The sequence below is a fragment of the Aethalodelphis obliquidens genome, unplaced genomic scaffold (genome assembly GCF_003676395.1).
Source record: "Aethalodelphis obliquidens isolate GAN/ISIS:26980383/991018 unplaced genomic scaffold, ASM367639v1 scaffold57, whole genome shotgun sequence".
NCBI lineage: Eukaryota > Metazoa > Chordata > Mammalia > Artiodactyla > Delphinidae > Aethalodelphis > Aethalodelphis obliquidens.
In genome coordinates, this window is record NW_020838001.1 from 11,557,971 (window position 1) to 11,702,149 (window position 144,179).

A 144,179-nucleotide genomic window follows, 5' to 3' on the forward strand; every position below is an offset into this window, starting at 1 on the left:
GGGGTGGTGTGCGCAGCATGGCTTACAGGATCTTAGTTCCCTGACCAGGGATCGAACCCGTGCCCCCTGCAGTGGAAGCGCGGAGTCCTAACCGCTGAACCACCAGGGAAGTCCCAATATCCTCATTATACAGACGAGGAAGCTGAGGGTCAGGGTCATTATGTGCATTGCCCAACCCTCCTGGCTAGTAGGTGAAACAGTGAGATTTGAACACAGACAGACTGACTCCAGAACTTCTGTTTGGGGGAAATTTTTTTTTTTTATAGTTTCCTTTACTGCAAGACTTTCCAGAGGCTTTAATCTGCTAACATGCTCTATAAATCTCCAGGAGGGGCCTACAGAAAGTGGCAATCCCCAAACTTATAGACGTCAAGGTCACTTTTTCACAGGGGATTTCCCAGTGCTAACACTGAGAACACTGAGGGAGTCCCCTCGGAGCAGATAAGGAACCTGGGCTGACCAGGATCATCAAGGGGCCAAAGCAAGTGAACATGGGCAAGCAGGGAATCCTCGGCAACTCCCACCCTGTCACCAATTGACTGTGTGTGACCTTGAAAAAAAATCCTACTTCCTAACTTGTAAAACAGATGGGGGTTTTGTCCAGTCTTTGACGGAGAGGAGGCAGACTAATGCATCTGAAGTATACATTCAAAAGGAACTTCAAGGAGGTGCAGCTCATTCCAGCCTCCTGGAAATCCTTTGAAACACTAGGCGGGGCTGGTTGAACTGCTCAGTGGCAGGAAAGCAGGCAGGAGAAATTCCGAGCGTCCCTCGAGCTCTGCAGTGCTGAGTCCCAGATCACCTTCCAACCCCTTAACAACTGAATTTGTCAACATTTCTGTTTTGGCTGTCCTACCAGCCTCTCTCAGATTATATCGGTAAGGACCAGGCTTGCCAGATTAAATTTATTTATTTCATGCCTTTAAAAGAAATGTAAAACTCAATTGTTCCACTGGCTTTTGAAGTTTTATTTTCTAGTTTTTGAAATGGTAAAAAGCTGACCTGAGATAAACAAAATTTAAGCAGAATGAAAATATCCAGAAAAAGTAAGTCTTCCTCTCGTCCTCTTCCTACTGCCTCCTGCCCCCTTCCCAAGAGCCATTCATTGCCACCACTTTTACGTATCTCCTTCCATGTAAACTTGAGACATACACAAGCATATATTGTTTTATCTATTGAGATGCTTTGGGCTGCAAAACACCCAACCTACAAACATATGATTTACTTATAAGACGTCTGGATGTAGAAACATTTTAAAGTTGGTTCATTTAAGGGACCAATGATATCATCAAGGGTCCAGGTTCTTTCCTTCTTACTGCTTAGGCCTTGGCAGTATGACCTCTGGCCCTGCACCTTTGAGTCTTGATACTGGGTGAGTCAGAGTGTGGGCAGCCAGAATATTCTGGAAGCCACTCCTATGCCAGGACAGCAGGCAGTATTTTCACTATGCATGGAAGAGCTTGTGAGTTCCGTGATCACATCCACTGAACCCAGACTGAATGTATCCCCAGTTCAGCTTCTCTTTAGCTGGTCCCCCCCAGTGCCTGTGCTTCCCCAGTGCCACCTGATGCCAGGGCAGGAAATGGGAGGAGGTGGAGAGACAGCGGTCTTGATGATTACAGTTAAAATTCCTTACTTTGCAGATGTTACAGAACCACAGGACCCTGTGGACACATTGAAAGGGCTGTGCGGCTGAGGGACCCTGAACTTTTCCTTCATTCTCTTCATGGTAGAGCTACCTCTAGATTTATAGGAAAGCCAAACAGGACTGAGTGATGGATTGGATGTAAAAAGTGAATGAAAGGCAAAAGTTGAGAGTGATTCTAATGAGCTTCTTAGCTTGAGTAACCAGATGTTCAGTAAGGGAGAAGTAGGTTTTAAAGGGTCAGAAATCAGAAGTTCAATTCTGACCGTATAATGTTTGAAATTTCTATTAGACATCAATAAGTAACAGTTGCACACATGTGACAGGCCTTTATTGTCTCCAGACTTCTTGATAAGTAAATCATACATTTGTAGGTTATTATTTTGTACTTGCAGCCAAAAACATCCCAGCAGATACAATATATGCATATATATATGTGTGTGTATATGTATATTAGGTATAGGTATACATATATACATCTAAATATATATACATCAATCTATTTCTTTCACTCTCTCAAATTTACCTGGAAGGTGTTATATGAACCTAGGAACAGTGCATGCATTCTGGGGATGGGGAAGCTGGGGGCAGCAGGATGGACACGGGAGAGAGATGAGAGACTTACTTCTCCTGCTTGAACAAGGTAATGGAGGCTCAGATGTAACTTGCCTGAGGTCTCACAGCAAGTGGGTGACAGAGCTGCCATTTGAAATGAGCTTGGCCTGTCCCTGGAGTCCAAGCTCTTTCTATGCTGACAGACTCACTCTGTTTTTTTGGCCTTGCCTCGTGGCATGTGGGATCTTAGTTCCACTGCCGGGGATCGAACCTGCGTCCCCTGCAGTGGAAGCACGGAGTCTTAACCACTGGACCGCCAGGAAAGTCCAGACTCACTCTTAATGGAAACGGAAGTGAGTGGCTTCAGGACACACGCTGGTCTTCTCACCTGCCTCTCCCAGGGCTGGCTCCTTCGTATGTCTCACTCTGGCACCTCCTGCGGTTGAACATCAGTAACTGACTGCCTGAGAGGATTCCTGTCTGTGGCCAGGAAAGGCTTTGTGCTCTCTTCTCCCCTCCTTTATGGAAACCACAAAGCCTGTGGCTACAGATGCAAGTGAAAATAATCCCGGAAGGCCCCCAGACTACACACCTTCCCCAAATGGATGAATTTCTCCTGCCTTCCTTTACTTAAGAATTAGAGCTGCTTGGGATTCTGGTTGGAGAGGTCTAACATCAGTTCTACCACTGCTGGTGGAGCTGTGTGTCCTTGGGCAAGTTACTTATCTTCTCTGTGCCTCAGTTTCCTCATCTGCAAAATGACACTGAAAATAGTAGCTACCTCATAGGATTGTTGTAAGGGTTCACTGAGTCAGCAGATGTATTATAAATTGCATGGTTCTCCGCCTACCTGGGTCACCATTAGTCCACCTACATCTCTCCTGCCTCACCTACTCCCTTCCCCTACAGGGCCTTAGCACATGCTGTTCCCTCTGCCTGCAACGCTTTTCCCTTTCCTCTTTGCCTAATTAATGGCTATTTGTCCTTCAGATCCTCCAACATTTGACCATAACCTTCTTGAGGGCAGGATCATTTTTGCCCTCCACTGTGGTCCCAACACTCAGGACACACGTATTTGGCATATAGTCAGCATTCATTAAATATTTGTTCAGAGAGTGAGTAAATGACTAAACGAATAAATGAGGCAAATGATCTGTTAATGCTAATTCAGTCAACAAATGTTCTGTAAATGAGGAAAATAAGTACCTACCTCATTGTATCACTGTCAGGATTAACAACATTTTGCATGGGACTTCCCTACTGGTTCAGTGGGTAAGACTTCGCCTTCTAATGCAGGGGGTGCGGGCTTGATCCCTGGTCAGGGAGCTAAGATCCCACATGCCTTGTGGCCAAAAAACCAAAACATAAAATAGAAGCAATATTGTAACAAATTCAATAAAGACTTAAAAAATGGTCCACATCAAAAAAATCTTAAAAAAAATAGTTAGGCATTTAAAGTACCTAGAGTGATGCCTGGTAGTGGTGCCGAAGAAGGATTACTAGTAGCACTATTTTGTATTGTTGTCATGATTATTATTTCCTGCAGGTGTTCTTGTGACTTCCTGGTGGGATCAGGCTCTCTTGGCCCTGTTCTGATTGGATGCTCCTCTGGGGACCCTGTGGAGCTCCACCCCAACAGCTGGGTCCAGTTGTCCATCCAGGCAGCTTCATCCATTCCCCAGAGGCAAGAATTTGTCCTGTCCTAAGGAAACACAGTCTTGGTTTCCACACTGCTTCTGCAACTTGGCTTCAATCTCTTTGTATATCACCTCATCGGGATACAGAGCGTTATGGACACATCATGTGGTACCTGCCCAGTCCATTGGTGACCTCTCTCTTTGAAACAGGTGTGGGCACCCCAGGAAGCCATGCTTACAACTACACGACCCTGTCCTCCAGCCAGAGTTGACTGGATAAAGATGGGTGCCTGATTACATGAGCCAATCAGATCCTTTCTCCTGTGAATCTGGGATTATGACCTAGTGACTTTTGTGGGTAGTTGTTTAAAGGAAGGGGTCGTGCACTCAGTTGCTGTGAGGCAGCCATGTTTGGTCATGGGCTTGGGGAAGAGGAGGAGAGAGAGAGGGGGAAAAGGGAAACAGAGGTCAAGGAATCTGTGGGCAGGGTGATAAAGGGATGCAGAATATTGCTCCCACAATTCCTGGTGGTTTTTCAGATGCTATTTCCAGAAATGTCTGAAGCTACTGCTCTTCCTGCCCTTGTGTTCGATATGATAACAGTGGTTCTAACATAAGGATAGCTGGGTGACGTAGTGGACACCTATTGTCTTAGCTTTTCAGGTCTTGATATTCCCCCTTCTTCCAGAAATAGCACCTTGATTTTCCCAGGGGAACTACCCCCCTTTTACTTCCTGTCCATGGTGTTCAGCAAAGCTGATTCCATCTTCACCTGACTCTAAGCTGGCCCCGTCATAGCATTTTATCCCCTGAGGGTGATAAGTGGTTCATAAATGGACACATGACCCAGTTAGAACCGATGAGGACTCCATTCTGGGAGTGAGAAGACAGTGAGAAGACAGACTCTATTGGTCCTGTGGTTGCTGAGAGGGCTGGAGCCACTGGTGCCATATTGTTCCCAGGAGGAGAGGCTCACTGCTGAGGTGGAGAGAATGTACCTGGACCATCATTTAAGCCTTAGATCCAGCTGTGCCTGAAGCTGGCACTCATCCTGGTCTTTTAAATTAAGTGAGCCAAATGACTTCTCTTTTTGTTTAACCCAATTTTAGTTGGTTTCTTCTGTCACTTACAAAGGAAATGCTCCTCTCTAATACTCCACACAGTAAGCTCCTCCTTTTCACTTGAGCTAGTTTGAGTGGGTTCTGTTACTTACGATCTAAAGATGTTGGACTAAGATTAGGATTGAGTTTCTATTCTGATGACCATGCTTCTACTCCTTTCCCAGTGACTGTTGGTTCTTTTTCCTTTCTCTTTTGAGAACCTGCCTGGGAAAAAGAGAAGTGGGAGTGCCCATTCATCAAATGATTACAATTTTAATGGTAACTCTGAAGAAGGGATTGTAATCAGCCAGAAGTGAGCTGAGGATCAATGAAGGCAAGGCTGTACAGATGAGGAAGCTGAAGCTCAAACAGGTGAAGTGACTTGCCCCAAATTAGCCACGTAGTAAATCACTGATCTGGGATTTGAACCCTGATCTATATGACTTCAAAGCCTGGCCTTTAACCACCACCTGTTGCTGCTCAGCAACAAGAACACGCCCATGTACCACCACCTGCCAACATTATATGCATGGAAAGTCTCCAGGTTTATGCTCTTTGACCTGCAAATCCCATGTCAAAGTTTTATTTTAAGAACTGAAGATATGCTTCACAACTGAGAGTTGTGAGTGAAAACTGGAGACAACCTAAATGTCCCCAAATGGGGATTCGATCAAGTATGATATAATAAATTATGCTAGGAAAAGCTATATTTACATATATTACAGGGTTATGGTTAAGGTCATAGGCTCTGGAATCAGACTTTGAGTTCAGATCCTAACTCTGCTGTTTACTAACCATACACTCTTAGTTAATTTACTTGATCGCTATGAGCTTCACTTTCCTCTTCTATAAAATGGGTATAATAATAGTCCCCAACACAGAGCATTCTCAGGAAAGATTAAATGAGTTAAAACAGAGACTGCCTAGAAATATCACTGAGCGTAAGTAAATGTGGGCTCTGGAACTAGTCTCTGGGTGAGTGTTCTAGCCCTGCTGTTTACTTAACCTCTCTTCTTTCCCCATCTGTAAAATGGGCCTAAGGATAGGAATATTGTGAAAAGTGAACACATACATACAAGTAAAGTGCTTTGGACAAGGCCTGGCGTATAGCAAGGACTTAATAAATGTTAGCTGTCCTGTGGGGCAGGGTCCTGGCTCCTCCTCAAGGGATATACATAACAATGTGGTACATATCTCTGAGTTCTACAGGAACTAAGGCCCCCACCCAGGTGGAGGATGGTAGCTTCAGGCTGAGCACAAGCACTGGACCCCAGATTGGTTGGAACCAGAAGGCTGATGATTGAGATTCCTGGAACACCACCCTGTTACTTCACCACCAACCAATCAGAGGAAGGTCACACACCCTGCAGACCTCCCCTCAGATTTTGCCTATAAACACCGTTCCCTGAGAAACCATCGGGGAGTTCAGGTCTTTTGAGCACAAGCCACCTGTACTCCTTGCATGGTCCTTGCAATAAACCTTTCTCTGCTCCAAAAAATTTTTTTGAAAAATAAATGTTAGCTATTATTATTTTACCTGTTAAAGTCTTACAGAGTCACCTGTATCTACTTTTTACAAATTCTATGTGTTACTCTCAATATGATAATTGCTAATGTTCTGGAGCACTTATATGTGCCAGATACTGTGTTAAACTCTGTCCTAAGCCCACTGCCTGTTTGTTTGTTTGTTTTCCTAGATGGGCAATTCATATTTTGTTTCTCCAGTGACATATTTATAGTTGAATATAAATTAAAGGCCTCCTTGCACACCAAAGCCAGGTCCTTTGGGTGGACCTCACCTGTTTTTGTATGCCCATAGAGCTCAGATTTGTTTTCTACATTTTTTAATGGTATAAAAAAATCAAAAACTGGGAGTTCCCTTGTGCCCTAGTGGTTAGGATTCCAGACTTTCACTGCTCTGGCCCAGGTTCAATCCCTGACTGGTTAACTGAGATCCTGCAAGCCACTAGGTGAGGCCAAAAAAAAAAAAATCAAAAGCTGAACAATATTTGGTACCACATGAAAATTATATGAAATTCAAATTCCAGTGTACAAAAATAAAGTTTTGTTGGCACGCAGCCGTGCCCATTTGTTTTTTTGTTGTCTGTGGATGCTTTGGCCTCTGATGGCAGAGCTGAGCAGTTGTAGCAGAGACTGTATGGCCCTCAGAGCTTAAGATATTTACTAAGTGACTTTTACCTAAAAGTTTTGTGGACCTCTGTCTTATTTGAGTCTTATAATGTTTTTATCCCCTTTGTACTAATCCCATTTTAATCTACTATCCCATTTTTATTCCCTTTCTATTAAGGAGAAGAACGAGAGGTTATGCCACGCCCAGGGTTATGCAGCAGGAAAAGCTCGTCTTGGAACACAGGTATCCTAGCTTCTGAGTTCTGGGCCTGCCCACTGGCCTAGAATCCTCCTCGTTAGCTGTGCCTGAGACTCACCCTGGGGAACCCCCAGCCTGTGGCCCATCATCCTGGTTACAGCAGAGTCTGGTCCAGCATGAGAGACTGCAGTGTCTCCTCAGATGGCCTCACGGGGCACCTCGCCAGGCCCTTTTTCCCTCTGGAGCCCGGCCTAGCTCACACAGGCTGCTCTGTGAGGCTGTGGGCAGGAGACCTCTCTTGCCAGCTGTGTGCAGTTACCCCAGTGACATTCAATTGTTCCTAGGGGAGGAGGCCCATTTTTGGCAGCTCCTAGACCTGGATTCCAGGAAGTTCTGCCCGACTCATTTTCTGTTTGTTTCCAATCAGCAAGTCGGCCTGTATCACTTTCCACTGGGTTGTGTAAGTCCGCCTGCTGCTCTCACTCTCTCTCTCTTGCTGTCATCTTTATTTATGCCACTCTGAGCTCACTGCCAGTCAGGGAGGAATACCTGGGGCCTATAAGGGGAGGGGACAAGATGCAGGGTGCCTCAGCAGGAGTTTATTGCTGCCCAGATAAACCCAAATGGCAGCTTGACTGAGCCCCAACATTTCCAGGGATGCATGTCTTACCCTAGACAGAGGAACCCAGGCTCTCAGCCCTGAGAAGAGATCCCTGAGGTGGCAGCTCAGCCCTGCAGGTGAAGAACCCATGTCTGTGTGTACACTGATATAGCCCCTCTACCCTCTGCATGGTAGTGTGGCAGGAGCTTAGAAAACTCCAGGTTGAACACACAACCCCAGAGGCAACTGTCCAAGTACAGATTCTAGCTCTGCCACTCATTGGCTGTGTGACTTTGGGCAAATTACTGAGCTTCTCTGTGCCTCAGTTGCTATATCTGTACTATGGAGATAATAATAAAACCTCCCTTATTAGACTGTAATAAGAATTGAATCAGTTAATACATGTAAAGGACTTAGTACTATGCCTTGCACATAATAAAGGCTCAATAAATGTAAGTGATTTTGCTATGATTACAATAATAATAATTATTGCTATTCACCAGAGAGAAAAGTTCCTATTTGTGCCCAAGGAGATATGAACAGTAACATTTATTGAAGCACTGTTTTTAATAATGGTAAATTGAAAGCCATCTAAGTACCTCTCAGTAGAGAATGGCTAAACAAATCATGGTACACCCACACTGTGGATTTCTGTGCAGCAGTTAAAAAGAAAGGGGCAGATTAATATGGCCTGAGGTGTTTTCACTTCCAAAATATAGCATTCAGTGACAAAAAGCAAGAAGCTGAAGGATTTACAGACTTGAACACTGATGTAAAACACAAAAATGCAAAGCAGTGTGTGAGTAATATATATATGTAAATGCACACGGAACAATGTCTGGGACAGCACCGTCTGATACGGTTGTCACTAGCCTCACATAGCTATTTACATTTAAAGGTAAAAGTTTACTTAGTTATTTATTTTTGAATTTTACTTATTTATTTAAGTGTAAACGTTTATTTAAAATTAAATAAACAATTCAGTTTCTCAGTGGCATCAGTCACACGTCAAGGGCTCAGTAGTCACATGTGGCTAGTGGCTAGTGTATTGGACAGTGCAGATACAGCCTACCTCCATTACTGTAGAACGTTCTATCGGATGGTACTGGTCTAAATGGTTGAAAAAGCCAAACTGATAATAATGGTTAACTTGGCATGGAGGGGACAAGGATGGCAGGGTATCATTTATTCTTTTAACAGGTATCTACGGAGCACTAACTCTGTGCCAGGCACAGAGTGGTCCTTACACAGGGACCACGGCTATGAGTAAATCACTGAACTCCCTGCCCTCTTGGAGTTTTCATTCCAGTGGGTGGTATGTCAAGTGGAAACTGGTGCTTTGGTGAAAAATAGAGCAGGCTCGTGGATAAAGAATGTTGGCAGGTGGCACAGGGTGGTCATTAAAGACATGTTTTACATTCACCTGCATTTTTTAAAAAGGAGGAGACTGCCTTACTTGTGTAATTAAAAACTGATAAAAGGAAACAAAAGTACCTCAGCCCTGGAGAGAGGAAACCTGGGTTCCTGCCCCAGTTCTGTCCCTAACCCTTGCGCCCTGTGCCTAGTGGTTTCAGCTTTCTGGTCCCCCAGTTCTGTATCTCGATGCGCATTAGATGAGGGCTCTGAGGCCCCATCGACCCCTCCATCCTGTGGTTGGATGTTTGCACGAGTCTCTTCATCTGTCCAGGAAGCCCATGGATCACTGGTGTCCTTTGGAAGTGTTAACATGTAAAGACTCTGCACGAACCTGTTGCAAGAATCATAACAAACCAAGGAGGAAAAGGACAGAGAAGAGGAGGAGGACAGGATGGGGGAGTGGGGGAGAGACAGGAAAGTGGGGAGACCTCCTGCCGTCAGCAGAGGCTTGGATTTTCAGCAAACTCAGCCTGAGAGCTGCTTCTGCATAGCCAGGTTAAATTAACACAGAGTTCTTATTATAGTAGTGCAGACAGACACTTTATAATCATAGCTAATGTTTATTGAGATTGATCATGCTGCAGGCACACTTTACGTGGATTAACTCCTTTAATCCTCACTACAGCTCTATGGAGGTCAGTACAGTTTATCAACCGCATTTTACAGATGAAAAACCTGAGGTTCCAACAAACTAAATAACACCCGATTGTTAGGTGGAGAGGGATGGACTTCAACCCCAGAGGTCTTATCCACCATGCTTCAGCTCTTGTGGCTTATAGTCAACTAGAACATGAAAGAGAAGTAAAGGCTTTTGCTTGTTGAAAGCAGTCCATGCGTGTGTTCTGGGGGCATAGACCAAATGGGGATTAATTCTGATTGAGGGTGTTGGGTCTTCTTACTTCTGCCCTTGCTAGCCACTCCCCAAAAGCTAAAGGAATCTTAAGTCAGATCCTGTCCCTCTGCACAAAATCTCCCACGGCTCCCAGCTCATTCAGAGTAAAAGCCTTTCTTTGATCAGCAAGGCCTTCTGTGATGGCCCCCACCCATGTTACCTCTGACCTCGGTCCTCCTGCACCCCCCCCCCCCCGCAGCCCACTCCAGCCACACTGGCTGCCTCCCTGCTGTTCCACCTGGCAGGGTGTGTAGGCGTATTTAGCCTCAGAGAGTGGGAAAGGGAGGGGAGGTTTTCAGGGAAAAGGGGTGTGTGTTGGGGGAGAGAGGGGGGCAGGGCTCATGCAAGGGACATAAAGAAAACCAGTGACGTCCATGTTCCTGAGAAAAGAGACTGAGTGGAAAAAGGTGAAGGAGGAATGACAGGTGCCCAGAGATCAGTTCATGCAGGTCTTGGCAAATGTTAAGAATATTTGGATTCTCTCTTGAGGGCAATGGGGAGCTATGGAAAAAGGTTTGAGCAGAGGAAGGACACATTTGAATTTGCTTTTCCCCAGTTCACTCAGTCCTTCCTGGGGGCACGCTGCTGCTCATGGTTGGCTACAGGTGACCCTCAGTTTCACCTCCATCAGTAACTCAAACAATATATATATTTTAAAATTGTGTCTTTTTCCCCCTTGAGGAATGTGTTTGTGTACATGTTAATTGTTTATTTTATTTTTTTAGTGCAGTTTTAGGTTTACAACAAAATTGAAAGGAAGGTACAGAGATTTCCACATAACCTCCCCCCTCCACTGTGCATAACCTTGCCCATTGTCAATATCACTCACCAGAATGGTACATTTTTTTAAAATCAAAGATGAACCTACATGGACACATCATAATCACCCAAAGTCTACAGTTTACCTTAGGCTTGTATGTTCACGCTTGTACATTCCATGACTTTGGAGAAATGTGTAATGACCTATATACACCATCATAATATCATAAAGATTATTTTCACTGCTCTAAAACTCCTCTGCACTCCGCCTATTCATCTTTCCCCCTGCCCCCATCCCTGGCAACTACTGATCCTTATCTTGTCTCCATAGTTTTGCCTTTTCCAGAATGTCATATAACTGAGATCATACAGTATGCAGTCCTTTCAGATTTGTTTCTTTCACTTAGTAATATGCATTTAAGGTTTCCGCTTTTGGGCTTTTATGACTAATGCTGCTATGACCACTCATGTACAAGTTTTTGTGTGGACGCATATTTTCATATATTTTTTGTGTATACCTCAGAGTAAAACTTCTGGGTTATGTGTTAACTCTATGTTTAACTGCTTGAGGAACTACCAGATTGTTTTCCAAAGTGGCTGCGCCATTCTGCATTCCCACCAGCAGTGTATGAGGGTTCCAGTTTTTGGATACCTTTTTATACTTTTTGTTTTTTTCAGTCACACAACCATATGAACATATAGAGAAAGAGATGAAGAAAGGTGAGGATAGGGTGACCAGAGGGGGTTAGAGAGGATGGCTGGTTGGTACCTGATCCTTCTGTGTCCGTAGGCCTCAGTGAGGTGTTGACTTTTATTATTATTTCAGGGCGTGGCTCTTGGAAGTTTTTAAGCAGGGAAGAAGCATAAACTGATTTGCATGTGTGTATATGTATGTGCACTTTCATTGTTTCAACATTTAATTCCTAAATGAGTAATGAATGATTCATATGGTTCCCTCCCCCTGCAACAGGTAATTACTATTTTATTTTTGTATGTGTTCATTTAGAGTATCTTTTTTTTTTTTTTTTTTTTTTTTTGCGATACTCAGGCCTCTCACTGCTGTGGCCTCTCCCGTTGCGGAGCACAGGCTCCAAACGCGCAGGCTCAGCAGCCATGGCTCACGGGCCCAGCCACTCCGCAGCATGTGGGATCTTCCCAGACCGGGGCACGAAACTGTGTCCCCTGCATCGGCAGGTGGACTCCCAACCACTGCGCCACCAGGGAAGCCCCATTTAGAGTATCTTTTTGAATACATGTGCAAATACAAACATACAGTCTTGTTTTCCTACAGTTTTTATACAAGGTAGGTATCATCACACTTATTTTTTCCCATAACAATGTATTTTAGAGACTTTTCCATATCAGTACATAGAGAGCTTCATCATTCTTTTTTTTTTTTTAACTGCTGCGTCGTATTCTGTTATTTGATGGATCACAGTTTACTTTACCAGTCTCCTCTCAATGGACAATGGGTTTTTGTTTCCTTTTTTTTTTCCTATTATGGCCCATGTTTTTGTTAAATAATTTCATACAAATGTCATCTTTCACATATGCAGGGTTATTTGTAGGACAAATTCCTAGAAATGAACTTGCTGGATCAAAATGTATATGCATTTATCATTTGATAGATTTTGCCAAATTGTCCTTCAGAGAGGTTGGGCCAATTTATACCCCACCAGGAATTGAAGGTTCCTGTTGCCTCAAACTCTTATCACTCAGCATGTTATCAAGCTTCTGGAACTTTGCCAAAGTGATAGATGGACCATGGAGATTCCTATAGTTTTAATTTGCATTTCTTAGAATGAGAGAGGCTAAGCAGCTTTTCATATGTTTAACAGCCATTCGAATTTCCTTTTCTATGAACTGTATGTTTATATTCTTTGTTCATTTTTCTATTGGGTTTTGTCCATTTTTCTTATCTGTCTCTATGAGCTCTTCTTACATGAGGGAGAGTAGCTCTTTGTGGGATGAGTTGCAAGAATTTTTCTCTGGCTTGTCATTTGTGTGGTTTTTTTTGTTTGTTGTTGGCCACTTTGGGTCTTCATTGCTGCGCATGGGCTTTCTCTAGTTGAGGCGAGTATGGGGGGCTACTCTTCATTGTGGTGCACAGACCTCTCATTGAGGTGGCTTCTCTTGTTGCAGACCACGGGCTCTAGGCGTGTGGGCTTCAGTAGTTGTGGCACGCGGGCCAAGTAGTTGTGGCTTGCGGGCTCTAGAGCGCAGGCTCAGTAGTTGTGGTGCACGGGCTTAGTTGCTCCGTGGCATGTGGGATCTTCCCAGACCAGGGATCGAACCCATGTCCCCTGCATTGGCAGGGGGATTCTTAACCACTGAGCCACCAGGGATGTCCTGTCATTTGTGGGTTTTCTCTCTCTCTCTCTTTTTTTGCTGTAAGTTTTTATTTTAACATAGTCAGATTTATCAGTCCTTTATGGCTTCTGGTCATTGAATCATAATTAGAAAGCCCTCTTTCATATTTTCTTTTAGTATTTATAGTTTCATTGTTTATATGTTTTAAATTCACCCTAATGTTATCCCCCTGTATGTCTCATTTTGTAGCTTGCTGTTCTCTCACATTATTGATATATAGAGAAGCTTTAGTTCATTCATTTTAACTGTTGCATGGTATGCCATCATGTGACAAATAAAACCAGTTTTTCCCCCGTTCCCCTAATAATGGCTTTAGGTTGCCTGTAATTTTTCACTGTTACACTCTATGCTGCAATGAACACCCTTGTATATATCCCCTTATGCTCACTTGCCAGAATTTCTTTGGGGTACATATCTAGAAGTAGAATTTCTGTCAATCTCTGGATGTAAAACAGTATCTGATTCTGGTTTTAGTTTGTATTTCCCTGATTAATCCTGACACTGGGCACCTTTCCATATGTTTACGGGTTACCTCTTCTCACAGAAATGCCTTTTAAAACCCTCTAGTCCTTTTTCATTGGGGTGATTGTCTTTTGTCTTATTGATCTGTAAGAGTTCTTTATAAATTCTGGATATAATCTCTTTGTTATATTGGTTGTGAGTATCTTCTCTGGCTTGCCCTTGTCTTTTCCCTTTTCGAGGTCTTTTGTCATTGAGGGATATTCAATTTTGATGTAGTCCAATTGGTTAATCTTTTCCTTTATACTTTGTGCTTTTCGTGCTTGGTTTAGGAAATCCTTTTCTCTCCAAGGTCATAAAGATATTCTTCTGTGTGTTCTTTAATCATTTTAGAGTTAGAGGGAAAAAATTTCTTTTGAAATCGAAATGATGCCAAAGGAGACTGAGGTGCTTTTATGTTCATTGAAGGCGGGGTATGGGTTAAGAAAATGGAAGAACAGAGCTCTAACCTCTGCCCATCCTGTGGCCTCTGGCTCAGGGCAATATTACATTTGCTGTCGTATGGGCTGATTGATTATAGCCGGCTCTGGGATGTTTAGACCCTAGACTCAGACATTCTCTCACTGCCTTTGGTCAACATTCCTGATTCCTGCCTGTGACCCTGGGGCTTAGCTGCCGCCACAGCTCCTTCCTCTGACCCCCATTACTCTGCTGGGAGTCATGCTGCGGGCTCAGAGGATGGGAGGGGAGAAGCAGACACAGCTGTTTTTCCTTCCTGACACCATGACAATATCTGATTGCTCCAGGCACATGCCACAACATAATGTCCTTGGCTCACTGGCTTTCCCTGTTGCGGACATGGGCAGCCTTTCCTCCAATCAGTGGGTGATATTTGGAGCCCTGTCCGTCCCTTGGGAGTTGGGATATTTTCTCACCCCAGCAGAGAATGAACTGAGCCCAGCTCTGGAATGTCAGCGTTCTGCTCAGGAGCTAGGCTGGTAGGGGCAGCAAGTGGCTTGGAGATCAGAGTCCTCTAACCTTCCCACGGGAACGTTCCAGCAACTTCCCCATCTAGGGTCATTTTAGGATATTCCTGGGCCTCTGGCATTGTTACTTTGTAAGGCCGCATCCACATCATATTAAGCATAACAAAATGCATCCCCATGGCTCAGTAGATACAGTTAGATGCAATCGTGTGAGTTCAGAGGTAGATGACTAGCTGACCTAACATTATATTTTGTAGATGTTTTTATTAAACTTAGACTAATTTCAATTTTTGCAGTTTCCTTTTTATATTTTGGAGTCAGTATTGGTCTCAAACATCTTTATGTGCACTTGAAACATTTAGACACTCTGGGCTCTGGCCCTTGGGGTCCATTGATAGAACTGCCCATCCCACAGCTTTCCTTTGTAAGATCAGATTTGCCAAGCCCACTACAGCCCACAGAATTCCCAAGCACTTGCCAAGCACTCTCCTGTGTATTAAATAATGAACTGCTTCCAAATCCTCTTCCTGTATGTAACATCGAGGGACATTTGTAGGGATTCTTTGTCTTCTCAGCAGAATCAAGGAGTATTTGCTGGACTCCCTTCATCTGTGTAAAATCTTGGAATGTGTTCCGAACCCTCTCCTACATATAAAATCATGAGATATTTGCAGACTGCCCCTCCTCTGTGTGAAATCAAGGAATATTTACAGAATACTCTCCTATCTGTAGTATCATTAACTGCACACAGAGTTTCCTATGTTTGGTACCGTGGAATCTTTACAGAGCATTCCTGTTCTCAGTAGAATCAGGGAAATGAACACCCTCTTCCGAGTAGAATCATTAATTGTTTGTAGATCCCTCTCCAGGATCACCAACTGTTTGCAAAACACCTTGGAAAATCAAGGAAGACTCACACAGCCCTTTTTTATCTATAGAATTATGTAATATTTGTAAGTCTCTTCCTAGGTATAAAATCATAAAATGTTTACAGAGCACTCCCTGAGTATAGAATTTTAGGGTGTTTGATCAACTTTTCCTTCCTGTATATAGCATTATGAACTATTTTTGAGGAACACTCTTATATGTACAGAATCATGGAATGTTTGCAGAACCCCTTTTTGTGGCTTAAATCTTGTACTGTTTGCAGGACACCTGCTTCTATAAAATCATTGAATGTTTGCAGAGCCTCTTTGCTTATCATTATGGAATGTCTACAGAGCTTCCTCGTCTGTATAGACCCAAGGAATGTTAGCTGAACCCACTTCTTTTTTTTTTTGGCTGTGTTGCATCTTTGTTGCTGTGTGTGGGCTTTCTCTAGTTGTGGCGAGTGGGGGCTACTCTGTGTTGTGGTGCACGGGCTTCTCATTGCGGAGGCCTCTCTTGTTGTGGAGCATGGGCTCTAGGCATGCGGGCTTCAGTAGTTGCAGCACATGGGCCCTAGAGTGCACGGGCTTCAGTAGTTGCAGTGCATGGGCTCAGTAGTTGCGGCGCACGGTCTTCAGTAGTTGTGGCTCATGGCCTCTAGAGTGCAGGCTCAGTAGTTGTGGTACACGGGCTTAGTTGCTCTGCGGCATGTGGGATCTTCCTGGACCAGGGATTGAACCCGTGTCCCCTGCATTGTCAGGCGGATTCTTAACCACTGTGCCACGAGGGAAGCCCTGAACCCCCTTCTTCTGTGTAGAGTCATGGAATGTTGATTGAGCCCTGTACGGTGTAGAATCATGGAATGTTACTAAGCACACTCCTCAGTATAGAACCTGAAATACTTATTCTCTATCCCCACTTACATGTTGGAGAGAAGTAAGTGATACAAATGGTCATGGCCAGGTCATGGAGGGTCTTGAAGGTCAAATGAAGATTATGCTTTCTTCTATAAGCTATAGAGAGCCACAAAAGTTTTTGATAAGAAGAGTGACATGATGAAAATTATGTGCCAGGAAGTTTAATGTACTGAAGGAAGTAAATGGGATAAGCTGAAGGGTGGTAGCTTAAAAAGTAATTTTTCAAAACGAAGTAAAAATTAAGGTACTGATGGATTTTACTAAGTGCAATAATCTGTAGTAAATACTTTGATACAACAGAGACTCATTCTCTAGTGCAGGGGTTAGCAAACTACAACTCATGGGCCAAATCTGGCCTACTGCCTATCTTTGAAAATAAAGTTTTATTGGAACACAGCTGCATGTCTATGGCTGTTTTTGTGCTACACTAGCAGAATTAGGTGGTTGTGACAGAGATTGTATGGCCTGCAAAACTAAAAATAGTTGCTATCTGGCCCTTTACAAAAGAAGTTTACTTACCCATGCTCTAGTGGGAAAAGAAATACCTTGAAACATTTTTTAATGATTGGACTTTGAGGGGGAATTTTTTTGTTTTCTTACAGCAGACTCAGATGAATCCATAAACATCTTATTCATGCATTCGTTTAACCAATATTTGCCAAATACCTACCATGTGCCAGGCCTTGACTTAGGCACAAAGGGTGCAAAGATGAAAAAGAGACATTTTCTTGCCCTCAAGGAAATGTATAATCCAGCCATAACTGACGCATAACTTATATATTAAAAAAAACCCAGCTGTGTGACTTTGGGCAAGTTCCTTAATCCTTCTACACTTCAGTTTCTTCATCTGTGAATGAGGGTGGTGATAATACCTCCCTCAAGATGTTGCTGTAAGCCTTAAGTAAAACGCTTAGAACGGTGCCTGATGCAGCGTAAGTGCTATTTAATTGCTTGTTTTATTATATACACACGTGAAAATACACCCATATGTATGTACGTACACATAAAGCAGTGTAATTGGTGCTCTCACAGAGGTGTCTATGATTATTCTACATCAGAGAATTTTATGTCAGGATGTAGTTCAGGAAATAGAAACCACTCCAGGTACTTTAGTCAAAACAGGATTTGATACAGGATTTAGGTGCTTGTAAAGTCACCAGAAGGGGTGGAAGAGTGATCAGAGTGACCATTCTGGACTTCTCTCTCTTTTTTTTTTTTTTTTGGCCATGCTGTGTGGCATGTGGGATCTTAGTTCCTTGATCAGGGATCAAAACCGAGCCCCCTGCAGTGGAAGTGCAGAGTCCTAACCACTGGACTGCCAGGGAAGTCCCCATTTTGGACTTTTGATGTTAAGGTTCCTCCACTTTAAGGTTCTTTCTGGTCATGCTTCAGAAGTCACCAAACTGCTGCTGCTCCTGCCATCACCACTGCCACATCCTCCCGCCTCACACCCTTCAAACTGGGGACTAGACGGAGGACTCCACTGCCAATGCTCCTCCCATCTTCCAGGAATGGCTGGTCAGGGGCCACAGCCACAGGAAGAGGACCACTGCCTCCCTCCCACCCTTCAGATCTCATGCAAATGCATCTAGTTGACAGAACTTAATTTACCACTGGCCTCCTTGCTGCAAGGGAGCCTGGGGAATGTCATTTTAAGCTTTTGAGCCTCTTCCAGTAGAAGGAAAGTGAAATGGAGGTCAAGAGCACCCATCTGAGTATCCAGACCAAGAATTCTGGGAGATATCACACTGGGGAAAAATATTTGAGCTGGGTCTTAAAGGATGAAGAGAAATGAGAACCCAGGGTTTCCAGGTAGCAGAAACAGAGTATGTAAAGTCATGAAAGCATAAAAAAAGCTTGGTATGGTCCACAAACGTCTATTGTTTTTGCCTACCCAGCATCTATTCCACTGGAGTAACTGCACCTTGGTCTCCCTTTGGGGAGTCAGCCTTTCCACTATCAGTCAGGTAGTTCATATGAAGTTCCTCTTGCCCCCTGGCTCTGGGTGTAGGCATGTGACCAGGTCCAGCCAATCAGCACACTCCATTCCCTTAGTCCCTGATTGGTTCAGGGATGGCCATGTGACTGAAACCAAGCCAATGAGACTTGATCATGAACACTTTTTTTTTTTTTTTTTTGCGGTACGCTGGCCACTCAGTGTTGTGGCCTCTCTCATTGCGGAGCACAGGCTCTGGACGCGCAGGCTCAGCCGCCATGGCTCACAGGCGCAGCCGCTCCGCGGCATGTGGGATCTTCCCGGACCGGGGCAGGAACCCACGTCCCCTGCATCGGCAGGCAGACTCAACCACTGCGCCACCAGGGAAGCCCTGAACACTCTTTTTTTGGCAGGGATTCCTTAGCTGTGGGGACCACCTCCTTAGGGGGAGCAGGTGAATCTGATGAAGCCAACCCAAAGGAAAGCAGAGCTAAGATATGGAGAGAAATTGCGTGCTGATATTACATGAGCCCTTGGACTCAGCTATGCCTGAAGCCATGTAACCTTGCTTCAGGCCATTATAGTCATTTAAGGCAATAAATTTCATTTTTGTTTAAGCCAGTTTGAGTTGAAAGTCCTGACTAATACGTTATGTCGAGAGAGTAGTTTACTAGTACGAGAGCCACTACACTAAAGACTTTACAGCAGCATTATTCATAGCAGTCTCCAGCTAAAAACTGCACAAATGCCTGATAACAGTTGACTGGAAAATAAAATGTGGTATAGTCACACAATGGAATACTATTCAGCAATTAAAATGAGTGACTTACAACTTCACTCCTCAATATGACTGAATCTCACAAACATAATGCTGAACAAAAGAAGTCAGACATAAAAGAATATATGATTCTATTTGTACAAAGTGAGTGCCAGTGATGTGCTGCTTCTTTTTTATGTGAGTGCTTGTTAAATGGGTATATTCAATTCTAAATATTCAGTGAGCTATACACTTGTGATATGTGTATGTTTCTGTATGTATGTTATACTTCAATTAAAAATAAAACAAAACAGAAAAAGTTCAGCAGGTAGAAAACTTGGTGTGTGTGTGGGGGGGGTGGGGGGTGGGGCGGAAAGAATGGCAGGCTAGGACTAGATGGATCCAGGACTCAAGTTATGTCTTCAGGACTCGATTTCTCTTTGTTGCTTGCATCAGTTTCTTTCCATGTGCCGGCTTCATCCCCAGACTCCACATGTGGATAAAATGGCTGCCATTGCGTCAGCCTCACAACCTTTCATATTTATATCTAGCATGAAAGAGAAAGTTGGCTTCTCCAAAAGCACAAATTTAAATGTTTGGGAATTGAGTCTCATTGGCTCTGACTGGTCTACCCAACCCTGAATCAATTACTATTACCAGAGGAATACAATGTTCTGACTCGCCAGGCTGGCTCACCTAACAAGTCTGGAGGCAGAAATGGAGTCAACAACCTCAGAGAACCCCACAGACTGAAAGCAGAGGAGGAGGAAATTGGAACTATTGCAGAAGTGAGTGGAAGTTAAATATCTAAAAAAGTCCAATAAATATCTGGTACCTATACTTCTTCTCCTCCTCCTCTTCTTTCTTTTCTTAGCATTTTGAGAAATGCCTGGCACCCACTTTGGTAGATATAAATACTTGCTGAATGAGAGAATCACTTCCATCAGTTGATACTCCCTAGGAGCCACCTGGTCATGCCCTAGGCCTTCCTGTCCAGGATAGAAAAGATAGTGTCAGAATTTAGAAAAGGGATATAAATCAGTCTTTTGACTGCAAAGCCATAGGTCTCTGTAGAATCAATGCTCTTGAAGGTCTTTTGCTAACTTTTTATGCCAGTTCCTCATATCTTACTCTCTTTCTTCGGAGGGGCTTCGTGGCAGAGGGACAGAGCCCTGGAAAAGTCTCATCATTAGCAGCCATGGTTGAGGCAGGAAGTCCTTGTTCACTGCTGCAGAGAGTGTAAATTGGCACACCCATTTCAGAGAACAATTGGGAAACAGTCAGTTAAACAGAAGATGTGCATATCCTACTGCTCAGCAAATGCACTCTTGTATATTTGTGCTCTGGAGAAACTTTTGCCCTGGTGCGCAGGATGTATACAGAAGAGCACTGTTGTAGGTACTATTGCTGCGTAGCAAACCACCCCAGACTTAGTGGTGTAAACAAGAGCCATTTTATTATGCTCATGGATTTGGAAAGGGCACAGTGAGGACTGCTTGCCTGGGGCTTCAGCTAGGAAGGCTTGAAGGTGGAGGATGACTTGACAGCTGGGGGCTAGACTGTTTAAAGGTTTGCTGTCTCATGGGTTTGCTGTCTCATGTGTCTGGTGATTGATGCTGGCTGTCAGCTGGGACCTCTGCTGGGGCCTTGACCAGAGCACCTGGACGTGGCCTCTCCATGTGGCCTGGGCTTCCTCACAGTGTGGTGGCTAAAGGCTCTTAAGGTGGATGGTCCAACCAACAAGTCAGAAGCTGCATTTCCTCAGAAGTTGTGCATTGGCATTTCCACTACTTTTTATTGGCTATAAGTGATTCACAATCCCACCAGGTTCAAAGGGAGAGGAATTAAAGTAAGTTCCAGAAGAACATGGGAATGGGAAATATTGTTGAGGCCATCTTTGTAAATGACATTCTGCAAGAGATGTTCATTGCAGCAACGTTTTTACTGGGCCACCATCCCTCATCCAAACCCCTTTGGGGCCAGATATGTTTTGAAATTAAAAAAAAAAATCTCAGAATTTTGAAAGGTAACATGGTACATACACTGAATATTTATATAACACCCCTTGAGAGGAATGGGTCACCCTGTAAGTAAAAATCTAAATATTTTCTCAGTGGAACATATGATTATTCATATTAAGTATGATAAAGATTATAGATAGCTTTCTGTCTATTGAGGTCAAGTTTTGCCACCAAAGAAGTTCAGGTCAGGTCAGGTCGTAACTGACAAATAAATTATGAAAAAGCATTTAGGTTTCAGATTTTTTAGATTTTGAATTGTGGCTAAGGATCTATGGACCAGTAATAGAAAAAAAAAAAGAAACAAATTAACATCATCAAGAAATGAATAAACCTCAGTTACATGTTTCATTGCGGCTATACCTTATAAAAATATATTGAGGGAAAGCATGACGCACGCATATGCGTCATGAAAGCGTATATTCATGACGCAAGAGTATATTTGTGATCAGTTAGGATAAGCCAGGTTATGTTGTAGTAAAATAAACAGTAAAATCAGATGCTTAAAACCAAGTTTTATTTCTTGCTCATGCTATATGTTCATCACTGGCCTGATGGGCTCGGGGGAATTTTCTCCTCCCTTTGGGACTCAGCTGGTGGGGCAGCTGCTCTGTGGAACATTGATGGTCACTGTGGTAGACGGATAAGAGGACACACCGGCTCTTAAAGCTTCTGCTCTGAGCCTCAGTTTCCTCTGAAAGGACTGCCTGGCTGGAGTTTACCAGGGTGAACGTCACAGTCAATACTCAGTCAACAGGAGTTTCTGGCACCAGAAGTAATCAATGCCAAGTCTCCTGGGGCCTGGAAAGCAGTTATGAAATGTCAACGACATTTATCTACTCACTGCCTCTGGGAGTTTGAATTCAGATAGTCACTGCTTTGTAATATTATCACAATACTGGTGATTGGCATTTATGGATTGTGCAATGGCTTCCTCGGGGCAGGTGCCTGGAACAGGAGAATTTGAGGGGTTGGGGAGGGCATAGTGTTATTTCTGACTTACTTCAGGCTCTGGATCCTTTTCTTCGCGTGTTTTACTTGGGCTAGTCTGTAATTGAGTGTTGACAAGCATGTGAGGCCCAATTCATGCTCTCTTGGAATTTCTCAAGGGACCACCCCCCCCACACACACACCTTTCTTTAGGCCACTCCTCTCCTCTAAAGCCTTCAAGGGCTCCCTATGGCCCACAGGAGAAAGTGTAAGAATAGGACAGCTCCCATTGATTGAGCGCCTGCTACATGCCAGGCACTTTATAGGTACTATCTCTAGTCCTCACAGCAACCCCAGGAGGAAAAACTATGATCCACATTTTACAGATGTGGAAATGGAGGCTCAGAGAGGTGAAATGACTTGCCAAGGTCACAGAGCGAGAGTGAGGAAGAGGCAGGACTGGTTGGTCATCAGATCTTTCTGACTCTGGGGCCCCCTACTGAACTATAGGGTTAAGGCCCCTCTGATCTCACCCCATCCCTTTTCCTTTTCCTTGGAGTCACCAGCTGCTCCAGGCAGGCTGGCCTCCTCTCACTGCCCCTCGAGCAAGCATGTCTCACCTCCCTTTCAAAGGCCATCTAAAATCTCACAGGACACTTCCCCAGACTGCTGATCATATGAGTCTTGCCCTCATCGCACTGTACCACAGTTACTCACTTTCCTGTCAGTCCTGCCAGTGGGCTGCAGGCACCTCCTCTCGGTCACCTCTGCATTTGCCATGCCCAGATGTGCTCAATGCACATCTGCTATTCATTCAGCATTCCTTCAATAATTACTGAGCACCTGCTGTATGCCAGGCACAGTGCTAGATGCAAGGATTCCACAGAGAATGAAACAAAATCCCTGACTGCATGGAGCTTATGTTCGATACAGGAGACAGAAAAGGAATAAATAAACACATACATGTATAATATAATGTCAGGGATGAAAAGTGACCTTGGTCTCGTGCACAAAGGCAGAGGCACCTCTTCCCTCAGCTTCCAGAGCCCTCTGTTTCCTTGGCAGAGTCATAATTTTTGGCTCTGCCATTCAAGGTGGACTTCCTCCAGGCTCGGCTCTAGGCACTCCCTGTTATCCTCTGAATCAGCAGCCCACAGATGTTATTGAGGTGTGGTTTTAATTTGCATTTTTCAGAGGACAAATGAACGCAAGCAACTTTATGTGTGCTTATTGGCCACTTGCATACCTTCTTCTATGAAATGTGTGTTCAAGCCTTTCCTTTTTTTTCCTTATTGGTTTGTTGGTCTTTATAAATCTGCGTGTGTTTTTAAACAATATTCTGGATATGAATTCTTTATCAGCCACATATTTCTAGTTCTTCTACTGTGCGGCCTATGCTTCCCCTTAAAGGTGTCTTTGGGTGAAGAGAAATTCTTATTTTAATGTAGCCCAACTTATCAAAATTTTCCTTTTTGGCTGGTGTTTGATGAATCTTTGCCTACCCCAAGGACAGGAAGATATTCTTCTATGTTTTCATCTAAAAGCTTTTGTTCTTTTGTTTTATCGTTCGTATTTAGATTTACAATCCATCTTAAACTGATTTCGTGGATAGTGTGAGGTAGGAGTGGTGTCTTTTTTTTTTCCCATATGGAAGTCCAACTGACCCAGCACCAATTGTTTTGTTTCAATTAAACAAAACATTGAATGGTGGTGTATGGGTGTTTATGGTACCATTCTTTCAACTTCCCAATGGGTTTAAAAGCGTTTTAAATAACATATTGGGGGAGGGATGATGAAAAAAAAGGTAGAGGAACTATGGTAGATAAACAAATACTATGGAAATAATTTCAAATGCAATGTGTAAACCCTGATTTGATACTGTTAAAAAAAAAGCTATAAAAGACATTTTTTAAAGCAAAGGGTAAATTTGGGAATGGACTGGATATTACAGGTCATTGTGGTATGATTGTTCATTTTCTTAGGTGTGATAATGTTATTGTGGTTATGTAGGAGAATGTACTTTTTCTTAGGATTTCTGTGGAAGTATTGAAGCATGAAGTACCAATAAGGCAGCAGCTAATTTAAATAATTCAGAAAAAAACTGTACATATGAATATAGATAGATAAATCTGAAAAAATAGGGAGAGGGGCAATATAGGGATGAAGAAGTGAGAGGTACAACCTATTAGATGTAAGATAGGCTCAAGGATGTATTGTATGACATAGGGAATATTGCCTATATTTTGTAATAACTGTAAATGGAAAGTAACATTTAAAAATTGTATAAAAAATTTAAAAAGCTGGAAAAATATCAATCCAAGTGGAGAGTGTACAGGTGCTCCTTGTACTAGTCTTTGAACTCTTCTGTATGTTTGAAAATATTTGTTAAAGACAGAGCTGGGCAGGAGGCGGGGGCCATTGTATGGTCCAAACAAAAGTAGTGGCAGGTCAGATTATTCCAGCTAGTTTGAGATTTCTGGTCTAAGGCCTCACCTCTGCTATCTCACTTACTCTGCATCACATCCCTATGGGGTAGGCAACACTGGGCCCATTTCACAGGTAATGAATAGAAGCTCAGAGGGTGAAGTGAGTTGCTCAAGGTCACACAGCCAGTTGAGACCAAGCTAAGATTTGAACTCACATCTGCCTGAGTCAAAATTATTTGCTTTTCTTTTTTGTTGTTTAAGCCTCTTCTCTCCCATTCCATTTCCCAGGGGTGTTGGTCAGCTGAGAGCCTGTGTGCATGTATTACTCAAATTCTCACAACAACCCGATGCAGTCATTACTAATAATACACGTAATTTTACTGAGAGGCCGAGAGGTTAAGTAACTTGCTTGAGGTCACTCAGCTAAGAATGGAAGAGACAGGAACAGGGAACAATGAACAGGAACAAGGAACCAGGACAGTCTGGCTCTAGAGCCCGAATATAAAGAGTCAAAGAAACACCATGAAAAGATAAATCACTTCAGGAATACAAAGCAGGATTATTGCTGGTTCTCACAGAATCCCTGCAAAGTCCTTTCTTCTCCTGACTGCTATGGCATTCCAAGGGGACACTTGCCTCCCCAGTTCAGCTGGCAACTTCTTGAGTTGAGGCCGAGGCAGGTTCTATTGGCCCTCACCTGAGTCTCTAGTTACTGCCTACTGCCATCAGAGGTCTCCTGGCCTGGGGCTGATCTTAAACCATTGTTTTGGATATGGCTGCACACTATCCTACGGAGCAGGGTACCGATTTGTCTGCAGGATGGAAATTAGAGTTCAGATGGAATGCTGAGGCACTTACAGCCTAGTGGTCAAGGGTGCCTTGGGAGACAGGTCATTTTTTATTTAAGCCCTTATTGCAAGGCTTGGGTGGATTACTTCTCCATCTAGGAGCCTCAGTCTCCTCAGCTGTACAATAAGAATAATAAGAGCACACATTTCAGGCCTGTTGGGGTGATTTAATGAGGTAGGTAAAGCCCAGTGTCTCTCAAGGGCAAGTCTTCATATTGATAACTGTTATCATTAAGCTCCTTAGGAATCTTTGGGATTTGGAACCTGCCCAGAGCTACAACCTCATCCCTGTCGCTCTCCCTGCCCCACTGGATTGTATCCATGCTGGCCTTGAGTTAAGCTGGGGTCAGATCAGGCTTTTTAACCTCAGGACCTTTGCATCTGATGTTCACTGTTTTATGTCACCCCTCAGTGAGGCCTTCCCTGACCACATTAGTCTGCCTCAAACATATTCTCCTGTTTTATTGTATTCATATCACTTATCAGTACCTGACATTATGAACTGATTTGTTTCTTTTTCTCCTCCCATTTGAATGTTATGTTCAAGAAGACTGAGATTTTGTCTGTTTTGTTCTATGTAGCATCCCCAGCGCCAAGAACGGTGTCTGGCATATGTCTGGCTTTCAATAAATGGTGAACTGAATGAATGAATGAATGAATGAATGGAGGTGTATACCGAGCCCTCATGCCTACAATCCCTGCTCTTCTGTCGCAGTGGGTGGCCAGCCGAGTCAGACATTGCATACGGCCCCTTGGCTCCCAGGTTGGGGGCGTCCAAGAGCGGACCGACGGGCACTTGAGCGACGTTCCCCAAAAGCCAGGGCGGTGGCCGCGCCGGTAGAGGGGCTGTCGCCATTTGGCGACTTTCCCTGCGGGCCACTGCGCCGCCGCGGGGGCCAAACAGGGGATCGCTCTGTGAGCGCGCGCGCGCGGGTCTTTTGCGACGGTGCCCGGCGGCGCTAGCCCCGCCCCCTCCCCGCCCCCGCGGCCCGCCCCGCCCCACCCCGCCCCCGCCGCTGCGCTCTCTACCGGGCCGCTCAGGCCCCCGCCCGCTTCATGTGGCCCGGCCAGCGGCGGCCGGCGGCTGGGAGCGGCAAGGCGGCGGCGAGCGGCGGCCAGCGAGGCCCGGGAGGTGGCGGAGGCCCAGGCGGCGGCGGCGGCGGCGGCGGCGGCCAAGGAGGCGGCGCACGGAGAGCGGCGGGAGCAGGCCCGGCCCGGCCCTCGAGCGGCCGCCTGGCTGCAGCATGCGCGTCCGCCGGGGGCTGCTGCGGCTGCCGCGCCGCTCGCTGCTCGCCGCGCTCTTCTTCTTTTCGCTCTCGTCCTCGCTGCTCTACTTCGTCTATGTGGCGCCCGGCATAGGTAGGAAGGGGGCCTGGGACCCTGGGGGTGCCTCTCTGGCCTCAAGGGGACCCCGGGAACCCCCGCCCCGCCCTGAGGGGACCCTGGCTTTCAGAAGACACCCGGCTGGGAGGCGACCCCGAGCCTGGCCCTCAGAAGACTACGGGGACTCCGGCCCGACCCTCGGGAGACCCCACGACTGGCCCTCGGGGGGCTCCAGGACATTCCAGTACCCTGCACCCCGACGGGCTCCAGAACCCCCCTCCCCCCGCCAGCCTCCCGCCCACCCCCTGCCCTCCTTTAACCCCTTCCCCGCGGGAACCCGACCATGCCTTCACACACACACACACACACACACACACACACACACACACGCGAGCGCGCGCGCGTGCTGGGACGCCCCCTTTCTTGCCCTGGCCTCTCTAGAACCCCCACTTAACGCTCCTCGGCTCGAGAACTGGCGCTCTCCCTCCTCCGGGGTCTCCTCCAGCCCCGGTTCCGGGCATTCCTCGGCCCCCGAACCTCCGCGGCCCGCCCTCCCCTCCTCGCGGAGCCCCTGTGCTGGGGTCTCCAGGAGTCCCACCTTCCTGGTTCCCATCCATCCTTCCCCTCTCTTCTCCCTGGTGACTCCACCGTTTCCTGCTCTCCCTCCTACCCTTTCTTCCCTCGACTTTCCCTTGTTACATCCACCTTCAGGTCCTCCTCCCCAACACACACATTCTCCTCTTCCAAGTGGCCAGATCCCTTTCCTAGCAGGGTGGCATCCCCCACCCCCCAGGGAGGTCCACCCCCTCCATTCAGTCTACGAACCCCTGAGTGTGCCACGCCTCCTCTCCATCCCCTCCCCCTGCCCCGCCTACCCCCAAGGGCACTCCCTGTCATCTCCTCTCCCTTATCTCCTATCCTTCCCGGAATCCTCACTACCCCCCTCTGGTCCTCAGGCACAGTTTCTTTCTGATTGAAGACTTGGGGAAGGGGTGCTGTCTGGGCTCTTCCTTTCTCCCCTTTCTTTAACTTCTGCCCTCTCCTAGCCTTGAGGGTAGAAGGTGGCCCTTCAGTAGTATCCTATGGGGCCGGGGGTGTGTACATTTAAATTGGTCCTAGAGGAGGAGATATGACAAGGGCCTTGGGGAAATGGTGCAGGTGGGAAGGAGCATGGAGAAAAGGTGGAATGGGGACTCATTCTTCTCAAAGGCATGTCCTTTAAAGGAAAGACAGCCCTGGAGAAACTGAACCCTGACCAAGCATAGGCTGTCTAAGAGCATAGAGCAGACATTTAGGATGTGAAAAAACATTAGAAGGAAATAACAGCATGAGGGTTAAGGTCAGAGGACATGGAGGTCAGATTTGGATTCTAATCGCTGCCCTTTATGACCTTGAGCAAGTTACTAAGCCTCACCTTTTCTTCTCTGTAAAATGGGGGTACTCATCCTAACCTTATAGGGTTTTAAGGATGGAAGTAGATAAGTTCCCTTTTAAAGCACTTATCATTGTACCTGATGCTTAGAGAGTTTTCAAAAAAAAAAAAATCTATTATATGTAGCTTTCAAGAAAGAAGGGAGGGAGTAGATGGAAGGTTTAAGGTATGTATTTGCCTGACTTGGCATCACCATGAGGCCCTAGAGAAAACCTCAGTTTAAGGTGAAAAATGATCAGAAAATGCTGTTGGGGATGGGGCAAGGAGAGTAAATTTTGCTGTAAAAAGTCTGGATCATTTGGATGTTAGGAAAGGGTTGATGGTTTAACTCTAGGGAAATACCCTTTAGGATTGTAGTAATGATTAGTGCCATTCTCTGTTGACCTGTCAACACTGAACTAGCTGAATAGAGAAATTTCCAGATAGAGCCAGAGATTGTCTCCTGATTTTTTTTAAAATAAATTTATTTATTTTATTTATTTATTTTTGGATGTGTTGGGTCTTCATTGCTGTGCTCGGGCTTTCTCTAGTTGCGGCGAGCGGGCTTCTCACTGCGGTGTCTTCTCTTGCTGCAGAGCATGGGCTCTTGGCGTGCGGGCTTCAGTAGTGGTGGCATGCAGGCTCAGTAGTTGTGTCTCGTGGGCTCCAGAGAGCAGGCTCAGTAGTTGTGGCACACAGGCTTAGTTGCTCCGCGGCATGTGGGATCTTCCCAGACCAGGGCTTGAACCCATGTCCTCTACATTGGCAGGCAGATTCTTAACCACTGCACCACCAGGGAAGTTCTCTCCTGATTGTTTTTTTTAAAGAGCATATTTCATTTGATGGTAAATATTGATGATTTGTATTACAAACTAGATCTAGTTTGTACTACAAAGATAGAACAGGTAATATCCTACTGCCGTAACATTTTATGAAATGTCTTAGGAAAAGCATCCCTCTGGGAAGGTGTTGTATGTGGCCTGATGGATCAGATGAGGGGATAGGAGTCTGGGCAGAATAAGAACAGGTGAGTAATTAGTGGAATTAATTGAGAAAAGAGTTCATTAGCATATTGGATATTAGGCTAATAAAAATGGGTGTGAAATGATGGATTTGAACCTAGAGGCAGTCTTGAAGCCATATCCCCTTTTGTGAAAGTGATGGGTTTTTTCTGGCGTGGGTGCATAAATAAGCTATGTCAATGGAAAAATATATCCCACTGGGATAGTAAACACCCTCTTGATTAGAAAGATTAGAAGCCAGATTCTAAAACAGAGATGGAACGTAACAACTTAATTAAAACTCTTCAGCAGTAGATTTTTAGGTCAGTGGAACCCCAGTGAAAGGCAGTGGGCTTGGGGCTTCGCTGGTGGTGCAGTGGTTAAGAATCCGCCTGCCAATGCAGGGGACATGGGTTTGATCCCTGGTCTGGGAAGATCCCACATGCTGCGGAGCAGCTAAGCCTGTGTGCCACAACTACTGAGCCTGTGCTCTAGAGCCCGCGAGCCACAACTACTGAAGCCTGCGCACCTAGAGCCTGTGCTCTGCAACAAGAGAAGCCACCGCAATGAGAAGCCCCGCACCGCAACGAAGAGTAGCCCCCACTCCTGCAACTAGAGAAAGCCTGCGCGCAGCAACGAAGACCCAACGCAGCCAAAAATAAATAAATAAGTAAATTTAAAAAAAATAATAAAGCAATGGGCTTCTACCACACTTAGATTCCTACATCACTGATAACTGAGAAAGATGCAAAGCACTTAAATATTCACTAATTTCTTCTTAAATGTGGGTCTTCTAAAGGGCAGATCTACTTAAGATTCACTTCTGTTAGTTGGAAAGGGGAGTGGTGGGAAGGATGTGAAGTGGTTTTAGAAGGATACATTGAGCAGTTTGGTGATTTTTTATCTTGGCTTTCCTGTTTAGGAGCTTAATTTTTTAAATAATCAGCTTTGGACAGAGGGTGGCAAATCTTTTCAAAAAGTTAAGGCAGTCTAGAGAAATAGAAGGTTTTATATGCCTTGGATTATGAAGACCTTATTTGAGACAATTGTTAAAATGAGCTTAGAAAATAATACTGGGTTGAACCACATGAAATTTCCATTTTTTGCAGGTCAAAACCAGTTGTATATTGGCAGTTTGATATATAGCTCAATCTAATACATTTCCAAATAATGACAATCCTGTTTTCTGGCATAATGGGAAGTGTCAGACTTGTATTTCCTTCCAGGTTTAATATTTTTCCAGTCCTGCTTTTGATTTACTTTGTATACCCTGTGGCCACGCTGTGCTCTACGGCTAAAGAGAAATCATCAACCTGAGAGTGTGTTACAGCTATATTTGGAATTATGTAGACTTGAATTTGAGATATGAGAAAAACCATGTTAGTTTTAAATGTTTTAAAGTTGCTCATGTGTAATATAGCCCAGCTACAATTTCAACCTAACTATTGTTGGTATTTTTGAGATCTAATGCTAGCTCTTAATGTTAGTGTCCCATAGTCTAACAGCAAAGGGAAATTTTCCTGGACTTGAGGGTCATCTGAAATGGAGGTAGTGGTACCATTTGGCTTAGAAAATTGGATGTGAGGAATATTACTAAATCTGACTATAATGTGTTTGTAACAAATACAAAGTGCGCTTAGCTACTTAAACCCCTGCCAATCCAGTTAAGTAATTTAAAAATACGACTTCATTGGCCATTATGTTTTTGTTATTAAATCAAAAGTAGTGTTTTATATCAGCAGTTTAAAAGTAGAAATGAAAAGGATGGGGCAGAAAGTGTGAGGGAGGTGGTGGTTTTGAAAAAGGAAGAGGAAGGGAATATGGTTATAAAAATGCATACGTGGGATTCCCTGGTGGCGCAGTGGTTGAGAGTCCGCCTGCTGATGCAGGGGACACGGGTTCGTGCCCCGGTCTGGGAAGGTCCCACATGCCATGGAGCAGCTAGACCCGTGAGCCATGGCCTCTGAGCCTGCGCGTCCGGAGCCTGTGCTCCGCAACGGGAGAGGCCACAACAGTGAGAGGCCCGCGTACCACACACACACACACACACACAAAAATGCATGCGTGCCTCTTCTCTGTAGCACCCTGCCCTCCACAGCCTGAGTGATTATCGTTTATTTCATCACTTGTTTTACCTGCACTGTTGAAATATCCCTATTCCTTTCAGGGTTCCGAAGAGAACTTTGAACTTATTTATGATCCTTTAACTTAAAAAAAAAAAAAAAATCTAAGAGCTTGGAGTACCTCCATGTTCCAGTCTGACCAGGTCTTTTAGAAGATAAGAGAAGTGAACTATTTACAGATGGACATACATTTGAAGGGCTGATTTTAAAAATCTTATTAACTTTATGGTGCTGTCACATGGCAAGGTTGTATAGAGGTTACTGACCTTTGCAAATTGTTTAGTTACTGATTTTGAGAGAGATGCCTGTGCATGGTTAGAGGCAGTAGTCTATATACTGATGAAATTTTATTAAAGTTCCACTATTTAAATTAATTTTTCTTTTGTCTTGATTATTGAGGAAAGGAAATGGGGAATGATTTTTCCCTTTTGGCCTGCTTAGTTCCAAGAAAAGTTTGATTCATGGCTGGCTTTTGGAAGACAGGAATCAGTAATTCTAATCCCACCTGATTTGACCAAATGACCTTGAGCAAATCACTTGATTCTCTGATCTTATACTTGGCCAGAAAACAAAGCTGTTTGGAACACTAGAACTGCATCTTAGCCAAACTTTTAGTAAGAAGTTTTTTTTTTTTATCTTTATTGGAGTATAATTGCTTTACAATGGTGTGTTAGTTTTTGCTTTATAACAAAGTGAATCAGTTATACATATACATATGTTCCCATATCTCTTCCCTCTTGTGTCTCCCTCCCTCCCACCCTCCCTATCCCACCCCTCTAGGTGGTCACAAAGCACTGAGTTGATCTCCCTGTGCTATGCGGCTGCTTCCCACTAGCTATCTTTTTTTTTTTTTTTTTTGCGGGACGCGAGCCTCTCACTGTTGTGGCCTCTCCCGTTGCGGAGCACAGGCTCTGGACGTGCAGGTTCAGTGGCCATGGCTCACAGGCCCAGCCGGTCCACGGCATGTGGGATCTTCCCGGACCGGGGCACGAATCTGCGTCCCCTGCATCGGCAGGCGGACTCTCAACCACTGTGTCACCAGGGAAGCCCTAGCTATCTATTTTACATTTGGTAGGGTATATATGTCCATGCCACTCTCTTGCTTTGTCACAGCTTAGCCTTCCCCGTGCCTTCCCCGTCCCCATATCCTCAAGTCCATTCTCTAGTAGGTCTGTGTCTTTATTCCTGTCTTACTCCTAGGTTCTTCATGACATTTTTTTTCTTAAATTCCATATATATGTGTTAGCATAGTCAGAAGTATTTATGTATAGAAAGTTGATAATTCATTCACATCCTATGCAAATTTTGGACCTAAGATTTTAGATAAGATACATGTTTTAAATAACTGAATGCAACTTTCTCTAATAACCCCAGGAAAATTTCAGATTCCCCCCTTGTTTTAAATATATATATGTGTATATATATATATATGTATATATTTTTGGCTGTGTTTGGTCTTTGTTGCTGCGCGCGGTCTTTCTCTAGTTGCGGCGAGTGGGGGCTACTGTTCGTTGTGGTGCGCGGGCTTCTCATTGCAGTGGCTTCTCTTGTTGCGGAGCACGGGCTCTAGGCGCGCAGGCTCGGTAGTTGTGGTAGTTGTGGCTCACGGGCTTAGTTGCTCCGCCGCATGTGGGCTCTTCCCAGACCAGGCCTCAAACCCGTGTCCCCTGCATTTGGCAGGCGGATTCTTAACCACTGTGCCACCAGGGAAGTCCCATCTCCCCCCTTGTTAAGTGTAGTATGAAAACAGCCTTTTTGTTGTTGTTCCTCACATGAAAGTGTCCTCTAAATGCTTCAGTGCACTTAGTTTCTGAGCTTTTCTGGAGTGAAATATGTCATATTGTGAATGTGGGTTATTTTATTTTAGAAAATTAAAAAGCCTTACCCTGTTTAAGGACCCCCTTCTCCCCACGTGTGCCTGTACGGACTCACTCACTCAGATGTTTCCTTTGAGTATTGCATTGTGTCAGTCTTCTTAGAAGGAAACCATATTTGGAGAACAGATTGAAGTTATAAAACTAAACAGCACCACTTTTGACCAGGATTTTGGTGATGTTTTATGTCCTTTCTGCCGCAGTTTGCTATGTCGGAAACAAAGTCTTGGGTTTGGAATTGAAGTCTCTTAACAGTGAAAATGTGCTAGTCTTGGACAGTCTTTGGAAGCAGCCGTTCGGCCAGTATCAGTTGCTGTTCCAAGGCATCGTTACTCTAGCCAGTAGATAATTCTGCTCCCAACCCTGACATTTCCCCCCAGAGCTTGACAGGCCAGTGAGAGCAGCGTATAACATCGTATAACATCGCCAGGAAGGAGGATCTTCTTGTGTTGCCATGACTCTTTAGAGCTCTTTAAGAGAGGAGAAAGCCGTAGGAGCCAAAGTGCTACTGACTTACCTGCTTCCCTAATTTTGCAGCGTTTTAGATCATGGAAGATACGTTGTACACATCCAACTATATAAGCAAACAGAACTTTAGTAAGCAAGAAGTAGGCAATGTGATGCTGCAAAGGCCTGTCAAAGAACTAGAGAAAACTAGTGGTTAACATTGGTCAAGATAAAGGTTAATCAGAAGCAAACAGATTGGGTGTTGGCTTAGAAGAAGTTAAAGGAGTTATCGTGAGAAGAGGCAGGCCTGTGTGTACTATTAGTGAAAGGAGAGTTATTCTTTAGTTTCTAATACTAGCTAAATAAGAGTATGCCTTCCTTTGCACACTGTGTGTATTTTTGTAGAAAGCTGTGAGAAAATTAAAGGAATTTAAGATCTGTGGGTCAATAATAATCCAGTATTTGAGTGTCTTCCTATCATGTTACCAGCTATGGGAGATATTTGGATTCTAGACTTTTGACTGCTGCTTTCATTTTACAGATGATTGTATAAGCCCAGGTTGAGTCATTAACTTGCCCAAAGTTGAGAATTACGAAATAGCTGTAAAAATAAATAAATAAATAAATAAGATAAAATACCTCTGCAGCATATACTATATGGTTGAAAATACAAGATTAATCATAAGAAATAACTAGAGAAAATAGAAAATAGTATGTAATCAATTGCTGACTTGTATGATACTGATCCTTAATGAGGTGAGAGATTCAGACAGAGGCACTCATTCCTTTATTCAATAGGTAGTTTTTTTGGAGTGCCTCCTCTTGTCAGATACTCTTTTGGGTATCAGGCAATCTAGAAATGAGTAAGGCAGAATGTTTCTGCCATCCTGGTGATTTCATTCTAGTGGGACGTTTTTGCCCTTTGTGGTGTTTTAATTCTGATGGGGAGACAGCCAATATACAATATAATTTCAGACAGTGGTAGGAGTGACTGAGGGTCTATTTATTTATTTTTTTATTTATTTATTTTTGGCTGTGTTGGGTCTTTGTGGCCGCTCACTGGCTTTCTCTAGTTCTGGCGAGTGGGGGCTACTCTTCGTAGTGGTGCGCGGGCTTCTCATTGCGGTGGCTTCTCTTGTTGTGGAGCATGGGCTCTAGGCGCGCGGGCTTCAGTAGTTGTGGTGCATGGGCTCAGTAGTTGCAGCACGCAGGCCCTAGAGCACATGGGCTTCAGTAGTTGTGGTGTGCAGGCTCAGTAGTTGGGGCCCTCACGGGCTTAGTTGTTCCACGGCATGTGGGACCTTCCCAGACCAGGGCTCAAACCCGTGTCCCCTGCATTTGCAGGTGGATTCTCAACCACTGCGCCACCAGGGTAGTCCCTGAGGGTCTGTTTTAGATAGGGTGGTTAGGGAAGGCTTCATTAATGAGGTGATATTTGACTTGAAGGGGTAGAACAGGTCACAGGTCTGGGGATTGGGATGGTGATGGGCGTGTCAAGCATACATGAAGGTCTTGAGGCAGAAATGCACTTGAGGGAAGGTTGACTGGATTTTTATAAGTGAGAAATGGTAGGAAACGAGCTTAGAAAGATGGTAGGGGTCAGGCCTTGTAGGACCCTATAGGCCATGGTAAGGGCTGTAGGATAGGAGTGAACATTAACTTAGAAATCAGCCAGATCTGGGTTTGAATCAACTCTGACTGAGTGGGCACACTATTTTCAATTTTCTTATCTGCCCAGTGAAGGATACCATCTTTCTCAGGGTCGTTGTGAGAATTGAGTGGAATATGCCTTTAAGAGGGCTTAGCACAGAGCTTGACACAAAGCTCCATATGTTAATAATTATTATTTATAACCATAGGAGATGTCCTCTTGGCCTAATGCTAGTACTAAACTGAGAGGAGGATTGAGCTCCAGTCCAGCTTTACCAATAACTAGATGGAAACCTTTACTTCAGTTTTCTCATCTGTAAAATAAAGCAATGGACTAAAGTACAGATTGTAGGGTCCGTCTCAGATCTGAAGTTCCATGATTCTGAGCAAGTGTGAGTTGAACCTTGAAGGAGAAGAAGGAATAATGAGTTCTGTCAAGTAAAGACACCCCATTAAAAAAAATTCACATCTCCCATTCACTTAGTTTCCCACCTTTAGTGAAATACTGAGCCATGGATTCTGTGAAGTGTCAGTGTATAACCATCAGACTTAACAGTTTCACTCTGTAGGGTGAATGGAGAAATTCAAACTGTGCAATGCTATTGTTTGAGGACATTTGCCCTAAAAATGAGACAGACGTAGAATGTCTGCCTTGAAGTCTATCTTTGAAATCATTGTGTCAAAGAAACAACAAAAAAATGTGTGTTGTCTTGGTCAAAGGAAAAATACTAAAAGAATTTTATGGAAATATCTTTGGGATGTTAAGACTTTTTTTTTTCCTCTTTTTTTCTCTGCATTTTGTCCCCTGGGTAATCCTTTTAAGTTTTAATCTGCTAAATCAGTCTTTACCTCTAGCCTCACACTTTTGCTTTTAAGCATGAAATAGAGCCCTGGACTCATTAGCTCCTGCCCCATCTTCATTCCTCTAGGTAATTGGATGTTAAATGAGAAATGAATATTACATTTTGACCCAGTAATTCTTTTTTTTTTTTTTTTAACATCTTTATTGGAATATAATTGCTTTACAATGGTGTGTTAGTTTCTGGTTTATAACAAAGTGAAAAAGCTATACATATACACATATCCCCATATCTCCTCCCTCTTTCCTCTCCCTCCCACCCTCCCTAACCCACCCATCTAGGTGGTCACAAAGCACCAAACTGATCTCCCTCATCTCGCTGTGCTATGCGGCTGCTTCTCACTAGCTATTTTACATTTGGTAGTATATGTATGTCCATGCCACTATCTCACTTCATTGCAGCTTACCCTTCCCCCTCCCCGTGTCCTCAAGTCCATTCTCTACGTCTGCATCTTTATTACTGTCCTGCCCCTAGGTTCTTCAGAACCTTTTTTTTTTTTTTTAGATTCCATATATATGTGTTAGTGTACGGTATTTATTTTTCTCTTTCTGACTTACTTCACTCTGTATGACAGTCTCTAGGTCCATCCACCTCACTATAAATAACTCAATTTCACTTCTTTTTATGGCTGAGTAATATTCCATTGTATATATGTGCCACATCTTCTTTATCCCTTCATCTGTCGATGGACACTTCGGTTGCTTCCATGTCCTGGCTATTGTAAATAGAGCTGCAATGAACATTGTGGTACATGACTCTTTTTGAATTATGGTTTTCTCACGGTACAGTAATTCTTTTTAATATTGTGGCTTATATAGAAGAGCATTCATACCTCCTCTAGTGATCCCATGAATCCAGTGTTTTCCCAAGCCTGGGAATCACATTGAATAATTTAAAGTGCTGTCTCTTCTTAGATTCCCTCCCCCCACCCCTTTTGTTAGTTTGAGTAATTATTAGACTATAAGTATTGTTCCGCCTCCTTCCCAGGTTACAAAGATAGCCAGGTACTTTGCAATGACTAGAAGGGAAGCTGGGCATTGTTTCTGAAGTACCTTAGTTACCATCATCAATTATGAACAGTTCTCTGAGGCTTATTAGTGGCATAATTATGATTATGAAAAATGTTGTGGAGTGACACGTACAGGGAAGTGTAGATTGTAGGAAAGCTCAGTGTTGTGTTTTAAAACTTAAATTAGAGGTGTGCTAGTGAGCACAGCTGTCTATTATTTTTATTAAAGAGCTGTAAAACATTTAAATACCAGTAAAGAGGGAACTTTTTTCACCATCTAAAAGTGTGATTAATAGTCATTTAAACTTTTTGCTTAATTCTCATGTGTTGAACAACTGTATGCTTGGAAAAATGGAAAAGCAGGAGTATTTTTTTTACTCATAGAACTAGTTACCCCATTTTGAGGAGTTGTGCTTTTAGGCACTAAGCCTAAATTATACTCATGATTATAATGTATGTGTTTTCAGATTGGTAGACCATTGGCTTTTGAAGGCTAGAAAATAGTATTTTCCTAAATGCTGTGTTGGGGTCATGTTTGTGCAGTTAAAAAAAAAATTCTTTCTTCCATTGCAGAAAAATGAAAACATTGCCAACTTAGGGAAGTTAAATCAGATGGATCAGAGATGATAGTAGACTGACTTTCTTGATATACTTATTATGAATCTTTATATTTTAAATAAAACCATTTAATCATTTAACTTTTAAAGAAAAACTCATTTTATCCACATCATCATAATCTATAGAGTAATGATAGGGGAGTTCTCTGGGTTGTAATGTCCTTTTGCCTAGCACGTTATATGCACTTAAATATTTATTGAAATGAATGAAGAAACTATTGCCTGGTCAAGCTAGCCTCTTTGTTGTTGGATTGCATTTAATCTGGGGGAAGGATTGCTTCTTCTGTTAATCCTGATTTTGAAGTGATTTTGAATTCATTTTGCCCAAAACTACTTTGTCTTTTTTCCCCCTATTTCTTTGTGGTAAAATATTTATAGCATGAACTTTGCCATGTATTTTGGTAATTTAAATGTGCAACTCAGTGGCATTAATTACATTCACAATGTTTTGCAACCATTACAGCTATTTCCAAAAATTTCTATTGCCCCAAACAGAAAGTCTCTTCCCATTAAGCAGTAACTCCCCATCCATCACCCCCCCCAACTGCTAATCTACTTTCCATCCTGTAAGTTTGACTGCTCTAGGTACCTCATATAAGTGTAATCATACAATGTTTGTCCTTTTGTGTCTGCTCTATTTCACTTAGCAAAATGTTTCCAGGGTTCATTCATGTCATAGCATGTGTCAGAACTGTATTCTTTTTAAGGATGAATAATATCCTATCTTGTATATACCACACTTTTTCTCATCTGTTGATGAACACTTGAGTTGCTTCTACCTTTTGGCTGTTGTAAATAGTGCTGCTATGAATGTTGGCATACAAGTATCTGTTTGAGTCCCTGCTTTCAATTCTTTGGGTATTTACCTGGGAGTGGAATTGCTAGGTCATATGGTAATTCTGTTTAATTTTTTGAGGAATTGCCAGACTTTCCACAGTGGCTGCACCATTTTACATTCTCACCAGCAATATATTCCACATCCTTGCAGCCAACACTTATTTTCTGAGTGTGTGTGTTTTTTTTAAAGTGTAGGCATCCTCGTAGGTGTGAAATGGTAGCTCATTGTGGTTTTGGTTTGCATTTCCTTAATGACTAATGAGGTTGAGCATATTTTCATATGTTTATTGGCTATTTGTGTATCCTGTTTAGAGAACTGTCTATTCAGGTTCCTTTGCCCTTTTTAAATTGGATTGTCCGTTGTTAAGAGATCTTTATATTTTTTGAATATTAAACCACTACCAGATATATATGATTTGCAAGTATTTTCTCCCATCCTATGGGTTGTCTTTTCACTCTCTTGGTAGGGTCCTTTGATGCGCAAAAGCTTTTGACTTTAACGAGGTTCAATTTATTTATATTTTTCTTTTGTTTGTACTTTTTTTTTTTTTTTTTTTGCTGTACGCGGGCCTCTCACTGTTGTGGCCTCTCCCGTTGCGGAGCACAGGCTCCGGACGCGCAGGCTCAGTGGCCATGGCTCACGGGCCCAGCCGCTCCACGGCATGTGGGATCTTCCCGGACCAGGGCACCAACCCGTGTCCCCTGCATCGGCAGGCGGACTCTCAACCACTGCGCCACCAGGGAAGCCCCTTTTGTTTGTACTTTAAAAAATATACTACTTGGTAAGTTTTTGACTGAACTTTTGCTCCCTACATTGTAGTCGTTTACTTTTTCTGCCCGTGAAAGTTTTCCCTAAGTTACTGATAGGCATATCTTACACAAGCTATTATTGAGCTGATTTCTGAGAAGCAGGAGGCAAGGTTTTTTGGTTTATCTTTCTCTCACTTGTTTAAGTTTGATGCTGGTTTCTTGATTTCTTTTTTTAAAAATTAATTAATTTATTTTTGGCTGCATTGGGTTTTCGTTCGTGTGCACCAGCTTTCTCTAGTTGCGGGGAGTGGGGGCTACTCTTCGTTGTGGCTCGCAGGGCTTCAGTAGTTGTGGCTTGTGAGCTCAGTAGTTGTGGCTCACGAGCTCTAGAGCGCAGGCTCAGTAGTTGTGGTGCACGGGCTTAGTTGCTCCGCGGCATGTGGGATCTTCCTGGACCAGGGCTTGAACCCGTGTCCCCTGCGTTGGCAGGCGGATTCTTAACCACTGAGCCACCGGTGAAGCCCTGATTCTTGGTCTTTAAAATGGTTACTGTCTTTGCCAAACTTGACATGCTCTGCAGATTCCATTAAATATTTCAAGTGTTTGAAGAGTCCAAATCTTATTGATGTCTTTGTTGATTATTTTGTTCAGTAGGACTGAAATGTAACTTAAATTTAAATGTTTTCTGTTTCTAATTGCAGTTCTCTGAAAGTCCATGTAAGACAGGGCCAGAAGTTGGCACACCAAATTTTTGTTGGGGACAATACAGTTTACTGATTAAACATATGATATAGAAGAGAAATTTAGAAAATATTATAGATTGATGAATATAGTCCATGAAACACTGGACTTATTTTTTTTTTCCATACAGAAATGAAAGTATACGATGATTTTGAAGATAGGGAAAAGTATATATCACTTGGCATTTTGTTAGCCTCAAATCTCCATTAACCAGCACCTTTTATGTTTTGCTGTTTAATAAGTGGTGATACTTAGAATGTAGACCCGGATGCATGACTTTGAGTTTGGTGTTAAGTATGATTTTTTTCCTTCTGATTGTTTGAAACAGAGCACTCTGTTTCCCCATACCTCCCCAGGCCACCACAGGCACAGGATGGCAGGTAGTGATGAGAAACAGCTTGCTAAGATGGTGCCTGGCTGACTAGGAGGTGTGTGATGTGAACACAGGATTTGTTTTTTCCCCTTATAACATTTTAAAAAATTATTTTATAACATTTTCCCTTTATAACATTATGAGAAAGTGAAGAGAATGTTAAAGAACGAGGAAACAGAAAAGTCTAACGTGTAAAAACCTGCTGGACTTCTGCATCTGTGACATGGTAGAATTTGGCACTTTGATTTTTTTTTCCTGGTATCAGCTGAATTTCAAATGTATTTATCTAAATGTGAGTGATAATGGTAGTGATTAAAGACAGGTGGGTACTTAGAAAATGTTTGTGCTTTGGGGCCTGTGATAAAAGAAAAGATTTACAGACTTGCTTTGCATTTGCCTGTTTTGGCTGTTTTCTTAGAGCTAACTTAATCTTTATGTGTTAAACCCTTAGAGTGTGCTAGGTTTGGGGGTACAGTGATGGATGATGTGGACACCATACCTCTGTTATTTTTTAAGTCTTCAGCAAGGGAGCATGGCTTCATTTTAGTAAAAAATTTTCAGAATTTTGAGTGATTTTATATCCCCAGAAGATGTGTTTAATTAAGGGTCAGTTCAGTTGATGTTAACGTGCCTTAATTGCCAGGAATAACAGTGAATGTATTTTAATTGTAGACATTTAAGACAGCAAAAAAATTTTAAAGAAATTCTTGAAGAGTCATTTAGTTTAATTTTTTACCCCACTGGGCCCATTGGCTGTACATGTTCTTGGTGGTATTCATATTTACATGAATGTCTTTGCTGTTTATCTCCTGAACAGAGTCATGGCAATGGTGGTGAACAGTGACCTGAAGTTTCTTAGTAACATAGATGCTCTCTGGACCAGTGGCGGAAGGATGCATTTAGATGCTGAGGCCTCTTCCCTTCTACCTGGAAGAGTATCTGTCTTAGAATAGAGGTCTGGCACTGAGCAGGTGCTCAGAGAGCATTTGTCAGACAGGATCAGTCTGTCTTCTACTCTTCAGTGGCTTTCATTGCTTTTAGGATAAAGTTCAGGTTACTTATTGTAGTTTATAAGAATTTTTGTGATCTGACCTTTACCTCCCTCTCCAGCTTCATTTATGCCACTTCTCTCCCTCCAGACACATGGGCCTCCGCACCTGGTTTCCAGCATAGACTAGGCTCTATCCTTAAGCTTTTCACTAGCTAACTCAAATATCCCTGCCCATCCTCAGACTTCTAAATCAGTGGCAAATGCATGGGCCTCATTTCTTTTTTTTTTTTGCGGGCCTCTCACTGCTGTGGCCTCTCCCGTTGCGGAGCACAGGCTCCGGACGCGCAGGCTCAGTGGCCATGGCTCATGGGCCCAGCCGCTCCGTGGCATGTGGGATCTTCCCGGACCGGGACACGAACCCGTGTCCCCTGCATCAGCAGGCGGACTCAACCACTGCGCCACCAGGGAAGCCCCAAGGGCCTCATTTCTTGTTCATTGTTGTATCCCTGCCTGGAACGCTGGTCTGGCACACTGTAGGTGCTCAATGAATATTTATTTGTTAAATCAGGGAAGTAAGGTGGAGGTGGACAGATCTGAGGTCCTGAAAAGTACAACTAGCCAATTCCCTGCTCATTTGGGTATGTTGAAGGTTGCTGTGCTAACTGCTAGGACTTCAAGGTGAAGAACTAAAAAGGATCAAATAAAAACACAATGGATTTGTAAAAATATTAATTGTAATTGAAAGTATGATTCCTAGCTCAGTCTCAGATTAATTATGTCCAATCCAGTCAGATGTTTGTTTTTGTGGGGGCCTGGTTTGGTGGACAGATGACAAGTAGGAGTTTTAAAGTTTTACCCATTTAAGATTCAACGTGGATTTTAACCCTTTTAAGTGCTTTTTGTATCTTACATAGTATGTGTATGATAATGCTTTGAAATTGCAGATCACAAATGAATGTATTAATGGTTAGTCTTGTTCCTCAACTTGAAATCTAGATGAAAAAATTGATAAACAAGGAATTCCCTGGCAGTTCAGTGGTTAGAACTCGGGACTTTCACTGCTGTGGGCCCAGGTTCAATACCTGGTTGGGGAACTAAGATCCTACAAGCCATATGGGATGGCCAAAAAAATAAATAAATAAAAATAAAATAAAAATTAATAAACAGGAAAACACTCAGTCCTGATTTAGGAAGAAGTAGGTACAATAATTCTTATATATTGCTAGGAACATTGTTTCTAGTTTTTAATTAGACAGATATTTAGGTTAATGGTTTTGGTGTTTTCAAATTTATGATGAAAGCTATACTTTTATGTCTTGAATATGCTTGTCAGTCTTTAATTTGAGAGGTAGTCTTTGCCTAGGAAATGAGAAATTGTTGTATATTTTACTTCTTCCAAAGAGCAATGAGGAAGAAACAAATTCTGGAATTGGAAGACCATATGGATGGTATGGAAAGTAAGTCTGTTATTCATAAACAGCTAGTCTCTTGTGCTCTACGCTGTTGGATGGAAGGTGGACATAACCTTGCCTCTGTTGCTGAGATTATTTTTGAGCTGACTCGTGCTAGGCTGGCACCCATCAATTGCTTTGTCTGGAAGGGACAACTGGAATCCTTCATTTTGTGTATGTGTGTGTGAATGTGAGTGGGAGGAAGTGAAATGTTTGGTTTTGGTATTGGCTTGATTTTTCTGTTTCATTGTTGACTTGGCATGCCTGGCTTTTTCATTCTGCTTTTAAGTATTCAGAAATCTTAAGATATGTGTGAATTAGAAGATTTGGATTTATTTGAATTTCATTTGGCACTATGGGAAATTAGCTTTAGGTAAGAGCTACTTTTTGGGTTGGCTTTATGTTAAAGATAATTTTTTCCCTTAATTATTTTATTTTATTATAGAAAATTTCAAACACATACAAAAGTAGAGTGAATAGTATACTGGACTCCCATGAACAAAGGTATTTTGATATGACCTTTATATTTGTGAAAAATATAAATGTGAAAGGGCACATAGACAGCCCCCATTCCCCCAACAAAACAAAACAAAAGTACAAGCTTAGGCTAATTAATAACCTGTATTTTTAAAACCTTTGGATAATTGGATTTCATTTTTGTTCAGATGTTTTGCTGATCCATTTACCTCAATGAGAGTTTCTTAATATGTCAAAAGGGAAGACTAAAAGTATATAAACATAGGCTTATTGTGAGGATTAAAGGAGAGAGTATTTGTCAGATGTTTCCATGGCTTGGTACCAGTTAGATGCTCAACAGGTAAATGTCTCCTTGCCCTTTCACAGTTCCTCAATCACAGTGCTCAATTGGAGTAGAGAGGGGAAGGGACACGTGGATGAACTGGTACACGGTAGAGAGTTGATTACGGCGAAGTTTCCAGAGGATTTATTTATTTTTTCTATTACCCTGTCCTTCATTTGAACCCTTGAAGTTTAGAGCTGGAAAAACAAGGGTCAGATGTTTGCCAAGAATAAACCTTTCTGTACTGTGGTGGTACCTCGAAGGCACTCCTTAGCTTGAGGAGCAGGTGCTCTGGCTGAGGATGCTGAAGTCTCCGAGGTGCCCTGGGAGCAGATGATTACTGCTCGAGTGTGTAACACCTGTGTTCTTTTGCTTCTCTTGGCCTATTTTTCTGAGAATATATTGCTGAATTCTGTCGCTATTTACATCAGCTTTGACCAAAGCCAAGTGCCAAGCTTGCAAGGGAAAGAATGGCAAAAATACCTCTTTTAGGATCTGTGTTGGCACAGATTTTTTGCTTTGTGTTTAGTAACAAGTGAACAACAACACTGATTTAATTTTAGTATTATTAGTTATATTAATTTATTAGTTCTATAATTAAAAAAGTAAAACAGTCTGCATAGATTGAAGCTATAGTTTCGGGTTGTATGTGTGAAAAACTCTCTCCATTGTGAATTTTGAACAAACTTACCAGTAGATTATTTATGTAAGCTTGTGTCATCAGAAGCATTCCAGAATGAATCATGTTTAGTTAGGATCTAACAAATGTTACCACCCTTGTTCTGTTAAGCAATATTTTTAAACTATTAAATCAACTTTAAGGATAATAAAGGAAATTACAGTAATTTATTCATAATCATCTTTTCCTCAGGTGTTTTCATTTCATTGTTTCCTTCTCATCTTTGTATACACACACAGATATTTGAAAGTTTTGTACCTTATAGGAATTGCTAGGCTGAGAGAATTGATGTTAGAAGGGTGGCAGCAATTTAGTAAACGCTGTGAGTGTTTGATTTAGAATAATCTTGTACAGTCTTTTTGCTGTAACATCTTTTCCTGGTTAGTTCTGTTCTCTTCACTATAACTAAACATTGTGTCTGTTTTTTTTGAATTTTATTTTATTTTTATACAGCATGTTCTTATTAGTTATCTGTTTTATACACATCAGTGTATATATGTCAATCCCAATCTCCCAATTCATCCCACTGCCACCACCACCACCACCTTCCCCCCTTGGTGTCCATACGTTTGTTCTCTACATATGTGTCTCTATTTCTGCCTTGCAAACCGGTTCATCTGTACCATTTTTCTAGATTCCACATATATGTTAATATACGATATTTGTTTTTCTCTTTCTGACTTACTTCACTCTGTATGACAGTCTCTAGATCCATCAATTTCATTCCTTTTTATGGCTGAGTAATATTGCATTTTAATATATGTGCCACATCTTCTTTATCCATTTGTCTGTCGATGGGCATTTAGGTTGCTTCCATGACCTGGTTATTGTAAATAGTGCTGCAGTGAACATTGGGGTGCATGTATCTTTTTGAATTATGGTTTTCTCTGGGTATACGCCCAGTAGTGGGATTGCTGGGTCATATGGTAATTCTATTTTTAGTTTTTTTAATTTTTTATTATTATTATTTTTTTATTTTTAGTTTTTTAAGGAAACTCCATACTGTTCTCCGTAGTGGCTGTATCAATTTACATTCCCACCAGCAGTGCAAGAGGGTTCCCTTTTCTCCACACCCTCTCCAGCATTTGTTGTTTTGTAGATTTTCTGATGATGCCCATTCTAACCGGTATGAGGTGATACCTCATTGTAGTTTTGATTTGCATTTATCTAATAACTAGTGATGTTGAGCAGCTTTTCACATGCTTCTTGGCCATCTATATGTCTTCTTTGGAGAAATGTCTATTTAGGTCTTCTGCCCATTTTTGGATTGGGTTGTTTGTTCTAGCTCTGTAAAAAATGCCATTGGTAATTTGATAGGGATTGCATTGAATCTGTAGATTGCTTTGGGTGGTATAGTCATTTTCACAATATTGATTCTTCCAATCCAAGAACATGGTATATCTCTCCATCTATTTGTGCCTTCTTTGATTTCTTTCACCAGTGCCTTATAGTTTTCTGAGTACAGGTCTTTTACCACCTTAGGTAGGTTTATTCCTAGGTATTTTATTCTTTTTGTTGCAGTGGTGAATGGGATTGTTTCCTTAATTTCTCTATCTGATCTTTTGTTGTTAGTGTATAGGAATTTAAGAGATTTCTGTGCATTAATTTTGTATCCTACAACTTTACCAGATTCATTGATTAGCTCTAGTAGTTTTCTGGTGGCATCTTTAGGATTCTCTATGTATAGTATCATGTCATCTGCAAACAGTGACAGTTTTACTTCTTTTCCAATTTGTATTCCTTTTATTTCTTTTTCTTCCCTGATTGCCGTGGCTAGGACTTCCAAAACTATGTTGAATAATAGTGGTGAGAGTGGACATCCTTGTCTTGTTCCTGATCTTAGAGGAAATGCTTTCAGTTTTTCACCATTGAGAATGATGTTTGCTGTGGGTGTGTCATATATTGCCTTTATTATGTTGAGGTAGTTTCCCTCTATGCCCACTTTCTGGAGAGTTTTTATCATAAATGGATGTTGAATTTTGTCAAAAGCTTTTTCTGCATCTATTGAGATGATCGTATGGTTTTTCTTCTTCAATTTGTTAATATGGTGTATCACATTGATTGATTTGCATATATTGAAGAATCCTTGCATCCCTGGGATAAATCCCACTTGATCATGGTGTATGATCCTTTTAATGTGTTGTTGGATTCTGTTTGCTAGTATTTTGTTGAGGATTTTTGCATCTATATTCATCTGTGATAATTGGTCTGTAATTTTCTCTTTTTGTAGTATCTCTGTCTGGTTTTGGTATCAGGGTGATTGTGGCCTCGTAGAATGAGTTTGGGAGTGTTCCTTCCTCTGCAATTTTTTGGAAGAGTTTGCGAAGGATGGGTATTAGCTCTTCTGTAAATGTTTGATAGAATTCACCTGTGAAGCCATCTGGTCCTGGACTTTTGTTTGTTGGAAGATTTTTAATCACAGTTTCAGTTTCATTACTTGTGATTGGTCTGTTCATATTTTCTATTTCTTCCTGGTTCAGTCTTGGAAGGTGTACCTTTCTAAGAATTTGTCCATTTCTTCCAGGTTGTCCATTTTATTGGCAGAGTTGCTTGTAGTAGTCTCTTAGGATGTTTTGTATTTCTGCAGTGTCCGTTGTAACTTCTCCTTTTTCACTTCTAATTTTATTGATTTGAGTCCTCTCCCTCTTGATGAGTCTGGCTAAAGGTTTATCAATTTTGTTTATCTTTTCAAAGAACCAGCTTTTAGTTTTATTGATCTTTGTTATTGTTTTCTTCATTTCTATTTCATTTATTTCTGCTCTGAACTTTATGATTTCTTTCCTTCTACTGACTTTGGGTTTTGTTTTGTTCTTCTTTCTCTACTTCCTTTCGGTGTAAGTTTAGATTGTTTAATTGAGATTTTTCTTGTTTCTTGAGGTAGGATTGTATTGCTATAAACATCCCTCTTAGAACTGCTTTTGCTGCATCCCATAGGTTTTGGATCGTCGTGTTTTTATTGTCATTTGTCTCTAGGTATGTTTTGATTTCCCTTTGATTTCTTCAGGTGACTCTTGGTTATTTAATAATGTATTGTTTAGCTTCATGTGTTTGTGTTTTTTACGTTTTTTTCTTTGTAATTGATTTCTAATCTCATAGTGTTGTGGTCGGAAAAGATGCTTGATATGATTTCAGTTTTCTTAAATTTACCGAGGCTTGATTTGTGACTCAAGATGTGATCTATCCTGGAGAATGTTCTGTGTGCACTTGAGAAGAAAGTGTAATCTGCTGTTTTTGGATGGAATGTCCTATAAATATCAATTAAACATACCTGGTCTATTGTGTCATTTAAAGGTTGTGTTTCCTTATTAATTATCTGTTTGGATGATCTGTCCATTGGTGTGAGGTGTTAAAGTCCCCCACTATTATTGTGTTACTGTCGATTTCCTCTTTTATAGCTGTTAGCAGTTGCCTTATGTATTGAGGTGCTCCTATGTTGGGTGCATATATATTTATAATTGTTATGTCTTTTTGGATTGATCCCTTGATGGTTATGTAGTGTCCTTGTCTCTTGTAACATTCTTTATTTTAAAGTCTATTTTATCTGATATGAGTATTGCTGCTCCAGCTTTCTTTTGATTTCTGTTTGCATGGAATATCTTTTTCCATCCCCTCACTTTCAGTCTGTATGTGTCCCTAGGTCTGAATGGGGTCTCTTGTAGACAGTGTATATATGGGTCTTGTTTTTGTCCATTCAGCGAGCCTGTGTCTTTTGGTTGGAGCATTTAATCCATTCACGTTTAAGGTAATTATCGCTATGTATGTTCCTATTACCATTTTCTTAATTGTTATGGGTTTGTTTTTGTAGGTCCTTTTCTTTTGTTGTGTTTCCCACTTAGAGAAGTTCCTTTAGCATTTGTTGTAGAGCTGGTTTTGTGGTGCTGAATTCTCTTAGCTTTTGCTTGTCTGTAAAGCTTTTGATTTCTCCTTCGAATCTGAATGAGATCCTTGCTGGGTAGAGTAATCTTGGTTGTAGGTTCTTTCCTTTCATCACTTTAAATATATCATGCCACTCCCTTCTGGCTTGTAGCGTTTCTGCTGAGAAATCAGCTGCTAACCTAATGAGAGTTCCCTTGTATGTTATTTGTCATTTTTCCCTTGTTGCTTTCAATAATTTTTCTTTGTCTTGAATTTTTGTCAATTTGATTACTATGTGTCTTGGGAGTGTTTCTCCTTGGGTTTATCCTGCCTGGGACTCTCTGCACTTCCTGGATTTGGGTGGCTATTTCCTTCCCCATGTTAGGGAATTTTTCGACTATAATCTCTTCAAATATTTTCTGGGGTCCTCTCTCTCTCTCTTCTCCTTTTGGGACCCCTGTGATATGAATGTTGTTGTGTTTAATGTTGTCCCAGAGGTCTCTTAGGCTGTCTTCATTTCTTTTCATTCTTTTTTCTTTATTCTGTTCCGTGGCAGTGAATTCCACCATTCTGTCTTCCAGGTCACTTATCCATTCTTCTGCCTCAGTTATTCTGCTATTGATTCCTTCTAGTGTATTTTTCATTTCAGTTATTGTATTGTTCATCTCTGTTTGTTTGTTCTTTAATTCTTCTAGGTGTTTGTTAAACATTTCTTGCATCTTCTCGATCTTTGCCTCCATTCTTTTTCCGAGGTCCTGGATCATCTTCGTTATCATCATTCTGAATTCTTTTTCTGGAAGGTTGCCTATCTCCACTTCATTTAGTTGTTTTTCTGGGGTTTTATGTTGTTCCTTCTTCTGGAGCGTAGTCCTCTGCCTTTTCATTTTGTATGTCTTTCTGTGAATGTGGTTTTCATTACACAGGCTGCAGAATTTGTGGTTCTTCTTCTGCTGTCTGCCCTCTGGTGGATGAGGCTATCTAAGAGGCTTGTGCAAGCTTCCTGATTGGAGGGACTGGTGGTGGGTAGAGTTGGGTGTTGCTCTGGTGGGCAGAGCTCAGTAAAACTTTAATCTGCTTGTCTGCTGATGGGTGGGGCTGGGTTCCCTCCCTGTTGGTTGTCTGGCCTGAGGCGACCCAGCACTAGAGCTTACTCAGCTCTTTGGTGGGGCTAATGGCACCTCTGCAGGAGACCCTCCAACACCAGCAGGTAGGTCTGGTTCAGTCACCTATGGGGTCACTGCTCCTAGCCCTGGGTCCCGATGCACACACTACTTTGTGTGTGCCCTCCAAGAGTGGAGTCTCTGTTTCCCCCAGTCCTATCGAAGTCCTGCAATCAAATCCCGCTAGCCTTCAAAGTCTGATTCTGTGGGAATTCCTCCTCCCATTGCCGGCACCCCAGGTTGGGAAGCCTGATGCGGGGCTCAGAACCTTCACTACAGTGGGTGGACTTTTGTGGTATTAATGTTCTCCAGTTTGTGAGTCACCCACCCAGAGGTTCTGGGATTTGATTTTATTGTGATTTCACCCCTCCTACCATCTTATTGCGGCTTCTCCTTTGTCTTTGGACATGGGGTATATTTTTTGGTGAGTTCCAGTGTCTTCCTGTCAATGATTGTTCAGCAGTTAGTTATGATTCTGGTGTTCTTGCAAAAGGGAGTCTAAACGTAGTGTCTTGATATAAGATTATTTCTGGCAAGGGACTCTTGAAATGAAAGCTCTAAAGAAAACCTACTTGCTTTCTTTACCAATATGTGGAAAACTTGATGGGAAATTCTAGCCCTTATGGCGTCAAGTCAATATAATCTCATTCTTAAATACTATTAATAATGTTAAATAGAAGAACCTTAAGTTTTATTAAATGTTATAACAGTGTGGCTAATCTAATGTGAGAGTGTAGTATTTGATCTGTCTCCTCCCTTGATTGGATTCCACAAAGTAGAAATAAAGTCTTTCTCAGAAACCTATTTGTACTTAGTGGTTATTTTTCTCCAGTCTGATATTTTTTTCTCCAGTTTGTCAAGAGTAACTAAACTTTGAATGAGTAAGAAACTGTTCAAAGACGGATCAGATCAACTGAGCAGAAACCAAAGTGGGTAGGTTGGACTGCCGTGGCCACACTATAATTATATACATTATTGCCATTATTTTCTTTGTTTTTCAAGTGTAAGCTGTGTGACACAGCTTGCCCTCTATATCTATAGTTAAAGGAATTAAATATGTAAAGTTAGTTTGTATGGCCTTCTCTAGATTGACCTGGGCTTCCTTTAGCCCTTTGGAAGATCCCACCTGGGAGATCCCCATACCTATATGTACAGAAGGGGGACACCATTGATGTCATGCAATTTATTCTTTTCTGTAAAGGTGATTATATCAAATGCAATTAGCTCTGCTCTGACATGACTTAAGTGTTTCTAAAAATCACTGTGCTGTACAAAATTGTTGAATAAAAACCTAGAGCTTATGGGAAAAATGGGGTTAAGCACACAACACTTAAAAACTAAATTAGTGTCCTATTAAAAAAGAAAAAAAAAAGGAACCTAATGAAACCAGTACAGTTTTACACATGTTAAATGGTTAAGAAACACCATAAGTAGGGCAGTTTATGTTGATAAAGACCTGAAGTTTGCTTGTGGAAGTGGGCATCAGAAGGATTGCAACTTGTGGGTTATTGTGGAGGAAGGAGAGTTGTTCTAAAATAGTACTGGATGTTGTAATATCCAGATGTGTATGGGATACTCACTTGGTGAACTGAGGTCACTGGTAGACATTTGAAGTATGTGCATAGGTGTGTGTCTGTTCAGCGAGTTGTAGTTTTCTGGGTGTCACTCATGGGTGGAATTGCACATAAGCAGATGCAAGTCCACTTACGCTCAGATTGTTCCCAAATATGTCAGTTGTGTTGGAACAAATGTGTACTTCCAAAATAAGCGTTATAGCGTAACTGACTGTGAGACAAAATATGATGTAATTTGTATAAATATGTGAAACTTAAAAAAATGATTAAAAAAAGTTTTGAAATCTCAAGCTTACGGAAAAGTTGCACATGTAGTCCCGTGACTTTTTCTTGAACCATGTGGTGACATTATGCCCCTCACCCCCAAATATTAGAGTGTGTTTTTCAACAAAGAAGGATATTGCAACCAAGGAAAATACAACCATTAATGTTAACATTGATACTTCACCTTTATGGCCATCTAATCCTCTGACCTCCATTCAAGTTTTGCCAGTTGCCCCAGTAATGTCCTTTATGTCAAAAGGATCCAGTTCAGAATTGCCCATTGTGTTTGTTGTAATGTTTCTTTAGTCTCCTTCAGGAAAATTTGGAAAAGTTCCTCAGTCTCTCTTTGAATTTCATGACCTTGACACTTCTGAGGATGACAGGCTAGCTCCTTTGTAGCATGTCCCTTACTTTGAGTTTGTGTGATGTTTCCTTACAGTTCGATTCAGGTTATGCATCTTTGGCAGCAAAGTCACAGAAGTGTATTACATCCTTCCAATGCATGTCAGGTGACACAGGATTGTGATTTGTCCCATTGCTGAGGATGTTTGCTCTGATCACTTGACTGAGGAGGTATCTGCCTCGTGTTTCCACCATAAAGTGACTCTTTTCCCTTCTGTAATCAGTATGTATTTTGTGGAGAGGTACTTTAAAACTATAAAAATATCTTTTTCTTCATCAGACTTTTCAGTGTATTTATTTATTTATACCCATGCTTTTTAAAGAGTTTATTATTACCAGCATGGGCTTGTGGTTTTAATCTGTTTACTGTCATCATCTTCATGCTCAACTGTCCTCATTAGGCCAATGGGAACCCCTTTGCCCTGGCATCTGTCCTTTTGTCCCTCTCATTCTTTTTTTTTTCTTTTTAAAAATTATTTATTTATTTTTGGCTGTGTTGGGTCTTTGTTGCTACACACGGGCTTTCTCTAGTTGCAGGAGCAGGGGCTATTCTTCGTTGCAGTGTGTGGGCTGCTTATTGCGGTGGCTTCTCTTGTTGAGGAGCACGGGCTCTAGGTGCACGGGCTTCAGTAGTTGTGACTCGCGGGCTCTAGAGCACAGGCTCAGTAGTTGTGGCACACGGGCTTAGTTGCTCCGTGGCATGTGGGATCTTCCTAGACCAGGGCTTGAACCCATGTCCCCTGCATTGGCAGGCGGATTCTTAACCACTGAGCCACCAGGGAAGTCCCTGTCCCTCTCATTCTTGAACGCTTCCTTACTTTCTGGGATAGCAAGGTGTTCTAGGCACATTTTATGCTTTTTTTTTATCCCGGACCTGGAATCAGCTATTTCTCCAAAAAACTCTGATTCTTTTTAGTGGAGAATGGCTACTTAGAAGTCAAGATCCTGGTTCTGGATGTACTCATTGCTTTTGGAGTGTTGTGACTTCTAGGCTTTCTCATCAATGTATAGAGCTCTGGAATATATGTATGTATACACACACTCTTACACACCCACACATTACATCTATATTTATTTCTCCATTTATGTATATAGAAAATGGTGAGTTCACACCAATACCCACAATTTAAATCTGACAGCTAAGGGGTTCATTCTAGTTTTTTCCCTTTCCATATTTGTAATTCCTTTCTCTGACAGTGAGAATCCTAACTCCCATTTTCCTTACTGTATTTACTTATTTGATTAATTTCCCCATACGTAAGCATGCTGCTCTTGTCCAGTCCCTGTTTGGGCATGTTTCTCACCCCAAATGTAGTTCAACTCTCTTAGCTGGGCTGTCTTCCCTCTTCATCCCACTTGGGTTCCTACAAGCCTGCACCAGGCTACTCCGTCCTCCCTGTGTGGCTCCTCCTCTCACCCCTGCTTCAACTCTGGAACTCCACCGTGGCATCCCCTCTTCCCTGTTGCATGCTTTTCTCACCCTTCCTGGCTCTGACACTCCATGCAGGCCAGCCCCTATCCTGCTGTGCTCAGACATACGTCCGTGTCTCCCCTGTCTACCCCTGGCACGGACATCTACCTAGCTTGGTCCCACCTAATAGCTTCCTTTAGGACTGAAAAAAAAAATTTTTTTTTTTTTTTTCAGAAAGAAAGGAAAAGGGGAAGGCACTATATAAAACTTCTTGATAAGTAAATTCACATGGGGGGGGAAATTTTATTTGCCCTGACCATGTCACCTAGTTTTGCATTCTGAAAGTAGAGTCACCATAGCTGTCTGAAGTTCTTTTTAGGCTATTTTCTGTGTCTCCTGATGCACAGGTTACTCTTGATTTCTTCCTATAGACTCCACATTTTTCACTAACTAGATGGTGACAAAGTGACAGTTAGCCCACATAATTATGATGACTCTTCCTTCCCTCTTGAGTCTTAGGGACTGGTATTTGAGAAACCCTATTTCCCAGAAGTGATTATCTCAGTGAGTAGTTTGTGTTCCGTCTCCCCTTCTTCTAGCTCAGCAGTCTTCCTCTGTCTCCCAAGGAGACAGTGGCAGCAGGTGCTGCTTCCATTTGTTGAGCCTTTCTAGAAGTGTTTTTCATATTTTATCCTATTAACACCCTAGCTCTGTGAGACCTAGATGTTTTATAGATGAGGAGACCAAGGCTTGGAGAAGTTAAACTGTTCAAGGTCACAGAGCTTGACTGTATTACTGGAATAGGCCCAAAGAAGTGGTAGGTGTGAAGCCTAGATAAACCCTTCCCCATCCCCACCCCACCCCCACCCCTATCTGGGCACAGTTCATCTCTTTGTACTTAGAAAAGGCACTTTGAAGTATGAGGATCAGAGCTTTTTGAACTTCTTTTGGGAAACTAATGTGAAAATTAAGGTCTTAAAAATTATACTTAGGGACTTCCCTGGTGGTCCAGTGGTTGAGACTTCGCCTTCCAATGCAGGGGGTGCAGGTTCAATCCCTGGTCAGGGAGCTAAGATGCCACCAAAAAACCAAAACATAAAGCAGAAGCAATATTGTAACAAATTCAGTAGAGAGTTTTAAAATGGTCCACATCAAAAAAAAAATAAAGTATACTTAAGCTGTCTGTTGCTTTTTTAAGGAAGAGCAGTTTAGACGTCTGCTTATTTATCAGCCCATCCAGTGCCATCATTTTTTGGTGAATGGAATGATGTGGCTAATTGTTATGTTTTATTGTTGGGTTTTTTTTTTTTCAGCTCCAGAATTTCTACCTGGTTTGTTTAAAAATTGTCTATCTCTTTTTTGATATTCTCATTTTGTTCATACATCATTTTTCCTGCTTTCCCGTAGTTTTTTTTTGGCTGCATTGGGTCTTCGTTGCTGCCCGCGGGCTTTTTCTAGTTGCAGGGAGTGGGGGGGGGGGCTACTCTTCATTGAGGTGCGTGGGCTTCTTACTGCAGTGGCTTCTCTTGTTGCAAAGCACGGGCTGTAGGCACGCGGGCTCAGTAGCTGTGGCTCGTGGGCTCTAGAGCGCAGGCTCAGTAGTTGTGGCGCACGGGCTTAGTTGCTCCCTGGCATGTGGGATCTTCCCGGACCAGGGATCACACCCGTGTCCCCTGCATTGGCAGGCAGATTCTTAACCACTGTGCCATCAGGGAAGTCCTAATTGTTATGTTGAAAGTGGGTTTCCATCATGTGGTTTTCAGTTATTTTCCAGGTACAGAGACAATTGCTTTGTGCCTTTGTCCCCCTTTACATCAGCTCTCCCTTGTGACTGGTGTGAGGCAGCTGTCAGGCATTGGGGAACTTCCCCCCAGGCTACTCCTTATGCAAAGAGTTGTTCTCTATGCAAAGCTGCAGGACTGCATTTGTGCTGCTCTCTAACCATGGAACTGAGCTAATCATATCTGAGCATAAACACAGTCAAGTCAGTCAGGCTTTTTGAAACTGGTGAGGAAAGTAAACTTGTTTCTTGATGATGTATAACCATGAGAATAATAAGGATGTTTATACTTAGAATTCCTAGAGTCCTAAAAATCAGAGGTATAGGATTCTTTCTTTCCTTTCTCTCTCTCTCTCCCCCCCTTTCCTTCCTCCCTCCCTGCCTCCCTGTCTCTTTCTGTATCGTCAATCAATCATCTGGCTTGCAGGCCTTTTAGAAACACAAGTTATGTTGTACTGGCCCATTGTGCTCTATTTAGGACAAGGGGAATTCGCCTGCCCCTGGGAGATGTAAACCCGCAATAAGTTCTGGAGTCACACCTTCTGAGCTCATGTCCCATCTCTGCAGTTTGCTGGTTTTGTGACTTCAGGCAAGTTTACTGAACCATTCTGTACCTACTTCAGTTTCCTCATGGGATAATATCAGTTCCTACCCTATAGTGAAGTGCTTAGCAAGGTCCCCGGCAATGGTGAGCAAGCCCAGTAAATGTTAGCTGCTACTATGATTGATAGTCTGCCTATTGGGAGATTGTAATCTTAGATGTGTTTTCAGGACTAAGTCACACATATAGGATCACAGCTTAAGAGAAGAGGATATTCAGGGTTACTGGAACAAACTCTGTATTGTACAGGTGGGGAAATGGAATCTGAGAGATGTTACAGGATTTACTCAGTCTCCCAGGCAATACCAAGACTAGAGCTGATTCCCAGTCTGGTTGTACTACCAGGGATTTTCACCAGTCTTATCAGGGATTCTTATAAAGTTGGCCTTGAATGATGATGATATGATGATACCAGGATTTTTTTTTTTTTGGTTGGGGATAAGGCAGAGAGACATTTGTGTATAAATAGAAAAAGCACACTCAACATACCTATTGTTTTTATAATGCAGACTACAGCGAATAAGTTTAAAAAAAAACTTGGCAGGTGGGAATATACCAAAGATAGTGAGAAAGCATGATTGTAGGGGGCATAGGTTTAAAACAGTTGAATTACCATCTGTTGTCCTTACAAACATGGGGTAAGTGGGATGTCAAGGTGCTTTGCTGCTGGGAGAACCAGGTTATATGCATCTTTGGGGTGAGCAGAAAGATAAAACAGGTACAAAGGGCACTGTAATCAGAGTGAGATGGGGATCATTACAGGTCAGTTGCTGCTAGGGTTTTTGTATTTTTTTTTTTAAGTATGTATTTTGGATTATAAAACTAATACATTCACTGTTTAAATTTGGAAAATACAGCAAAGTATAAAGAAAATAAAGACAGCTTAAAATCTCAACCCAAAGATAATTTGCTATTAACATTTTGGTGCTCTTTCTTTCTTCTCTTTCTTTTTTTTTGGTATGTGTGTAATTTTTCAAAAACATAATTGAGCTCACATTATGTACAGTTTTATATAATTAAAGTGTTAAAACAATCTAGAGGCAAAGTGACTGTCACATTTTCAGTCCTGTAAGAAAATCTGGACTTTACCATATGCCATAGAAGAACGTTCTTTGGTGTGTGTTTCATGCAGTAGTAATGCCTAAAGCAGGCTGATTGTGATGCACCTTCACTTTTATCAGAAAGACTCATATTTCCCCACCTATAGGAAATCTCAGAAATGAAAAGAATAGTAATTAATTCTCAAGGAAGTTTTGCCTGGTTCAGCTAGCACCATTTGATCGCTTACTTACTTAGGTCTTATCTGCTATCTGTCTAATAATATTCTAGGACCAGAATACAGGCATAATCTGTTAATTTGTGTTAAATTAACTGGTTGCTAGATAATGCCAGGTAACTACAGTTCACAGCAGAGAGAGCAATCCATTCTTGCCAAGAAAGATTCACTTTGGTCATATGCAGAAAGGAAAGGCAAATATTTAAGGAATGTAAATTACAGATAACATGGAAGTCTGAAAGTAAGGATTCTTCCCTAGAATATTTTGTGCTTCCATGAATTCATAAAAGTAGAATTTCAGAAAACAAGAACAGTTGTTAAATAATGGCTACATATGTTGGACATACCAATCAATGTGCCTTCTTCAGAGCTAAATATTATTACATTGAAAGATACTGGCAGTAAATTAGCTATTACTAATACCACACTTTAAGTCGGTTTATAGGAATTGAAAGATGTCACTTTCTTTCCTACTTTACATGTATAGATACATTAAATTTAACTTCAGGAATGTGCTTCCACTTAATATTTTATAATGAAAATGCTTGTCCTTTTTAAACATTACTTTTCTAAGATTCACTCTTTACACTAGAGACTTGAAAATGTTTAAAATGCAGTTCTGTAACATAGTGGGTTAAAAGTAACACTTGTTCTGGGAGGGGGAAGTGATCATGGAGATTGACTAGGAGGGGGCTTGAGAAACTTTCAGGAGTGATGGTTGTATTTCATATCTTGATAGGGATTTGGGTTACACAGGTGTGTGCATTCGTCAAAACTCAGCAAGTGTATACTTGTTCATTTTATGGAATTTTACACCAAAAGGAGAGTATTTATACGGATATCGGTCTCCTATTAATGATATGTATGTTGAAGTATTTAGAAGGCAATATAGTGATCTCTGTAATTTTCTTGGAAATGCATGAAAAAATAAGATGAATTGATGGATAGATAGATGGATGTATTTTTGATGAGAAAGTTAAGAGTAAGGGGGGGCAGGAGAGGATTGGTTTGGGCGTTTGGGATTAGCAGACGCAAACTAATATATATGGAATGGATAAACAACAAGATCCTATTGTATAGCACAGAGAACTATATTCAGTATCCTATAATAAACCATAATGGAAAAGAATATGAAAAATAATATGTATAACTGAATCACTTTGCTGTACTCTAGAAACTAACACAACATTGTAAATCAACTATACTTCAATTAAAAAAAAAAGTTGAGTTGAATCAAGATGGTGAGTATATGGGTGTTCACTGTAAAATTCTTTAAACTTTGCTATATGTTTGAAATTTTTCATAGTAAAATATTGGTTAAAAATGTTATAAATTAGTATCTTTTTTTTTTTTTGGCTGCACTGCTGTGCATGTGGGATCTTAGTTCCCCAACCAGGGATCGAACCTGTGCCCCCTGTATTGGAAGGCAGGGTCTTAACCACTGGACCTCCAGGGAAGTCCCATAAATTAGTATCTTTAAGGTTCTAGTTACCATAGGGCAGAAGTGGAGCCATTTGAATCTGACCACTGACTTGATCATTTTAACTTTGAGATTGATAGAGAGCAAGCTAAGAATTGTTAGATTCTCCATCTTTACTGTGTTAAAGCTCTCACAGTCTTTCTCTTTAAGTCCAAAGATTATTTTTCTGATTATTGTACTGTCTTGGATGTGAGCAAGTAACATAAATCCTGTATAATTGTCAAAGGTAGCACCTGTGTTCGTTTCTACATACAGTATCCAGTGGGTACATAAACACTACTTTGCCACGGCACTTTCTAAGGCTAGTGCTCAGTACAAACCTGTAGTTTTCTATTCTCCTCCCCTACTCTACAAACTTCAATCTGGATGTTTTCTATTGTCCTGACTTCTAGTTCACTAATTCTCCTTTCGTTTTTGCTATATCTAATCCAATATTAAACCTGTCTACTAAATTCTTAATTTCTTAGCTCTTGAATTTTTATCTGATACTTTTTTTTTTTAATTTTTTGGCTGCGTTGGGTCTTCATTGCTGCACACGGGCTTTCTCTAGCTGCGGTGAGTAGGGACCACGCTTCGTTGCGGAGTGTGGGCTTCTCAGCGTGCGGGCTTCAGTAGTTGTGGCTCACGGGCTCTAGAGTGCAGGCTCAGTAGTTGTGGTGCACAGGCTTAGTTGCTCTGTGGCATGTGGGACCTTCCCATACCAGGGCTCGAACCCGTGTCCCCTGCGTTGGCAGGCAGATTCTTAACCACTGCACCACCAGGGAAGTCCCAATACTTTTTTATAGATTCCATTTATGGTGAAATTCTTCTTTTTTCTCCCCATCTTTTTTCTTAATTTTTTTCCTCTCTTTTCTCGAATGTACTTATTTTTAAAGCCCATGAGTGATAACTCCAATACCTGGATCACCTGTGGGTCTTTTCCTATTGTCTGGTTCTTCTTTTGATATTCAGTCATCTGGTGTCCTGCCACTTGGCATGCCTGGTAATTTTGACTGAAAACTGGATGTTGTGTATAAAAAATTGTAGTTGGCCTTACATGATTTTATTCTTTTCTAGAGAAGGCTCACTTCACTTGCTACACAAATAGGATGAGAGCTGATCCCATTTATCCTATTGGGCGGACCAAAGCTAGGGTGTGGTTTTTGTAAGGCTCCATTTACTTCTGCTTTGCCTGCTCTTAGGGAGTAGCCCTGCAGGAGTTACAGCTGAGAACCTGGGCTGTTTACCATGGCCCTTCCTCCATGGTGTGTCCTGAACTTTAATCTTTGTCTCCTCAGCACGTGGGATGGATTAAAAAACCCAGCTGTGCTCTTCAGAGGCTTTTGGCTTGGTTTCTTAGCCCCCTGACCTATGCAGTGTTGGGATTCTACAAAATCTCGTAAAGGGAAAACTGGCTCAGTTCTTTTCATTAGGATACTGACCCCTTAAGTCTCCATTTTTGTTTCTTAGACCTGAGATAACTGCCAAAAGCTCTCCTGGTTTCTCTGCCTCTTAGTAGTGGCTTCAGTCCTGTGCCCAGACTGTTTGCCTGCTTCTTCAGCCTTGTTCTTGGTACCCAGAATTGGTGAATACCTGGAGGAACAAACCAACTGCAGTGTGTGGCTCACCGCCAAGGGTTTCTCCCTTCCCCAGGATTTTGTCTCCTCAAGTCCTGGTTGCCTCAGCAACTCTCCAAAGTCTTCAAACTTTTTTCTTTTTGTATTTTATTTGGCTTTTCTAGTTGTTCTCTGAGGAATCCCTGGTCTACAGTAAGCTACTCAGTAATAGTCAGAAGCAGACACTACTTTATATAAATCTTGCTCATGTGCTTTTTCCTTACGTTGTAGAAAAGATGGTATTAGTGTTTGCTTCATTTATAAAGGAAGACATGTTCAGTTCAAAGGGAATTGAAAAGAAATATGATCTGTTTATTAATCTAAAAGTGGGGGCTTCCCTGGTGGCACAGTGGTTAAGAATCCGCCTGCCAGTGCAGGGGATACGAGTTCGAGCTCTGGTACTGGAAGATCCCACGTGCCGCGGAGCAACTAAGCCCGTGCGCCACAACTACTGAGCCTGCGCTCTAGAGCCCATGAGCCACAACTACTGAAGCCTGCGTGCCTAGAGCCAGTGCTCCGCAACAAGAGAAGCCACCGCAATGAGACGCCTGCACACCGCAATGAAGAGTAGCCCCCGCTCGCCGCAACTAGAGAAAGCCCGTGCACAGCAATGAAGACCCAACGCAGCCAAACAAATACAAAATAAATAAATAAATAAATTTAAAAAAAATCTAAGAGCGAACCAGACATTAATAAACTTACTTGTACATTACTACTATGCTTTTTGTCTAAAAATATTAATGGTTAATTTAAAAGTAAGTGTTAGGCACAAACAAATTAAATGATTTGTCTAAGGTAGAGTTTCTCAATACCGGCACTAGTGACATATCGGGTTGGGTAATTCTTTGTCGCTGGTGGCTATCCTGTGCAGTGTGGAGTGTTTAGCAGTATCCCTGGCCTTTTACCCACGAGATCCTATAGCACCCCCTCCCTCAGTTGTGACGACCAAAAATGTCTCCAGATACTGCCAGCTGTCCCCTGGGGAGCAAAATCACCCCTGGTTGAGAGCCACTGGTCTGAGAGGAGGGATTAGTTTTCCTAATTGGATATATTACCAGAGAAGTGGAATTGAATTTTGAGTTACCCGTTACTGTCTTTCACCACTGGACTAACTTCCAACTTCATTCTTGCCTGCTCATTTGATGGTAGACACTGGGACCCTAAAACCGTTATAAGAGTAAATAGATTTTGCCACCATTAGCTTGCCTGCTGTGAATTTGGAGCTTAGGTCACATGAGAAGACAGACTTGGCTTTCAGGTGGTAGTAACTGTCCAGCCCGTGTGTGGTGTCTCCTTGGGCTTCTGCAGAGCAGTACTGTTGCCCTCTGGTTTCACGGTGATCTAACACATGTACAGTCTAATCTTGACAGGAGCAAATTAACACAGAGAAGTCCACTCAGAATGTAAATAACCACTGGGAATTTAAGGGACACAGGGCATAAAGAGATCAGAATTAGGGCTAAAACTAAGGGTTAAAAGTGGAAAAGACAGCTTAGAAGAAAAGTGAGTTGGAGTGGACATTTCTGACACTGGCAAAAATGATTTAAGCTGTTTGCTACTCTTTCTCTGCAGACATTTCCCTGTTTTCCAAATCATTCTGCTTTGATGCCAAGGCTCTTATTAATAATGCATGGCTTTTTTATGGTACTCCCATCGTGCCTCTTAGGTGCTGAGTCAGAGAAGATTGTTATAGCAGCAGCTCAGCACCGGTGAAGAGGAGAAACCCCGCTGCAGTGCTCAAATGCTGCCATCTTTCATGCACACATATCTTGTAGCAGCTTTTCCACCTTAATTACTCTAAAGCTTCAATTCAGAGGGTGCTTTTTTCTTACTCTTAAAGGCTTTAAAAACTATCCAGAAACGTCTATGACATAAGGTTTTTGAGAGCTCTTAAAAGTGGGTCTGAAAAAAGAAAAAAAAATTGGTCTGAATGTTAGTGTGAACTGCATTCAATTTCTGGGACAATAGCTGTTGTTTTCCCACTTTTCTAGCTATTGTCTGGATACGTCTCTTCTGAGTTCCCTAATTTCTATTTTGTAAAATTTAAAATGATATTTTTCACATTACCTTTATGATAGGCAGCTGCTAGGAGTCAGATATAAGAGAATAGAACAAGTAATTCATTGCTCCGTGAGCACTAGGGTCCAGGCTTGGAGCCAACATTTTTCTCCCCTGCCTTTGCCAGCCCACAGCCTTCTGGATGGCCACTCAGAGCCTGACCTTCAAGAGCCCAGCCGCTGCTGTGCCTGCTGTTTTCAAATCCAGGTCTGTTTGGGCCACAGAGTTTTATTTCTGGTTGGTTAGGAAGTAACTATGTTAGGATGGGCCCTGGAGAAAAAAGGAATTTTTGAAGCCATTGGGTTTGTGGTACGGGTTGAGGGGATACCCCGCACACCTGCTGAAGCTCCTGTTGGAGATGATCACGTGGAGAACGTGTAGCGAGGTCTGTGGTGAGCATCATAGCCTCTTACTCAGGTCAGCCTTTAAACCATGACACATCTTAACAAACTTGTGAAATCAGTTTATTGATGTGCTGTGGTGCTTTGAGTGCTTAAATTGGGATTTTCCCAGAGTGGTAGTCCTCATTGTTGCCATGGGTTTTCAAGGTATCCTAGAAGTTATTTACCTCTCTTCACGATCAGAATAACAATATGGATAAAAAAGAAAAATTGTATGGGAACTCTTTGTAATATCGTCACAATTTTTCTGTAAAATTATTCTAAAACAAAAGGCTCATGAAAATAATAATAACTGTGACTCAGCAAAGGGCCACTCTGTTCTAATCACTAACTTTTGGGTCTGACATTTGTTATATCCAACCTTCACAAGACTGTGAGAAGTTCAGTCTTGATCTTAAGACCACACTGCTGTGCAGGGTCCAGACTCAGACCTTGGTCTTATATGAATGAAAGACTAATCCTACCCCATTTCGCTTCCTCTCTGTTTACCGGGGAATGAGGATAGAATTATTCGAACAAGTGGCTCTTCAGTGTGTCATTTAAGTCTACACATAAGCCTTGATTTTTTTCTGTTACAGAGCCACTAATATTGCATGGCACATAATTGATTTGCATGCTCATGTTCTCGGTATGTGGCCTCCATCAGTTCAGGGACCAACTTTTTCTTTTTTTCTTTTCTAATTAAAATTAATTCTAAGCTAACATGTGAGTGCTAGCCATACACAAGGTCCTGGTCTTAGAGCTTTGCATTTGTTACTCATTTTCCTTACCCGATGAGGTAGGTGGTGGTATTTCCCTCATTTTATAGGTGAGGAAATTGAGGTACAGAGAGTCTAAGTAACCTGACCAAGGTTCTTCAGTTACCATGTGATGAAGCCAGCACTCAAGCCCAGGTAGTCTTATTCTGGAGGCCAGGCTCTTAAACACTAAGCTGTAGTCCCATTTTAATGTCTTTGGATCCCCATTGCTTCGTAGTAGACACGTAAATGTTGATGGGTGGTTAGATTAATAAATTAATGAATATAAAAGCAACTCCTTGGAGGGTGGAAACAATGAAATTCTGATTTTATAATGTATTTTCCTTTTTCAGTTTAGATCAGAGCGTATAAACTCAAATGCTGGTGTCTGTAAGCACTAGACAGGCCCTGGTGAGGATTAGAGTCAACTAAAAAGGTGTTTTCTGTTAAAAGGAGAGAGCCACTAGGCTACTCAGCACCTGATGATTGCATTAAGGTGGGAATTGCATGTCCATTTTTGCTAGGTCTTCCAATATTTCAAGAAAATCTAGAAATCTGGACTTTTCTGTGAATAATAATAGCAAATATTTAAGTAAATATAGTGCTTATTATGTTCTAGGCTTTATTTTTAGTATGTGACGAATATTAACTCATTTAATCCTAAATGAGGTAGGGATATTGATATCCCCATTTTATGGATGAAGAAACCGAGGCACAGAATGGTTAAGTAATTTGCCCAAGGTCATTCAGCTGACTAGGATTTATCCCTAGGTAGTTGCTCCAAAATTGATACATTTAACCACTAAACTCTCTGGCAGTTAATTCACAGTTTGAAAGTGAAAGGAAAACCGGAAGACACCTGATAGGCCAAACAAAACACATTTGTGTGTAGTTTGCAACTTCTCATCTGAACGTTAGCTATTTGTGAGATGAAAACAATTTATTTCTAGGATAATTGCTTCATTAATCATTTTCAGTTGAGAGTTTTTATCTGCTGTATACAAACTTATTCTATATCATTTCTCTATATCTTTATTTTTCTCTTACAAAGGAATATAAGGTTACATAAAATGCAAACATTATAGAAATATATAATCTTAAAAAGTCAAAAATTCTGCGTAATCCCACCTGTTGCTCCAGGTAACCTCTATTTAAACAGCCTGCTACATGTTCTTCTAAGCTTTTTTCTAAACAAAAACTAATGTGTTATTAGTTTCTGAGCCATTTCAGGTATACTAGTGTTGTTAAATATCAAAATTGTATTTGTTAAACTCTCTGCCTGTAGGGCTGGTTTGTTACTTGGTAAATTCAAAACCTGGAGTTCTTACAGATTTCCTTTCAGGTTTTCTTGGTATTCTTGGTAGTGGGGCAAACAATTTACTATCATTCTAACATCCTTCACTTTACTTGCATGATACATTTTTCTTCTTTAAAATATTGCTTATAAAAACTAGAGTTGCCAATTTTGTTAGCACATGGTTGGTTGGTTTTATTTTGCAAATATATCATTTCTTTAACCTACTTCATCAAAGCAGGAGTTGTTTTTACTACTTCTGGTCTTTTCAGCTAAGAGGGTAATATGAAAAGCAGTATTAATGGGATATTGGAATAGAATAATAGGAAATGTATCGAATATTAATTAAAATGTCAACTTTTGAAGATTAAAAATAAAGTTCAGTAGGATATGAATAAATTGGAGATTACAGCTTAAAACAGGTTTCGCATTGTGAGCACATATGATATTTATTACTTAATTGCAACTCTAGACTGGTGTTTGATTTTTTAATTGAGAAATTTAACTGTATTTGGATGTGTTAGAAGCCAAAATTGTGTTTTCAGATTCTTTTAAAGTACAGATCCTAGTTTTTCCCATCTCTTTTGTTAATCATTTGATTTTTACTCCCTACGATTAGAATAGAAATCTTGAATTTAGCCTTAGGCTCACAAACTATACCATGCATACTCTTTGAACTATATTTAACAAATTTATTGGGCTGTTACAGTATGCCAGGCACTGTTCTAGGCACTGGGATACATGAACAAAACATACAGAAATCTCTGCCCTCATGGAGCTAATATTCTAATGTACTGAGGTCAAGTCAGACAAAAAAGAAAATTACGTACCGTAATAGGTGATTGGTGCTATGGAGAAAGATAAACTGAGAGGGGGAAGATAAACTGGAGGGTGGGGCAAGGGCTGCAGTTTGAAATATAGTTGGGTTAGGGAAGGTTTTGCTCTAGTTGCACAAGCAAAACCGTGCCGTTGTCTGCGGAAGAGCAGCCCCGTGTGGGCGGTGGCCTTGAGGTGCTAGCTTGCCTGGGGTACCCGCGGAACAGCAAGGAAGCCGCGGTGGCTAACGCAGAGTGAGTGAGGCAGACAGTGGAAAGAGATGCCGGCAAAGGGGCGAGGAGAGGTGCAAATCATTGCGAGCAGGGGAAGACAGACTGACGCTGTAAAGGGCCAGCTGTAAATGTTTTAGCCCTTATAGTCTCTATAGCAACCACTCAGCTCCGCCCGCCCTGTAACTTGTAGCGCTGAAGCAGCCATAGACAATACTTAAACCAGTGGGAGCGGCAGTGTTCCAATAATACTTTGTTTACAAAAATAGGCAGTGGACAGGATCTGGCCTCCAACGTTTGCTGACTCCTGATTTAGAGCCTTGTAGGCCATTGTCCAGAGTTTAACTTTACTCTGAGAGAGATGAGAATTCATTGGAGGGTTTGAAGAGGGAGGAGTGAGACCATTTGACTTCTGTTTCAAAAGGATGCTGCTGGCTGCCTGGTTGAGAATGACTGTAAAAGGGGGTGAGAGTGAAAGGGTAGAGTTACCACTAACCAGGACAGGACAACTACAGTGGAGCAGGTTTGTGGGCGGGAAGGACAGTGATTTGGCTTTTGACCAGTTAAGTTTGGGAGGACTGTTGGACATCCAAGTGGAGATGTGGAGGATGCAGTTGGTATACAGACAGGGTGTTTGGGGAGAGGTCCAGGCTGGCCTTACAAACCTGGGAGTCATCAGCATAGATGTGGTACGTAAAGTCCTGAGACTGGATGAGAGAAGCAGGGGAGCAGCGGTAGCTTTGTCTGCACTGTTTTGGCGCTTTGGGAGTGTTGATCCTTCTGACTCTTAAGTGGATTTTATTTATTTTAATTTTAATAAAAATATTTTTTTGTTGAGGTGTAGTTGATTTACAATATCATGTAGGTGTCAGGTGTACAGCACAGTGATTCATTTATACATGTATGTGTATACTTTTTGAAATTCTTTTCTTGTATAATATTGAGTATAGTTCCCTGTGGTATACAGTAGGTCCTTGTTGGTTATCTTAAGTGGATTTTAAATACAGAACTTTTATGCCCCTTTGGTTAGGTTTATTATTTATCACCTGTAATTTTATTGTTATAATTCTAGTTTTTACATACAGCTTTTAAAAAATTGTGGTAACATAAGCAAACTTAAAATTTCCCATTGTAACCACTTTAAGTATACAATCTAGTGGCATTAAGTACCTTCACACATTGTGCAACCATCACCACAGTCCATATCCAGAACCTTTTCATCATCCCAAACAGAAACTGCACTCCTTAAGCAACAATTCCCCAGTTCCCCTTTCTCCTGGCCTTTGGTCATCACATTTCTACTTTCTGTTTCTATGAATTTTCCTGTTCTAGGTACCGCATGTGAGTGGAATCATACAATATTTGTGCTTTTGTGTCTGATTTAGCATGTTTTCAAGATTCATCCATGTTGTAGCAAGTGTCAGTGCTTTTATTACTTTTTAAAACTTCTTTGAATAATTAATATCTCTTATACTGAGTCTTATTTCTAAGAGGAGTTCTTCGCTACAGAGCAACCTCAATAACCCAGCCTTGTGTCCCAAAATACTCATGGTCTGTGTGTCTGGAAAGCTTTAAGAGTTTGTGAAGTGCCTCTTCAGCCCATGCATCCTTCTTTCTTGCTTGTGCAGCTAGTGAAACAATGGTGTTGATACTGAGGAGCCGGATGACTTACTCTCTGGCCTACATGACTTGATGGATTTTCTGATATTATACGGCATGTTTAATCAAAGGATAAGCTTGTCTCATTTGGGATAGATAGAAAACCTGAAAAAATGGCAGCTTAAAGGCAGCAACCAAGTCAGAATAGATTCCTTCTGGTAATGGGCGGAGAGGTATTTGGGGGAGCGTAATTTTACTCCGGCTCATTTGACAAATTGCTGAGCTTGGGGCAAAGTCCTGTAAGTTTGCCTCTCCCTTCAAAGCAATTACAGTGTTATTTGCCATATCTCCTAAATAACCTCTTCACTCTGCTTGATAGCAGCAGTGTTTATGGCAGTGAGTGCATTGAGGAAAAATCTGGCTCTCCTTTGGGCTTGGGGATTGAGTCTGCTGCAACCTTAGCTGACATGTGAACATGGTGATGTTTGTTTAACCAACATTCGGTCTCATAGGCAAGACTCAGTGATGTTCCTGCCTGGAGTGAGAGAATGACTAAGGATAGAATGAAAATTAATGTTCAGCTTCACTTCGGGACTGGCAATTGCAGAAAAATCTTTGTTAGTTAAAAAATAAAATAAATTAACAAAATTGGAGGCAAGAAGTCTTTTTCAAGACGCAGTCCCCGTTTAGTCATTACCAGTGGGCCTTTCAGGTCATTTCCCATAGTTCACTGAGCCATCCCAGCAGTGCTGAAAACAGTCAGCTGTGATGAGAGTTGAAAAGGAAGATCAAAGTATCCATTGTTCTCTCCTTTTGAATTGTGGTTGGCTTTGGGTCTTGGCCCTAGGTTTTATTTTTTTTTAATAAATTTATTTATTTATTTATTTATTTTTGGCTGCGTTGGGTCTTCGTTGCTGTGCATGGGCTTCCTCTAGTTGCGGCGAGCTGGGGGCTACCGTTTTTTTTTTTTACCCTTTGTTGCAGTGCGCGGGTTTCTCATTGTGGTGGCTTCTCTTGTTGTGGAGCACGGGCTCTAGGCATGCAGGCTTCAGTAGTTGTGGCTCACGGGCTCTAGAGCACAGGCTCAGTAGTTGTGGCACACGGGCTTAGTTGCTCTGCGGCATGTGGGATCTTCCCGGACCAGGGCTTGAACCCGGTGTCCCCTGCATTGGCAGGCGGATTCTTAACCACTGCGACACCAGGGTAGCCCTGTTTTTTTATAAAATGGAAATAATAATACTTCATCAAAATTAAATGAAACCCCTTGTCTCTTAATTTTCTTCTCCATCAAGGCTTGTGCTAGGACGAAGTTTGAGAGGAGTGTGTCCTTGTTACACTGTTATATCTGTCTCACTTTGTCCTTCCAAAGACCTGGTGAGCTCCTGGATGGCTTCCAGGGCTCAGCGATTATGTATCTTATCAAGTACACATTGGTAGGCATTTTTCAAGACCTCATGGCCAGCTGATTATAAGTCTTGTCCTTCAGAGGTAGTGCCCGCCTATACCAGAGGGTGTATCCACTTAAGGACTCCTGGCTGGTGTCTAGCTTGTGGCTACAATAGGAAGGCATTTGCATTCTTTGAACAGTAGATGAATAACTCAGGAAAGGGCCTAAACTCTTGTCCAGCCAAATTATTACCCACCTGTCCTGGGCTATAAATAATGCTATGATATGCATTTAATCCTATTTGAGTCCCAGGGTTGGTTCTGCTTTTCTGTCTTGCTTCCCTTGGGCTGTCTCTGGGAGATTAGTAACCAAGTTGACCTTCATCTTCTAATTTAGCCCAGGAGCCCTAGGCTGTATCTGATTGGCATCTGAGGAGGGGTGAGATCTAGGCTCTCTTCCAGTGTCATCTGATTCTCCACCTTGCCATTCTCCTCTGCTCTGAAGAAATAAAATTTGTTTACCCTGAGTCCTAAGATGGAAAATGTCTTTAGAGCATATGCTAATATTTGATTTAAAAGATATTTCACCTACCATGTTAGCCAAATCCATATGTAATTTTGGAGAGTATGACTCTTGTATTGTGTTCTGGTTATATTTAATTTTTGTTTTATCTGTTCAGCTGCATCATAAAAAAAGCAGTTTCAACTCTTTTCCTCTGCAGAGAATTCCACTTCAGAAATCAGATAAAGATCAAATAGAATTTAAAAAGCCTGACTTTAACATAATCACCAAGGGTTTGCACCTAGCATTTGGGATTAGAGATTTGTGTGTTTACAGTCTAAATGGTGTGAAAGGGAATTAAAAAAAAAAAAAGAAATAATAGTACACTTTAGCCAGTGTTGAAGTTTCAGTGGATTCAAGATCATGCTGTCCTGGAAGTGCTGCTTTGGGGAAACTGGAGTGGAGGTGTGGTGCTGAGCAGGTGGGGGGAGGTGGGGTAGAAGGAGATTGTGAGCATTTTACCCTATTCAGTGTCTAAGGTGTGATCTTAGGGCCAGACTTTGGGGAGGGAGATTACTTTAAGACTTCTCATACTCAGGGTGAACTTGTACTTGAGTGTGGATCATCTTTGCATGATAGGTGGTGAGGCTGTGGTTATCCATGAAGCCTTGTGGTTCCCCTTCTAGCCCATGCTCCCTGACTGACATCAGAAAGTTGTAGCACTTTCTGGCTAATACTCTTAAGGTTCTTCTGAAAAGATTGCAGAAATGCCTCCAGGAACAAAGAAGTTATCAACACTGTAGCACCTTTTAAAAGCTAGGCACACACCTCATAGGGTGCTTTTAGGATACCGGAGTCCCATAATTAGAATGATGATGGCTTTTATGTTGTAGAGGAACACAGAAGTAATTCTTTGTTTCTCAGGATGACTCCCCTTCCTTACTCACCAGAAAGCAGCAGCAGCTAGTCATGTTAAACACAGAGGATGAATGTCATTGAACCTTATTCTTTTAAAGAGTGAAAACTATTGTTTGGTTTTTTCTCTGTCCTTCCCTCGAGATGGGCCAGGACAGGCCGTTCACAGTCTTCTGTCCCTTGTGCCTCCCCTGCCTTCAGCTGGCTTCCTACTAGTTTTATGTGTGCCAGCTCTAGTCCTAGTACCAGGAGGCCTTCACAGACTTCACAGCCACTGCACAACTGCCAAGTGCAAAAAGTGTGCCCAGAAGAGCAGCAGGGCTTTTTAAAGAAGGAAGAGATCAATTGGCAGGTACATTTGCACAGGGTCTTGAAGGGACTCATTCATCCTTCTCTCTCTTTTTGGTTGGGGGGAAGAATGAGGTTGGCACAGTCTTCGATTAATAGCTTAACTTCATCTCCGCTTTTATTACTGCTCCCAGCATAAATTATTTAGCACAAACACAGGCATAATCTCATAAAATTACTTAGTATTAGTGTCCTGCTGTGAGCATCATTTTCTTGTGTTGTGCTCTAACCACAAATTAGCAAAAGACACTTCAAGACAGTCTTCTGTGGATCCACTTAGAGGGGTCATGTGGGTAGAAGGTTATGGTTGGTGCTGCCTGATCTTTTTTTTTTCTTTTAGGTGAATTTTTCTATTATTCTTATGTACTTCACAGCTCTCCTAGAACAGTTTTTTTCTTTTTAACTCACTTTTTAACCTGATAATATTTCAGTTCCTTAAAAATTTGCCAATGACCCCATCAGTAGACTGAGTCATTTTATGAGCAGGGATCCAGAAAGTGCCAGGCTTTGTTTGAGGAGCTAGAGTTGGGGTGCGGGGGAGAGGCAGTAATAAAACTCTAGCCAGAAGCCTCAGGGCCTACAGTTGAGTTCAAGAACTAGGTTTGTTTTAGGGTGGCCTCAGAGTACAGCAACCCTACTCTAAAGATGAGTCACTCACTCACCCCTTTAATGATTTGCTCGATCGTCGAAGTAAAGTCTAGAGCTGAAAATTTTGCTCCTCTTTAATAGTGATCTAATTGTGAAAAGCACAGATGGCCACCGACAGTTTATGAATGTTACGCGTTTGCTGATTTTATTTTATTTTATTTTTTGAATATTTATTTATTTGGCTGCATTAGGTCTTAGTTGCGGCACGCGGGATGTTCGTTGCAACATGTGGGATCTTCTGTTGTGGCGCACGGGCTTCTCTCTAGTTGTGGTGCACGGGCTTAGTTGCCTCACAGCATGTGGGATCTTAGTTCCCTGACCAGGGATCGAACCCATGTCCCCTGCATTGGAAGGCAGATTTTTAACCACTGGACCACCAGGAAGTCCCGGCATTTGCTGATTTTAAAAATAACTGTGAGAAGGGAAAACCAAGGTGAGAAGAGAGACTAAAAATCAAATGGCTGCGTTAGATTGTGGATTGTCAGCAAAAGACAAAAAACAAAATCTGGGCAATTCTAAATTTGCTCAGGTAGTTATTTCTAATAGTTCAGGTTTTCCTCCCTGTACACTGAGCCCCTAGTACATTCATCGTAATAGGTTATTGGTCAGAGGCACCTGCTGACAAACCCACAGGGTTGTAAGCAACTTTGAACCCTGGAGAGCAGAGTTGTTGGGTGTGGTGAGAAATGTTAATTGGCCTCTGATAGGATTCTTATCCCTTGATAAACTTACTCCCTCTGGCAGTCTTGTTAATACTTAAAAATAAAGTGCTAAATCTATTACAAAGGACCGTAATTTAATTTTTTGACATTTCAGTGCTGTATGGTTGCCGGCAGAGGGTCAGTGTCATAAGGTCTTTGGACGTACTGTAGTGTTTTTGATTGTGGGGTGTGCAGGCCTAGGAATTGTCTTTTGTCTGTTAATAAATCCAATCTCAGGAATTAGCCATTTTTCTTTTGGCCACCCTACAACTGTAATTGAAGAGAACTGCAAACAAGCCAACCTAAGGAATATGTGAAGGGAGAGGGAGGCACAGCTGGGTTTGGCCTTCGCTGGAATCTTTTCTCCTCCCCTTTATTTTCATCCCAAGCACATGCTTTTTCTGTGATAGTTGATTTCTCCTGGGAAGCCTTCTTTGTTTTCGTGCCTTTAAGATCCAGGCAGTAGGAGCAGAGTTGTCTGAGATCCTGGAGAACTGCTGACGTCCATTGTGGCTGGAATTGGGGAGTGGCAAGATCTGAAATTGCAGAGACAGGGGAGAGGTTTTATGGACTCAAAAGTCATGCTAAGCATGAGGAATTTGAACTTGACCTTGAAGGTGGTAGAAAGCCATTCAAAGATTAAGTGAGGGAGCAGGAAGATTTATTTATAATTTCTCTTCAGCTTTCCTGAGGAAAAGAGTAAATGCAACTTTTGTTTCCAAAAAGAAAGTAAAGAATTAAGGAGGGGGGCATAGAATAGCCACTGAGGGGCTTCCCTGGTGGTGCAGTGGTTAAGAATCCACCTGCCAATGCAGGGGACACGGGTTCGACCCCTGGTCCGGGAAGATCCCACATGATGCAGAGCAGCTAAGCCCGTGCGCCACAACTACTGAGCCTGTGCTCTAGAGCCCGTGAGCCACAACTACTGAAGCCCGCAAGCCTAGAGCCTGTGCTCCGCAACAAGAGAAGGCACTGCAGTGAGAAGCCCCTGCACCGCAACGGAGAGTAGCCCCCACTCACCGCAACTAGAGAAAGCCCACATGCAGCCAAAAATAAATAAATAAATAAAATAAATTAAAAAAAAAGAATAGCCAATGAATGCTTTAAGTTTTTATGTGACCATCACTAAGGGTATTTACTCCCTGTATTATAATTTTTGACCCACTTACAGAATCTTAGTATAGCATTAGTATACTTTAATTTAGATGTAGTTGGCAGTTGAGATACATCCAAAATCAGACTTCGCCCCCAAATTTTTATTATGAAAAAATTCAGACATACAGAAAAGTATACAGAATAACACAGTGAACACATTACCCTCCATCTAGAGTCAACAGTTATTACCACTTTGCTTTATTTATTTTAACTCTGGCTTTCTTTTTTCTTTTTCCTCTGAGCCATGTACAATTAAATTGTAAGTAGACATCAAGTTTTTTTTGTTTGTTTGTTTTGCCATGCCGTGCGGCTTGCAGGATCTTAGTTCCTGGATGGAACCTGCGCCCTTGGCAGTGAAAGTGTGGCATGCTAACCATTGGACTGCCAGGGAATTCCCAGCATCAAGATATTTAACTCTAAATACCTCAGCAGGCATCTCTTTAAAATATAAGGATATTCTCCTGTATAACCACAATACTGTTATTGCAACTAACAAAATTAACTGTACTTTCATAATATCTTCTAATATCCAGTCCATATCCCAATTTCCCCAGTGGTGCTGAAAATGTTACTTATAGCTTTCCTCCCCCCAACTCACATTATTATATCATTATATTTGACTATGTCTTTTTGGTCTCAGTCTGTAGCTGCTTGCCCGGTCCTCCAACCCCCCAGTAACTTTCTGAAGAGTCCAGGCCAATTGTTTCATAGACTGTCCTACAATGTGGAATTGCCTGGTTTGAGTTTGATGTCTTCCTTAATCCCCTGTATTTTTTGTAAACCAGAGATCTAAAATCTTGATTAGATGTAGGTTAAAAGTTTTTTGGCAGGAATTCTCTTGAAGGTAATGTTACCTTGTTTTAATGTTAGCAATGCCCAGTTTGATCCCTTGGTCAAGGATGCCTGTCTAATCTCCCCATTGTAAATGTGTACTTTGCCCTTGGCAATCAAGTAATCTGTGGGAAGAATTTGTTTTTAATGTTCCAGAGTAGTCTTATAAGTTTTGAATATGATTTACACTTTACAGCATTCCCTTGTAGAGTAGGTTGGCCCTTCTGTTTCTGTGGACTTGGTGGGCCTTGCATTGCTGTAACATGTGAGCATCACTTAGCTGAAGAAAGAAGAGTTATTGTCTGATCATTCTGGATCAAGTGAAAGGCAAAGCGATATTATAGATGACAGCAAATGAGTGGCTCAGAAGACCCCTTTCTCGGACTACAGTTTGATGTTTGCTAAAGACAAGCCATCTGGTCTGGAGGGAGGGTTTCATACCCACAGGGTGTTAAGGGAAGACCTTGTTTTGCTGAGTGTTTATGCCTCAGAGTCAAGACATTTTCAAGTGCTTTCTTTAGTAATTTTTGTCTTTCTGTAGAAATCATGGCTCTGATTTCATGTGTTTGACAATTGGGTTGCTAATTTCAGCTAGAATGATGCCTTCTGGAAACACTTAACTTCCTAAAGAGTAGATAACCCTATTAGTCTGTTACAATTTTCTAGGGTAAAAATAATATGATTATCATATATTATCCCCATAGGACATGGAGAATAATCTCCTTTCCAAAAGAGGATCAGGAGGGAGACCAAAGAGCTGTCTACGGAAAAATACTTTGGGATCGTGGGATGGATGGAGAAAACTTGCTTGATGAAGTTACAACTAGAAGCACCAGAAGTTTTAGGATAATTATGAATCATATGGGGGTAGGCGAAAGTAGAATAATGGTTTGGGGTTGGGGAAATTATTTGGGTCTGGAGCAGTAAAGAGGGGGGAATCCTTAAGAAGGCAAAGGCTTGGATGTGTTTTTGTGTCCCTCCCCCATATAAAAATGTATGATCATTGTTTAAAAAGATGAAAACATCATTGTTTAAAAAAATGAAAAGAAAAAGACTATGTCCTAAGGCAGCATTCCTAGAGTTTGTTCCTAGATATTAAAAATAGGTGCTGTGTGAAAAAGGCATTCTTAGTAATTCTGGAAACTTTGAAATTTTGGATCAACTCAAACAGATTTTGTTACTGCAAGAATTTCCACTGCTGGAACAGAGACTCTCTTTATCATACAAGGGTTTTCTGACTGTCATGGAAATGCTGCCTTGTAACAGCAAAGGAACTATAGAAGACCCATAATTCTACTGAGCAGAAACGACACTGTGAACTTCTTGATGTACAATTTCCAAAATTGTTTTATGCATGTGTTTTCCTCTGTGTCTTTTACTTTAACACAAATGTGATGTCCCGTATACATTGTTACACAATATGATTTCTTTTCATGAAGTAATGATTGCTTAGTTTTCCATGGTATGACTCTGCCACAGTTTTTTCCTCTAGTCCTTTTGTTGCTCATTTAGGTAGGTTTGTGTTTTGCTTTTGTAAATAATACTGAGATAAACATCCTTGGACATACTTCATATTTGTCAAGTTATTTCTTTAGGATGAATACCTGAAAGTGGGTTTAAAGAGAGTGATCATTTCACTTTGACATAGTACATCGCCAGGTTGCCCTCTATGGGTTATATCAATTGATGTTCCCTTCAGCAAGGTAGGAGACACCTATTCTGCCACATCCTCACCAACATTCATTATTGTCAGTCTTTTGAATCCTTTAGACAAGCAACTTTTAGCCTGATCCTAAAATCTTATGTTATATATTTGCAAAGGGATAGAAGAAACTGAGTTGTAGGCAGATAGCATTTGAGTTAAAGAAATTCAGCTCTTTACTATAGAATTGTTTTCTTTTAAATCATCATGAAAATGCAATTTTTCAACATGGTCAGGGAGGAAGAGAGGAAATATAGGGAATTAGAAGCCCTGTGTGGACCCATGTTCCCTCTAGATCACTCCAGTGTGTATGGAGAAGGCAGTGGCTCTGGGAATGTGCTTTCCCATTTCATTCAGGGTCCACTCCCAGCTTTATCATGAAGAGGGCTAAAGCACCGTTGTTCTGGAAAGGAAGGCCGGGGTGTAAGGACAGCCAAACCCTACTCCCTATGGAAAAGAAGGAGTGAGAAGGTAGACAAATGTAAATCTGAGGTGTTTGTAAGTCAGTTTTTCCCAAATGAAGAGAGGAGAAGACAGTGAGTTTATAATTGTGGTATTTTGAGCTGAAAGAGACTTTGCAGTCTAGTGATTCTCAAGATCCAAAGGGAAGGGAGAAGAATCAGAATTTACAGGGGTTTGTGTGATTTGCAAAAGCACATTCAATATTATATAAGTTTATGTCTTGAAGATATTCAGTGTAAATATAAACATTTTTATTTGCAGAAGATCTCCTATGTATATCAATGATGGGGGTCAGGCTTGGTAGAAAAGGATAAGGAAACTGTATCCAGTTCAGTAATACCATTGTACAGATGGGGTGGTCAAGGTCCGGAGAGGACCACAGAGCCAGCCAGGGACAGGACTCAAACCTCTACCTTTTTCCCTTAGAATATGAGGGGTTTCTTCTCCTTCCCCTCAGGTCTGTTGTTTGTGCAGTGTAGATATACTCTACTCCCAAGAGAGAAAACTAGAACACCTTGTCCATGCGTAAATTCTTGGTTTCTGTAGGCAATTCTAGTCTAAGAAGCTCCCCTGGCCTTCAAGGTAGGGAGGACTTAAGGAGAATGTGGCAGCCATTATTGGCAACCTTTCTAAAACAGAATGTGGATGTGGAGATAGTTCAAGTGTGGCAGCTGCGCACTTTATACACCTACCTACCCCCTCTCCCATTAGCCTGACAAGCAAAGAACGGAATTGTGAATCTCTTGTTTATAAATGTCATGTTAGATAAATTCAGTCTGGCTGGAGGAATCCTTTATTTTTCCCTACTGTATATTAACAACAACAACAAAAAGCTGTTACAGAGAAAATAGGAAAAACAGAAGAAGGAAAAGTCAATTCATATCACTGTTACCCCCTACCATCTAAGCATATTAGTAAATTTGCTTCTAGTCATTTTTTGCCTTATGCATGTGCTTATTCTTTAGCAATAATTACCATAATATAACAGAACTTTTTTTCATATTCTTAAGAGTATGATAGTCTATGCTAGGTGTTCCACATTTACTCTGTTTATAAGGTTTCATGGCTTTTGCTTTTAAAGTTGTATAAGATTCTACCAGGAATATGTATTACTGTTAACCTATCTGTTCTTTAATTGTTGCTTTTGAGTTGTTTCCCAAGTTTTTGTTTTTAGGAATAATTTAATTAAAAACTTCGTGCATAGAATGTCCTCATATTTAGGATAATTTCCTTGAAATTGCTAGACCAGAGGATACGGGTATTTTTATGGCTCTTTGTTGAATTTGCAAATAGTTTCCCCAAAAGGTTATACTTTACACTTACACCAGAAAAGTTAGTCAAGTATCAGTTTCACTATGCTGTCTTCTGGCTTATAGAATCTTTCTTGTATGGTTGCAGAAAAAACAGTCTGCTTCTCATTTGAGAAAACAAGGCTCACCTCCACCAAATGGCCATAACAGCATGCTGTGTGCTGAGCTGTAATTCAGTAATTTAATAAGTAGCTAAGTGTCTACTGTTTATCAGATATTGTAGATGAAAAAAAGAGTAAGACAGTCTGTACTCGTGAGGAGTTTACAGCCTGCTGGAAGAGATAGGCTCACATTTATAGGGGTCATGGTAAGAGTTTATCAGCTGGGAAAGAGTCAAGACAGTTCTAATCTTGGGGGTGGGATGATATCAGGAAAAGCCATGAAAAGAGCCATTAAAGCTTAGTATGAACAGGTGTCACCAGAAAGCATTCGTACAGAGGAGTGTGAAAATTGTCACACAGTTGCTCCAGAACGTTAAAATAGATGTGCCGAAGGGTGTAAATTTATTGTCAAAAAATTCCTTGCATCTTAAAAAAAAAACCCAAACAGCTTTCTTTTTTTCTTCAATGTTTGTCACTGTGTACCCACACCTTGGGTCTTCATCTCTCTCTGTATAGTATGAGTATCCAACATTTTAAGTAGATCTGAAATGCAGAAATTTGTGATTCATACTAAAGCTTCAAACTGATAAAATTTTAATAAAATTCTAGGGATGTACCAGACTATACCATGATCATTGGCACCACCACTGAAGTGGAATATTGGAGGCCAATCATGTATGAGTTCAAGGTAAAGATTCAGATGAAAGGAATCAGCGAACAGAGTGTGGTGATGACAGCTGTGGGTTCACAGGACTCCTGGGCATCCAGAACCAGGGAGATGATAGAACATATTTGTTAAAAACCTGGACTCTGGAAACAAAGACCTGTTGGGAAATCTTGGCTCCAAATAGTGAAGTTACTTATATCCAGACCTCAGTCCCCTCATCTATAAAATGAGAGTAATGACCTACCTCTCGGTTTATTGTGAGGATGAAATGGGATAACGCAGAAGGTATTTAGAAAGGCACTGGCACATAGGGGACTCAAGAAATGCATTGCTTTTTACAGGAATCTGTCTCTTTATAAGCAGAATAAGTGGGTTCATTCTTTACAGAACACCTATTGTGCGGAACAGTGAACACTGATAATCTCTGATTTGGGGAGTAGAGATCAGTTATTTTTCAGGTTCTGGTATTTCTCAGAAAATATTGGTCCAAAAAAGCCATGCAGGTTTTTCAGATATTCTAGCATGGCAGAAATCAAACTTCAACGTTCCTATGACATATTCTGTTCGTTGTTTCCCCTTGATTCTTATTATATCTCATTGGTGTATTTTATATATGGGGGCAGGAGGAGAGAGTGAGCAGCCTTCCTGTTTTCTTCTATTTATTCCTTTTCTACTTCTGTTCCTTTTATATGCTCTCCCTTTCCCCATCCTTTATTTTATTTTGAAATCATATGAATGTGAATGGTGTATAATCCTTGGTCCATTGATTTGTTCCATTGTTTTCCTGGAATGTACTTGACCCTGTTAGAAATCATACATTGTTTGGCCTGTAGGGGGTGTTCAGAACAAAGATACCAGATGTGAGTCAATCCCAGGAAAGAACACCTACTCTGATGGGCCCACTGAATGCCAGGCCCACCTTTGCCTGCCCCTGCCCCAGCTCTCCCCGGCTGTGTATCAGTAGTACTGGCTTTATATCTTGATGTCTTTCACTCCATCTGCTTGCTTCAAGATTTGGCAGACAGGGCATTCCTCCTGCTGCTTCATGTAGAGCGAAAATACAGTCTTTGGTAAGATTTGGCACCCAGCTTGTAGTAACCAAATGGGATTCTACGTACAGCACCTTATTCAGTTCATCCAAAGAAGTTTCTCCCTTTAAGGAACTTGGGTCTGGATACTAAAACGCTCAGTCTTTTATCTGGAGCCCTGAAATTGAGTAGGGGTGTATTCACTTGTTTTGATTGATTCCTACTAGTTGGCCCACCTGAAATCTGATCCTGGACTGTTTCTTCCATGTCACGCCCCTAAGTATAGCACATAAAGCCTTTTGTGTTCCTGCGCCCCTCTGCTTTTCTAACTCCATCCCCACCCCACTGCGTCCTCGCATTTTGGCCATACATACCCTTCATTCCAGCCATACCCGACTGCTTTTAGTTCCTCAAATGTATTTTCTCCCTTTGTGCCCCTTCATTTGCTCTTCCCTTTCCTATTTCAGCGCTCTTCTTTCAAGACCACATCCTAGAGTCACCTCTTCTTGAGAGTATTTTCTGATCCCCCGCGTCACTATATGAGTTACAGCCACTCTCCTGTTCCCCCTTACAGACAGCACTGGCTACAGTCTCCTTGTCTGGCTCTTTGACTGAAGATAGTGACAAGATCTGTATCTTATTTATAATTATCATTTTATTCACAGAGTGAAGGGCAGTTCCTGGCACACAATAGGTGTATAATGAATGTTTACCTGGTTTGCCTTTCCCGTTTCTTCCTATAAAAATATGTGTATAAAATTTCACCTTATGTCTTGAACAGCCAGCATAACACACACACACACACACACACACACACACGTGCGTGCGTGCGCACACACACACACACACACACACACATACTATTGATCTTTGCTTTTTTCCAGTTAACAATATATCCTGGGAATTAGTTCATAGATTTTCCTCATTCTTTTTTTTTTTTTTTTGGTAAATGTTATGGAAGTATAGCATACATATTAAAATGTGCACAAGTCAGTGAGCAGCTTGATGACTTTTTCCAAAATGAATATACCTATGAAACCAGTATCCAGGTCAAGAAATAAAAGATGACCAGAAGCCCCCTTTCCAACCCTCCTCCCCTGCCCCACAGATTACTCTTCCCTGGCTTCTGACACTACAGGTTAGTCGTGCCTCTTCTGGGGCCCTGTGTACATAGAATTACGCCATCTGTGCCCTTTGGTGTCTTTGTTCCATGTGATGTATGAGACTCATCCATGTGGTTGCATATAGTTGCAGTTTGTCTCTTCCGGTTGCTGTATAGTTTTCCAAGATTCAAATAGGCTACACATTTTTAATCTGTTCTACTATAGATGGACGTCTGGGTTCTTGCCAGTTTGGAGCTATTTTGAATGGTTCCTCATTCTTTTGTGTAGCTTCACGGTACTCCATCCATGTGGATGTACAGTAATTTATTCAACCAGTCTCCTTTGGGTGACATTTAGTTTTTTTCCCCATTGTTTTCCTATTACAAATAATATTGCATAAGGTTTTGAATAAACTTGTGCGTTATATTAAGGAACATTAAAAAAACAAACAACTTCATGAGGAGTGAGAGTACCAGAGAACATTTTTAGGGAAAAGCTAATCTATTTGGCAGCTCTGCTCGGTTGGTGAAAAGGAATCGCTGAACTTTTCTTAAGAACAGTTTCGTGCAATGAAGCTGGTTTACTCAAAGCATTTTGAGTTCCTCTCATAAAGGAGAGAGAAAGGCTTGAAATCCCATATCCACACCTTCTTGGGCACAGCTGAGTTTGGAGGTCTCCACTGTTCATTGTCCTGACTTAGATACTCATTTATTCGAGTGTTCACTGTGCATCTTCTGTGTTCCAGACACACTGTTCTAGCCACCAGGGGCATAGATCCTTGCCCTCATGGAGCTCACATTCTAGAGGGTGATAACAAGACAAATAAGAAAAGGTGTAATAGAAAAATAAAGCCGGGAGTGTCTGGGTGTTGGTGTTAAGACAGATTTTAGACAGTGCTCAGGAAAGGAATGGCTTTCTTTTTCTACTTCTTAATGCTGTTTTAGCTTACCAAGCCAGATGTAACAAACATTAAGGATACACATGTTTAGGTTAAAACAAATTGTGAACTCTCAAGTATATAGAATCTTCTAATTGTCATTTCCTCCTGGGTTCAGTTGTGTCAAATGATTCTGCTCCTAATCGGGAATGTCAGATTTCATTATCTAGTGAGGAATTTTTTATGAGTCAGAGTCATTTATTAATGTGTGTGTTCAAGTGAAAATCGTGTTACTTGATTCATAGGGATATGGAAGCTGACTGGAATTCTGATGGAGAGAGGAGATGGTTGCCTTCCTGTTAGGAGGCCCGGTGCTTTGCTCCCGGAAACTCTCCAGTTAAAGCCATGGCCCAAGGCTGCTTACATTGGCATCTGGACGGAAATTTCCAATTATGTAAACCTGAATGGGGCTTATTTTTCTCAGCTAAGTTATGATCATAAGAGATGCCTCAATCTAGAAACAGGGGCTGGATAATAATTACCATTTCTCGTGAAAGTGTAAAAAAGCTACTGGTAAGCCTGAATTGGTAGTAAATGTTATTTTAGCATTTATCACACTGCATTATACCTTCTTATTTAATTGTGTCTGTACCTTATTCTGTGTTGTCCTGCTCATCCTTGGCCCACAGTGGCCTAGAATTGTGTGTAAAAAAAATAAAAAGCACACAGGAAAGTAGGGGCTCAGTAGGTACTTGTTGACACAATTAAGGATTTAACAACCATATGCCAATTAAAATTTTTTTTTTCTGTGATTCAGCTACAGTTGATCAGGAACACATTATTGGAAAGTACCGTTTTTCAAAGGAACGTTCATCAAAGTGGTATGGAACACCTAACCTCACCTCTCTCTGTTTTTGACTTCACTAACCATGTGACCTTAGGTAAATGACTTCTGGAGGACTTTACATCTTTATCTTAAATAGGAAATCAAGATGATATCTACTTCACAAAGATGTGACTTTTAAATGAGATCATTTAGATTGAAAGCAGCGCACATATACACTTCCTAGTTTAGGCCAGAACCATGGGCTAAATTTAGTAACAGACTTTTAATAGGGACACTTGTAAAGGTCCTACAGTTTGATCTCTATAACCAACTGCATGAGCACAGAACAGAGGAAGTGTAGCTTAGCAGCTAAAAAGATTGAGTACTTTGCCTCTAGCAAGCTTAATGTGAATCAGTAATATGGTGTGACTGCTATTTACTAACAACACTCAGCAATTATCGATCGATTATCTACCATGTAATGGAAGTTTTAAATTCTATTAATAAAAATACCCAAAACAGAATTGCCCAAAGTGAGTTCTGCAGAGAATCACTTGATGCTACTAGTTATATTATGTGGGGGTAAAGGGGCTGGTTTGGGAAATGGTGGATTAGATTATTCAGCCTCTCCCCTGTAGGATTTCTTTGGCCTTGAGTTATTGTGCATTTGCATCTCCAAGAGGAGGCTTTAGTTGACAGCGCTTTGGTAACAGATGGAATAGGGCTGCTGGTAGTTCTGCTTGTTTCTGGGCCCATCAGACTGCACCTGGACCACTGTCAGCCTGGGCACCACTCTTTGTCAAAGTGTAGACCACTGGGCGGGTATTCAGAGGACAGCAGCCAGGATGGGGAGGGAAGGTGTGGTGATGGCAAGGGCAGGGGGCTCACAGAGGAAGTGGGGCTATCTAGCATGGGGTTGCAGGAGGAGGTTAGGTGGGGTAGAGGTGAGGGTGGGGGGAGGTTGAAAATGCCTGTCTTCCAATATCTGAAGTGTGGGAAAGGGACTTTACTGTTCTGTCAAGGGGCAGGATGAGAACCAGTGGGTAAAAGTGGCTGGAAAACATTTTGGACCCAACCCAAAGTAGAATTTTCTTTGAAGATGGCTTTATTTTACTTACTGATTCTGTGTTCTTGGAAGGCATAGTTTTTGGGTGGTGTATGAGGAGGTATTGAAAAGTGTTCTTTAAAATCCCATCCAACCCTGAGTCTGTGAATTTGTGATTATTTTCTTTTGTTTGGCAAAATTTATGTCTTCAGCCTTTTGTTTTTTCAGCCTTGTGCTAATTCCTGTGGATAATTAGAAAAAGCATTGATAATACGTGGTTTGTGTAAATTTGTTAATTGAATGACAAGACTAACACACGAGACAGTTGTTAGCAAACTAAGACAAAATGTAAACAAAAGGCAAAATTTTGACAATCTTTAACAGTACCACAGAAATTCTAGAAGGGGAAGACTGGAGAATTATATAAACTGGGGTTTGAAGGATTAATGAGATTTGGATGGCAGAAAGGAGAGCAGAAGCATTGCAGATCAACAGAAGCCCAGGCATGCAGGCAAGAGACGTAGAAGGCTTTTGAGGAGCAGTGTGGCTAAATCTGTAATTAAGAAAGATCCACCAGGCTTCCCTGGTGGCGCAGAGTCCGCCTGCCGATGCAGGGGACGCGGGTTCGTGCCCCGGTCCGGGAAGATCCCACCTGCCGCGGAGTGGCTAGGCCCGTGAGCCATGGCCGCTGAGCCTGTGGGTCCGGAGCCTGTGCTCCGCAATGGGAGAGGCCTCAACAGTGAGAGGCCCACGTACCGCAAAAAAAAAAAAAAAAAAAGAAATCTCCTTAAGAGCAATCATTTAAGTCATGTGGGTGTGTGAAATCTTTGAGGGACAGGTTGTGGCTAGAATATGGATGAGCAAGTTCTTAAGTTCAGTGGTTAGAGCGTAGGTCCACCTGGTTCAAATCCATCCCTCAGTGACCTTGGTGAAGCAAGGTGGAGACACTGAAGCCTAGAAGTTGACTCTAAGTTGGATGGTATTACTTGCCTCTTAGGTTATGAGGATTAAACAAGATAAAGAATTAGGTAATTAAGTGCTCAATAAATGTTACTCACTATTATTTATTAGGTAGCTGAAGTCTCCCTAGAGCCTTGGTTCTGGAAGTGTGGTCCTCTGACCAGCCACACTGGTATCACCTGTGAGCTTGTTACAAGTGCAAATTCATGGGCCCCACTCAGACTTACTGAATCAGGGTCTCTGCGGGTGGGAGGCGTAGAAGCAGGCTTCAGAAAGCTCTCCAGGCAATAGGCAGGAAAAGGTTTGAGAACTGCCCTAGAGGAATCCTACAGAACTAAGAAAGGGAGGGAATTTTTAAAAGAGGGGCTAACAACATTGCCCTTTACAGTGTAGAAGATAAAAAGCTCAGAGAAGATGAAATTCGGGAGAAAAGAGGTAGTGTATTTTTTGCAGTGCCTGACAGCTTTACACACAATGTTCAATAAATATTTGTTTCTATGTTATTGAAGACAACTGGTTTAAGTAGTATGTTGGGGATAGAAGGAAGATTTAATATAATATGTATAATATACATAAGTCTAAGTGATTAAAAAATATAGTACAGAACCATATTAGAAATATGATATTGGAAGAAGTTTAAATCTTAGGCTTAACTACCTACCTACCTACTATGACCGGGCACAGTGCTCTCTGCTGTAAATAGAAAATGAGAATGAGATGCTACTGTTGTTTTCAGAGGCTTCACAGCATGGTACTTTCTTTAAGGATTTGAAGCTAATTTTTTTTCCTGTAACTTTTTCTTGCTACAGAGAGTAAACACTGTATCTGATCTATTCTCAGCCAGGAGTTAAGCATGCAGTTGTCTTCCAGTCACAGCCGGGCCTAATCTGAAACTGCTCCCTCATTTCTAAAAGCATTCTGAACATTGATTTCTTTTGTTAATTATTTTACGGCTCTGGATTTATCTTAGAGATGATTAGAAATCTTTTGAAAGAGTTTATGTCCCCGTTTAATGTGGGCCACCTGATGTTTTCCACATTGAGAATTGTGCCATTTGATTTGTCCCTGTCCCCACCCCCATCACAAGTACAAGCACCACACACAATAGCTTGAAATAAAGTAAATAGACTTCTAAGCTTCATCCATTTAGTCGTTATTTACTGCCCATTATGTGCAGGACACTGTGATAATAATGATGAGACAGTGTCCACAAAATATGTCTTGCTGAAGAACCAGGACCACCCGAGGCTGTGTGTATTGAGTCTGGAGGAGTGGCCCAGCCTCTCTGCTGCATACCTGCCTGGGGCCTGGTTAGAGGTCAGTCAAGTGTTCAGATGATCCCTAGCACACGCCAGAGTTTAGACTTATAAATGTGCCACCCCTGAGATTGCTTTCCAAAGATGACGATGATTGGGCAGTTAATATGGTTAAGAATATGGGGTTTTTTTTGTTTCGCTTTGTTTTTATTGAGATATAACTTGCATATAACATTATTTTAGTTTCAGGTGCACAACATAATGATTGGATATTTGTATGTATCATGAAGGGAATATGTTTTAACTGACACCTGGACCAAGCCCCCTGCTCCTTTCCCATTGCTTTGAACTTTGGGGCTGAGGTGGGTGGGTAGTGAGGACTGCTAACATTCTTTCGTTATTTTCTTCTTCTCTCCAAATAAAGCAAAGAAAAAGAGCTGGAACCTTCATCACCACTTTCGAAAGATAGCCAGGACCAGACCTACATCTAAGTGTTTCCAGAAGGCAGGGCAATTGGTGGTTTCCTTTCTCTGAGAATAGCGATTGAGTATTGAGAATGTGAACTTAAAGAGAGCGGAGATCTTTTTCAGAATGTTTTAACTGATCCATAAAGGTCTTTCTGATCATAATGGTGCTAGAATACAGCTTGGGTATTTGAAGACCAGGTAGAATATAATTTTTTTTTCATTTATGGTTTTTCTAAAACTGCTGAATATGGACAGAAATACCCCTAAGTTCTACTAGCTACCCAAGGAATATTGGTGTCCTGAAAACATAGAACCCAGTATGGAAAATAGAAGTTACAGCATTTGTAGGGTTTTAGAACTGAAAGAGGTTTCAAAAAGAAAAGGGGATAAAAAAGAAAGAAACCCAAAGTTATGTGGGGTTTTCTGTGTGTTTTACATTACTGATTGCTTTTGAATTAACCTCTTTTCCCTCCCCGTCTGTTTCCTGCAGTGAACACCTACCTCTTCATGATGCAGGCTCAAGGCATTCTCATCCGGGACAACATGAGAACGATCGGCGCTCAGGTTTACGAGCAGGTGGTTCGGAGCGCTTATGCCAAGAGGAACAGCAGCGTGAATGACTCAGGTATATTTTTAGTAAAGAGGTGGTCTGCTCAGAGGGCCTCCTCCCAGGAGTTCAGCTAAGCGGTAATGATGGACCCAGGAGTGAACATTTCTGCCTCAGTCTTTGGAGCTTTTACCTGTAACTTTTATTATCTTATAAGCACTAAGTATATAAAGAGGGGAAAAGAACATCGAGGTTAGATGGCTTTGCCCGACATTATATTGTAAGAACTTGTTCCCGAATCGTAGTTTTCACTTTAACTACTTTTACAAAAGACTGTACATAGCAAGTTCTTCACCTTTGAGAGGAGGCTGTCTTTTTTATGTCTCTCTTTTTAACTCTTCCAAAAGTTGAACAGAGGAAGTATTTCCAGATGGTTAAATGGGTCTGTTGTGAAGCCTCTCCAGTCTCCAGCCAGGGATGGTTTTTATTTAGAAAACAGATTCTGAGATTTCATTTTGCTTCGCATTCATGATTTGCCACTTATTGCTTTAACTGAGGACTAATGTGCTTCCCCTGTGGCTTCTTAGTGATTTCACTCAAGCCTAGTATTATAAAATATGTATATTTTTTAAAATATTCTTTCCTCCAAATCAATCCTTTTTTCTTCTCGAGTAAGTTCTAAGATTGTCCAGAGCTCACCGTAGAATGTGAAATTGCTTTGCAACCGTTGCAAGTGAGAATTATTCTGGGGTGTTGGGATATCAAGAGAAAGCATTGCCTCTGAAAGGGAAGTTAAATCCTGAGAGGAACTGACCACGCCCTAATTTATCAGTCTGTCCTGCTGGCCAGTTTAGCAGCAACCAAGCACTACAGTTAGCAAACCCATAAGCTTTGGTACTTACTTCCTTTCTTCTTGTTCGCAAAGAGCGAACGATCAACTTTTCAGAGCTTTTCAGCCAAATTGTGGCCTCACGGGACAAACTGCCTGAGCTCTGTACCGTACCTGGAAGAGGAGTCCCTGCAGCTCCTGAAGTCAAGGGAGGAGGCCAAGCAGATTTTTGTTTCCTAATTCATCCTGTGTGGTGTTCAGTTTTAACAGATGATCCCACACACATTGTCACACTTGACTCGGATATGGCTCCATCGGGTAGGCAGGATTTTGTTACTTCCGTTTTTCACATGAACAGGTAATCTTGGGGGTGTTGGAGTGGCTTGGTCATGTGACTTTCCCTAAACCCCGCCCGAACCTGCTTCTAGTTGGGTGATAAAACTCGGGAATACTTTGACCGCCATTCAGAGCTCTTTCCCCTGTATCACTCCAGATAAAGGAGCATGTGTGCTGTCATGACCTTTACCCAGTCCACGTGTTCATGCCTCTTCTAGGTTAGAGGTTGCTGGGGCTTCTCTCTGGGCCATTGGCGAGGTAGCCTGTTTTCTCTCAAAGTTAGAGGGTGCGCAGCAGGTCTCCATCCCTGCACCACTGCTGGTCTTGCAACACAGGTCATGCTAATTCCCTGAGGGGTTATTGTCCCTGGAAGTTGAGCAGAGAGTGAGTTGCACCCTTGGAAGTCCTATCCAGGGACCCATTGTTACTTGAATTTGCATGTGTTTATCCTCAAATTATCATACACTAAAGTAATTCTTCCCAGCATCCCTCTGGTTGGACTAGTTAATCATCCATTGTGTGCTTAATGTGTCTCTCTTCCTCATAAATCGGAAGTCTTTGCTGTCGGGGCCTGCTTATGGTGGGGTAGATGATTTTTTTTTTTTTTAACTTGGAATCTTTATTCTTTATGATTTTGTAATAGCTTATCCTTAGTTTGGTTAAGCAAACTCTAATTTGGCTATGAGAACTCTTTCAAATTTGCTAAAGGAACTATGATGATAAAATTATACAACAAGTTGGGAAAAATACCCGTGAAATAACACAACTTTTTATAAAATTGTCAGGTTTCAATTCCAGTAACCCATAAGACAGGGCCTAAAGCCAATTCATAGTCACATCATTCCAGAATGAGGGGCTATTGCCAGAAACTTTTTATGGGGTGGGAAAAGGAATAAAAGATGGTCAGTGCTGATAAATACAGGTTTAATGATACAGTGCTCTCCACAGACAGCTACAGAGACTATAAACTATTATCCAGAAACTTACAACCATACAACACAGATCACTTAGCCAGATCTAAAATAAACTGGCTTCTTGTAAATACTACAGCCCTTCTTCCATCCAAAAATGACCCTAATCTCACATGAAAACAGTTACTGTAGGGGAATCAGAAACCCAGCTTTGTGGCCCAAAGTAAAAACCACAGGAAAAATAGCGGTTCAGTGGCTAGCTGGTGAAAACGGGAGATCTGGTGCCCTTCACTGCGCTGCTTTGCTCTTCTTACTCCTTTTGTCCCCCTTCTCCAGCCCTCCCATGTTAGCTCTCAGTAGGCTGATGCCTGCCCCCACCCCCGACCCCCAGAGGGTCTTATTTAATTAGTCTGGGGTATATCCTGGGCATAAGGATTTTTAAAAAGCTTCCTAGATGATTCTAGTATGCAGCCAAGGCTGCTGAACCACTGATGTAAAGCAAAGTTGACCGAGCAGGCCGTTTGGATCTGCAGGTAGGAAGGATGTCTGTTGTGGTCCCATGTTATAAATGTAAGAGCAGCTGCCTTCTTTGCCGTCTACCTCCCTTGCTGGAAGAACATGTCCTGATTCGAAATGGATTACAAGCCATCTGAAACTGAATCATTTCTTCGGAGCTCACCACTGTGCTGATCTTCCTTTTCCCATCAGTAGCTCTTAACGGACACTTGTCATCTGAGGGCTCAAAGCCCTCCACAGAATCCTTCCTTGGAACGGCTTTATTAGTTCTATCATCATCTGCTCGCTCTCCAGCGGCACCATCCTGGCGCTGCTGGCTCCGCTCCGTCAGCATAAACGCCCTGGGGTAGATGATTTGCTTGCATTATCTCATAGGCTCCTCACAAGAACTCAGTAAGATAACGACTGTGTCCCCCTTTCAGGGATGAAGGGGTCGGAGTTATAGGATTCTCTGCAGCAGTGGGGTTGGGACTTGCTGACCTCTGAACCCCAGCAGCGCTCCTCATTGCCTGTGTTGCCTTTGTACTACCCCTGGTACCTGGTACACTGCCTAGCACATAGGAGGCATAGAGTAAATGATGTTTGAGTGTGTGAGTGGATAGATTTAACAAGAAAACACATTTTAAGTGTTGTAACCTAGTTCTGAGATTACCATCTTGATTGGCTTTTATTTTATTGGCACATCCTTGGTGAGTAAGTGTTGAAGAGGAAACATCATTTCATTGGAAGTTATCCAGTAGAAACCAACTATTTTTATTCATTTCAAAGTAATTTTCTGCCTAGCACAGTCAGAAAGAGCATTTGGGGCCTAAAGCTGCTGAGATAGCCAGATGACCACCACCGCTGACCCCGGCCACTCCCGCCAGGAGCACCGTGGGTTTGGTAAGAGTAGCCTGGACTGAGGTAGTTCATGAACTGTGTTGCCCCGCTCTGGAAAAGAAGTGCTGTGGCACACACCCATGTTCAAAGGCCTTCAGGAGGCCAAGGGTAGCTAAAAAGCTAGTGTGTCGTTTAAGTAATGCTAGCTTTCTTTATCCTTGAAAGCTAAAATGGCTACTGCCTAAAAAGAAAGTACTTTGAGGGACCAGGACTGTGACCTGGAATTAAGCCTGAAATAATGACCTGGAGAAACTTCTTGTCACTGAAAGCCTTTGGTATGTGAAATTGTGAGTCCTGTAAAATTTACCCAGAGCACCGGGGGGAGACGCTCAAGAGAATATTGGCATCAGGAGAGAATCCCTGGATTCATCCAGTCCAGCCACTTAGTTGTATATTTGAGGTGAGTGGTTGGGTGGCCTGGCGTTTCTCATTCTTAAGTACGAATTTCCAGGTGTCATTCTATGCAGTCACTTTTACCCAGAGGGAGATTTCTTCCCTCTGTATTCACGTGCACATGCACACAAACCTCCCTGTGCTGATGGCCTCAGTCCCCTTCTGGTCACATACTCAGGAAAGTATCCTGTTGCCCACATCCTTCAAAACAGGTCTGTTGTCGTAGACAAATAAAATGAACAGTCACTGCCAGTACGTTTCATACTTTATTCCGTGAGGTCGATGTTCTTTCTTAACCTCTTTCTCTCTGGTTTTTGCCTGCTCAGCCCATAGTTGTCTTTTCGTCTCCTCTCCCAGCAGGTGGTCAGCCTTAAGCGAGCTAACTCTCGAAGAATGCAAATTCTTTATATTTTACAAATGCTTGTCCTGATGGCATCTTTCTGATATATATATATTTCCACTTTTTTTCAGTCAGAGAGGCAAGGGTTTGGCCTTTTCTCAAATGGGAGGAGAAAGTAGTGATTCTTCCTGGCGTCTGTTAGTCAGCACTTTTCAGTCCCCGCTCAGCTGGATTTGGTAATTTGAGGGAGAAAGCAGAATTTTCCCACCACCGTGGACTGGGGTAGCTGTGTCAACCTGGAAGCACACTGGACTCCCCTGGGCAGCTTTACAAGATGCTGATGCCTGCCCCCACCCCCGACCCCCAGAGGGTCTTATTTAATTAGTCTGGGGTATATCCTGGGCATAAGGATTTTTAAAAAGCTTCCTAGATGATTCTAGTATGCAGCCAAGGCTGCTGAACCGCTGATGTAAAGCAAAGTTGACCGAGCAGGCCATTTGGATCTGCAGGTAGGAAGGATGTCTGTTGTGGTCCCATGTTATAAATGTAAGAGCAGCTGCCTTCTTTGCCGTCTACCTCCCTTGCTGGAAGAACGTGTCCTGATTCGAAATGGATTAGATTTAAATTAAAGAGTAAAACCGTGACCATAGAAATTCAGCAGGCTGGCTTTTTCTCTCAGCAGTTCCCTCATTCAGTAGGGTTGTGCTTTAGAAGACTAAGAAATGGGTGTTTGGGGCTTCCCTGGTGGTGCAGTGGTTGGGAGTCCGCCTGCCGATGCAGGGGACGCGGGTTCGTGCCCCGGTCTGGGAGGATCCCACATGCCGCGGAGCGGCTGGGCCCGTGAGCCATGGCCGCTGGGCCTGCACGTCCGGAGCCTGTGCTCCGCGACGGGAGAGGCCACAGCAGTGAGAGGCCCACGTACTGAAAAAAAAAAAAAAAAGAAATGGGTGTTTGGAACCCCTGAAGAGAGTATGCAGTATAGTCCTCCCATTTCTAGGCGGCTGGAGGAGAGCTAGGACTCCACAATAACCAGGCACAGTTTTACCAGGTTGTGAGCAATTAATTTCCTCTGCCTCTTCCAGTTTAAAAGGCTTCTACTACTAGTGGAAAGGTAGATTTTGTTTAAATTTTTATGTAAAGAATTTAAAATTAGAAATGAGGAAATTTGTGTTTGTTGGGGGTGGGTGTTCTCCACGGTGTAGGGCAAGGTTATGGAGGACTTTCACTTAGGAGTTGTGTGTTTCAGGTTTTCTTTTTTAAAAATGACATTATTAATTTAGTAACCAGAAGAAAAGAATAAGTGGTGTTTTGTTTCATGCTAGCTGCTAACGAAACAGGAGGGAAGGGGGCAGGGCACAACCTTTAAAAGAATGACATAGCCCTTGGGATATGACATAAACTGGTTAGAACCAACTAGGTCCAAGATGGCGGAAGATTCGACTTCCAGTAGACCTTGAGCCTCATAATATACTCTCCGTAATACATTAGCTAAATGACACACCCACAGGCGCATGACAGTTCCGAGACTGACCGTAAAAGGTCAAAAATTAGGCGGTGGCCCAATTCCTGGAAATTCTGCCCCTTCCCCCCAAAAGTTGGAATTATCCTCCCACTAGTTAGCCTATGAAGTTACCCGGCTCAGAAAGACTAACAACAACCCCGTATTTCGAGGCCTCGCACCTTCTGAGATGGTCCACACTCTGTCTGTGGTGTGTGTTTCTTCCAAGGCCATTCTCGCCTTTTGCAATGGACTGCATTCTTCTGCCTATGGAATGTGTACCTCTAAACAAATCCACTTCTTACCTATCACTTTGTCTGTCACCGAATTTGAATTTCTGTGCTGAGACATAACCTGAGCTTCAGTAAGTCCTGAGACCAGGTGTGTGATCTCTGTTAAAAGACAGTAGGTTCATGGGACTTCCTGGTGGTCCAGTGGTTAAGACTCCACGCTTCCAATGCAGGGGGTGCGGGTTCGATCCCTGGTCAGGGAACTAAGATCCCACATGCTATGGGAGTGGCCAAAAAAAAAAAGACAAAAGACAGTGGGTTCAAGTCCCAATCTGGGTTGTACAGTTTCACTACCAGGCCTATTATATATATATCAGTGTTGGAAGGAAGTAGAAAGGAATTTATCTGTGTCCCCAAACAGACCCCCAAAGTAGGATCATTAAGGTTAGACGGTGTCTTGTCTCCTCTCCCACATGTGTTTTTAACTTCTTGTTCCCTACTTAGGTTGTAGCTCTAAGGCTTGGTTCTGTCTTTGCCCAGAATTATTATTCTGTTTTTGTTGATTTGCTTATGAAAATGCCTGTTGTAATACTTCTGGGAATTTCTTTGCCTAATTACTGTGATGCCGTTTCTTTTTTTTTCCCTTAAAAAGTATTTATGTATGTATTTATTTCTCACACACACACACACACACACACACACACACACACACTGTATTTTATTTTTACAAGAGATAAATAAACTGACACCAAGCATTGTAAATGGATGACCACAACAGAAGCAAAAATGATTGCAATTACCAAACACGAAACACACTCACACTGTGTCCTAATATTGACATTCAGTCCAGGAATCCTCCACGGTAACAGCGCCTTTACTTTGCAGCGAAAATTGATTTGTATATTTGACATGGGACTGAGTGAACTGATGAGGATGACTATAATTTTTGTGATGACGTTTCTAACCAGCTTCTCCCTCCACACATGCACACATCACAGACATACACGTTTTCTAGAACACATGAAAACTGCTAATTTTTTTTCTTAAAAAGAATCATTTTATGTACAAAAAAATATGTGTGTATATATATGTATACAATTAAGCAAAATGAGAATCACCCAGAGTAATGATTAGCATTGGAGGTTCTTGATGTAGCTTTTTGAAATGTTAATACCTTCAGAAAGGGCTGGACTTAGGATGGATTTGCATGTGTGAACTGAGGACTTTGGGCTAATTTCTGTGTAAATGTAATTTTACCTTTAGTGTTCATGCTGACTTGGTTTATGTCTTTATATAAATGCAAGCTTATTGTTTTTCAGGAAAGCTGCAACTAAAAAGGACAGAAAGCATTCTGTCCTTTCCTGCCCTGTTAAGAGACTTAAATATTATTGTATTTACGAGATGATATGAAACCTATTATATATATATGAATCCTTGTATTCAGCCATATTTATAATAAATACTCATAATATAAAAAAAAAAGAGACTTCAAATTCTCTTCAAGTTGCCTCTCATTGAGTTTCGTCCTCCGAGTACTTGTAGAATAGGCAGCCATGTGTCTGTATAAAAGGACTCACTGTATTAGCCATTTGATTCTTGGAAGCCTTTTCATAGTGCTTTTTAAAAACTATCCATGTTGAAGATTCTAGAATTCCAGGGTGCAAAGTGAATGTGAATAGGAAGTTTTAATTTTCATAGAATCAGCATGAATCCAAAAGGACTGGAGAAAGAGATTTTCATACTCTGAAAAAATAGTGCAGTGTAATGGAAAGAGTTCAGTCGGGTTTCTGTTATGCACTAGCCAGGTCTCCTTGTACGAGTTGTGTATACGGTGCCTCACTTTCTTTATCTGTCAAAAGATAAAGAGGTTGGAGGACCCCCTTCATACCTCCCCCTAGGAAAAAAGCCTCTGCTTTACTCTTTAACACATCACTAAAATGACAGTAGATTTTGTGTGTGTGTGTGTGTGTGTGTGTGTGTGTGTTTAATGGCGTAAACCCCTGAAAATGAGAACAAGAAAGGAGACCACAGCAAAAAATTTTGCAAGTTGGAAAGCAGATGGACCAGTGATAAAGGACTTAATGGACCCAAGAAAACTGACTGCTAATGTGGCAGCAAGGAAAGCCAGCAACCACTGCAGTTTATACCCCAGAATCCCTCAGAAGCTCAGGAATCAGCAACATCAAGTACTTTTGGAGATAAGAATAAAGGAGGCAACTAAGATAAAGGTTGGTTGAAAGCTGTTTAAAAAGCAGTCAGATACCCAGATTCCTTCCCCCGTCCTGGCAAAGTACTAGAGACTTGATAAGCTCCAGAGATGGCAAAATAGAGGGTCCTTCAACCGGGGGGACCTGGCTTGGTTTAGGGCACCCTAGCCTTTTCCTCTTCCTCAGTTTTAGGGTGCTTGCAGCAAAGAGCATGTGATTCTGGCAGGAGATTAGAATAGACTTCTCTGGGGAACCTGACTGGACCAAGAGGAAAGACCCAAAGATATTGACACTGGAGGTTTCCAAACCAAACTTTTGGCCAGAACACCCTCCAATGAAGAACCTCAGTCCAGACCCTTCCAGTTAGCTTTCGTTCCCCACTCTTAAATATTAGCAGATGGCCAAGGATCACTGTGCTAGAGACCAAAACAAATACGAAGCAGCAAATTGAAAGAAACAGAATATACTGGGAGGAAAAAACTTAACTATCACATATGTTCTCAAGAGTCAGAGGAGAAGGATTGCAAACACGGAACAAGACGTTGAAAAAAAAAATGAACATTCAGAAAATTAAAGGGACACTTTGAAATAAAAACTCTAACAGCAGAAAATGATAATTAAAAGAAGGACTGGGTTTGAGGAAATCTCTCAAGGTAGAGCAGAAGAATAGCAAGATGGAAAGTCAGTTAGAAAAGATGAGAAAATTGTAGGGCCAGGAAGTCCAACATCTGAGTCCTATTTTCTGTTCTCCAGAAAGATAGCACAATACAGAAGGGAGGAAATCATCATCACAGTAATACCTCCTCCTCACCCCAAAATTTTAGAACAGAAAATGAATTTCCAAACTTTAAAAGCCCACCAAAAGGTCAACACGGTGGGCTAGGCACACCAGTATGAAATTTCCTGAAGAGAAAGTTCTTCACACTTCCAGAAAGAAATTACTTCACCTTTTACAAAGATAAAGAATGGGAATGGCTTCGGACTTAACAGGCACAGGGGAATCTAGAAGGCAGTGGGAAAGCACCTTTACAATTATTTCCAGCCTTGAATTCTATAAAACCAACCAACCGTGTATCAAGTGAGGAAGAATGAAAATATCAGCTCTACAGGGTTTCAAAATCACTGCCCTTTCCCCCTTCTTAGGAAGCCACTGGAAGAATGTGCTCTACCAAGTGAGAACAAGGGAGAAGCTGAACTTAGGAAAACTGAGGTTCGATACTATAGGAAGATGAAGGGGCTCCCCAGGACGCTGAGGAAGGGAGATCCCAGAGTAGCATGTGCACATCAGGCTCACAGGAAAGCCTGTCCAAACTGGAGTGGATCGGGAGGTGCTGGACCTTCTTAAGGAAGAGGAAATTGAGGGAAGACCTGATGCCTGTGTCTTCAGGGGAAATGAAGTGGCAAAGGGCATGACGTCAAGTTGTCATCATTTCACATAAAACTAAGCAAACAGGAAAACAAGACAGTCGCTCCAGGAAAAAATAATTATGCAGGAAAGGAAAAGTAATCGTAACTTTCCACATTTCTCAGCTACAGCGAGTATTTATCGAATCGTCATATAATATAAATACTGAAGGTTGTCCTAACCACGATTATCATATTTGACTGGAGGGAGACTGGAGGATGGAAAGCGTATGTGTGTGGCGGGGGCAGGGGAGGGAGGGAGCGCAGTCTTCAGCTCCCGCAGTGAGAAGTCAACAGATGGACCTAAAACCGAAGCATCGAGGTTGGGTGTGCAGGCTGATGGAGATAAATGCTGAGGTAGTAGGTGAGGAAGTGAGAGCGGCTCCTTTAGAGAAAGACATGGGAGGGGGCCCTGTGTTTTTTTTTTTTTTAATTACGTTGTAAGGTTATTTGACTGTGAACTGCCTGCATATAAAGCTATAACAACAGTAAGAATAGAAACACTGGTAAACTAGTATCATCTGGTTAACATTTTTATTGACAGGTTCAGATTTTAGCTGAAGAGCTAGGCCAGCGGCCTGCCTCCCCAAAAGATGATATCTAAGAAAAATACTCCTTTGGTAGGCATCGAAGAGTTGTAGGAGTGATGACATGTACCAGTCTGAGTTGCCCTTTTTTCTTACCTCTCTAGATTATCCTCTTGACTTGAACCACAGCGAAACCTTCCTACAAACCACAACTTTTCTTCCTGAAGACTTCACCTACTTTGCAAACCATACCTGCCCCGAAAGGCTCCCTTCCATGAGTGAGTAGAGCTCTTGCTTATCTTCCTCTGCTTTTAAAACTGATGCCTTCTTATTTGAGTAAACTAAAAGGAAGAGTGTTCTTGAGCTGTCGATGTCTACTTACACAGAGATTGTAAACGCCTCCCGGATGTTGGGAACGGGGATTCTGAAAGTTACTTGTGCCCTGGCTCCTCTTCAGCACTTCTGTAGGGTGGCCTGTGTTCCTGGTGCCATTTTCTACCACATTTTTCACTCTCTGCTTTACACATGCCCCCCTCCTTTGTAACTCGGGGTCTGTTAAGATGTCCTAGAGAAAGTGTAGGCAACCAGCTTTGTCTTTTAGTATAAATCTCACACTGATTATATGACTTGCTCGCTATGAGGGAAGTTATTTTCTTAACAAAGTGCTAGCTTAGGAAATTCTTGGATCTTTTCTTTCTCTTCCTTTTTCTTCTTCCTCTCCCCTTCCTCTTCCCCTTTCCTTTCCTTTCCTTCTTAGAATCTCATGTATAATCTGAAACAATGACAATGTACTGTTACACCTTTTCTGTACTTTGGGGCTTCTTGGACAGTCCTCTTCTGGACTTGAGTCCGAGACGATGAGAGTTCTGAGTTTGGACGTGACCAGTCGGGGTCACTGATCGATGAGTTGGGATGGTGTGTCTATACATGCCTCAGGAGCACACAGCGACGGTGCCAAGCTCAGCTACTTTCCTCCTTCCGTTTTCAGAAGGTCAGCTGCCGTACACCCTTGGCAGAAGCAGAACTCAAAGGCTCAATTTCTTGATTTGCTGCTTTCCACAGTAATAGTAGTAGTGATTTGCTGAAATGCAATGAGTTGGAAAGCAGAGGAAGGGACCCCCATCCCTGTTAAAAACACCACCCACTGAAAAAGCACTGAACGGCTCCAGAGATTACAACCCTGAACATAGGAATAAGAATACCATTTTCTGGCCTCTTAATTATTATTTTTTTCCCTCCTCTGTTCAGAGGGCCCCATAGCCATAAACATGAGTGAAATTGGAATGGATGCCATCCATGAACTCTTCTCTAAAGACCCAACCATCAAGCTCGGAGGTCACTGGAAGCCATCGGATTGCATTCCTCGATGGAAGGTAGGGGGTGAGGTCAGACCCCAAGTGCTGGAAGCCTACCTGCCATCATCTGAATCACCATGGGTTTCACTCTGACCTTTTGTAATTTGCACCCTACTTACTACTTAATGCAAAATATTTGCATTTGATGGGAACATACGGGAGGAATGGATTTCCCTGAGGACTCTTCTGTAGCCACAGAAATTCACATTGTTCTGATGACTGAGCCAGGACCCTTTTTCTTCCTTACAGGAATATTGGCTAAGCAGGGGGTAGGGGGTGGTAGGTCTCTTGTGACACATTTGCAGAAGCCATCTTCACAAATTCAGTGCTTCATGCCTTATTTGGCATTGTTGCCGTGAGTCTAGTGGAATAAAAAGTGGAGTTATCTAGCCTGACACTGAGAATTGTTTAGTTTTTTTCTGCGTGACTCTAATCAGGAGACATCGGTAGTGTGGATCAAGCTTATGGCACTGGCTTAAGTCCATTCTTTCAACAAGTATTTAGTAAAGTGCCTGTTCTGTGCCAGCCCTATGAGATGCTGTGGTGCAGCAGTGATCAAAGCACGTCTGGAACAGATCAGTGTTTCCAGCCCATCACTGGGTTGTAAAATCAATTTAATGAGCAGCATTTAAAAAAATTTATGTATATATATAAAAGTGCATTGCATGTTTTAAGGGGAAGTACTGTTCTGTGAAGTATGTTTTAGTTGTATGTCTCTATATTTGTGTACTGGGTCACAGTGAATATGAATGTATGTCTTTCTCTGGGTTGTGGTCTCGAATTCATTTGCAGGCCCACTGTGTACATGGTATGGCACATGTAAAAACGAGGTCCACTTACTTCCAAGGGTCGACTTGCCACCATAGGTCTTCATTTAGAGAAGCTGAGGATAAGACAGCTCCCAGAACTCCCCAAGAGCTGGTCCCCGATTCTGCAGAAGTGCCCTGCTGCAAAGCAACAGATGAGGGGACTAACAGGGCGGCCTCTTTTGCTGTGACCCATTGCAGGTGGCAATCCTTATCCCCTTCCGGAACCGCCATGAGCACCTCCCGGTCCTGCTCCGACACCTGATTCCCATGCTCCAACGCCAGCGCCTACAGTTTGCATTTTATGTGGTGGAGCAAGTAAGTGGTCCTTTCTTCTCTCTTCTTTCTCTTCTGAGACAGCAGTTTAGAGAGCTTCAAGCTAATGCATCCTTGGTGGAAAGATCCAGTAAAACTGAAAGCTCACAGTCGACTGAGTCGCCCTGCGGCAGGAAGGGGAGCAGAGAGCAGTCCTGCTTCTGGTTTGAGATGTTGCTCAATATCAGCAGATTTGAGTGCAGCCTGGAACTTGTTTACCCTGAACAAAGGCCTCTTGTGGGCTGGTTTTGCTAGAGCTGCTTTAAGTGTTGTCTTTAGGCCCCAGATCCAGGAAATTCCCCTTAAGATAAGGAGCCACAGGTCGAAATGGCAGTGTTGTCCTTCCTTCCGTATATGGGGCTGGGTACCCTTCTAAATGCTGTTACATGGCTGACTGTCTGCCTTTACAACAGCCTTGGGAGAGAGGAGCTTGGGTTTATCTTTATCACCCCTTTTTATTTCCGAGGAAGTCAAGGCCAGAGGTCAAGTGATTGTGAGTCAGTGATGAGCTGGGCAGGACCCACCTCCCTTCTGGCCCAGGATCTCTCAATAAGCTCTCCCTTAGGCAGGGCTGAGGCAGCAAAGATTGTGCTTCAAGAGTCCTTTTAAAAATAAAGGTCTGCTTCTTTTAGGTTGGCACCCAGCCCTTTAATCGAGCCATGCTTTTTAATGTGGGTTTTCAAGAAGCAATGAAGGACCTGGACTGGGACTGTCTTATTTTTCATGATGTGGATCATATACCAGAGAGCGATCGTAACTATTATGGATGCAGACAGATGCCAAGGCACTTTGCAACTAAACTGGATAAGTATATGTATCTGTGAGTATCATTTCCCCTTAATTAAAGAGGTTAAATCTAAAAGGATGGTGAGAGATGCAAAGATGATAAAATCCAGTTAGCTCCAACCCGAATGGCAATCAACTGATGAATGGATAAACAAAATGTAGTATATCCATCCATACAATGGAACGCTATTTGGCAATAAGAAGGAATGAAGTACTGATATATGTGACAACATGACGAACCTAGAAAACATTATGCTCAGTGAAAGAAGCTAACTGCTAAAGACTGCATGTTATATGATTCCATTTATGTGAAATGTCCAGAATAGGCAAATCTGTAGAGACAGAAAGGAGAATAGTGGTTGCACAGGGTTGAGGGGAATAGGGGGAAATGAGTGACTGTTGATGGTGGGTACAAGCCTTCTTTCAGGAGGGTGATGAAATTAATTGAAATTGTTGGTGGCCATGGTTGCACAGCTCCATGAATATACTAAAAACCATTGAATTATACACTTTTAATGGGTGAATTATATGGTATGTCAATTCTGCGTCAATAAAGCTGTTATTAAAATAATCAATTAGGAAAAAGTTCAATTAGCTACTCAGATTGATGCGTCTCGTCCTGAGGAAACAGTTTCAGGTGGTTCAGGGCAGTAGCACAGAGAGTATTGTTTTACTTAAGACTTAGTTCTCCAGTGAGATGGCCTGTTCTAGGGGGAAAAAATCACCCTTTAATGCACAGATGATTGATACCATACATCTCCTTTTAGGCTTCCTTATACTGAGTTCTTTGGTGGAGTGAGCGGCTTAACAGTGGAACAGTTTCGGAAAATCAATGGCTTTCCTAATGCTTTCTGGGGTTGGGGTGGAGAAGATGACGACCTGTGGAACAGGTACTACCTTCTTCTGATGTCTTCTAGAAATGCTACCTTAGACTCTCCAGACTATCACTGTCTAATAGGAATATGATGTACTAAGCCACGTATGTAAATTTCAGTGTTCTAGTAGCTACATTTAAAAAGGTTAAAAAGAAAAAGGTGTAATTAATTTATTATATTAATAAAAATATTTTTTAAATTATATTTATCATAGTATATCCAAAATAATACCATTTCAACATGTAATCAATATAAAGTATTAATGAGATATTTTACATTCATTTTTTTCTGACTAAATCATAGAAATCTGGTGTGTACTTTACACTCACAGCACATTTTACTGAAACCTCCCCAAACCAGAGGTCAGATGTTTGTTATGTGTACACAGATTTATCCATGCCATCCGATAAGGCTTGTATTATGTAAGTTTGTATGAACAATCCTGTGTGTGATTAGTGTAAAGTAGTATTTTTACAGAGTAAGTAAATAGTAACCTAATAAGGAACAAATAACCAAAAGAATTTCTACCTTGTATCCACTTTCTATCTCAGCTTTAAAAAAAGAAAGGGTGTGTTGGTTGTTAATACAAAATATTTTCGGGTAAAAATTCAGATGATGCAGATGTGTCTAAGCCAGGGAGTATAAGTCTTAATCCCCATTGTTACCCTGTTTCCTTCCCAGGAAGTAGACATTTGAACAAGCTGTTTCTTTCTATAGACTTCTTTCTATTCATACATAAACAACCCAGACACATCCCTTCTCCCCTTCCAACCATGTTAGAGAGCCACTTCATTATTTTTAACAATTGCATGGTATTTCTTTATGTAGATAGACAACAATTTATTTTAATCCTCTCTTGTTGATGAACATTGTTTAATTTTGAACATGTTTTGTTCACATGTGCAAATATATCTTTAGATTAAATTCCTAGTTGCAGAACTGCAGAGTCAAGAAGTAAATGCACTTTTTAAAAAAAATTTTTTTTATTAATTAATTTATTTTTGGCTGTGTTGGGTCTTTGTTGCTGTGCGTGGGCTTTCTCTAGTTGCAGTGAGCAGGAACTACTCTTTGACGCAGTGCGAGGACTTCACACTGCGGTGGCTTCTCTTGTTGTGGAGCACGGGCTCTAGGCACACAGACTTCAGTAGTTGTGGCATGCAGGCTCAGTACTTGTGGCTTGCGGGCTATAGAGCGCGGGCTCAGTAGCTGTGGCACACGGGCTTAGTTGCTCCGCAGCATGGGGGATCTTCCCGGACCAGGGCTCGAACCCGTGTCCACTGCATTGGCAGGCAGATTCTTAACCACTGCGCCACCAGGGAAGTCCCAAGAAGTAAATGCACTTTTAAATTTTGATAGTTATTGTCACATTTTCCTCCAGAAAAGATTGCAAAAATATTCTGACCAACAGCACATTAGCGTACAAATTTTCTTGCACCACCAGCAACATTGGACGTAAACAACCTTTTAAACGTGTGCCGTGTTTCAGCTCTGTAGTAGTTCCATGTGGCTTGTGGCTGCTGTTAGGCAAAGCAGCTCCAGACAGTTAGGTAGAAGTGGCATCTCATCCTTTTAACTTGGGTTTCTTAGGAACCTAGTGAGGATGAACAGCTTTTCCAGACATTTAACTAAGTTTGACTGGTTTTTGAATCCAGTTGAGCTCCCCCAGGATATCTGCCATAACTCTTGTCTTGCTCTTTCCTCAGCTCAGCAAGGAGCCCCTCAGTGCAGGAACCTACAGCTGGTTTTCCCCAGCGCCCCGCACAATTCCAAACACACAGTAGGCATTTCATATATATTTATCAAGTGAGAGTGAGAACACATCTTCACACAGTCGGCCCTCCGTACCCATGGGTTCTGAAGTTGAGGATTCAACCAACTACAGAATGAAAATATTAAAAAAAAAAATTCCAGGAAGTTCCAAAACGCAAACCTTGGATTTGCCACATGCTGGCACCTATTCTCATAGCATTGTATTAGGTGTGATAAGTTAGCTAGGTTTGGTTTAAGGTATCCTGGAGGATGTGAGTGGACTATATGCAAATACTATGCCATTTTACATAAGGGACTCGAGCATCCACAGATTTTAATATCTGTGGGCCCAGTGCTGGAACCAGTCCCCCACCCAGAGACTGAGGGCTGACTATATATCAAAATGAGAGTATAATTTGGAGTCGAGGAGGATGTTGAAATATGAAAATGATCATAAATATCGCATAGATATGCAAAGTCTACCCCATGTATTGCGTATTTCTTGGAGTCCTATCAAGTTTCCAGTAAACCCAGCCTGGGAAATCTTATATTTATCATGTTAAGAATAAATATCCTGAACACCTCCTCTAAATTCTTCTTCCCTCATGGTGACTTTTCATAAATTGTGAAGTTTTACATCTATATCGGAGGACATCATATAAATTAACTCATCTCCCTGGTGATGGGGGAGGTGGGCGGAGACATAAGGTCTCTCTAGGGGGGACACACGGTGACTCTGACTTTGCTGACTTGCTCTGTGGTAGGTCATGGAAGACAGGTGTGCCCACCGGGGAGAACATGTTTCTGATAGGACCCAAACAAGCCGGCCCAGAGGGAGTGTGGTTGTACCTGTCACGGAGACCCTGTGTCACACCTCAAGAATTTTGAATTTCTTTTTGAATTTCAAATTTCTTTCCTTCTTCAAAACGTTTTTGTATTGTAGACTTCTTTTCTAAAACTGTGAACCTATCCAGAGGGGAAGCAACATGAATATTTAGATGCAGAAGTTCTGTTGTTCAGCTTGGGGTCCTTCAGCCTCGGGATAGGTTTGGTCACCTATGGGACTTGATCATTTTACCCAGAAGCCCACCCTCTTTGTCTTGGACAGAGTGCAGAATGCAGGCTATTCTGTGAGTCGGCCAGAAGGTGACGCGGGGAAGTACAAGTCCATTCCTCATCACCACCGCGGAGAAGTCCAGTTTCTTGGAAGGTTGGTGCAGTTTATTTATTCCTTGTACAAATATCCTGTATACTTCACATTTCCAGGTGTCCCCGAGCACTGCAGCCCCTGTCTTGCTCCCCACCCCTCTCCAGGGTCTTGTTCGGACAGCTCTTTTAGAGTTCCTATATATATTTTAATTTAAGTGTGAGGCAGGCGTTTGGGGGCAAAATCATACCATTGGTGAAAATTTTTGACAGTAAGATCTTTTAAGGAAATCACTCATTCTGTGTCTTAAGCTTTGTCGTCTCCTCTGTAGCCTTCAGGGAGTTGGGGAGGAATCCACTCCGTTAAAGGTTTCTGTTTAACTCACAGTCACATGACAAAAAGTTTGGCACCCTCTCTGCAAGCTCTGGTTCTGGAAGGGTGTCCCTCAGCTTCTGTTTGCGTGGTTGCAGCTGCTTTATTACCCTCTGTACGTTCAATAAAGAAATTCCTGATCGGACTGAGTGGGGCATGTGGGTGGAGTATGTCTCTGCGTCCTCAGGAGTGGCTCTTTGTGTCTTTTGTTAGTAGTGGGGAGCACTATTCTCTAGACAGTCGATCTGGCTGCGTGAACTCTGTTTTCATGGGAGTAAGCAGGCACTGAATACAGACTGAACTTTCTTATCCCATGTGTTTAGCAGCTTACCTCCCACTTCCCCACTCTGTGGTTTTGGGAAAGCCAGTTAATATTGAGAGCCTTGGTTTCCTCATCTGCAAAGGGGCAGGCACATTAAATGAAATAATGCTGTAAGTAAAACACCTCGCATGAAATAGGACGTGTTTCTAATTCTAATGATGACGTGTAGCCTGGAGGAGCTGAACGGCCAGTCACCCGCCATGTGGGGCAGGAACATCGTTTTGGGTTGTGCCGCCTCCTGTGGTCTGCCCTGCCCCGTCCGTGTCGTGAGGAGCTTGGACCCTCGCTCAGAGCCACCCCTCTGTTCTCTGCTTAACAGGTATGCGTTGCTGAGGAAGTCCAAAGAACGGCAAGGGCTGGACGGCCTCAACAACTTGAACTACTTTGCAAACATCACATATGACGCCTTGTATAAAAACATTACTGTCAATTTGACACCCGAGCTGGCTCAGGTGACCGAGTACTGAGACGAGGGGAGAATATATGTTTGCTTCACCCACCACCCCCAAGAAAGCAGCCTGACGACATGTCTCGGGGCTCCGCAGAGGAAGAAAACAGAAATCCAGTGTGGATCCATGAGGGATCACAGGGTTCAAGGAAAAAATGTGAACAGAGCACACGCACATAACGCCTTCACCGTTTGGACCCACTGGACTTGAGGGAGTCAGCCGGGAACTGACTTGCTCTTTTCACAAGACAGACGTCTGTCCTGCTGCTCTTCTCCCTCATCTTCTGCCCTGACGTCCCATCTCCTCCACAATCTGCAGAACCGGAACTGTGATCCGCCACCATCCCGCCACGAATGGCCTTGGGAGCTTCTTGCCCTTCAGAGCAAAGAGGCAGACCCACCACAGGGCAGCTGTGTTTTAGGAAGAGCAAAGGCAACTCCACACAACCATTCTTCTACATCTCTGGTGTTCTCTTTGGTTTCATTAAAAAAAAAAAAAAAATTACCTGCTTTGGGTGGGGATGAGGGGGGAGTGGGGGAGGGATTGGGGAAGATAAATAGACATATAACAATCACTTCTTGAAGAAGTATAATTGTAAATAAGCCATGTAAAATGCCTTTTTTAAATTTAATTTTCTAGCTGGCTCCAATTCAAACCGAGGGTTTATAAATTAGATCCCGTATTTGTTTGGCAGATGCAGGAACTCAGCTCAAGTGGAATAACATCGTCTCCCAAATTGCTGTCACTCTGGAAGGGAGTGGTTATAGGGCATGTCACAAGAGAGCAAAACAGTCCAATCTTTATCACCGGTAGCTAACTTCTTGTGCCCCCACCCCTGTCCCCTTTTCCAAAAGTCTTGCTCCCGACTTTGGCTCTGGAGTCTCTGCCCTGCTGGGCACGTCCACTCTCATCCCAGTCTTGTGCTGAACACGAAGCTGCTGTGTTAGAACACTGCTCTCCCGCTTGAAGCAAACCCGTCAGGTGGGCCCACTGTGCACACACCCCTGGATCTCTGGACTTCCTGTCTTGTCCTTCCATCATCGTAAAGAGAGAGTGTGGGTGTTGGTTTTCCCTACTTCCGTCTCTCTCTCTCTCTTTCTCTCTCTCTCTCCTTCTTTCGCTTGCTCTTATGGAACTTGGCCACAGTTTCTGAAGTCTGTGCCTAAATTACCAACCAGCTTCAGTGATTCCTTTGAATATTTCCCATTTTGGTTTCTGGAAAGCTTTGTCGTTAACACTATTAACTAGGACATAGAATGATGAGCAACTGAATTATGAAGAATTCAGCCAGGGAGCAGGTGACACTCGTGTGCTATGGGTCAGCTGGGATCCAGGTTAGACCAAATCCAAGCTTTGGGATTAGACTAACAAAGCTGCCGGACGGCGGCCGCAGGAGCCCAAGTGCTCCATTCACACCCCCATGTGCTTTCTGAAGTCAGATTCTCAATCACATTTGAAGTTGTGCCTTTGTGTTTTCGCCTGAGCCGAATCCCTCACCTCATAGTCCCCTTTGGCTTCTGCAGAATTCTGAAAAATGCCAGGTTTTTCCCCTCCTTTTCCATAAAACATATTTATATATCATTATTAGGAGTACTTTCTGAAGAGTACTTCATGTTTTTTTTTAATTGCCTTGTTTGCCTTCAACTTCCTTAATTTTCATGGTTTACATGGGTGTGTGTAGAGGCTGTATTTGTTTATATACACATGGGTTGGGGGTTTATTCCATTGCATGTGTTGGTTCCATGGACGTATGATCCCCACACGCTGTGGGAGTGATTGGCCAGGCCTTGTTTTTTTTGTTGTGTTTTTGTTCCTTCAAAGAGGAGAATGCTATTTAGAAAATAAACTGCATTGCAAAGCTCTTACCAGCTCATATGAGAGAGCAGACTCCTGCCCTTGAACACGCTGGTAAGTTGTATCATAATGTTTTAAAAGAGTTTTTTTTTTGTTTTTTTTTTGAGCATTTCGTGCTTTAAAAGACCTTCACGAGGAACATGACACACAGACGTTCTTTTGGCTTTCCTTTGATGTATGGTGCAAATAGCAATAAAGATTTCTTTCCCCCCTTCCTTTGAGCACCCCCAGGCCTCTGGGCTAGCCTGGCCTCTTCTCTCTGAGGGCTGTGAGCTGCTTTCAGTGTGACAAAATTATGATGTCATTTGGAAGAATTTGCCAGGACAGACTGATTCTTGGTCAAGAATGGCTCGTGTACACTCGGCAGCATTGTAAAATGATATTGTTTGAAGCCTTTCATTAACACATTTACCATCAAGAACAAAATGTTGGCAAAAGGCTAACACCTGATTTGAAAAAGAAAATGCTGATTTGAGGACAAAAGGAAAAGTCTCTTTCCACTGCTCAAAGTAGGGTCATTTAAATCATCTTGCAGTCATGTGTGAGTTTGTTTTATTCATGTGAAATCTCTTGCTGTGCACTGTAAGTCATTTATCCACCAAGCTGAGTATCGTGTGGGGAAAGGTAAAAGTTAAAAACACAGCCAGGCCTGTGTGCTGTTAATAGTGTGAAATTCTCACGTTAAGAAAAAAAGAACAATAAGAACCAAATGTGACCTTGCATATATTTTGACAGCTGAAATTCTTTAAGGCTACCAACGAATGACCCCTTAAATCAGTCTTGTCTTTTGATTGCTGCGTATAGGAAGAAGTTTTCCTTTCACGCTGTTTTGTTTTGGGGGGGGTTATCAGCAAAACTATTCATTCTGACATTACAGGGCCTCTTGTGAGAGCCTCTCTACCACAGACGTTAAGAGCTAAGCAGCAGCACACGTACTGATTGTATCCACTCACCAATGACCATTACATTGAACGTAGCTCGCTTACTTCCATCACTACGAGTTTTTTGAGCTTGCTTTTATGTTTTAAGAGGTGCCAGGGGTACATTTTTGCACTGAAATCTAAAGATGTTTTAAAAAACACTTTTCACAGAAAATAGTCCTTTGTCATTACATTATTTACTCATGTGTTTGTACATTTTTGTATGTTAATTTATGAATGATTTTTTCAGTAAAAAATACATATTCAAGAACCAAACCTTGGTGGTTGTCTGTCTTTGTCTAGGACAGTTTGACTTCTTAGAGCCTTGGCTTCCACTTTGCCGGGCTGAGCTCCAGGTAGTCCTGAGAGAAGTACTGCCAGCCCGAGCCCTGCAGTCAGACCACTTGAGTGAAAAACGCTGCCCATGTAGCCAAAGCATCGAACCCCACTGTGCTACCAGGCATCCGCCCACACTTGGGTTTTCGTTCAAGAACTGGCCCAGGCGATGCCTATCAAGTCGAATAAGACACCTGGGCAAGGGGTGGGGTGAGGGTCGATGGGGTTTGCCTCCAGGAGGTCCTCTGGGGCCAGTCCACAGTTTGCCGTCTGCCTGATACTGCGTGGAGTATAATCGTAGCTTCTTTTTGTTGAATGTTTACCACTCACTAATATTTATTGCGTGGAAAGTTCTGTGCCCAGGTGCTAGGGATATAATGATTAGCAAAATAATAAAGGGTCAGTGGCTTCATAAAGTTTACTATCCTTTTCTCCTCCTGCACTCCCAGATGGAGGGTATGATTTAACTACAACCACGGTAAGTGCTATAAAGGAGGTAACTCCGGACCATGAGTGCACGGTAGGGAAGGCGTCCCTGAGGTGCGGTGGGTGAGCTGAGGGGAGATGAACAGGGTACCCCGGGAGCTGCAAGAACAGAAGGCCGGTAAGGCGGGAGCAGAAAGGGCAAAGGGGCACAGCGGGCAGTGTTAGACTGGGGAGGTGGACGGGGCTGGACCATGCAGTGCAGGGCCCTGTGAGCCAAGGTAAAGCTTTCAGGTTTTATGTTTAGAGCAGTGGATTCAAGCGCTTCCAGTAGGTAGGGCTGTGTGTGATGTGAGTTGAGAGTAATTTGAACAGAGGCCTCTGGCTGCAGGGAGAATGGCGGATTGTAGAGAAAGAAGTAGGAGGACCAGGTAGGTGAATGCGGTCATGGTGGGGCGTGGTGTGCAGGACGGAGGAGAGGAGATGGAGGGATGCTGACGTAATACTCACAAGACCTGGACATGGATTGCTATTGGGATGGAGGAATCCACTAAGCTGGCTTTGCCACTTGTATGGATGGCAAGGCCATTTTCATGAGATGAGGGCACTGGATGGCATTGGACCAGGTTCACGGGGAAGGTCACGAGATCAGTCATGAGTGTGCTGAGTTCAGGGGGTTTTGAGACAACCAAGCCGAAACAGCAAACAGGCCGTTCTGCGTATGCTGGCTCGGGGACTCAAAGGAATAGTCGGGACCACAGATGGATTTGTGAGTCTCTGGGGTAGGAGATTAGTGAAAATCTAGGAGTGGATGAGATTGTTTAGGGACGGAGTAGAACAGGACGCATAGAGGGAGAACAGAAGGTGGTCTTGACCCAAGACTCTAAGATCTCCATTAATAACAGTTGGGAAGAAGAGGATTAGCCAGTGGGGCAGACAGGAAGAGCGATAGGAGGAAGACAGGAGTGGATAGGACAGGAAGGTCAAGGGAGGAGACATGTTCAAGGGGGTGGTCAATAGCACTGAATGCAGCAAAGAAGTGATGCAAGATGAGGCATGAAAATTAAGGATTAGCAGCGGGGAGGACATTGGTCGAGGCTAGAGCCATTCTGCTGAAGTGGAGGTGCAAGGGGAACCACACTGGAGAAGACCAAGAAAGGAGGGGGTGGAGTAGCAGCGAGTGCAGGCGTTTCTTGAATTTCCTATAAAGGGATGAAAAAAGAAGGCTGGTACCTGGAGGAAGTGTGTGAGGCTCAGGGCAGGTTTTGATTTTGGCTTTCCAACAAGAGAAACTTCAGTGTGTTTTTGAACCCCAGGGAGATGCCCACCAGAGAAAGATAGCTGAATATACGTGAGACAAGGAATACTCCATCAGGAATGCTCCTGAACTAGTAGCGGGGGTGAGATCAAAGCAAACACCAGGAGGCATTAGGAGCCCTTCCTATGCCATCTCTAATTGGCAAACAGCCCGTGAAGACCCATGTTGCTGTTAAAAGATCCAGGATCCTTTCTAGTAGGTCACGAGAATCGGAATTTGGCCGAATTGATCTCTGGTTCTACCACTTCCTCCCCACTCAAAAATTTTTTTAATTTGGGGGAAGTCCAGTGATAAAAATAGTAGTTTCCATTTATTGAGTGCTGCTTCTGGGTCAGGTGCTGTGCTAATTAAGTACATTGTGCACTCTTAATCCTCAGCCCTGCAAGGTAGACTCTGCCCCTTTCTCTAAAGTGGGGTTTCTCAGTCTCGCCTCTTGACACTTGGGGGCGGATAATTCTTTGTACGGGATGGAGAGGGGAGGGTTGGCATCCTCTCTGCAATGTAGGCTATTTAGCTGCACCCTTGGCCTCTACCCTTTAGATGCTGGTAGCATAGCACTCCCTCCTCCCAGTTGTAACAACCAAAAATGTCACCAGGCATTACCATGTGACCCTGGGGAGAGCAAAATCCCCAATTGGGAACCATTGCGCTAGAGGTGGGGAACGGCAGCCACCAAGCCACCACTTGCCTGAGGTGACAAAACTAGCCGATGGGCCCAGCCAGGATTTCAACACCAGGTCATTTTTACCCCAAGGTAAATGCTCTTAACCCCTAGGCTACTTGTGATGCAACTTCTTTTTCTGCATATGTGCTCTTACTAGCTTTTGTTCACAAACACAACTCACAAATATTTTTATTATAAAAGTAATACATGAGCACATGCTTGCTGAAAAAAATGTTTCAATTCTCCCTTTAATTTTAGCAGTTTAGCTGGTGTCTGTATGTACCTATATGCCTATGTGCATGTATAGGGAGATAAAGACGTATACTTTTTTTTTCTTTATTGGAGTATAATTGCTTTACAGTGGTGTGTTAGTTTCTGCTTTATAACAAAGTGAATCAGTTATACATATACATATGTTCCCATATCTCTTCCCTCTTGTGTCTCCCTCCCTCCCACTCTCCCTATCCCACCCCTCTAGGTGGTCACAAAGCACCGAGCTGATCTCCCTGTGCTATGTGGCTGCTTCCCACTAGCTATCTACCTTACGTTTGGCAGTGTATATATGTCCATGCCTCTCTCTCGCTTAAGACATGTATACTTTTAAAGAAACTTAAATTGTATTACTTTTGACTTTGTATATTACTATTTCTTGGTGACCTCTTCTCTGTGAATGAAGAGCTGTCTCAGAGTTCAAATGTCACTCCCTCCGGGAAGCATTCCATGGGCACCCAGTCTACTGTGCGTCAGCCCTCATTCACCTTTCTTTTGCTTCACAAGATCTCTTACTCTGAATCCTGCTATATGGTTATTCGTTCTTTGTTCACTGACTCTCGGCCCCACCCAAATGTAATCCCCACGAAGGTAGAGACTGTTTTATTCCCTGCTCTATCCCCAGTGCCAAGAACCAGTCCTGGCACATAGTAGGTGCTCAATGAATATTTGTTGAATGAATGAATGAGCAAACCTATATTATTCCTGTGAATGGTCACATGTAGTATGGATGGATGTAATTTATTTACCTATTCTACTCCTGAGGAACATGGAGGCTGTTTCCAATTTTCCACTATCACATGATATGCACCACAGTGAACACAGCTCCCCATAAATTCGGGTGCATATATGTAAGCAGGTCAACTTGAGAGAGTCCAAAAAGTGGAATTACTGGGGCGAAGAATTTGCACATTTTAAATGTTGATGGAATACACCAATTTGTCCTACAAAAAGGAAGTCTGAATTAACCCTTCTACCATCTATGAATGACCATGCCCTTTATATCTTTAATCCCCTGTAATTGATTTTGTGTATGAGATGAGGTAGGGGGGAGGGTCCAAATTTTTTTTCTGAATGGACTGCTAATTGTCCCAATATTGTTTATCATAATATGTAATTTCCTCATTGTTTTTGAAATACCATGTCTCATACATTAAATTCTTTAACAAGATTCTTTTTTTTTTTTAGTTAATTAATTTGGTTGCACCGGGTCTTATTTGCAGCAGGCAGCCTCCTTCGTTGCGGCTCATGGGCTCCTTAGTTGCAGCTCACTGGCTCCTTAGTTGTGGCATGCAAACTCTTAGCTGCGGCATGCATGTGGGATCTAATTCCCTGACCAGGAATCGAACCCGGGCCCCCTGCATTGGGAGCTTGGAGTCTTAACCACTGCACCACCAGAGAAGTCCCCTTTAGCAAGATTCTTGCATTCCACCAAGTTCTTTGTCTCATTCTGCTTTACATAGTTCATATTTATCCCTATAGTATATTTTCAAAAGACAAGTATCTCTCATCTTCCATATACTCCTCGAACTTTTAAATGTAAGCTTTCCTAGAAGTGGAGTTTACATACGGAAGAATCCATAAATCATAAGTGAATAGCTCTTTGAATTGTTAGAGTGAACATATCCATATAACCTCATGATTGTTTATTATTAAAAATTTCTTGGCTATTTTTATGTATTTTCTTAATCCAGTGAAATTTAGATTCATTTTGTCAAGTTCTATTAAAAAATCGATATAGGATTATGATTGACATGACATTGAAGTATTAATTTGGGAAGTCTTAGTATCTTTACAGTATTAATTCTAATCTCCAGAATTACCAAATCCTTTTGCTCAGAGAAAACATGAACCATTCCCTCTAGCTGTGACCAACTCATGATCCTAAAACTATGGGGTTTTTTTGTTTTTTGGTTTTTTTTTGCGGTACGCGGACCTCTCACTGTTGTGGCCTCTCCCGTTGCGGAGCACAGGCTCCGGACGCGCAGGCCCAGCGGCCATGTCTCATGGGCCCAGCCGCTCCGCGGCATGTGGGATCTTCCCAGACCGGGGCACGAACCGGCGTCCCCTGCATCGGCAGGCGGACTCCCAACCACTGTGCCACCAGGGAAGCCCTGCAACTATGTTTTTATTAGTCAGTGGATTCACAACAAAAATACTATGAAAAAAGAAAAATCCCTAAATGATAGGCAAACAAATCTGATGGCATCTTTCTATTTTGTTGTATTATTTTGTATTTCATTCCATTACAATTTTTCTTTTGACAGATATGTCTGTGGTCTTGTCACCAGCTAGAAATCTTGGCTCCAAGTTACTTCTCCTGTGGGTAAGTTGGTCTTAAGAATTAGGATTTGCTAATAGTAAGAACACCTTAGATTTATATACCGCGCTTCATGGTGAAGCTGCGATGATGAAGGACGCTCCGTTGGCTGACCACCTATTATGCGTCAAGCATTGTGCTAAGTAACTCACATGTCTTTGCACTTACCCTTCACAATGACATCATATGGAAAGTATTGTGACCTACCTTTTGCAAAAGAGAAAACAGGACTGGAGAAATGTGACTTCACTTAAGGCCCCAAGCTCCTGAGTGGGATTCAGAGATGGGTGTGTCTGGCTCTTTCTACATTCATCTTATCTCATCTGATTTTTTCCATGTCAAATTGAGATGGTTCATTCTTTTGTTCATTCAGGAAATTTTTGAGCACCTACATGATACCTTAGGTCCTGCTGTATACAAGTCCTAGACTGGGTGCTGGGGATTGAGCAGTGAGAAAAACAGAGTCCATATTCTCCAATCCAGTTAGGAAGAAAGACAAACACAAACAAAACCCACTTCATAGTATCTATCAATATATCATGTTAGGGAGTGACAGGGTACAGCTAAGGTTTCAGTTCTAAATTGTTTTGCCTCCAATAAGTGTTGACAAGGATGTGGAGAAATTGCGTCCCTTGTGCACTGTTGATGGGAATGTAAAATGGTGCAAATGGTATGGAAAACAGTCTTTCTTTGAAAATTTAAAATAGAATTACCACATGACCCAGCAATTCCACTTCTGGGTATATATCCAAAAGAATTGAAAGCCTCAGAGAGATAGTTGTACTCCCATGTTCATAGCAGTGTTGTTCACAATAGCCAAAAGGTGGAAGCAACCCAAGTGTCCATCAACAGAGGAATGGATTAGTAAAATGTGGTACATATAATGGAATATTGAAAAGAATATTGAAAAGAAATTCTGACACATGCTATAAAATGGATGAACCTTGAGGCTATTATGCTAAGTAAAATAAGCCACTCACAAAAAAACAAATACTCTACGATTCCATTTATATGAGCTTCCTAGAGTAGACAAAATCATAGAGACAAGAGCTAGAATGGTGGTTGCCAGGGACTGAAGGGAGGGGGAAATGAAATTTAGCTGTTCAGTGATAATAGAATTTCATTTTTGCAAGATGAAAAGTTTTGGAGGTGGTTGCACAACGGTGTGGATATACTTGACAATACTGAACTGTACATGTGAAAATGGTTAAGATGGTAGTTTTTACAGTATGTCTATTTTACCACAATTAAAATTAAAAAAATAATCATAAAATTCTGCTTCTCAATAACCCCATCCAATAAGAAGTGCCATTTTCCCCACTTTAAGTCTTGGTAGCCCCTAACATGGTAGGTCCTCATTAAATATTTGTTGAATCAATTTGTAAATTAAAAAAAACTTTTGCCTCTGTTCTGTTTTTGATTGTCTGTTCAGATGACAGACATAAATGTTTGTCAGACATAAAATGACAGACATAAAGACAGAATGACAGACAAAAGCACCATGTCCCCAATTGCTCTGAATCTCTGGTTAGCTCTCTCCAGCCATGGGCCAGGATCAAGGAATGGACAGTTTAATATTGTAATCGGCACATCCTTCCTGTGGTGCATCCTTTCTTCACTATCTGGCTTGCTTTTCCGTGTTTCTGTCACTCTTCGCTGTCACTTCCTTTTCCTTTGTGTTGACAGAGCTTAGCATGTTTGTCTATTCTTGTTGGGCGGTTTGATTTCCTTCTGCGGGATTGCTATTACGTGTTACATGGTGATAAACTGGCCAGTACACATTGTTAGCTTTATTTTTCCTGGACTTCTTTTTGTTCTGTGATCTTCCTTCATCATTCATATTTCTGTTAATTTTTAGCCTAATTTTTTTTTCTTTTTTTGGGCACACCGCTCAGCGTGTGGGATCTCACTTCCCTGACCAGAGATTGAACCTGCACCCCTTGTGTTGGAAGCACAGAGTCTTAACCACTGGACCACCAGGGAAGACCCTTTAGCCTAAAAATTGACAAAGGTTGGCAAACTCTGGCCAGCCAGCCTCTGGTAAATAAAGTTTTATTGGCACACAGTCATGCCCGTTGGTTTACTTCAAGTTACGACGGGAAAATCGAGTGGTTGAGTTGTGACAGGGACTACGTATGGCCCCTAGAGTCTAAAATATTTACTATCTATCTAGCCCTTTACAGGAAAAATTTTGCCAGCCTCATGGCTAATTAATTCAGTTTAAAAGATTAAATTTTGTAGGTATATCTGGCATATCTTAGGTAGGGTAGTAAGTCAAGAATTGGAGTGCATTTAAAGGTGACGTTGGAGACGTTAGCTTTGGGGAAGATTTTCTCTTTTTCCTCCCTCTGCTGGGAGCACTCCATCAATTTCAGGTGTCTTCCCTAAACACCCAGTTTGGAGCAGCCGACTGTCCCAGTTGTGTGTTGTTTTTCTTTCCACATCACTAGATGAATCTGCTTGTTCATTTATGTGTTCACTGGTTTATTATCTTTCTTCCCCCTCTACATTGTAAACTTCTGGAGGGCAAGAATCTCAGGTCTCCTTGCCATCCAGGGTAGGGTGTGACAGTAGATGGTCTTAAAATATTTGTTGAATGAGAGAGAGAGAGAGAGAGAGATGCCTACCCAGCTACCCAGGCTTCTTGGCTTTTCAATTTGTCCTTCTTACAAAAATCCGAACCACTGCTAAGGAAATGGAGCCCCCAAGACGTGAAATGACTTCCCCAGGCTGTGGAGTTCTAGCTATGGAGCTAGTTGTAGAAGTGGAATCCAGCTATAGAGCATCTTTCCCAGTCCCTCTTCTTTCTAGAATTAAGAGCAGAAGATTTACATCTCCCTCTCCCCTATTCCTTCCCCCCGCAAAGCAGGGACCTCTTTCCCATTTGGCTACTTCACCAAGCCACCCACCATTGTCCCGGAGGTTAATCACACCGCGCCTGTCAGTGCCACATGCAGTAGTAGTGGGCAGCTGAGGGGGGCAGGGCAAGGTGGTAGGGAGGGAGAGAAGGTCGCAGAGCTGTGCTCTCTTGAGCTGCACAGCTCATAACCTCCCAAGGAAGTTTTCTGCCAGAATGGGGAGCAGAATTCATTTCACAAGTGGCATAAATTACCCTTAACAAGTTTCCCTTGAAGCTAATTCACAGGTGATGGTAAATATGAATCGTTAATCAGCCATCATGATCGTTAAAGGAACAGCTCACCCCCCACTGTAGCGTGGGGTCCTGGGGCCAGGTTAGGAGGGAGCGTTGGCATCTGTCACGTCAGGCCTGGGGTGTTATCATGGTCAGTGGTAGTGTCAAGGGCTGGCATCAAGGGCTGTGGGAAGTGCCTTTGTCTCTTCCCCGTAATTTCAATGCCTCCAAAGCCACTCCAGATACACACGCACCATAAGACCAGTTTGCTAAGCCACAGTGGCTTCGCATAGCTGCTTCTCCTCCATCCCAGCTCTGCTCCCATCCCACCTGCAAATCAAGAGATTTGAAAGGGTCTGAGAGATGTGCAAAGACCAGAAGAATGCCAGCAAGACCGTAAGTCCCAACGACCTTCACTGCCAGGGCTGTGGGTCTTCATGGTTTTGGTCAAAATCACATGAGAGTGTGTTTTTACGAATCTGATGCTGCACAGCTCTTAGAATTGGAGGATCTGATAATTATCATTCAAATCATCCCTTCCTGGGACTTCCCTGGTGGTGCAGTGGTTAAGAATCTGCCTGCCAATGCAGGGGACGCAGGTTCGAGCCCTGGTCAGGAAGATCCCTCATACTGCGGGCCAACTAAGCCCGTGCACCACAACTACTGAGCCCGCGTACCACAACTACTGAAGCCTGCACGCCTAGAGCCCGTGCTCTGCAACAAGAGAAGCCGCTGCAATGAGAAGCCCATGCACCACAACAGAGTAGCCCCCGCTCACCACAACTAGAGAAAGCCCACGCATAGCAACGAAGACTCAAAACAACCAAAAATAAATAATTTAGGGGAAAAAAAAAGAAAAACAAACAAATCATCCCTTCCTGAGAGACACTGCTGGGCTGATTGCTGGTAGTTTTCAAAATTTCCCTGTTACCGCAAAGCCCCACCTCTGCATACTTTTGAAACCCTGACCAGGAGCAGTGACCTGAAACAGTGAAACTACTCCCATATTCTAAATTTGGAAAGTGCCGCTCTCTGAGTCTGAAGCTTCCTGAGCCTTCTCCCTTGCTGGCTCCCCAAGTCACAGTGAGGCCACTTTCTCTCACTCACTCACTAATTCTTGTATTTATTCATCAAACGTGTCTGATGCTGCTGACAAAGGGCTAAATGCCAATAGACCAAGATGAAGACCGCCAAGACCCCACTCTCAGATGGCTCTGGGCAGGGTGTGGGGAGACGGACACCTAACCGATCCACTTCCTAACAGGCCACGATGAATGATTTATCTTCTGGGGGTGCAGTGAGCACCCAATGTGGGACCAGTTCAGAAAGCTTTGAATGTCACAAAGAAGAGTTTGCTGTCTACTCTGTAGACAGTGGGGAGCCAAGGAAGGTTCTTGAGTGGGAGAGTGGCAAGATTAAATGTGTAGTTTAGGTTCATTTTTCTGGTTGTGTATGAATTCATCCATCCATCCAACAGATGTTTACTGAGCATCTACTCTGTGCTATACACTGTGCTGGGTACCTGGCTTCCGTCTATAGCAGTGAACAAGACAGATATAAATCCCTGCCTTCGTGGAACCAACTTTCTGGGGAGGAAGGGTGGATGGACAATAAACAAGTAAACAAATAAATGAGTTCCAGATGTGCTTAGAACTGTGAAGGAAATAAACAAGGAGATGGGGTCGAGAATGACCAGGACACAGGGTGGGGCTCCTTCAATTGGATGGTCGGGGAAGAGACCCCTGGGAAGGTGACAGTTCAGCTGAGGTTTAAAAGAAGGGCAGTTATGACAAGAACAGGGGAATGGGAAAGAGGAAGTGCAAACGTCCTGAGGCAGGAGAGAACTTGGCTTGTTGGAAGAAGTAGAAGGAAGCCAGAGCAGCTGAAGGGGAGAGGAGGAGGCAAAGACGGGGCCTTGCGGGCCGTGGTGAGAACTTCGGTGATTGCGGAAGGGCAGCCAGGAGCCACTGGAAGGTTTCAGCAGGCGAGTGACATGTTTGGATTTACGTTTCCAAAAGTTCCCTCTTGGGATCTCCCTGGCTGTCCAGTGGTTAGGACCTGGCGCTTTCACTGCCGAGAGCCCAGGTCGGGGAACTAAGATCCCACAAGCCGCGCGATGTGGCCAAAACAATTTAAAAAATAAAGTTCCCTCTGGCTGCTGTAGGGAGCTCTGTGGCAGCGGAGAAACAAGCAAGGAGGTTGTAGGTGAGGATGGCGGTGGCTTGGAGCGAGGTGGTGGCAGCGGAAGTGGACGATTCAGGACACATTTTGGAGGTAGCAGTGAGGGGCACAGAGGAATCAAGAGTGATGCCTGGGGGGTGGGGTGGGAGGGAGGTCCAAGAGGGAGGGGATATGTGTATACATATGGCTGATTCAGTTCGTTGTACAACAGGAACTAACACAGCATTGTAAAGCAACTCTACCCCAATTAAAAACAAAAAAATAGTGATGCCTTTGGAGCCTGAGCCACTGGGTAGTGTCACCAGGAGCAAAGACTGGAGGTTTGGGGTGGGGATGGGGGAGGAATAAGTGTTTGGAGAAACGCAAGATGTCTTCTTAGGATGTTTCAAGTCGGCAATTCGATATTCCAGTCCAGAGCCCAGGAGAGATCAGGATGCTGATAGGAATGTGAGATTCATCACGCATGTTTATTTCAGGCAGCAGAATGGGTGAGGTCACCAAGGGAGGGAGAGGAGCGCCGCCGGCAGGGGTCCAAACGCAGGACTCTGGGAGGACATTGCTGAGAAATGATGTTGCTGAGAAATGATACTGCTGAGCACGGATGCCACGGTTGGACTTGGCAACAAGGATTGTGACATTGAGAGCCATTTGGTGGCACAGAGGGTGGAAGCCTGGTTGGGGGACACTGAGGAGGGGGTAGGGTGTGGAAGTGGGCCAGGGAGTGTGGACTGTCACCAGGTATGTGGGGGAGTGGAGGGAGGGCAGCTCATGGTAAGGTGATGGGGTCAAGGGAAGGCATTTTATGTTTTTTAACATGAGGTCCTGGGAGTGGGGAAAACTGAGGCTGCACAAAAGAGGCAATTGTTGGAAGACTATCCTGAGTGGGCAGGAAGAAAGGACCTGTACCCCCTGTTCCCTGGCTGTGTCTGCTCTCCCCCGGTGTGACCCTGGGCAAGTTACAGGCAATTTCTGGGCCTCCCACCCCAAAATGGGCCACACAGGCCCCAGATGACTCCTATGTTGAGATGAGCTCCTCCTGGGTGGGTTGGGTCCCACGGACAGAGTGGCCTCCAGCATGATGGCCAACAACCCCAGGGAGGCCACCAGGCTCCCCCAGGCCCACCTTGCTGCACTGACCACCCCTGCCCTGCTCCAAGGTCCACAGCCAGGCCTGGCTGGCCCCTGGAGGCTCAGTCCAGAGTGCTGTACTTTGTGGGGAAGAAAATGAAAGCTTAAGAGTCTGAGGGGCTACCAGTCAAAGGGGCTCTGGAAGGAGAAAGGCCTGGATTTGATGCTGGCTCTCCCCCTTCCTGGCTCTGGGACTTTGAGAGAAAACTTTTCCTCTTTGGGTTTTAATTTTCTCATCAGTAAAATGGGTATCATCATCATCATTGGTTGTTATGAGGATTAAATGAGATGATAGCACTAGAATCCTTCCTTCCTCCCTCCATCGCTTCTTTCATCCCTTCCCTCCTTCTCTCCTTCCTTTCTTCCCTCACTCCCTCCCCTTCTCTCTTCCTTCCCTCTTTCTCTTATAGAAGCCAAGTTCTGCCACAGGAGTCTCCCTCTTCTTGGGTCATGTTATCTGTGTGGGACCTGGGCCCCTGAGCTTCTGATGAGGTAGGCTTGGCCTCTGCTTCATCCACAGGAGTCTGGCCTAGTGGGGCCCACAGGGGCTTCCCACTGCCTGCATTTATCTGTCCTGCCCTCTGCCCTCAGGCCTGGGCCCAGTATCAGCAATGGGCCAGGACTCCACACGGGACAACACGCACACTGAGGGCTGAGGTAGTGTAGCCGGAACTGCCGGGGAATCAAAAGGGCAGGGATGCACTTCACAGCCACTGGGGCAGGCCACCAAGGAGTGACCCTGCGAGGGACACCTCCCCGGGGCAGCTCTTGGCTGCTAGAAATTAGCTCTGGGCCCAACCTGGTGACTCAGGAGACCTGTGTTGGGTCCAGCAGGTGTCTTTCAATCCGCCTCCAGCCCTGCAGGCCCCAGAGACAGACGAGGTGGGGAGTGGGGAGGGGGGCGTTGAGCCCTGGCTCTGCCTCTTATTGGCCATATGACCTAAGGTAAATCATGCAAACTCTGGAGCCTCGGTCTCCTCATCTGTAAAATGGGGATGATGATAATGGTGGAGCCCTTTGACTAGGAGGATATAAAAGGTGAAGGAGACCAAACCAGTTCCCTGCTCATAGCCCTCCAGGGCGCCCGCTGCATACGGAGGGAAGTCCTGTCTCCTCGCCCCACAGGCCCTGCAGGCCCTCCTGTCCCTTCATTTTCCCTCCTCAGCCATTAGGGCCTCCTCGCCGCGACTCCCTCTCACTGAGCTCATTCCCACCTCAGGACATTTGCACTTGCTGGTCCCCCGGCCTGGCATGCCCTTCCCTCAGCTGCTCCCATGGCTGTTCCTTCAACTATCCCCTCAGAGCCACCTCTTCAGAGAGGCCGGCCTGACCCTCACCTCATCACTCTGTCTCACTCCTGTTTCATCCACTCCAGAGCACATCACGTCAGACGCACATTTATTTGTTTACCTGTTCCTGGTGTGTCACCGAAATGTGAGCTCCACAAACGCAGTGACTAGACCTGTTTAGTTCTCGGCTCTTCCTAAAACCCAGTAATAGATGCCCTACATGTGTTAGCTACTCTAATCTTTTCTAGAGCTATATCTAAGTCCCTCGAGGTATGTAGTGCTGTGTGGGTGGGGAAAGGCAGAATAAGGGCAGCTGTCAAGTGGCTGGGTTCCATGCGCTCATTATTTCGTTTATTCATTCAAAACCATTTCCCTGGGCACCCACCGTGTGGCAGGCTCCAAGCTGGGTGCAGGGGCTGAAGCTCTGAAGCGGAGGATCCTAACTACGTCAAGTCTCATGCAAAGAGCCATTGGGCCCTCAATTCCCAAACCTTCCATGGCTCCCTAGTGCCCCAGGCCGAGTCCACACCCCTTATCTCCACACGTCCGCTCTCCTTTCTTTGGGTGCAGCCAGCTTTTCTAGTAGGACCTGAAGCAACCATGGCCACTGTGTGGTTTTCCAGCCTCAGGTTCTCTTCTCTTGCTGCTCCCCGGCCTGAGATATGCCTTCTCACCCTGATCCGCGGCCGAGCTCGTCAATGTGTTCACACAACACGCGGGTGTTGCCTCCTCTGCCCCACGGCCCTTCCGGGTCCTGCTCGCTTCGCCGTTCCCCTCGCAGCTCCTTGGAGCCTTGACGCCTCCTCAGTGATGGGTCATCAAAGCGGACCCTTAGCCTGTCAGCCATTCTTTGTATGAACCTTCTCCCATCAGGACCTTACACCCACCCCATGGCCTAGTGGGGATGATCTTACCCCTGTTTCACAGAAGAAGGCACCAAGGCACAGAGAGGTCTCATAACTTGCCCGAGGACACACAGCTAGTACGGGGGACTTGAACCCAGCAGGCTGACCCAGATGCATCATTCTTCTGCCATATCAGCCATTTAGCCGGGCCTTTCCAGAAACCGTTCCTGTTGTCAGCTTGTAGGGAACATGCCCTTACACTTCCCACCTGCCCTCCTGAGGCTGCCCTCTGAAGCCCTGGACCCCACATCTATAACCACAGGCCCCCATGCTGGGGTCTTTATAGCCATCGTCCTGTGTCTGGCTCTCATTATCCCTTAACTGAGGCAAGGAGCAGGGAGATCACACCTGCCCCAGGCTGGAAAGCAGGAGATCTGGGTCAAACCCGGGCTCTCTGAACCGGAAACCCATGCCATGCTCCCCTGCTGGTCTTCATACTTAGTACCACCATAGCCAACCGCCACAGCCGGCCACCTGCTATCAAGCTCCTACCGCATAACACCTGGTTCCCACATGGCCTCACACTGTCCTGTTTTTCACCCCATTTTAGAGGTGAGGGAACTGAAGCCCAGAGAGTGGGATGATGTGGCCAAGGTCGCTCAGCTGGCGAGGGGTGGGGGGCTGGACTTAGAATGGGGCCATGGGACCTCAAAGCCTTTACACAGCTGCCCAGTGTGTTCAAGTGACCAGGCTGCCCGTGTTTCTCTCCCCGACCCAGGGAAACTTGAGTCTCCTGGGAAACTCCAGACTTTCAATTGTTTCCAGCCAGAGCTTCCTGGGAGCTGACAAGAGGGAGCCAACCACTTGGGCTGCCCTGTGTCCTTCCCATCTGGCCGTGAATTAGCCTTTGTGTGACCAGGTGTAGCCCAGTCCCTGTCCACACCATCAGGCTTCCTGATGACTCAAGTGTTGTCAGCTGTGCGTGGCCTGGGAGCTCACCACCCAGTGAGCAGACAGGCCTGCTCCAAGGCAGGCTCTAGGGGTTCATCAGCCCCCGGGCCTTTGCTCTTGCTATTCCTTCTGTCAGGAGAGACCTTCCCTCAGTTTCTCCCACAACCAGTCCCTTATCATCCTTCAAGTCACAACTCAAATGTCACCACTTCAAAGAGGCCCTTCCTGACCATCTGGCTCACCAGAACTTGAGCTCTAAGCGGGCAGGGGTTTGTCTGTTGTGTGGGGGAGATCCACAGTAAAGGAATTAACATTTTAACAGTATCCTTTCTGCTAGTGATAATGCGCTGTAAAAATATTCAGGTAATTGGGTAGAGAGCGTCTGGGACAGGGGGCCTTTGAGGTGGTGATATATATATATTTTTAAGTCTTTATTGAATTTGTTACAATATTGCTTCTATTTTATGTTTTGGTTTTTTGGCTGCCAGGCATGTGCGATCTTAGCTCCCTGACCAGGGATCGAACCCGCACCCCCTGCATTGGAAGGCAAAGTCCCAACCACTGGACCACCAGGGAAGTCCCTGACGTGGTGATATCTGATCAGAGACCTGGATGAAATGGAGGAGCCATGACAATATCTTGGGGGAAGAGAGTTCTAGACAGAGGGAACAGCAAGTGCAAAGGTCCTGCAGCAGGAATATGCAGATGAGTGGGAGGAGCTTTGAAGAGGCCAATGTATCTGGCACAGAGTGGTTGAGAGAAGAGCAGGGGTAGATTTTTCCCTCTAGGAGATGACCTGGCAATGTCTGAAGACAATTTTGGTGCATTTGCTGGTCCCCCGGAGCATCGGGGTGTGCTGCTGACATCGAGTGATCGGAGGCCAAAGATGCCGCAGTGCACAGGACAGCTGTCACCACAGAATGAGCCTGTCCAAACCTGGCTGGTTGAGAGATGCTGGCCTGGGATGCTGTGTCCCCGGGTAAGCAGCCTCAGGCCTGCCTACTGTGCGCTGGTGCCACCTGGTGGCCTCGTGAGACACTGCAACAGCTCCCGGAGGAACCAAGACTTCAGAAATGATCCCTCCAGCATTCCTGTAATAATAATGCCAATAGTATCGAGCAAGCGCTTGCCCATGGCTCACGGTGTGCCAGGTCAATGCAAGATGTTTTATCCAGATGAGCCCAAACTTCACATCCACACTAACAGGCAACTTGAACGGACGCATCTGAAACTGAACTCTTCCCCCAAACACTCAGGGAGTCAGTTGTCTCTGACTTCTCTCTGTCTGTCACCCCCATGTCCCTCTCCTGCTCAGAACCTTCCATGGTTCCCACTTCTCCTTCACAAAGAAATCCAAAGTCGCTAAATGGCCCCAAAGGCCCCTGCCCTTCTGTTTAAAATCAAAAGACACTCCAGCCTGCTTTCCCTCCCTTCTCACTCCATTTTTTATATACAGCAAGAATCACCAAGTGATATATATTTATTTTGCCCATCTCCTCTATGTGAACAGCTCCCTGGGGGCAGAGGCTGTCTGTTTGGTCACTGTTCTCTCTCCAGCATCCAGCTTCGTGCCTGGTACCCAGTAAGTGTGCAACAAATATTTGTAGAATGAATGAATGGATGAATCTGCACAACCCTTCCCACCTTGCACTAGAACTTTGTGGGGTTTAGTATCACTTCCATAACCAAGGTTGTGTGACCTTGGACAGGCTCCTTAACCTCTCTGGACCTCAGTTTCCTAACAAGAGTAAAAACAGTACCCTCCTCATTGCATTCTGAGAGCATTAAGTGTGTTCCTCCACAGGTGTTTAGAACAGTGTGTGGTGCCCAGTGGGTGCCTAATAGGGTCAGTCCTGTACTTCAGTCGCCATTCCCGGCCTCCTTCATCCTCCCCTCTCCACCCCTTCAGCCCCTGAAGGGAAGGACTTGAATTTCAGTCTCCTTCTTTGTCCTTTGCACATAGTAGGTGCTCCTTAAATGCTGGTGTTGAAGGAAGGACATAGATGATTGAGTGCCTCCTGTTTGCCATGCACTGTGAGGCTCTCCTACCCCATTTTATGGGTGAAGAAACTGAGGCTCCCACAGGTGCAGAAGCAGGACCTGTCCCTCGAAGCTGGCAAGGTGCCCTCCTCCCGTCCAGCTCTGAGGATGAGGGTCAGGGACCTTTGGGAGCAGAGGGAAGGAGTGTCATTCTGCAGAGTGACCAGCAGGGGGCAGCAGAGATCTGGGCCTCCTCTGAGGCTCCTGGGAACTGGGTCTTCGTGGCTCTGAGAGTGAGCACCTCCTTACATTTCGCACCCTAGGCACCTCGCTTGCTTCACCCTAGTCCCAGCCCTGGTCTGAGAGGTCCTGTCCTACCAAAGAGATGTCTTTCTCCTCCCCTGCATCGAGCGCTGTGCTCAGGGCTTCCCACATACGTTAACAGCCCTTGGGACAGCCCGAATGAGGCGGGCACTGTTATTGCCACATTATTCAGAGGCGGTAACTGAGGCTGGACAGCTGAGGTCGCTAGCAGAGGCGATGCTGTTCCACAATGCGTCTTCAGTGTATGGAGGCAGATCGCGCACCTTGGGATCATAAGCTATGATTGTACTCATTAGACATTTGCGTGGTCTCCTTTGGGGAGGGAGTGAGTGTATCCACACAGTGAAAAAAGGGAGGCAGACATTGTGCCAAGAGCATAATTATTTGTTTAAAATATTCATGGACCCTCCATATCAGAGAATCAGAAACTATGGGAAGACTGGGGAGCTGGGATGGCCCAGAGAGGGGAAGCCTCAGGGGATGCTTCAGGGGAGGGCAAGAAGCCTACCTGATTTTTCCGGAGGAGCAATAGTTACCCATCTGGAAGCAGGAGGATATTTCAGACGGAAGCGGCAGTGTATACAAAGGCCCCGGGGTGGCTCAAGGAACCTCAGTAGCCAAGTCTGTCTAAAATAACATCAAAAAGATGGGGCGGGGTAGGGGGGGACTTCCCTGGTGGCGCAGTGGTTAAGAATCCGCCTGCCAATGTAGGGGACCCGGGTTTGAGCCCTGGTCGGGGAAGATCCCACATGCTACGGAACAACTAAGCCCGTGCACCACAACTACTGAGCCCACGTGCCATAACTACTGAAGCCCGTGTGCCTAGAACCTGTGCTCCGCAACAAGAGAAGCCACTGCAATGAGAAGCCCGCACGTCGGAACGAAGAGTAGCTCCCGCTCGCCACAACTAGAGAAAAGCCCCCGGGCAGCAACGAAGACCCAATGCAACCAAAAATAAAATAAATAAATAATTTTTAAAAAGATCGGCAGGGAGTCAGGATGAGGTAGATGTTGGGGCTCAATTCACTGTGACTGAGAGGCAGGGACAGACACAGGACACGCAGTGTGCCATGGGGTCTCAGAAGGCCACCCTCCACCTCCTACGGGAACCTCAAAGGACTATCAATGTCCCCCTCTTACAGATGGGGAAGCTGAGGCTCAGAGAGGCAGGGCAGCTTGCTCAGCCAGCCAGTAAGCCGAGGGCTGGGATTTGAACCTGCTTTTTCAGGAAACATCATGAACTCAGGAGCAACGTTCAATGAATTTTGGCTGAATGAATAGAATGGGTCCTTCGTGTGCCTGCTGAGTGTTTTCCCAGCAATGTCTTATTGAATCCTCAGAAATAACTGTGATACTAATGCGAACCTACTGTATAGCACAGGGAACTCTACTCAATGCTCTGTGGTGACCTAAATGGGAAGGTTTTATATATTCACTTTGCTGTACAGCAGAAATTAACACAACATTATAAAGCAACTGTGCTCCAATAAAAATTACTAAAATAACCTAAAAGTTTCCTCAAAAAAAAAAAAAAAAGAAAGAACTGTGATGGAAGTGCTATTATTTTCCTTTCTTTTACAGATTAAAAACCCCAGAGCTCAGAGAGGGCAAGTGATTTTCCCGAGATCACACAGCCCACAAGCGTCAGAACCAGGATTCAAGTCCAGGCCCTCAGGCTCTGGAGTCTGCCCTCTTAACCGTGGCACCAGAGTCTCCCAAACTCTGGTCGGCTCTGAGTATTGTGTTATATGTGCTCCCTGCCTTCCTTAATCTATATTTTAAAGGGACTGCCCACCCACCTTTCTTCTAAACTGAACCTGTTTCTGTACAAAGGAAACTATATATCATTAGCAGAAATGGAAAACCTGTGTAATGAATTGAAGATAATGATGAAAATAAACACAATGAGAGCTAAACAACACCATTGCATCCTTGCCAGATGCTTCCTCGCCCAGTCTGGAAACAGAGCCTGCTGGAACTTTGTTAGAAGGGATGGGAGGGTTAGCTAGATGATAAGGAGCTGTTAGCAGCAAGAAGCATTTTCCTTGAGGTGCTCAGAGCAAGAGAATCCCTGTGGGGAAAACCGCCTTCCTCTCTGGGACCTGATGTCCCATGTGACCTAGAACAGCCCACAGCTCGATCCCAGGCCAAACTCTTCTCCTCTGGTCATCCAGGCCCTCCCAGGCCCTGCATGCAGGGTGGGATGGGGGATCCTGGGAACAGAGCCTGACTGTCCCTCTCACTTTCTGCTCCTCCCTGGCAGAGCCCCTCAAGGAGGGTATACAGCTGGCACTCAGCCAGGCCTCCAGAGCCTGGCCTACAATAACTCAACGTTCGGTGTCTGATCTCATTTTGTTGTTTTTAATAGAAAAATGTTCCCTGCACCACCAACTCTTTCCTGGGCGGGGTTTGGAATCCATTTCCAGATGGGAAATAATTTTAGGGAAGAGGAACTGCTAAAATTATGGGCCATTCTGGTGCCAGCTCCCACTGGGACGAGCCAGCCTCGGTCCTGAAACTTTCCTGAGGTGGGGAAGCTTGGTCTGAGTTGGGGAGAGAAGCCAAGATGGATTGTTGAGACTGGATGTCTCGCCTGGCTGAGCTGCGGTCAGGTTACATGGGCACCCGAACCTTCTAGGCTCCTGCATTCAGGGGCTGCCCCCTGGTGCCAGGCTCCTCTCCCATCCTCATTCCTCACAAATATCCCTGATCAGGCATCTGAATCTTTCTGCCATTTTGCAGGAAACGCCAAGGCTAGAGTGTGCTGTGTTACAATCAGCCCCAGGGCAATCAACAGGTCAGACAACCCAGGTTTTGCAACAGGTGAACTGTAAGGAAAAGAAACAAATGGTAGGGGAAACAGAAATTAAAAGACTGAAAACATATCAATTTGGCGGGGGGGGGGGGAGGGGCGGGGAGTGGCCATGCTGCATGCGGTTTGTAGAATCTTAGTTCCCCGGCCAGGGATTGAACCCAGGCCCTCAGCAGTGAAAGTGCGGAGTCCTAACCACTGGACTGCCAGGGAATTCTCAATCAATTTTTTTTTTTTTAAATGGGCAAGAAAAAATATAGCCTAGGGATACAAACAGAAGTGATAAAACTATAAAGAAACACAAGAGTTAACTCTAAAAGTCAGGGTCGTGGTTCCTTTTGGAAGGAGGGTGGGGCTGTCCCGGAGTAGGACAGGGCTACTGCAGGACCTTCTGGGGTAACTGGCCAAGTTCTGTTTCTTCACCTGGAGGTGGCCACAAGGAAGTTTAGTTGCCTTATCATAAATCATTAAGGTATATGTCTGTACTGTGTGGCTTTCTGTATTTGTGTTTTATTAAAAAAAATAAAACAAAACAAAACAAAAAAAACCACGGACATGTCCCCATGCAGATGAAGGAAGGGAGGTTTGGTGGAGTGAAGTGGCTTCCCCATGGGTGAGTAGAGAGCTGTGATTTGAGCCCAGCCTATAACCCGAAGCTTGTTTATTCACCATATATTTGCCAAGCCCGGGGTCTGTGCCAGGGGCCTGGGAGTGAGAGAGACGCATTCCTGCCCTCACAGTGCTGAGAGGCTGGGCATTGGGACAGGTCAGGGATGGGGACCCCCTCCCCCCAGGACACCTAGGGATTCTGGATAAAACATGGCAAGGAGCCCTTTAAAGGGACGGCTGGGCTTGCAGAATTGAAGGGAAATAAACCTTCAGGGGCTACAAGCAGAGAGGAATTGAACAGTGTAGCCTGAGCTCATGACGTGGAGGGTTTACCCACCACAGGGGGATGCTGAGGACTTTGGAAAAGATTTTTAATTTTGAAAGAAATGAAAGTTGCAAGAATGGTATAATGAACTCTAAAAACCCCTTTACCCAGATTTACCAATTGTTAACCACATTTTGCTACATTTGTTTTATCATTCGCTCTTTCTCTCTCTCTTCTGGAGAAATCTTTTTTTTTTTTTTCCCTGAATCATTTGAGAATACATTGCAGACATGATGGTCCTTTACCCCTAAATATTTTAGTGTGTATTTCCTACGAACAATGGCGTTCCCTTATCCAGCCCTGTAGCCATCAGATTCAGCAGCTTTACTAGAGATACTACCCAAAGCCCATAACCATTTTGCCAACTGTCCCAGTGGTGTCCTTCATAGCAATTCCTCGCCCCCCTCCATCCAGAGTCTAATTTGGATTGTGTGTTATACTTAGTCGTCATGTCTCTTCTGTCTCTCTCTCTCTCTCTTTTTTTTTTTTTTCCGGTACGCAGGCCTCTCACTGCTGTGGCCTCTCCCGTTGCGGAGCACAGGCTCCGGACGCGCAGGCTCAGCGGCCATGGCTCACGGGCCCAGCCGCTCCACGGCATGTGGGATCTTCCCGGACTGGGGCACGAACCCGTGTCCCCTGCATCGGCAGGCGGACTCTCAACCACTGCGCCACCAGGGAAGCCCTGTCTCTCTCTTTAAAAAAAAATTTTTTTATTGACATATAGTTGATTTACAATGTTATGTTAATTTCTGCTGTACAGCAAAGTGATTCGGTTATACACATATATATATTCTTTTTCATATTCTTTTTTATTATGGTTAATCACAGGGTATCAAATATAGTTCCCTGTGCTATATAATAGGACTTTGTTGTTTCTTTCGTCTCTTTTAATCTGACAGATTCTGTCCTTAATCTTTATAATTTTTGAGGAGTACAGGCCAGTTATTGAAATAATTATTGATTGTCATTATCATTTATCGGTGATGTTAAATTCGATCAGTTGGTGGAAGAGGGGCTGGGGGATGAGGGCAGAAGCAGGGAGGCTGAGGAGGCGCTTGTGGCAGTTGTCCATGCAGTGGTGGCAGGAGAGATGGAGGGACTGAGGAAGGTTGAATTTGGGACTCTGGGGGGAAGGGACCTCCTTTTTGCTCAGTGGTGCACCCTGCCCTTCTCCATTGCCCATAAGCCGTGTGACTTGGGCAAATTACTTCACCTCTCTGTGTCTTAGTCTTCCCATCTGTGAAATGGGGACGACAGCACCTCTCTAGAGGGTGGCTGTGGGATTAAAGGAGTTAACACGTGTAAAGCACGTGGCTTCTAGTAAGTGCTACAAAGTATTGGCCTCTGTTACTCTTATTGTTGGGATCGTCATAATAATCACTTCCCTCCAAACTTCCCAGCAGTGAATCCAGACTCCAGAGCTCCATGTAAATCTGTTTTTTTTGTTTTTTGGCCACGAGGCATGTGGGATCTTAGTTCCCCGACCAGGGATTGAACCTGTGCCCCTTGCAGTGGAAGCACGGAGTCCTAACCACTGGACCGCCAGGGAAGTCCCACGAACTCCAAGTAAATCTGGAGTTTAACTCTTAGAAACTGAGTCCATTATCCAGGCATCTTGCTCTGACCTCAAGAGTCCCAGCCCCTAAAATCTGGGACCCTTGTACCCACTCCTGGTACTCCGTGACCCCCATCACTGAATTTCTGACCCTGGCTCCAGTCTCCCCAGTCCTGTCTGGGACCGACACACTGGTGTCCACTTGGACATGAGATCGTGGCACATCCTCCCTCCTGTCCCTACCTGCCCTCACATCTGACTCTTATACTTGTCTCCGGAAACCGGCCACTTCACTGTTTAACAGCCTGTCCAGGTCACCATCTTTTCTCACCTTTACAACTACAACTGCTTCCTTGCTGGTCTCTTGTGTTAAAAAGAAAGCAGTTTCATGCTTAATTTCAAGTCATGCAGCCTGTCGTACAAATTCAAACAATACAGAAGCATGTCAAAATTTAAGATCGTATATTAAATCTGGAAAGTGGTTAATAGTAGTGGTTTCAGGGGAAGAGTTAGGAACAATTGGTTCATACTGGTTGTATTTCATTGTTTAAATTTTGTGATCAATTGAGTGTTGCTTTTCCATTTAAAAAAATTACATTCAAAACATAGGCAAGACATGTAAATGATAAAAATTCAAATGGCGCATAAAGGTAAGCAGTGAAAATTAAGTCTTTTCCCCACCCTGACTCCCAGCTCTCCCAGTTGTCTTTCCCAAGGCAGCCCTGTTTCCAGTCTCACGTGGGCTCCTCCAGGGAAAGTCTGACTATGATACGACCACAGACACTTTTTATTTACACAAATAGAAGCATAATACAACCCATGTCTCGCATCTTGCTTTTTCCTCTTGACATACCTTGTTGATCTTCCTAATTCATCAAATAGGATGATGATGTCTTGCATCATCCTTTTCCACAGGTGCGTAGTATTCCATTGTGTGGCTGGACTGGATTTTACTTAATCATTCACTTATTGCTGGGCCCTCAGGTTATTTCTAGCTTTTTGCTCTTAGCAGATAATACTGTAGTAAGTGTCTTTCTCCTTAATATCTTTCTTTGTGTGTGAGATTTTATGACACATTTGTGCATTTTACATTTTGATCTGTATGATCAAATTGCACTTTGCAGAGATTGTACCAATTTATTCTCCCACCAATGAAATGTGAGGCTTCCTCTTTCCCCACAAACTTGCCAATACCGTGTATTATGAACTTTTGGATTTTTTGGTCACTCTAATAGATGAAAGCAGATATCTTAGTATAGTTTAAACCTCTCTTCTTAAATCGAGAGTGAAGCAGACACCTTTTATTTGTTGCATTAACCATGCTATCGGTTGGTTTGTGTCAGGGAACTCCATGGTTTTACTTTGTTATATTTTGTTGTATTTTTTCCCTTCATCCTTAATGCCCAAGCCTGTGACATCTGTCTCTGGGTATGTATGTGTCTTTGTGAAACAAGTATTATTATTTTACACGTGGGTGTTTTTAATTTACAGACAAGTTCTTCTTCTGTTTCTCACTTCTTTCACTCAACATTCTGTTTCCAAATTCTCTGCCTGTTGCTGGGGACGAGTGTCTCCTGCTACGGTGAAACACCGTTATCTCCACTGCCTTCCTAGCAGGCTGTTTGCTCATGTCCTTTGGGGGCAGAACATTTTTTTGTCATGAGAAAACCTGGGCCCTGAGCCTGTCTCCTTTGAAGGCATGAGGGCCTGCACCGCTGGAAGGAGGAGAGAGCTCCAGCTGCTACGTGACTAATTGGGTCCTGCTGGGCACACACACCCCCCCGCCATGGACAGGCTGGGGCTGGGCAGCTGTCTGCATACGCCGGCTGGCACGGCCTTGGGAGGAGAGCTCTTGAGGGTGGGGGGCGCCGGCAGAGAGGGGGTCACGGCCGGGACTACCCCTCTTGGAGCCACTCAGAGCTCAGGCCTTTTCTCTGGGCCTCCCACGTGCAGCCCAGGGCCTGTCAGAGAAATGAAAGCTCAGTCCAGGAAGGGGATGAACTAAGTGGTGAGGGAGTGAGACCACCCACATCCGTCCTCTTTCTGTGGGCTCAGGATGACAGAGTAGAAAGTGACAGACTTAGGGGCTAAGTCACAGTGCCCCAGCCCTAGGCGTGTTGGGTTCCTCTGAGCCAAGGTCCCATGAGTGAGATGGGGAGGACCCCTGGGGTGTCTGAGCCCCCTCCCGGGCCTCCCTTTCCGTTAGTCACCGCATTCTGCTCCATCCACCCACCCGGTCACCAAATGTGATTGAGCACTGATGAAGCACCAGGCACTAGGCATAAAGTAGTAAACCAGACGGACAGCAATCCGGGCCCTCCTGGAGCTCTGTTGGCGCGTGTGTGTGTGTGTGTGTGTGTGTGCGTGTGTATGTGTGTGTAGTGGGTAGAATAATGCCCCCCCCCACCCCCATCCACGTCCATTTAACCCCTGGAACCAGTGAATATGCTAGTTACATAGGGAGTTAAGGTGGCAGTGGAATTATGGTTGCTGAGCAGCTGACCTTGAGCTGGGAGATGGTCCCGGATTATCCAGTGGGCCCAATTTAATTGCAAGGGTCCTTGTAAGTACAAGAGGGAAGCAGGAGAGTCAGAGCCAGAGGGATGCAGCAGCAGACAGACTAGACCTGCCTCTGCTGGCTTTGAAGCTGGAGGCTAGGGCCACGAGCCAAGGGATGCAGGCAGCCTGTAGAAGCTGGAAAAGGAAGGGAGCAGATTCTCTCTCTGAATCTCCCCAAGGAAGTCAACCCTGCCCCTTGATTTTGGCCTAAGGAGATCCAGTTTGAACTTCTGACCTCCGGCACTGTAAGATAATAAATTAGTATTGTTTTAAGCAACCAAATTGTGATTTGTTACAGCTGCAAGAGGAAACTAATACATGATAAAGAAATGAAACATATAATATGTTAGGTGGTGATAAGTGCTGTGGGGAAAAATAAAGCCCGATGGAGGATAAGGAATGTAAGGATGGCTTGTGATTTTAAGCACAGTGAACAGGCAGGTTCACTCCGCTTAAAATGTGACCTTCCCTGAGAAGGTCACATTCAACAGAGGCCTGAAAGAGGTGAGGACATGAGCCATATGGATAATGGGGGAAAGTGTACCAGGTGGAGGGACCCACAAGTGCCAAGACCCTGAGGTGAGAGCATGCCTGGTATGTTGCAGGCACAGCAGGGCAGCCACTGTGGTGGGAGGCTGGAGGGAGGGGGGCTCAGGGAGATCGTGGGGTGTCAGGTGAGTTCTGGTGAGATGGGCCTGGCACGTGTTGTTGGCCTGTCAGCAAGACCTCTACGGGCAGTGCTAGGCTGAAGATCCACATGCTTCTCCAGACAGGAGTTGAACCAAGATCTGCCCCTTGCCCAGCTCTGCCCAGGCCTGCTGACATGGTTTCCAAGTCACTGAAGTGAGGGAGGAGCATATTCCCCTCCACCCCCAATCCCACCCCAGGTCTTGCTTCCTAGGCCAGCCTGTTGCTTGGAATTATTCTCTGGACCTCATAGCCTGATACAGCCTGGTCTAGGCAGGTTGGGCAGAGATACCGTGACCTCTCTCTCTCACCCCAGAACTGCCAGGCCTGGGAGGTGAAGGTTGCGGTGCCTCCCTTGGGATCGTGGCGAGCGGGCCCGCCTATACCCTAGGCTTGGGCAGCTGGGCTGCAGCTGGGGGATAAAGGTCACCATTTCCCCTCTACTTCCTGTGCTCTGTGACCTGGGGCCGGGGGCTCACCCTCTCTGGGCCTCAATCTCCACATCTGAGGCACATTGGATTAATCAGGGGTCTCAGATTGACAGCCTGCAGTCACATCCTTCCCACAGAAGTGTTTAAATGTTTTAGATTAGCTGCCAGCACTTAAGAGTTGGGAAATTTCTCGTAAACTCTAGATTTCTTCTCGTAAACTTCTCGTAAACTCTAGATTTCTTCTTCTCTCGAGAAATGAGACGATCTGGCAGCTGGTGACTGGAACTGCCTAGGGGCTATCACAGTCTGCGGCCAGCCCACTGCATCATTTCTCATTTGTGTCTTGGGATGCTGGGATGTCTGAGTTCACACCCCTCGACCCTATGGCCCTTCCAGCTCATTGCTTTAGCATTTAGTATTTGTAGGACCTAAGAGATAAGTTTACACTGCGCATTTTACAGATGAGGGAAGGGAGGCTCGCGGGGGTGGGGTGGGGGAATGTAGTTTACTAGGCTCACAGAGTCAGCACTGGGGCTGTCTCTGAGCCGCAAGTGACTGATCCACTGACAACTGATCCCAAAGGTCTTTGCCCAAAATGTATTGAATCCTGACGTGGGCCTGGGCCATGGCCCTGAACTGGACAGACCAGGTCCTGCCTTCATGGGCTGATGTCGTTCCTGGAGCCACAGTGAGCAACAAGGAAAACCTGGGCTTTCGGGAGAGACGTAGATGAATGAACAGGGTGGTGATAGGCCAGGGACATGGGAGGGAGGAGGTGAAGCTGTAGCTGTTTCCCACAGAGTGAGGGCTTGAAGCCAGAGCCCCAAAGTCCCCCTTCCTCCTCTCATGTCCATCGTGGACACTTTGCTGAGACCTGTCCTACTCTATGAGCTGACTTTCCACTAAGATAATGGTGACCTGTGGCTCTGGAGTCCCAGCACTGCTGCTTACCTTCTGTGTGACCTTGGACAAGGGACTTGCCTCAGTTTCCAAGTCTGTAAAATGGAGACAACATGGGTGTCTACCACCCAAGGGCGTTGGTGGTGACATGAAATGAATGATGAATTATAGTCGCCTGGGGCATAGCTGGGGCTCAGTCACGGGGATGTGTGACCAGAATGTCCTTCCACTGGGGAGAGGCCAGAGGCTGAATAGACTACAGAGTATCCTTTCCCTGGAGGACGGGGCAGCAGGAGGAAGGGGGAATGTGGGACACATCGCTGGGGGAGCCCATGCACAATGGCGGGATTGGAACCCATCGTCGACTGTACCCGCAGGAATTTCCCAACACAGCAGGGGGGCCCAGGCAGCCCCTTGGGCAGACAGGAGGCTGGGGTCGGTGCGAGGCTCTCTGCTGTCTCTCCCCGCACTCCCACCCAGAAGCTCCCTGAGGAAATGTTTTCACCATCCATGTTTTGTTTGTTTGTTTATTTTCGGGGTTTTTTTGGCCGCTCCAGCTCCACGCAGCATGCGGGATTTAGTTCCCTGACCAGGGATCCAACCTGCATCCCCCCGCAGTGCAAGCACGGAGTCTTAACCACTGGGCCTCCAGGGAAGTCCCAACCATGCACGTTTTCACTTTCAATGCTCCAGGAGCCCAGCCCCACTGGCCTCAGTCCTGGGGGGAAAACCACAGGTTTTCACTTTTTCCACGTGGTGAGAGGGGCCAGGACTTCTGAGAGAGACACCGTGAAGTCCTGATGCAGCCCCCTCAGGCCCTCCTCGTCCCTGGGTCTCCCAGGACAGGGATTTTCCGGAGAAGGAGAGGAAAGAAGCAGGAATGAGGGAGGATGGGGCTGAGAAAGGCCTGTCTGGTCCCCACTTTGTCCCTCATTCACACGGTGTAGACACGTAGTAGGTCTTCAATAAATGTTCAATGCATGGATAGATGAGAAGGAGGGAAAGAGAGTGGGTGGGTGGGCGGATGGATGGTTAGGACTTAATCCTAAGAACACTGATCTTGGAGGAAAGTTACTGGGCCATCATGATCCCCACCATGGACTCATCCAGGCCCATTGCAACTCCCCTCCCTCCTGGCTCCCTCAAGTCCAAGCATGTCCAGGGTGAAGATGTGTCTTCCTTCAGAGACTGAGCCATGTGACGCCCCGGCTTCTGTGTGGGTTATAATCACCCACAATACCTAGTACAATGCATGCGTGCCTGTGCATGCCAAGTAAATAAACTCATCTGGAGACCACGAAGCTTCATCAGCCATCTCTGGTGTCCCAGGTGCTTATACAGTCAGGGTGGCATCTAATCACAGCAAGCCTGTGAGGGGTAAGATTACTGACATTCTACGGATGGAGGATGTTGAGGCTCAGAGGAGCTCTCGCTAGGAAGGGAGCGGGTGTGAGCCTGAGCTGATGTCCTCTGGCTCCCAGGTCAGTGCTTTTTCAGCCATGTCTGCTGGTCTCAGAATGACCTCAAAACGAGATCTGCCCTTTTAGGTGAGGGAAGAGGAGTGACAGAAGCAACCACAATGGTGCTGGTATTTCTTGAGCATTTACTTTGTGCCAGACTTTCTAAGTATTATTTCATTTAACCTTCCTGAATTAGGTTCCACCAAAGAAACAGAATGTATGAAATAGATGAATGAATGAATCAGTAATGAATGAAAAGCCTCCATCTCCATCCCAGTCCTTCCCACACCCCTACAGGTAACTGATCTTATCTCTTTGAAATGGGCTCTTCCAGATCTTATTCCAGTGGTTCTAAACCAGGGGTGCTTTTGCCCCCCCAGGGCACATTTGGCAATGCCTGGTGACATTTTGGTGTCACACCTGGGGGAGTGGTGCTGTCAGCATCTAGTGGGTGGAGGCCAGGGGTGCTGCTAAACATTCTGAAAGCACAGGACGGCCTCCACAGCAGAGAATTATCCCGCCCCAAGTGGTGGCCAGGTTGAGAAACGTTGTCTGATTCTTATTCTATGCAGCCACACAAATTTTTACAGATTTGTAGAAGATACTAAGGTTTTTTTTGGTGTTTTAAAATAAGTGATATACTATTGTGTATATCATTCTGTGCTTGCTTTTCTCTCTTAATAATACATCTTGGAGATTTTTCAGGTCGGCATACGCAAACCTCCCCAACCTTTTAAACAGCAGGACACATGTAGATTGTTTCCAGTTTGGGATTATGACAAACATTGCTTCAAGAAGTGTTTTTGGTTTCTCATTTACATGAGGCAGTAAGTCATTATTTAAAAAATGTTTTTCTGCTTTGGCCGGGTTGAGCTGGGGTTTTAGCTCTTACCACAAAATCACCTGGAACTCCAAAGAGAGTTGAAGGAGATTATTTCAAAGATCCTTCGAGCTTAGACATTTCCTGAATCCTTAAGTGGAGCACGTACCAGCTGGAGGAGGTGCTCTGTCTGAGAGGCTTAGCAGAGAGAGGGAGGGCATGCCAGGTGGCAGGGACAGTGGGAGCAAAGGTCTAGCGGCAGGGGCACACACAGCACACTTGGTAAACAATGATAAGCTCGCCCCTGGCAATGACCTCAAGCGTCAAGCCGTGTGCTAAGGACCCGCCTCTCTAAATGTAGCATCAGCCTTACCGGGGAGCCTATTGGAAAAGCAGACTCTCACGCCCTGCCCCAGACCTACTCAGTCAGATCTGCTTTTTTTTTTTTTTTTTAATGTCTTCATTGGAGTATAATTGCTTTACAATGTTGTGTTAGTTTCTGCTGTACAACAAAGTGAATCAGCTGTATGTATACATATATCCTCATATGCTCTCCCTCTTGAGCCTCCCTCCCACCCTCCCCATGCCACCCCGCTAGGTCATCACAAAGCATGGAGCTGATCTCTCTGCTATGCAGCAGCTTCCCACTAGCCGTCCATTTTACACTTGGTGGTGTATATATGTCAGTGCCACTCTCTCACTTCATCCCACCTTCCCCTTCCCCCACTGTGTCCTCAAGTCCGTTCTCTACGTCTGTGTCTTTATGCCTCCCTGCCACTAGGTTCATCAGTACCGTTTTTTTAGATCCTATACATGCACGTTAGCATATGGTATTTGTTTTTCTCTTTCTGATTTATTTAAACTGACAGCATGAGGGCCCTTATCGGTCTCCACCGCCTGGAAGAAGAACCCATTGGTGGGGCCTGTCATCTCCAATGGAGAGCAGAGCCCACTGTGGCTTAAAGTGCCAGCACCTTGACTATGATCGCTTAGCTCACCCAGAGGCCCCTGCAACATAAATCCACCTTCTTCAAGTGCTCACAGTCAGGCCTTTGACAGCAGCCATCTGTATAAACAAAGTATTTTGGGGTCTAGAAAAGTGGTTCTTCTCTGGGCATAATTTTTTGACTTAATTGTCCCCTCATCTCCAACTCCCATGCTTAAAAAGAACAAGACTGGGCCAAAGAAACATATCATTTTCTTCCACATCTCTTAAGAAAACAAAAACACATTTGAATTCCACGCCTCCCTGAGGGAGAAGACTGTTGGCACCCGGTCCTGCTCTGGAAGGCGTTGGATGTCAAGCTGGGGAACGGACGTTTATTTCTGGTCTCCAATCTCCTGGCCTCTGGCCTCGACTCTTTCCCTTTCCCTGGATTCTGTCTCCCCATATCTCCTGGACCCATCTCTAAGCGTCCATCTGCCCATGCAGGAAGGAAAAGAGAGCTCACAGTATAAATATTTAGCCTGAAGGTCTGAGACAGAGTTTTGGGAGGCTCCTGGCAGCAAGGTTCCAGGCCCCAATGACCTCATAGCTTCTCCCAGCGGCATCATCTTGGTCCTTTCTGCCCCTTCAAGGCCCATCTCCCTCAGCCCCACCGTCCAGGGCCGTCCGTGGTGGCACCTCGAGGGTGCTCGGTGGCGATGGGTGAAGCTGGCTCCCCCATAATCTCCGTCACCACTCCCAAAGCCACCCCCAATAAACATACAATCTAAGTTAATGCAACTCACATCCCTAGCAGGCTGCCCCTTTGGACCAGACCGCCACCCCCCAGCCCCTCCCATATATACAACCTGGGTCTGCCACTGCAAAGAGTTGACCTCCTTCACAGCAGAGGTCAACACCCAGGGCTCAGAGCCAGAATTCGAATCCTGCTGCTTCTTAGCTGAGTGACTGCGGGCAAGATGCTTTGGCTCTGAGCCTTTGTCTCCTCCTTGTACAACGAGGATGATGCACTGGGACTTAACTGGGAGTGATTCTGCCACCTGGGAAACATTTGGCAAAGTCTGGAGACATGGCAAAGAGTGCTATGGGCATCTAGTGGGTAGAAGCCAGGGATGTTGCTAGAACATCCCACAGTGCAAACCTGGCGCCACACCGCAGAGTGACCCAGTATGAATGTCAGCAGTGTGGAGGTTGAGAAACCCCTGGATGAAGCCATCCTCACATCATAGGGCCGTTGTGAAGATGACGTACCCCAGCTCACATGGGGTCTGGCACATGCTAAGCGCCGAGTCTGTGGCTTCGAATGTAGCTATTATTACTTTCCTCTGTTTACTCCCCCCTCTTCTCTCCAGCCCCAGACCATCTCCTAGCAGGATGCCGGGCGGCACCGTTCACAGTGCAGTGTAGCTGAAAGCACCACCTGGTGCTATGCAAAGAGGACCCCGTCCAAGCTGTTTCCACATCCCAACCACAGGCACATCCTGCAGCCACCCTCTCACTGGTCTCCCTGCCTCCATGCTTGCTCCCTTCTGTCCCCTCCTCCACATGGCCACCACGGTGAATCCCTAATCACCACATCACTTAGTGTTTTTTGAGCACTAAGAAGGTTCTAGACCTGTGTTGAGCACTTTTTGCACCTTATGTTACTTGGTCCTTAGAAGAACCCTGAGAGGCAAAGACTAAGATTGTCTCCATTTCAGAGAAGGGGAAACTGAGGCTCAGAAAGGTGCAGTAACTGGCCTAAAGTCACACAGCAAGTGAGTGGCAGAGCTGGGATTTGAAACCAGGTCTGGCAGAGTCGAGATCTTTAAACTGGAATGTTACCCAGCATCTTTGGACTCATTAAAACAGTGGGTGTGCTTCAGAATCACCTCGGAGAAGGGTCTGTTAAAATGAAGAGCCCATTCTGGGGGATCCCAGAAGTCTGTGTTTTGACAGCCTCCTCCTTGTCCCCACTGGAGGTGATTTTGATGCTGATGGTCTGTGTACCACACTTGGAAAAAGACTCTCAGGGCTTCCCTGGTGGTGCAGTGGTTAAGAATCCGCCTACCAGTGCAGGGGACACGGGTTCGATCCCTGGGCCGGGAAGATCCCACATGCCGGGGAGCAACTAAGCCCACGCGCCACAACTACTGAGCCTGCGCTCTAGAGCCCGCAAGTCACAACTACTGAGTCCACGTGCTGCAACTACTGAAGCCCGCGCACCTAGAGCCTGTGCTCCACAACAAGAAAAGCCACCGCAGTGAGAAGCCCGTGCACCGCAACGAAGAGTAGCCCCCGCTCGCCGCAACTAGAGAAAGCCCGCGTGCAGCAACGAAGACCCAATGCAGCCAAAAATAAATAAATAAATAAATTTATTTAAAAAAAAAAAGACTCTCAGATCTAGTTGCTCCTCTTCCTAAAACCATCAATGGTTCCCCTTTCTCCTCAGAATTGAGTCCAAAGTCCTGGGCATGTACTGTAGCCCCCTCTCTCTCCTCTACCCTAGCTTCTGACTCTAAGTCCCATCTCTCACCCCTGGTCATTTGCACATGCCTGCAGCTTTCCCCCTCCCTTTGCCTGGTTGGTTCCTGCAGGTGCTGGCTGGATCCTGCATCTTAGCCTCATTGGGCAGCATAACTTTGGACAATGTTTTCACTCTTTTTGGTCTCAGTTTCTCCACTTGAGCCACAAGGATTTGAGTAGATGCTGGCTCTGTGAACAGAGACGGCCAGAGCAGACTCTAAAGCCAGGCATCTGGGCCGTCCCTCTTGGTTGTGGGTCAGCGGCCTGTTTTCCTGGCAGGTGCTAAGCACCAAGCCACGCTGCTGAAAAGTTTCAGGGAAGTCCAGACTGAGCACCTTGGCTACAGCTTTGGCCAAATCAGTGTTTCCCCACCTTATCTACAACCGGCTTGCTCATAATATTTAGACAGTCGGTTTCAAATTGAGAAATCCGGTGACTCAGAGAGAAAGCAGCTGCAGCCGTCCCCTGACCCCCAAACACTCTACCCCCGACAGGGACACACCCTTCCAGACAGAGAAATGTACTTTCCCCAACAGCAGCGCTCATGGAGGCATGAGGAAACCAAGGCCCAGAGAGGAAAAACAACTTCCTTAAAGCCACGCAGCCAGCCAGTTGCACGTGTGCATTAAGTATTTACTGAGCGCCTACAGTGTGTAAGTCCCTGTGGCAGGTGCTGCGAAGACAGTGGTGAACAGGACAAAGATGGGAACTGTCCTTACGGGGATTTTAGTCACGGCAGAAGCGTCTTGATCATATTAAAAGCTGACACAAAGCTCTTGTCATGTGCTGGTCGCCCTTTGGAGTGCTTTACGTGATTAGTTTATTTAATCCTCATAATAACCTACAGAGGTGGCTACTGTCATTTTACAGTAAGGAAACTGAAGCACAGGAAGGTTAAGACACTTGCCCGAGCTCACACAGCTGGTGCAGTGGGCTAAACGGTGGGCCTCCAAGTTATCAGGTCATAATCCCCGGAACCTATGAATGTTGTGGTAAAGTCTTTGCATTTGTGATTAAATTAAGGATTTTGATATGAGGAGATTATTCTGGATTATCCAGGAGGGCTGTAAGTGCCACTACATGTGTCAATATAAGAGCAAGGCAGAGGAAGAGTAGATGAACATGCAGAGGAGAGGGTGACGTGAAGACAGGCAGAGGTTGCAGTGATGTGGCAACAAGCAAAGGAATGCCAGCAGCCACCAGAGGGAGCTCTGCCCAGTCAACTCCTGGCAATGGGGTTTTGACCCCGTGAAACTGATGTTGACCTTCTAGTATCCAGAACTGTGAGAGAATGAGTTTCTGTTGTTGTAAGTCACCAAGCCACAGGAAACTAATACAGCTAGTAAATGGCCAAGGCAGCATTTGAACCTTGGCAACCTTTCCATTTTCATCTTTACAAATGCACTTGACCTCTTTTCCCTTGGCTTCTGTCAGTCCCAGTCCTGCCAGAATGTAAATAAGATTACTCAGAAGCAAACTCTTGCTTTTTCCCATTTTCTGCTTGTTGGAAAGCGGCTTAAAGGCAGGAACTAGAGCAGCCACCTTGAACGCAGAGATTGAAGCTGCATGGGACGAACGGCTGAGCCAACTCACCAGCCCTGGATCAGTGATCTCTAAATTGTCACACTAGAGACGGCAATAAACTTCTATGTTGTCAGAAATAAAGAAAGAGAGAAAGAAATAAAGAAAGGAAGAAAGAAAGGAGGGAGGAGAGAGGAAAGCAAGAAAAAGAGAAAGGGAAAGGACCTCATTACCTGAGTTCCTCCCAGAAATGCCTGTGAATTCACAGACTGCCTTTAACTTTTATGGGGAATAAAATGAGCAGCTTCTACCTTAAGAACCTTTTTTTTTCTGTTAGATTCCTTATGTAAGGAGCCCTCACTGCCATCTTGGAGTCAAGGCTAGAAAAACATTTGTCTTTAGACAACCTTGTATATAGTCTCTTTTTTTCTTTCTTTCCTTCTCCTCCCCACTTCCTCCTTCATTAAATATCAGGTGAACAGACTGAAGCAACTCAATACATTTCCCTTTTCACCTTGGCTGCCAGGAAACTCAACTAAAATCAGTATTCAACTGCCACGACTGATTCATCTCAGGTGCATGGTCACATTTGTGTCCATGCTCCACTGAATCTGGGTTCATCACTTGATGTTTGCACTTATTCTGGGAGACTTGGTAGATTAGGCCAAGGCTCAAATTCATCTCTCTCTCACTTACCAGTTGAGGAGACTCTCTGAGCTTCAGTTTCCTTACTTGCAAAATGGGGATGATAGTTGTAGAGCAATAAATAATAGATTCCCCAAGATTCATCCTGCCTTTCTGATACTAGAACCCATGTCTCCTTTTAAAAAGCAGTCCTCCTCCACTCAATCCACATGGTTCTGCTGGACCAACTCCTGTATCTGTCAGTTTTGGGTACATAAATTGTCCTAAAACTCAGTGTCTTAAAATAATAAGTATTTATTGTTGCCCACAAGTGAATAGATCCACAGGGCAGTTTGGGTCTCAGCTGGTCTCATGCATCTGGGGTCAGCTTCGGATTGGGTAGGCAGCTCTGCTGACTTTGGCTGGGCCTGCTCACATTCTGGGAGGTCAGCTGGCTGTCTGCTGTTCTAGGACAGCCTCTGCGGGGGACTGGGCTCTCTTTCATGTGGCTTCTCATCCTCCAGCATAGGCCGGCTTGTTCTCACGGTGGTTCCAAGAGAGAGTAGAAACTGCAAGTACTCTTGAGGCCAAGGCTGGGAACAGGTACAGCATCGCTTCCCTGCATTCCATCGGTCAGAGCAAGTCTCAAAGCCAGAACATGTGGAATAAGCTCATGTTGCGCACTTGAGTCCAGGGAGGCCGTTAATTACTCAACATTGTAGTGAAACTACTCCAGTCTCCAGCTCCACCTCCAGAAGTTGGCAGGAGATCGGGGCCTGGCCCATGTGAGCATCCCATACGGCTTCAGGGATTACTAAAGGGATTTGCATCTGACTTAAATAAGACCAACTGAATCAGTCTCAGACTTTCACTAAAACTACTTGACAAAGAGACCCTCCTCCCACCGGGATTGCTGAGCTGGCAGGATATAAGGGCTGCTAAGAGCCATCATGATACAACACAGGGACAGGCTGTCTATGGGTGAAGCCAACACAGAGGAAAGAGAACTGAAAGATGGAGCGAAACAAGTCCTAACATCCTTGGAGTTCCTGGATCCTGCTTTACCTGAAGCTGTCTGCCCACCCCCACCCCCCCATCCCCAACTCCCTGAAGCCAGGATTCCAACCCTGGACTTTCCCTGTTTGAGCCAATAAATTACCTTTTTTTTTTTGCCTCAAGCCAATTTGAGTTGATTCCTATCATTTGCAAAGAGAAATGTAGACAAATGAACACACTTTGTGGGTAAGGTAGAGAAAGTTTTTCCTTTAGAGATTAAGTGATGTGGGTCACTTGGCGCATACAGGCTTCTGAATCTTGTCCCATGCCTGGGAATGGGAACAGAGTTGATAGGAGCAGAGAAAAGCCGGGCTTCGGAGTCGGACATCGTGGAGTCTCATGTGCTTCCATTGCTTGCAAGCTCCCCAGCACTGGTTCAGGGAGTCTCAACTCCTCCTGCTCAGGAGTGGTTATGAGGATTCCCAGAGCTCGGGCATCTGCATCTGCTAGTGCAGAGGGGACACTCATTAAATGTCTCTTCCGAACCTGACCTTTCTCTTCGGATAAGGTGCGGGCAGATGCCATCTTGGAGAGGAGCAAGGAGGGAGGGGAACTGAACAGCCACACTTGTCCCTGAAACACCCGAGTAAAGCTGGTCTACCCTGAATAGTTTAAATGATTAGCCTGGTTTAAGGTTTTGTATCTTTTACCACGTGAAGCTCATGAAAAGATCAGACCGAGGACCGAGGACAGTAGCAGAGTTTTTTTGTGGTATTCACTATATGCCAGACACTGATTACATGTGTCCCCCCAAGGGAAACTGTGGCCCAGAGAGGTTAAATGACTTGCCTGATGCCACACAGTAAGTGGCAGAGCTGGAACTTGAACCCAGGTCCTCTGGCTCCAGAAAATCCCTCACTCCTAATCATGGCACTAGATTTTTCTTCGCATATCCGAATTCAAAGTGAGAAAGTTTGCAACCCTAGTGCGACCCTAGTAGTATCTATTTAAACAGAGCTTTAATTTTTGTGTGCAGAAAGGAGCATTCCAGGACTTACAAACTAGCCATCCTTGGGCTGCCTCCAACCTGGACATGTTTATTTGGTCCATGCAGTGCTTTACATATTGGAAAAATAGGCTTTTTTCGCTGGCTTCTCCTAAAAACCCTAGGGCTGGAGTTGAGGGGCAGGGCCGCATTTGAAGGGGGGGGGGTCTGTTCACCGTAGGAGGAGCCAGAAGAGGAGACCTCGACTCCTGAATGCAGCTCAGTCTGAGGTGGTTTCCTGAACCATGGAGGCCTCATCTGGGTCAGGGTGCGTCCCCAGGAGCCAGCCATTCATCCCTGCCAGCAGCACAGTGTCCTCTTGTTCCCCTGCCAGCCTGGAGCCCAGGAGGGGAAAGGCAGCTGGGGCCTCTGGTTGGATTCCAGAATCCACTGTCCCTGGGCTCTGTGGCCTTGCCGATCCCTGTCCTTTTCTCGGCTTCCCTTTCCT

The 144,179-nt window shown here is 43.8% G+C and overlaps 1 protein-coding gene across 2 annotated transcripts; it reads left to right on the top strand.

Annotated features, from left to right (window-relative positions):
• Window positions 1-5,157: 5,157 nt before the first annotated feature.
• Window positions 5,158-106,949, top strand: B4GALT5 (beta-1,4-galactosyltransferase 5). 2 transcript variants are annotated; one of them, XM_027087043.1, is made up of 10 exons: window positions 5,158-5,309; window positions 7,246-7,311; window positions 85,698-85,832; window positions 95,989-96,102; window positions 97,073-97,197; window positions 98,187-98,303; window positions 98,933-99,120; window positions 99,854-99,976; window positions 102,819-102,920; window positions 103,871-106,949. In XM_027087043.1, the coding sequence occupies exons 2-10, from the start codon at window positions 7,263-7,265 to the stop codon at window positions 104,016-104,018; spliced, it is 1,101 nt and encodes a 366-aa protein (XP_026942844.1). In that variant the 5' UTR covers window positions 5,158-5,309; window positions 7,246-7,262; the 3' UTR covers window positions 104,019-106,949. The 2 variants fall into 2 exon arrangements, with proteins under 2 accessions (XP_026942844.1, XP_026942843.1); XM_027087042.1 differs by lacking the exons at window positions 5,158-5,309; window positions 7,246-7,311 and adding an exon at window positions 26,552-26,807.
• The last annotated feature ends 37,230 nt before the right edge of the window (window positions 106,950-144,179 follow it).

Coding starts and splice junctions, on each gene's coding strand:
- B4GALT5 (XM_027087042.1), top strand. CDS start 26,693: ATGCGCGTCCGCCGGGGGCTGCTGCGGCTGCCGCGCCGCTCGCTGCTC. Junction 85,833..95,988: donor CAGCAGCGTGAATGACTCAG/GTATATTTTTAG, acceptor TTACCTCTCTAG/ATTATCCTCTTGACTTGAAC. Junction 99,121..99,853: donor CTGGATAAGTATATGTATCT/GTGAGTATCATT, acceptor ATCTCCTTTTAG/GCTTCCTTATACTGAGTTCT.